The sequence below is a fragment of the Zophobas morio genome, unplaced genomic scaffold (assembly GCF_036711695.1).
Source record: "Zophobas morio isolate AGI-343-1 ecotype UQ-CSIRO unplaced genomic scaffold, CSIRO_AGI_Zmor_V1 ptg000024l, whole genome shotgun sequence".
Classification (NCBI taxonomy): domain Eukaryota; kingdom Metazoa; phylum Arthropoda; class Insecta; order Coleoptera; family Tenebrionidae; genus Zophobas; species Zophobas morio.
Genome location: NW_026972129.1, coordinates 6,234,081 through 6,378,259, shown reverse-complemented (window position 1 = coordinate 6,378,259; position 144,179 = coordinate 6,234,081). Strand labels below are relative to the sequence as shown.

General features: G+C 31.3%; 5 protein-coding genes and 1 long non-coding RNA gene across 11 annotated transcripts in view; 4 read left to right on the top strand and 2 right to left on the bottom strand.

Annotated features, from left to right (window-relative positions):
* LOC135135465 (glucose dehydrogenase [FAD, quinone]-like) overlaps positions 1-5,109 on the top strand; it is a 15,341-nt gene extending 10,232 nt beyond the window's left edge. Inside the window, exon 3 of the mRNA XM_064064523.1 lies at positions 3,485-5,109. Within this exon, the coding sequence (XP_063920593.1) occupies positions 3,485-4,992 (1,508 nt within the window). The 3' untranslated portion in view covers positions 4,993-5,109. The remainder of the gene's footprint in view (positions 1-3,484) is intronic.
* Positions 5,110-42,881: 37,772 nt separating this feature from the next.
* LOC135134932 (proton-coupled amino acid transporter-like protein CG1139) lies at positions 42,882-54,834 on the top strand. Of its 2 annotated transcripts, XM_064063831.1 has the most exons (9): positions 42,882-43,015; positions 48,557-48,640; positions 48,693-48,787; positions 49,500-49,646; positions 51,373-51,645; positions 51,698-52,055; positions 52,172-52,350; positions 52,409-52,584; positions 52,636-54,834. In XM_064063831.1, the coding sequence occupies exons 3-9, from the start codon at positions 48,729-48,731 to the stop codon at positions 52,881-52,883; spliced, it is 1,440 nt and encodes a 479-aa protein (XP_063919901.1). In that variant the 5' UTR covers positions 42,882-43,015; positions 48,557-48,640; positions 48,693-48,728; the 3' UTR covers positions 52,884-54,834. The 2 variants fall into 2 exon arrangements, with proteins under 2 accessions (XP_063919901.1, XP_063919902.1); XM_064063832.1 differs by lacking the exon at positions 48,557-48,640 and having other exon boundaries at positions 42,882-43,017; positions 48,694-48,787.
* Positions 54,835-67,151: 12,317 nt separating this feature from the next.
* Positions 67,152-79,307, top strand: LOC135134841 (proton-coupled amino acid transporter-like protein CG1139). Of its 3 annotated transcripts, none has more exons than XM_064063690.1 (9): positions 67,152-67,264; positions 76,263-76,411; positions 76,578-76,673; positions 76,726-76,876; positions 76,972-77,093; positions 77,150-77,510; positions 77,713-77,891; positions 77,943-78,118; positions 78,974-79,307. In XM_064063690.1, the coding sequence occupies exons 2-9, from the start codon at positions 76,365-76,367 to the stop codon at positions 79,225-79,227; spliced, it is 1,386 nt and encodes a 461-aa protein (XP_063919760.1). In that variant the 5' UTR covers positions 67,152-67,264; positions 76,263-76,364; the 3' UTR covers positions 79,228-79,307. The 3 variants fall into 3 exon arrangements, with proteins under 3 accessions (XP_063919760.1, XP_063919761.1, XP_063919759.1); XM_064063691.1 differs by lacking the exon at positions 67,152-67,264 and adding an exon at positions 71,674-71,776; XM_064063689.1 differs by lacking the exon at positions 67,152-67,264 and adding an exon at positions 75,678-75,935.
* Positions 79,308-83,233: 3,926 nt separating this feature from the next.
* LOC135134843 (uncharacterized) lies at positions 83,234-84,039 on the bottom strand. 2 transcript variants are annotated; one of them, XR_010281391.1, is made up of 4 exons: positions 83,886-84,039; positions 83,647-83,826; positions 83,378-83,588; positions 83,234-83,318 (listed from the first exon to the last, which is right to left on the bottom strand). It is a non-coding gene; the product is annotated as an uncharacterized LOC135134843 (long non-coding RNA). The 2 variants fall into 2 exon arrangements; XR_010281392.1 differs by having other exon boundaries at positions 83,918-84,039.
* A 6,066-nt stretch (positions 84,040-90,105) lies between these two features.
* Positions 90,106-106,343, top strand: LOC135134842 (uncharacterized). Of its 2 annotated transcripts, none has more exons than XM_064063692.1 (5): positions 90,106-90,400; positions 103,099-103,262; positions 103,758-103,921; positions 104,898-105,149; positions 105,210-106,343. In XM_064063692.1, exons 2-5 carry the CDS (start codon positions 103,110-103,112, stop codon positions 105,472-105,474), a joined length of 834 nt encoding a protein of 277 aa, XP_063919762.1. In that variant the 5' UTR covers positions 90,106-90,400; positions 103,099-103,109; the 3' UTR covers positions 105,475-106,343. The 2 variants fall into 2 exon arrangements, with proteins under 2 accessions (XP_063919762.1, XP_063919763.1); XM_064063693.1 differs by lacking the exon at positions 90,106-90,400 and adding an exon at positions 94,136-94,262.
* A 6,886-nt stretch (positions 106,344-113,229) lies between these two features.
* LOC135134924 (transcription initiation factor TFIID subunit 7-like) lies at positions 113,230-114,755 on the bottom strand. Its single transcript, XM_064063822.1, has 2 exons — positions 114,603-114,755; positions 113,230-114,543 (listed from the first exon to the last, which is right to left on the bottom strand). The coding sequence occupies exon 2, from the start codon at positions 114,539-114,541 to the stop codon at positions 113,429-113,431; it is 1,113 nt and encodes a 370-aa protein (XP_063919892.1). The 5' UTR covers positions 114,542-114,543; positions 114,603-114,755; the 3' UTR covers positions 113,230-113,428.
* Between the last annotated feature and the right edge of the window lie 29,424 nt (positions 114,756-144,179).

Below are 144,179 nucleotides of genomic sequence, written 5' to 3'. Positions count from 1 at the left end.
TGTATCAGTTTCTTCAATTTAATGTAATTCTTATTGTAAAAGTGGAGAATTCCGTAAATAAATAAACAAACAAACAAACAAACAAACAAACTTCAAGAGAGAATTCCCTTTTGCGGCCGCGTCGCCGCGGCGATCGCGGATTTTGTGTTCATGGGGTGGTTCAATATACAATACAAATACACACCAACAGCTGACAAACCTAATTTTGATAAATAAATTTATTCAGTTTTTATTTTTTGAGGGGTCATTGACCAATTGACTCCTTGGACGAGCCGCCACTGGCCAACGGCCCATGAAACTTTGAAATTATTTCTAATGCATAAATGAATGAAACTCTCTTATTATTAGAACTGAATATTCGCTGTCATCATAATTGAACCACAACAAATATTTTTATAAGACAACCCGAAGTAATTAACTTCGATTCATTTCGCATAGGTACGTGAAAAATTTACATCTGAAATTGTGGTACGAAGATATAAAATATTTAAAAGAAACATCCGAGTAGTATGAATTCAGATCTAAAAGGATGATGATTAAGCAAAATGGAAATTTCACTAATCATCACATTAAAAAAATAGCAATGGATTTTCAGCTTGATATATCAAGAAATATTAATTTCACCGTATTGTTTTTACAATCTGTATATAAAAAAAGCTGATGAATCATGCAAAGTGTAAATATTGTGTAAATGTGTTAATTTCTCTTAAAACGTATCAGAATATTACATACCGAGGAGGAAAGTATTCCATACCTGTCGGGAGAACTATGGTTTACCGAGAGGCGTAGCTTCGAGGTGAATTAGTCCTCAAGACACATAAGTGGTACTTTTGCTGAGGTTTGTGTACGATTTTATTCACAATCAATTAGTAATATTTTCTAACCCCTGAAAGGTTGAAAAGTCAGCGATTCCACGAATACATTTTTGAACGGGTCGGAAAAGTTTGAAAGCGGTCAGCAATGAACGTAAGCAGTCAGAAATGAAACCATATCTGATCCATGGGGACGTCACTGTTAGCTTAAACAATAAATTATATCAAATTAAAATATCTAGAATTAATTTCAGATAATAATGTCAATCCTACAGTGCCTACTAAGTGTTAATATTTTACCAAAATATATAAACCATTTATTATGATGGAGGTAGGTTTTTTATTGTTATAATGTTGCTTGTTTTATTAAATGATTATGAATAAACATAATTCTTGTACCTCTATGCATATGCGCGTTTTCGAGGTAGTAGTTCGCCTTTACATGGTCGATAAACGAAAACAAATATGGACGTTGAAAATAATGGGTGTAGTAGTAATTTAATAATCGGTTGTATAATTTAATGAGTTTTTATAACAAAGAACTTTGTACACCAAATTCTAGGGCAATACAAGGTCGTCATTGTTGCGCGTTATATTACAGGGTTAGTCACGAGAGAATTACTTCTGAAAATTATTTTTACGCAACCCAAAATACTAATACCCTGTACCACTTGATATTATCTAAATTTAAAATGAAATGCCTAATCCATGATTGCTTTGACTTTGGCAGTGTCACTTTGACGTTAATTAATTTTTAACTTTTTTTTTCATCGTTGACTCGCCTCTAGAGCCCCATTGGATCGACGACATACAGTCAGATCAATCTGGGCTATACTGAAGCCGTAAGTGCTCTACCAATGTTGTTCGCCGCTAATGTGCATGTGTTAATTCGCTATCTCTGCGTCACCTAGAGCCTCTTCGAAGTGCAAATCTGCAACCTCTGGACTTCTTCGGCCATCCATTTACAAAAAAGCCATAGCATCCCCCAAAATGCTCAGCATTTTCAACAGATTAGTAGTTAAATTATTTACTTACTTGTTTGAGTTTGTGTTGTAACCTTTGAATAAAATGCTGTGTAAGGAATTTTTAGAAATAATTTTCTCGTGATTAATCGGTTGCAAAAGAACAAGAGGCACACTGACAAATTTATTAGCGGCGCCGGAGGAAATTTCCGACTGGCTGCGGTACCACCATGGACACTCGCGTAACCTTCTTTTCTACAATTGTCAAAATGAGATTGCCAAACTCAAAGCAATCATGGATTAAGCATTTCATTTTAAATTCAGTTAGTATCAAATGGTACATGGCATTCGTATTTTGGGTTGCGTAAAAATAATTTTCAGAAGTAATTCTCTCGTGACTAACCCTGTATATTGCACCGTAATTAGAATGAATACGTCGTTTGGAACTGCTTGTCAAAATTGTAGAGGTTTTATAAATAAATGTTACCTGTTTCGGCTTCAACATAAAACCAAAACTGTTTAAATTTAATATTTCAATTTATTTTCAAGACATAACCATGACGTTATAAATAAGATGAGATGACTGTGTTCTGTTATTTATTTTAGTTACATAATGCAGATAAATTATTTTGTATGTTTTGAGAAAAATGACATGAGATGTGTTATGTAGAGTAAAATATTTTCATTACTGTTCTTATAAGATTGTTTCTGTATTAACAAAAAGGAGTAATAAAGAATTAACTTTTCTTGCTTAATAAAAAAAAATCTATTTACAATGCAAATTTACAGCAGGAAGTAGGCAAGTCAAGATGAACCATCTAAAATTAGCAAGTAAAAGAAAAAAGGTTTTATACAAAAGGAAATACATGTTCGCGTACTTCTGTAAATGGAATGTGATATGAAATATTCTTGAAATACAACGATTTGTTAAATAAAATTTTTGTTAACGTTGATTTTACTTCTCGAAGAAGTACCAACATTATCATAAGCAAAATGACAGGACGAACTTTAACTGAATTTTTGTAACATTATAATATTTTCAAAATGTTCAGCTGTTGTTATTAATATTTGTTGAAGGTTTCTTCATTTTAACTATATTTATAGCCTTTTCATTGCACAGATTCCTGCCTTTCTTATTTTGATAGACACTGCAGCTGTTTTATTTCTGAAATCTTATTATAGTTTAAAAACACAGCGGCAAAAACAACGAAACGGGTAATTTTACATTTCCTATTTCATATTTGTAAATATTTCAATATTTTGCGAAATACAAAGTACTAGATGTCACAAAAAGGGAATGATATATTATATGAAATAACTGTGTTTACACAGAAAATGTCCAGATGTTTTATAAACTGTTAGTGTGCCTGTACTGTACTGATGTACATAACATAAACCATTAGTAGCTATTTTCGAAACTAATGATTTTTTAGGTAAGCCACACATCTATATCTAAACGATTACTCTATACTCTATATACCCATAGTTTACAATATACTTACGAGTATATTAGAGTAATATCAAAACCCATCTTAATTTAAATTCTAAACAAGTGAAGTAACATATTTTTAGTCGAATTGTAATAAAGTAGAAATAAAGTTAGGTACATTTAAGTTTAAACCCACTTTTAGTATGTATAAAATAGTATAATGTATATTAAGTAATATTGTAGTAAGTTTTAAGTAAATTTGCACATACATTTTTTTGCAGGATTAGTAAACAGGGTTTGTCTTTATCCAAGAGGAAAAGGTGTTGGAGGCTCTTCGTTAATTAATGGATTAGTATACGCTAGAGGACACAAAAGTGACTTTGATAAATGGGCAAAGGCAGCTGGAAACGAACGGTGGGGTTATAACAAAGTGTTAGAATACTTCAAAAAATCAGAACATTTTGTACATCGAGATCCTGATGCACCATACGAACCTAAATTTCATGGACACGGAGGGTATCTCAATGTTGAATATCACCTATACAGAAGTCCACATCTGAATGTCTTTCTGGATGCTCATAAAGAGATTGGCTTGGACATTGTTGATTATAATGCTAATAGATTAGGTGCGTCACCATCGCAGTTAAATACATTTCATGGTACACGTCTTCACAATGCAAAAGCCTTTTTGTATCCAATAAATAAGAGGTCGAATTTGAATATTCTGACTGGTAGTTATGTAACGAGAATTATATTAGACACAAATGTTAATCCTCCTGTTGCTGTTGGTGTTGAGTTTAGTCACAACGGACACAATTACTATGTGGAAGCAAAAAAAGAAGTTATCCTAGCAGCTGGAGTGTTTGGCTCCCCACAGATTTTAATGCTGTCTGGAATTGGACCTAGAAAACATCTTCAAGACGTAGGAATTAAAGTTGTTAAAGATCTAGAAGTAGGAACTACTCTGCGAGATAATCCTACATTTTTTGGACTAAGTTTTTCAACTAATTACACAGAACCAATCAGACCCTTAAAAGACTATGTGAAACAATTTTTGAATGGTATAGGACCGTTGACAGTTCCTGCAAGTAATCAGGGTATAGGTTTTTATGAGTCGAGTTATACAAGAGGAACAGGAGTGCCTGATATTGAGTTAATGTTAATTCCTGCTAACTCTTCAAATATTTTATCTCAAAGGAGCTTTGGTTTGACAGACCAGACATACGAAGATGTATGGAAATATGTTAATGCAACTCAGACATTTACCGTTTATGTTGTAGACTTACACTCACAGTCTATAGGTAGCGTTAAATTAAAAAGTAAAAACCCTTACGAATACCCATTAATAAATTCAAATTTTCTATCTGATCCACAAAACAGAGATATAAATACGTTGTATGAAGGTATACAACTTGTTTTGAAGATGAGCCAAACTAAAGCTTTTAGATCTATTGACGCTAAGTTGCAACCGGGATTTTTAAGAGCTTGTAAACAGTATCGACACTTTTCACGAGATTATTGGTACTGTGCTCTGAGGCAGTTGACTATAAATCTTTATCATCCATTAGGAACTTGTCCCATGGGAACAAATCCAAAAAAAGGTGCAGTTGTTAATTACGAATTAAAGGTTTTTGGTATTGAAAATCTAAGAGTAGCTGATGCAAGTGTGTTCCCTTTTACTTTGGCAGGGCATCCAAATACACCTACAGTTATGGTTGGAGAGCAGTTAGCCGATTTGATTAAATTTACACATAAAGGGAGTTCAGGTTTGTGGGATTATTTTTTATAAAACATTGTAAGCATAATTTTCTTGATTTTTTTATTTTTTTTTATTGTAATAGTTTAATGCCTTTTAGTTTTGTTGTCAGTATTTGTAATTTTAAATAAAATAAAAAAATACTGAATACATTTTTTTCTTAATAAACCAGTTCGCGTAATACCTACAAATTCCAAGAGGAGTTTAAGATTAAATTTTTGGAGAAATGAGGTGGATTTCATTCAGGACTGTTGTGTAAGTACATGCAATGCCGTCCATAAGTATTTAGGCACTACTGTTTATTGAAATGTTTTAAAAACAGATCATTTCTTCATTTGAAAAAATGTAGTCATCATGTCTAAATACAGAATTTTTTTTTTCGCCTAAATACTTATGAACGATAGTGACTTTAAATTATCTTATACTCCTAATAAAAAAATATATTTGAAATCCACAATAATGCTTTAGAAATCCACATGGTAAGTGTAGCCAGTAAGGTAATGACAATCATGACATTTCTTTTCCCGCTAGAACTAAATGGTTCTTTATTTAACTAAAGTGAAAAATTAAACATTAAGTAAGTGTAATTTCGAAAATTTCGAACCGAAGCGAAGCCGATCTTCGAAAAAATTCGAATCAGCGAGTTAAGATAATTTCTGCTTATTTATGTACAACTACGACTGCGATTACAACAAAAATAATAATAGACAGAAAAGTGCACAGAACATTTTATTACAATATTTATTTATATAATATATATTTGTAGCAAAATTTGAACAGTTTTGTATTGTTAGTCCCAGGTCTTGACCTGATCTGACCCGACCCAGAGTTAAAAAAAATATTTCTATTACTAGAGTTTTGTGGTTAATCAACAAAATAAGTGTCATCACTTTCATCAAATCTAATCCTTTTATTGCAAATAGAAGTACAAGGTGATATTAATATTCGTGTCGTCATTTCTATCTTGTTGTCTATATGTCTATGAATCAAAAATTAATTTTCGGGCACTGTTGATGATTTTCAGCCACAATGTCTTTTTATTCGGAGCGAATCCCCGCCGGTGTCAGCTAACATTTTCGCCGAAGTCCTAGAGAAACAATGGCTCGTAAATAAATTACGATTATCTAAATTTGAGCAAACAGATATTATTGGAGCCAAACGGCTAGATTTGTTTACACCAATGACTTGATTGTGACATTTGCTGTTTTCGTATCTTAAAAAAAAATAGCTGCTGCAGATTTTACTTTTCAATGTTGCATAATTTTTATAAATTCTTGCAAGTCGCTTAAAACCGACACCCTTTCTTCAACATCATTTTTTTGTAGCTTATAAAGTTTATTCCGACGACAAGCCCCAGAATAAAAACAACAGCGGAGTATCATAAAGAACTGAATTCACAGCTCTGTGAGGCTTAATTTAACAAAATATTGACACAAATCGAGAACAATTTCATAGTGGTTGCGGACAGTTTTTCTTAGGATAGTAGACTGACCGAAACTGCCCACAACAGTATGGAAAAAAGTTATTAAAGTCCAGCAGTGGTTAATAAGAAAACATTTCTCATTTAAGGAAACCATGATTAAAACATTACTAAGAATGGTGAAAGTTGAAGAACACAAATAATAACTATGAACATGCGGTGGTTAAAATGGTAAACATGGGATATTTTATTTTTGAGAAAAACAAGTTCTGCTGATGATAACAACTAACGTTACTGTTAATACGGGAGTTGATTTTTGTAATTATAAAGCCACATATGTAAATTATTATGAATAAACTGTTATTTTCATATAAAATTTATCTGTTTTCGCATAATTTCGAATGTCAGTTAGTCATGTAAGTTATAACTGAAAGATTAAATGTTTGTGTTATATATAAGTTACTGTTATTAGACGCAAGCTATAAAATATTGTACCCAACAGGATCCGTTTGACGAGTGAATAATTTGATGTTTTCTCGATGTTTTACGCCCCCTGCAAAATGCATGTTATTTTCCGTCAGTTTTTCTTCCGTTGGTGGTTCCGTTTTGTTATAATAAAAAATTTGTTATGACGTCATAAATATGTATAATTACAGCGCGAGAGGAATAGTTATCTCTAAAATTTACAATAATACGTATATTATTTTAATTTAATAAAATAAGATAGTTGGGCCACTGGATGCTAGAAAGGCTACAAAAGACAAGAAAATGTTTGAAAAGTAACGTTTCTGAAGTTTTTCAACAAATTTCTTCAATCTACAAACGCCACAATGTGAAAAATTAACCCAATCGTCTCCTTTTGGCAAACTAATAAGTCGATTCTACATGTCGCAAGTATGTCATGTCCATCAGAATCGTCAAAATAAGTCGAAATATACTTCAGAACTCATAAAATTCGACCAAAATATGATTCACGTATGATGTAGAAATACATGTTTTTCACCCTAAACATCCAGATTTCTGTAAAAAAAAAAACCAAAAATATATAACCACATTTTGCAATTTAACTTTGAAACTGCAAAACAGAATGCTTTGAAATCTTGTAAATGTTTTAAGGGTATCGTAGTCATGATAAATCGTTCATTAAAATTTATACATTTATCCGTTTTCAAAAAATTGATGACGTCATTTCATAATTTTGCCTAACAAATCTCTTCTGAAATATGCGAAATATTATGCCTCTATACTTGTGGTTTATCAATTCACTCATAGTTTTTAGAATTACTTATCCAGGCTGATTAAAAAAAAAATTAATGAGGCTATTTATTTTATTAATTAAGTAAAAAATTACTCACCCCATTTTCCTGGAAATTTGAGAATGCAGTACTGTTATTATTAGTATTATAGTACATCTATCCAAACAGATGTACGTCTCCTTGCGAAAATGTTGATGACGTCATCAAAAAATTCGCAAAATCTAATCTATAATTTTTCAAAAAAGCTGGATTTGTTCTACTATACTTTAGGAGCGAAGTAAGTTCTGTCGAAATAACCTTCGACCAATTTTTTTTTAAGCATCAATCACAATGACAGTACAACTGCATTTACATTTAGAATTTTGAAAATGACAGAAGAGACCTCCCCAAGATTCCGTTATCTCAACTGTACAAATGCATTGTGCAACAAAAGAAAAAGAACGAATATTAAACTGGTATCATAGTCATGCAACCACTAAAATTATAAGTGCTTTTTTTCAGTCAATTATCTCGATAGATTAATTGTGTCAACTGGAACAGTTTATAATATTATTGCAAAATTAAACACTCACGGATGCGTCAAATATAAACATCACAAGAAAAACAAAAGAAATTATGTTCCAATGACGTAATGAAGAAGTAAAGTTAGACATCTTTTTATGTTATGCCGTAGAGAATCCAATGTCCTTGTTAACCGTGACAGGCAAATACTTTGGAATTTCTCGGTTTTCAATGGGCAAAGTTTTAAAACAATTTAAATACAAACCTTGTGAATTCACTAATCACCAACAACCAAGTTCAGAAGATAAAATTAAAAGAACGGATTTTTACAAAATACTGTTTAGTTTAATAAATAATAATTAAAACTTTTTTTTTCCATTGCTAGTTTCAGAAGACAACTCTATATATCGTGTTTGATGCTTGAGAAAATAAGGTTCTGCACCCTACCCAATAATGGATCTTTTTCTCCTACTAGTACATAATAAAAACAATTGCCAATTGGCTTGGTTAATCGAGACCGCCGTAGTTGAGTTGATCTGTTGGCTAAACATTGAGTTGTCACCATAGGCTGTCACTTTTTATACATTATTAATGATACATGATAGCTCCAAAATGTAGAACTGGGGAGTTAGAATTTGGAGTAACGTTAAGAAAATGTGATATTATAATAGTGAAAAAAGCGAATACATCAACCACGGGGGAGAAGACTTTTCGGGCCCTCGCTTTCTAATTTCCCTCGATTTTAAATAATTCAGCTCGGGCGAGAAAAGTGTCTTCTCTCCCTTGATATATAATTCATCGTATTTATAGATGAAGCATTATTTTCACTAGATGATGAAGACAGTTCAGAAAATTATTGGTTACTCCTGTTTACTCAGTTATCGCTTCAGTTCCTTTTCCTTTCTTTATAGATATTGGAACCGTGATATTGGTCAAATACTAATCCCCATCTACAAAATTTGACATAATATAAGGGTTAATGTGCGGGTAGGAGTCATAAACCAAACCTTAAACATCCCATTTTTTATTGAGGGAAATTTGAATTTTAATTATTCCTTTATAAGACTGCCTCGCAACCAAATAATACTCCAAATTCTAAATTTAAATATTAATGATATTAATGGTGTTTGGTTTGAAATGGATGGAGCTCCTGCATAGCCAACTGCAATAATAACACATTATTTGCACGAAATTTTTGCAGAGCGGTGGATAGGAAGATTTCAGCCAATTGCTTGACTACCAAGATTGCTAGATTTGTCCTCACATGATTTCTTCCTTTGGGGGCATCTAAAAAATACAGGATACAAGTTTACTACTGGTTTTAAAAAGGCTTGGGATTAGCATGACTAATAAAAATAGACAGAATGCAAGCACTAATGAGCGAAGTAGGTCCAAAAAAGTTTTTTCAGAGGAAAACGTTAGAAACAATAAAAAGAAAACCCTACTAGAGGCAATTACAATAAAATATTTGAAAATTCAGTCGAATTGAAAACAATTAGAATAAATAAATAACACTAATAGAAATAATTGATAAAGATCTTTTATTGAAAATTAAATATTAAATTAAACAAGGCTGGAATAAGTTCAATAAAGTAAGCACATTATAAAGCAGATGCAGCGAAATACTCTGAAAATAGGATATTACAAGAATTAGGTAGGATGGCTGTAGAAACAATAGAACGTGTATATTAATATTTCAGAAAATAAATTGAAAGCTTCAAATTACTATGTTGAAGGTCAAATTAATGATCTCAGCAAAAATGTAATTATTAGAAGTGGTCGTAAAAAAAATGCTAAACGTAAATTAAGGAGAACTTTACTAAGCTTTCAAAATTTTCGTCAAAATGCAAAAAATTAAATATTTAAAAAAACAATATTGGTATTACAAATTTTTAATCCAGTTGTGTCTTATTTAAAAAAATGAAATGTTAGAATTCGCGTAAAAGGTTTAATGTACTAATACAGAAAAGGTCGAACGCTTTTTGGAATATGTAGAAGATAGAAAGTATTAATTTGTCCGTGAAGGTTAGTAACATGCCTGATTTGATTTGTTTCTATTTGACATCTATTTCTATATCGTAGGATCCGTTGTTATGCAATTTAAATTATAATGATACATAAGATGGTGGGGATGCATTAAATGTTGGTATTTCCTATTTGAGAACATCAAGAAGATTCAAAATTAAGGAAGAGTTTGGTGTTAACCCCACTGATTTATTTAACGAACGATTCTTTAAATTTCTACTCTAGGTTGGATTTGGAATAAAAAGTTAGGTCGTTGATAATGATAAGTAATGCTAATAACATCAAAACATCATACATGTATCGCTAAATTTACATTTGACTTTTTTAGGTTAGATATTCTTATTTTGAATATAATTAGACGTTTATAGGTTGTGTGTTGTATGCATCCCTCTTGTAAATATGTTTTTAAAGCCTAACCTGGCTATATTAGAAATTAGAAAATCATATGTTAGAAAATTATCTTGGATGTTTTTCTGAAATGTAAAGACAAGTGCAGTTGCCAACCTGTTTGAATAAATACCTCTGGTGGAAGTCCGAAGTAAATTGCAACTTTTGTAAAACTAGAAATCTCAACAAGCTTCACCGGGCACACGCTCTGAAGTAGTTTTACCACTCTCGTTGTCAACGCAGGTACTGTAGGGGATAGGGGTACAAATTATAATTCATTAATTTTGTAAGTGATATCTAACTTGTACTGTAAAAGGACATACACCACCACTGTTACTAGGCGACACGCTGGACGAGACTCTACAGATGTTCAAGTTCTTACATCGAAGAATCTGAAGAAACGAAAAAATCGCCATCGAGTGATGGAACAGTAATTGAATCATTTGAGACAAAGGATGAAGAAATAGGTGGAAACACTGAAAACAGGATCAATGAGTCAGCAAGGATAAAAAAAAAACATGTATATCAATAAGTATCGAAAAACTGTTATTTCAAATTGCATTTTTAATTGGTATAATAATTATAAAATGTAAATGTGTCAATAAATACTAACGTTACCAGAATTATGCAAATACTTACGTTGGTATTGACGCCGTATTTTATAAAGAACACCGTACTTTTTATAAAAAACTGTAGAAGCGAGTATTCATGCACTACAGAAACGATATATTGTGAACAGATTTAATTCTTCGATTTGTTCGTCTGGACCTTTGGTGAATTTCCAGTGGATTTATCAATCTAATTTGTAATTTTTATTTTTTATTATTATTTTTTTTGCAGTATCTTACCACACTTAAGTATATAAGTTATCCAATCATTTTCCATTACCGTTTTTTTAGTTAAGTTATACAGTTTATAGGACCTAGGTCCTCACTGTATCTTTATTACTTAATAATGTTATTAATAATAATAACTACCAGAGACATGCAAAGTTAGGTGGAGCGCTGGAATATGTCTACCACTCCTCATTAACATTGAAAGTCCAATACGTATTAGTATTTTATTGCACGCTGCCATAGTGAGAAGTCCACAACTATACTTCTCTACTACTTACAAACAAATATTAACTAAAGTTAGATCATTTTCAGTATACATAATAAAAGGTACATGTAAAATTTCTTTTTAATAACGTCTGTTCTGATTTCGTCTCTGTTCGTTCATGTTTCTTGATAATAATTCTATAATGATAGTATTGGCAGTGATTACTTTGCAATTTTATGAGTACTTTAAGATTATTTGGCGCAATCTTAACTAAATCCGTTCATTTATCTCTTTGAAAGAATCTGTAATAAATCTCATTTAGTCTTGACGCGATTAACACTTAATTAATCATTTAACTGATATCCGACATATACGTTGTTACTATTATTAAACCACACTGATAAAGGTCAAAAAACTGATTGAAGACAAAAATGGCGAATACTTTTTACTACTATTTTTAAGAAAATAAATGTGTAATAAACGAAAAACGAAAAATAAACATACAATAAATTAAAATAAATCTAAATACAAAATAAACTTTCTCCAACAGGTTTATACATCAGTAATAAGTACTGTTTCTCATGTACTTATATCTTGTAATTATCTGTAACTATACTAACTTGTGAAGACTATCAGGGTTGACTAATTATACTTGGTAACTCTTTAAGTTTTTGCTGAAAAGCTAACAGACTTAAACCCCTTAAATTTTCAACAAAAGAATTATACATGTACGAACTGACAGGGGTAAAACTACTTTTTAAAAGAATTTTGGTCAAAAATACAAGGCCAAGGACGCAAAACATCACAACTGGGTCCAATAAAGTAATTCTGATCTGACCTGACATTTCAGTACAAAAAATTGACACATCATGAACGTGATTGGAGACGTAAAAAAAAGCTAAAACATTCCCAGTTTAGTTTTTTCAATCTTCTAAATCAGCTAAAGGTCGCAAATACGCCAAATACTCAGTACAGAAACATGCGGGTGAGTAGTCACGAGTATTTGGGAATTTTTTAAAATATAGGATTTTAAGATGTTCTCATAGCACCGTATTCTCCCCTGTATAGTTAGTATACTGCTCATTAAGGAATTTTTTTCACTACTAGTCTCAGAAGACATCATTGTATATCGTGTTTGATGTTTGATAGTTTAATGTTCTGCACCTTATCCAATAATCACTGGGCGGAAAAATATCTTACGGATGCAATTCCCCAGTTGAAGCAAGGTGTGTTTTACGGCGAGTAGCGGAAACGCTTTGATCTGGTCCACAAGGTCGTAGCCAGTGCGTCGCTTGGAGTGTTTACAGCTTGTTAAAAAACTACTTCTATATTACTATATTACTTCAAATAAAAATACTCGATGCCCTTTTTAATTTTTCAAACACAGGACCACAGATTTGTGATCTTGAAATGTTATATTATGTTGATATAGTCCAAAAGAAAAATATATTTGTAATCAAACTATCGCCGCGACAGCACTGGATCGAGCGTATGAAACACAATTCCGCGCGTTGCCAATAATGGATGTTTCTCCCCTGCTAGTAGATAATATAAACGATTGGCAATGTTGGAACGGTTAATCCAGACTGCCGTAGTTGACTTGATGTGTTGACCTGACATTAAGCTTTTATACCTTATTTTTAATAGATGATAGGTCTAAAATGTAGAACTGGGGAACTGGAATTTGAAGTAAAGTTAAACAAAAGTGTTAGTTGTGGAAAATGTAAATATGCAGGGTGTCTCAGAAATAAGTACATTAATTTTAACCAGTGACAGAACTCGTGAAACGGAACAACTTTTTTATATAGCATTTTTTCGAAAACTCAAGTCGAATTTGGAATTTTCCCATCCATATATTCACGAGCCGTCTTTGTTCACCTTAAATAATAACTTAAATAATAACAACACTTAAAACAATGAAAAAGGTAGGTACCCTAACAACCGTTTTGACACTGACAATCATTTTTATGCCAAGTGTATGTTATTAAACGTTGTCTCTTTAAAGTTTGTTTGGCACAGATTTCTAATTTATAGACGAAATGTGTTGAAATGGTTTTGTTTTCAAATCTGGAATGCACCGATATCGTTTTAACGTACATTGAAACTTGGGGAAACGGCACTCGCGCCCAAAGAATGTTTTCAGAAAGCCTCCCAAATCGTCGTCTACCAGATGTGTGACTTTTAAGAACGTTGCAGCATCTTCGAGAGTACGGATCTTTTAAACTTGCACCTTGCACCTCAGGATCGGGGTAAGTTACGCAGTAATAAAAATGAAGAGGCTATTTTGAAGAGTGTCGAAGCTCGACCGGGCACTAGCACGTATCACTGTCTAGCGTGATGTATCGGAAAGTAGTATTTGGAGGATACTCAGAGATCAACTGTACCCCTTTCAGGACCAGAAACTTCAGTTATTGAAACCAACAGACTTACCACGTAGGCAAAACTTTTGTGAGAAAAATAAACGAACAAGCAAATTTTGTATCTCTTATACCATCAACTGATGAGGCCGGCTACACGAGGGGAGGGCTAATCAACACCCACATTTGGGTCGATGGAATTCCGTACGCCATTAGGGAGCAGCATTTTCAATTTCTCTCTAAATGTTTGTCATGTTAACAAGTTTAAGAAAATACTTATCGTAGTAACTGTTAAATTATTGATTATAATAATCCATGGGCGGGTAATCTTAATTGGGATAAAACTTTAACAATTTTTAACTTGATAATTAAAAAGTTTTTGACAAAAATCTATTAAGAAAAGTTGTTGAGTTCGATGCGCTCTACATATAACTGATTAGAATTAATGTACTTATTTCTGAGACACCCTGTATAAACCATGAGAGACAAAACTTTTCGGGCCCTTGCTTTCTAATCTCCCTCGATTCTTTGGATCTCGGAAAATAATTCAGCTTGGGACAGAAAAGTATTTTCTCTCCCTTGGTGTAATAATAGTAGATTATACATATGTCGAGGAGTTGGTCAACTTGAAAGTGCAAGATATTCAAGACGCAGGAGAATCTTTGATTACCAAAATACCCAATACCAAAACCAAAGTACCAAAAACGTTCGTTATGATAAATGAGACAAATCGACATGCTGGGATTGTACCGAAAATATACTGCTCTACGTCCGGCTACGGTTAGTCATGAACGTTTCTTCTTGTATTACAAAGCGAGCAAATGTACTGTGCAACCCTACTGGCAAGAACACATTTGAAAACATACCAAACTATCATAACTTTTTTAAAATTGCTTACCAAATTCTACTTTATACACAGAGCATTGTCTTCGCAGATCATAGGCCACTCTATTGGCGAACGCAGGTGCAGATATTACAACTATACCTAAAGCGTCATGGCGGGTGGCGTTCTACGTTGGTGTGTGAAGGGTGCATTGAAGATTCAATTGAGAATAAAAGTACTATAAAATGAAAATGTTTCGAAGAAATTTATCCAAATTATCAATTCAACAAAGTAAAATGACAATGTTTTGATATGATTCCGAATATTAATTGTAACAATTGTCAAGTATCTTTTACTTTTATAATTAAATGTTAATAAATAAATAGTTCGCCCTCTTTTGTTTAATTGTCACCGATATGACAAAAAGTTTCTATGGAAATTTGTTTATGTATTTCTCTCTCGATTCTGCGGTCATAGAAACCGACTTCCGCTCTGGCGAGTGCAAAAATACTATACAATGATTCACGACGAAATTAATGAAAACTACCTGTGTTATATAACCGTATTTAACCAATTCATTTGAAAGAAAATATGATAAGCAAACGATTTTTTTGTTAAAACGTGTTTGTTTATATTTAATATGGAAATCAGCTTGGTAATATTGCAAAATAAACCAGACCATAATTTTTAAATATAATGTTCAGCAGTAACCCATTTAAATGTACATTAACCTTCATAATAGAAAGTATTTCGTTGGTACGCACACGTAAGACACCGTGCAAAATTACCAATATTGTACAGAAGTAATTATCATTCAACGAACTTGGTTCAGATTTTATCTAGAATCGATCCAACTGTTTCTTAGTCATATTACAGTGAATAAAATTTCCTTACCGCATGCATTCGGGTTAATACAAGTGCAAAAAATGTGCGGGCCACGAAAAATCACAGTGTTGATATAAATTCCGAAAGTAAGTATAAAATATACATATGTCTACGTGCATTATTATTTAAGGTTTCTCGGGGAAAGATGTGCATGGTTGTTTACTTTTATAAAGTAACAACATACTGGGAAACGTAGGACAATAAACTTAAATGAAAATCACACTTATTTTTACGACTGCTTATTTAATGAATATTTATAATTTTTTTATAAAAGCTTTGTCCTAACAGAATATTTTTGTCAAAAAAAAGAATTTACATGTCTAATACTATTTCTTAAATAAAAATTGGTCTAAGGTTATTTAGATAGAACTGCCCTCGCCCTCCCTTAGATACAATCGAGCAAATCGAATTTTTTCGAAAAATTAGAAAATTAGATTTTGCAAAATATGTATTATTTATCTTATGATAACTCCTATAAGTAAAAAAAGACAGATAATACAAGTTACAGTGAAAAAATAACATTCGGTAATGATGGGAATCAAATCCCAACAGGGCAGACGCAGAAGTCCCAGTATCCTTCAGTATAGATCGTTACTCCATAAAGCGTTTGTTGCAGAAACGACATATCGACTACATAAACCATGTGAAAAATATTCAAGAGAAAAAATTATAAAGTAATTGTGATTTGTAAACCACGAGTAGATTTAGATAACATAACCTTAACTATTCAACATGATGCGGGGACGTTTTCATATTGTCGGTGCGGATGATTTGATACATTTTGGTTAGCTTTTCACCATGTGCACGATACCCCTAAAATGCATATAAAATTTGACAACTGTCGGTCCAGATTATCTGCCTAATAAAACTCGACATAGAGAACAGACGACAGAGGATTGACTAACAGACAGACGGAAACGGGACACTTATTTTTTTCTACTCCAGGAGTTATGAAAAATTTAATAAATATGTAAAAATAAAAAAAAATAAATACACATAAAGACAGTTTATAGTTTCAGTTGTGTTCAAACTTGTCCGTATTATATAGATCATTCTGTACATTCACTTTTTAATTTCAATGTAGACAGTTAATTCCAGAAATTATCATTTTTTACATAGGGGAAATTTTCAAAACTGAAAAATTCATTTTTTACTATGTAATACAGTATATGTTTAGTTTTTCGTAATACTGAAATACACTTCTAAATTAAAACACGAGTTACAAGAAGCTAAGCTCTACAAATGGAACAAGATGTAGTAAATATATGGTTTTATATCGAAATGTGCATTTTTTTGCAATCATTACGTCTGTTTGGAACATGATATGAAATATTTTAACAAAGAAAGATAAACTTAAGTGGTACTTTTCCAAAAACTATATCAAGATATGATTTAACACAAATAAATTAGTGATACCCCATTTGTCCCACACAGTTCAATAAAATTAACCTGAAATATTTACGAATTGTGCTGTAATGTAGAAAAATAAAACCTGGCATAAGAAGAATCATGTGTGAGTATTTACAGGAAAAAATACATTCCCATGCGATATTTAATGTTAGTTTTATTTATCTTAGTCGTGTACATACATATCATAATCGGCAAAAAGTTTAACGAATACTAAATAAATATGTTTTATTGTTCCTAAGAAGCCACCTGACCTAATACTGCATCTGCGGATAAAGAGGCACATACAGTACATTGAATTTAATGCATGTATAAAAGTTTCGTTGCAATGTTTGAATTACGAATTACTGGGAATTCCATTTATCTGTTCATGTCTTTCCCTAAGACCCAGATTTGTCCCCGTCTGTTCATGAATGAAATCACTTTTTTCATTTGATGTAATATACTTCGTATAACAGTACGCAACCTATTTGCTTTATATATATTTGAGTACTAATTAAAATCAGAAGAAATCTCGTTTACCTACAGACCTACACAATAATAATAATTAATAAGGACAACTCAAATTTTACAAAGATTTTTGGTGATGGAATTTTGTTCTAGCATTTAGACGTATTTATCAGAACAATTGACTTTCAACTATATTTAAATTTCAACACTAATGAAATAACAAAAATATCAAAAAAATATGTACAACACTTTATTCCTCAATTAACGAACGATTTGAAGGGGTAGAAATGTTCTGGCAGTATTTTTTCTTCACAAAAAGTACTCATCTTCAAATGCTACATCTGTTAGTTAATATAAATTGTAAACTTTTTTATTCCCTTTGAGAATTACGCTGCTTTTTCCAGTCGGTATCAGTTCCTAGAATAGGCATTCCTCATTCAGTAAGTAAAGGAAGTAAATCGGTCGCTAGCTTTTAGACTATAAATAATTTCATGGACAAATTGTATAAAACTTCCAGAATAATCTTAATCTTAATCATTCGTTTAATAAATACTAGGTGTTGAAATAAAAGTTGCCTGCTATTTGATTATGTCACTGCCTTTAATATATATTATAAGTATAGTTCATTTTCATTTATTTTTGTATTAATTTTCATAAACATCAGTCTTTCCGAGAGATAAATAAAAATACTACAAGCATCTACGCTTATTTAAAAATCTGCTACTAACGTTTACCAAAATTCATTCCTAGTCATTTGCAATGGAGTTATTATTGAACATCTATCTAATCGTTTTACGATTATTTAAAAAAAGTAGAAATGTAAATTAAGATTTTTGAAAATTACATTATTGGCAAAAAAGAGGAAACCAAAATTATACAATAGATCACTGAGTTTTAATTTCTGGTTTTTTAAAATTCTATATTTTTTTGTCTGAATGGTAACAAAAATTCCGCAATTGTGTTATATATGTTATCAGTAGAAGTTTAAGTACGCATAACTTAAATTAACCGTATTTTTCAGTCAACTTTTGGTCGACAGTTTGCAATAAAACATTTTTAATAAATGTTGGTAAATATGACCTTGTTTCCAAAACAAAGATAATTTTTAAATGAATAGTAATATTTTTTAGGTAATTTTAATTGTTAGTAATTTTACAAAAAGTGTGGAACAAAGAACGAATAAGTACTTAATTTTGATACTTTAGTGAAAACAGAGAAAACAATTTTCGTATTTATTACTATGACTTCGTGATAATAACGGTATAAATACCTTAAAACTGAACTTTTAAAACACTTTGAAACACTTTTTCAAATCCTGGAAAATTAAACGTAAAATTATTGCACTTGTTAGAGAACTGAACAACTTGAGTGTAATGGGTTTATTCGTTTCAAATCTCGTAGGTGTACAATTTCAATAAATTTATTTTTAAAATTAAAAAAAACTGAAATTGTTCACGTAACATTATATACCTTACATATTAAATAAAAGTACAACTAATTAATTTATTATAATTTGTCTACAAAGATAAAACATGTTTACTTAAGAATTTAAATGTACATATTAATAAGAGGAAAGAATTCATATTTAATGAAGTTAAATTAATGTTTTTAATAAAATGTGACAGCGAAATTACCATTAACCTATAAGACACTAAAAATGAAGAAAAAATATAGTATATAATTAGAAGTTAATGTGTATTAATCTCTTTTAAACATTCCGATAAGTGAAATAATATTAAAGTAACAGCAATCGATGCCTAATTTACTGCTCGTTAAAAGTTACTATACTGTATAGCTATATGTAGGTAATCGTAATGTGGTAAAGACACTAAATATATACATTCATTTTCAAGATGTACGGATGGTGTGACACCAGTAACTTTTGCGTTGTTTACATAATGACGTATACAAAAGTATTACAAGAAGATGTGAAATACCATCATGGAGACATAAAACAGTTCGTGGAAAAAAGTTACCAAAATTTATACTTGAAAATAAAAGACGGAGACATACAACCATTACATTTGCCACATAACCCACTCTGGAATCTGTGATGTAATGGGTATCTAAATAACAACCTGGTCAAGAGGGTTGTCTCCTAATTTTCCGTATCTCGTAGTGTTTGCCATCGTGTTCGAGACAATTGCCATTTTTATGTCAAATTCAGTTTAAAAGTTATTAATTCACAACAGTCTATGTGACAAGCGGATGACAGCTTTCAAAATTCATTTCAGAAACGACATACGAAAAAAACAAAAGCTGGTTATATAATACTCTTCATCAGGCTTTTATTTAGACACCCGATAGTACATAGTTTCAAAATTGTGCCACTTTTACGGTTTGTTAATTTAAGTAATGATTATAGAGGCGTCACAAACAGGAAGATTTGTGTGATTCAACAATTTATAACGATATAAATAAAGCTTACAGTTGAAGTAGTGACAACAGCAGGCACTCAAAAACACATTCAACAAAATACTTACTAATTTCCATTTCAAAATTTTAGTTTCCGGATTTCAAAACAGGTGACGTTCTTGTTGTTACTGAATTTAGGAACCGATTATTTTATAAATGACAAACCTAATATTCATTTTTCTCTTTTCGATTTAGATAAATGTATTCTATTAATTCTTTACGTCAGTTAGTAGTAGAAATCGTTTTCTAAACCGAAAAATAAAATCAGGTGAACTTTTTGCACCCATCTGATGTTCACACTATGAAGATGAAGACAAAAGTTGTACCTTTATTATGTTTATTATAATTAATTAACAGAGGCGTAGATTTTATGCAAGGTATGGACTTCGTCAATGATTCCAAGTATCAAATTATCCTTGGTCAAGTTATAAAATCTTCAAGTCTGTAAACACAGCGATTTAATAGATACTCTTTTAGTCTAATTTTACTATCTAGTTCGCATTATTGATTCTGCACTGTGACTATCAACATATTTAACAAAAAGATGGTCGTTTTCTTTTACAAATCAGGTTATACAGTGCATATTTTTTAAAAGTGGCCATAGGGATTCCACTGATAAATTTTAGACCCCATGTTAACCGTTGTTAGGGTGAAAACCCAGAGATGATTTTTGTGGTGAAAATAGCTTTAGGGTTTCACTTTAATTTCCACTACCACTTTAACCAGTAAATCGTTAATTTGTGCTTTAAAAAATAAAAATTATTTTGATTAAAAAATTTTAGTACATCAGAAGGTTTTGACTTATCATTTTGATTTGTCATTTTTGACAGCATAATTTTAATTTTATCATTAAATTCCTTTATCGCAGTTTTTAGAAAAAAAAAAAAAACAGAATGATGGAATTTATGCCATTCAAACATAAATGAAGAAAATAAAAGATCATTTCACTGAAATTGCGTTTTTGACATACACGATCGAGAAAACCTATGTTTATAAATCTGCCATAAAATTTTTAAATTATACTATTGCCAGGTATGGAACGATTTGGGGATGCTGACGCAAAATTCTGCTCAATTTCTTTGTTGTCGATAAGCCTTTAATGTATTCATCAGTGACCATTTCCACTTTTTCTTTATTTGTGTACTGCGGCATGTTAATGAATTTTGGTCATTAAAAACCAGTAATCGAACGACTATTCAAATTTTACAAACGATAGTTCAATGTCTCTTTTACATAGCTGCCTATAATAACTATTACCCACAAAAATATCCAAATAGTTTAATTTTGTGGGTAAAAATTTCGACTCTAAATTTTTACTCAAACATAAGTTAACATGGGGTATAAAATTTAACATCGGAACTCCTGAATGTCTCAGATAAATCTTCACGGTCTGATATTTTGAAAATCATAAAATCACAAAATTTTGTAGAGGAAAAACTCATTTCAAATTTATACTTAGCACGCTTCTTTATTTACTTTAATATTGCATATATATCGTTTGTTTAATTTATAAGGGTTTTCATAATAAATAAAATTCGCAAAATCAAATTTTATAATTTTTCGAAGAAGCTGATTATTGTACTTCAGGGGTGAAATAACCTTAGACCAATTTTTTATATTTAATGTAATTTAGTGTAAGTAACAAACGGTTAAAGGTATCTCAGCTATTTTTTTGCTTTTATTTTACATATGTATTTAAAATTTACAACACGCACTTTGTAGCATTCCAAAAATATGACAATACCGATTTCAGATTAATGAAGTAAACATTAAAGTATGTATTCGACAAATTTTACTATAAGAATTTAAATAGAGATACTTATCTAAATCAGTTCTTATCGTTCATCGATCGTGAAATTGCCATATAGGAGTAATTTTTATTGTAAGCAAAGTTACGGTGAGAGAATATTTTCCACACTTGACACACTTGTTTACGAGTATCTTGAGTTTACTTAATACAACAAGTTAAATTTTAGAATGATATGTCAAAGTACAGGAAATATTGACTTGAATTTCCTTAGTTCCGAGATTTTAGTAGCTTCGATACAGTAAGTTACATATTTGTTTTCATTTTACGGCAGTTTAAACTAAATACAATACAAAATAGTCGAACATGAAGATTTTATATGCTCTGTTGATAAGTTGTAGTAATTTGTTTCTTAGACAAAATTTAATTTCCTAATAAGGATTACTATTTTTTCTAGGTTTTTCTTAGTAATACGAGTTTTCATAGATGTTAAAATTGCTTTGAAAATTAAAAATGATTGTTCTACATCACAATTTTCGTGATAATCTTGATCACATAAACCCTGAAGTGCATCAAACGCCACTGAGATTGAGTGAGACTGCACAGTCGTCCAGCCAAATTTATGGCCTGACGTTGCGCCGTCGTATCTAATATTTGTCTGATTGATTCCTCATAACTTCGGCTTTGCCTAACTTTGATGATTACCGAACGTCGATTAAAAATTATTTTTTATTGTATTTTTATCTTCCATTGTTCGACAGGTGGGGGTGATTTAAAATTGTCATAAATTGTCATTAACACCTTCAGTAGTTGACTTCCACTGTACGATCTATACCTAGCTTAGTACTAAAGCTCTTTTCCGTTGCATGCGAAAAAATTTTGATAAATGTGCTTCTGACTTAGTTTATTATTCCGTAATTATGTTTTGTCTTTAGCTTTAAGTATGTAGTTATTTGCAAAAAAGAATGTACAATTTATTTTTGACTCTGGATAACCCATTGTGCAGAAATTTTGTACATACTTTAAGAATAACGTGAACATGATAAACCGCTACTCAGAATTTATCTGTTGATCTTCTCCACAAAATTCATGATATCATCTCAAACTTTTGAGTAGTAATTCTCATGTGAAATGTATATAACACTTTTCTGGTTCATATATACCCGTGGTTTATTAATCCACCACTACTTTTAAGCATATTTATTTTAACATATACTGATACTACAGTTGTATGGTTTTGGGTTTTACAATAAATTACGATGTTGTTCCAAATATGAGAAGATGAACTGATTTATATTTTTCGATTTTTAAGGGTGCTTCAATTTACTTATTTTTGCAAAAATAACCCATTTTACTTCCCCGAAAATAGCAGAATCGAAAGATGTTTTGATAGTGATTATACGTATTAAAATAAGTACGAAAAATTAATAAAACCTTCTCTTCCTTATTGAAGAATACACTCTGCATAGCCGCGAACTTTGCCTAAATGACGTTATTGCATTATTTTGTATATCTTACTTTCTAGTGATAAAGTTGTCTTTGTACTTGACACGGTACACTTTATCGGAGTATATGCATATTTTAACATTCCTTATTGTTATCAGTGGTAAAAAGCAGTTACAGTTTTTAATAACAACAACTTAGAGCGGTATGACTAATAGCCACTTTATTCGCTATTGAAGTTGGGTACAAAAAGTTCCCTTACGTGTTTATTTAGAAATTAGAACTACTGATGAGTATAAAAATCAGTCAAAGGTGAAGTACGACATATACACATGTGGTGTATATTGTACATTGTACGCATGGAAAAAAGAAAGATGTCTATAGCAGTTCAATGGGAAAAGACATATACCACAAGGAAATAGTAAGAAGTAAAAGTGACCAAAACATGAATCTTAATGTAACGTAAGTATGTAACTACTGTAAAAGTTTAAAATGCGTATAATCGAAATACATTTTCATTGTGCTATCGTAACGAAAGAGACATTTTACATTACTGATATGTAAATTGTATAATAAGTAGAAAATAATGTATGAAGCGCGAAACCTGAACTCCGAATATTAAATAAATTAACCTTGCAAAATCAGTTAGGTACTAAATAATTGAAAAAAAAAAAAAACGCGTTTCCAAAGTGAGAAATAATTCACAGTTAATTAATCTCTTCAGTTTAAAGGTTTATTCGTTGCAAAAAATATTGCACATAACACGTTCGTGATGCCTGCTTCCCGCATTCACGCAAATGGGGCACGACCGAAGGGACAAGCGGTCATGCGTGAAGCAGGCTATCCCGAACTAGTTGTGTAAATTACTATTTCAAAGTGGTCGCGTAAAAGAATCTGTCGTTTATGCATTTAAAACACAAGTCTGGTTTATGATGAATTCGTTTCGTTTGTGTCGGTCTACTTGAACAACTTTTCCGACGATTGATCTTGTCGATTTCCCACTAATACTTTAAAAGAGGACGAAACTTGTATTTTTTGAGATAGTGAAATTTTTTAGATCGTTTATCTTTTATTATCAATTTAGAATACATGATGATAACATCTATATGTGGAAATATTGTCTGTAATTTGTTGTTTCACATTCTTTAGTTTAATATGATTCCGACCAAATTATAGTACCTGTAAAACAAAAACTTTATTTAGTTTACTCATTTCGCACATCCCTCGACAATTAATTTTCAGTGCACGCTGACGTGTTTTTCTATTGTCTGCTATTCAAAAAATCGTAGATAAATAGGGGAGAGTGGGGAAGATTCGGCCATGGGGTAGTGTCAGCTACTGTCAATAAATAAAGAAATTTTAAATTTACCGCTCATCGCTTCCATCTGGTGTAAAGTCTAATCATATCAAAGTATTTGAAACAACTTTGGTAGATTCAAAGCTGTTCATATGAATTCCAGCACAGCACGCGTGATTTTACACATTTATGGTAAGGGTTTTGAAACATTTCCATCACAAATCTTTCTCCTAATTACCTACCTGTTTTTCGTACACTATTATTGGCAATAATGAATCAAGCATAATAATACTTTCTTAAAAACAGTATAGCCCTAACCTAAAATCTCTTAGTCTAAGTATAGACAAAACAATAAAATGTGATAACTATGCACGTGGGGCAGATTCGGTCAGAATTTTTGGATGACCGAATGTTCCCCCTGTTCTTGTGTTATACTTCTGCTTTTGGGACGCAATTTGTTATTATATTAAAGTTGGTTCTCAGTTATAAAACAAATACATCAAGAAATCTAATGAATGAAGATAGCATTAGATCTGCGATTTTTTGCATTTTCAAAAACCAAAAGTGAATGAGATCTGCCGCACTTCACTATGAAGTGAAAAGGTCAACATTACAGAGTAGAATTAAAAGCATTTTAAGACAAATGTCGAAAGAGGACTATATTATAAGAAATCAAAGAGAAATGAGGATTCGGACAATGACTCCGACACTAATAGTTTAATTGAACCGCAGTTTCCTAGTAAATATACTGTTCATCAAGTTTTTAATAGCAAACAAGAAAATCAATTAGAAAGAAATATAAAATGCCTGTTTTCTAAATCTAATGAGTCTTATAATGGTGCTAAGAGACAAAAGCTTAAAAGAGAGGACACTAAATCCAATGATACTTCATCTTCTGACAATGCCGATATGTCTTTCAACGATTATTCATCTGAGAATCAGAAGATTTAGAAGAAATTTCTGTAGCGAACGTAATTACAGAAATAAATGTTGGTGAGTTTATTCTGGTAACGTTGATGTCCAAATTACGAACTTGCCACTATATTATAGAGAAAGTCAACGACTTAACATTTTCCGTGAAATATTTGCCTCGGAAGGGTTTTTCTCAGACATTCTATTACCCTCCCGTTGAAGATACATCTGTCATTACCTTGGAAGACGTTGTTGCCAAACTACAGAAGCCTATGGATCGAAAAACTAAAAGAGCTGTATCTGTTTTAGTTTTTAATTATAATTTTGAATTTTTCAATAGGCAATAAGTATGCATATTCGTTTTTCATTTATGTTTTTGTTATGTTAATTGTCTTGGAGAAATTTTATTATGTTCAGTCCCGATAACTTAAATGTTTATGTATGTCATGATTAATTTTTAATATGCCTAGTTTTCATTGATATTTAAAACGGCTTTCATTTTTAATGAATACGTAGAAATTGAAAACCGTATAGACAACTATTAATATATTGTTTTCAACATATATTGAAAAACTATTATTGTTACACCGCGACCGAAACTACCCCATATGACGGATGAAACTGCCCCACTGCTGGGGTACTTACAGCCAATATGCAACTTTAAACACAACATAATTTTCTGTAAAACTTGTGAGAGAGGTCATCAATTAATGGTGGTTTTATATGGACAATACTCTACTTAGTCTAACTTATGCATTCCGAATTTTTGTAATTCATGATTTAGTTTTTTTTAGCACTCGTATTTAAAAAAAATGGCCGAAAGTGCCTCACTTTCTCCAACATATAAAAGTTCGATTGATATTAAAAAAATTAAAGTATTTTCTTATTCTAAAACTGTAGTAAACTAGAAACAGTAACTATTTTAGAATCTTAGCTACATGCTACTCATGTACGTCTCACGTTACCAAATGTATTGATATACTACAGCGTGATCAAGATATAGTGTTTTTTGAATTTGATTTAACTAATTGTGGAAATTTCCTTGCGCTGTATTGACGAACCTAATTCAAATTTTTGGAGCTGTAATTTTTAAGCGCTCAAGAAAATTAGGTTATGATCTTTTAATAATAATCAATAATAAATTTTCAAATTTTCGCTGTCAACCATATCAATTTTGTTAACAAGCTGTAACCTGGAGTGACATGTATACCTAGTTTCAAGCAAAATTCATTGATACCAAGTGAAACAGTGCTTGTTGATCACGCTGTATGTATAAGAAAAAATATGAAGCTCTGAAGCTAGAGTAAGAATTATGTTTAGCACCATCTAAATTTACTAATGATGTATTACTCCACGAATAAATTAAATAATAATAAATAATTATTAGGCCCACAGACCAACATGGCATTCATTTTAAGAAATGTTCCCCTTAATGATGAACGTGAATTGTTTCGTGGAAGATGGGACTTTATATTTATTAAAAGTCCCATCAACGCATCCATAGACACATGGTAACCCGCCCTTTTGAAAAACTCAACTACCATTTCGTGATCAGATCAGACTGTATTGTGACATATTATTGTCAATAATGGCATTAACAGTTTTATCAATGACTCTGAAAACTGTCGATTTTCTGACACTGAACATAGCTGATTTTCCGTGCATTCCGAATTTTCCGTTTGAATTATTTGTTTATTATTAGTTACATTATTGAAAATTGTTTCATAAAAAATGCTCAAAAGTTATTTAGACAGAACTTCTCTCGCCTCTGAAGTACAGTCGAACAAATACAGCTTCTTCGAAAAATTATGAAATTAAATTTTGCATAAATATTTTGTAATAACGCCTATAATTTAAAATAAAGATATGTATCTGTCGCCTGTTAAAGTATAGGTAAAGAATGAAGCAAAGCGAATGTTTCAAACGAACTTGTCCATAACAAAATTTTGTAATGACATTCATCAACATTTCAGCAATGACACTTATATCAATACTTTGAATAGGTGCAGTGTAATATTAACAATAACAGTGTACTCAAATTTTCAAGAAAATAAAGTTTTGGCCAATAAAATAAATTGTCACATTCATTAATTTTTTAGATCACCTGTATAAGTACATAATCCTAAAAACTATGAATTCATTGATAAAGCACAAGAATAAAGTCATTATATTTGCATATTTTAGATAAGATTTATTCGCTAAAATTTTGAGATCACGGCATCAATTTTTTGGGACTGGATAAATGGATCAATTTTGATTAACAAATTATCATGCTTACGATAACCTTAAAACGTTTGCAAGATTTCAGAGTAGGTATACATATTTGGTTTTGCAGTTTCAGAGTTAAATTGCAAAATGTTGTTAAATTTTTTTTATTATTTTGAGTCACCCTGTATAACCACTTCTAAAAAATATGAATGCAATAATAGTTTTGCTATTTTGTAGACCCTTTAAGTGGACTTTAGTCTGTTGGGTCTTTATAATAATAATAATAATAGATCACGAGTATTGACTCATCACATTTTGCACATTGTCGATAGGGGGATAAACAAATTTTAATATATTTTGATTAAACATTTACCATGCCTAGGATAAATCTAAAACGTCTGCTAGATTTCAAAGCATTCCGTTTTGCAGATTCAAAATTAAATTGCAAAATGTTATATAATTGTATAACTCAACACGGATTCATAAACTACACGTGTAGGACTATTATTATTATTATTTTATACAATTTTAAACCCATTTGCTATCCACAATTTTAAGATAACGTCATCACATTGTTGGTGCGGATCATTAAACAAAGTTTGGTTAGCGTTTTACCATATACAATCATAATACACAAACATATAAAATTTCACAACAATCTATCTGGTAGTTCCGGAGATCATCTAACAAAAATCACCACAGACGACGGATAGATAGATAGTCAGAGAGAGAGACAGGAATGGGATACCACTTTTTTCGTACTCTAGGGGTCAAGAAACATCGAGAAAACATAAAAAGTAGCAAGTTGCCCGTTGAAGTCGATTTACTTCTTTCGCTTATGCTCAAGAGTTAAAAACTGGTTTAAGAGTATTTTGACGGAACATCCCTCACCACAGTCCAACAAATACCAAAAGGTATTTGTTTGAATTTTTGGGAAAGTGGAGGGTCCCGTTGTCAGGTTGATCACTAAAATAAATCGATTCACTCAAAAGACTCACTATATTTCGCCCATTTTAGAGATGATTTATCAAGCAAAATTTCAAGGTGACGTCATAATGTTCTTTGGGCGAGTTAAACTAAATTTGTTTATATATGTATACCATGCTTCTGATAGTTTTAAAATCTTTGCAAGTTTACACAGTATTCGGTTAGTATTCAGTATTGTTATTATTAGTATTACACTGCATCTGTTCAAATTGATAGGTGTCCTTGCTAAAATGTTGTTGACGTCATCACAAAATTTTATTCTGGGAAAATTCATCAGTTCACTTGACATAGACACAGCATGCTTCTTTACGTATACTTTAACAGTCTACACATATAATAATAATATTAATAATAATAATAATAATAATAGTTTTATTGTCCAACAGGTTTCCCTAATAATAGGACAAATCTAAATAAATATGTACATATTATAATCAATACCAAAATAATAACATTAATAAAAAAAAATAATAATAATAATATATATATATATATATATAATCCGTTACCCTCTTTTACCCATTGGGTGTCGAGGGGGGAGACGCACCGAGCCGCTCAGATAATAATAATAATATAAACATAATTCCGAGTATAACTAATTTAAATAAAAAATATCAACCACATATCGGTCAGCACATCGACACATCGTGGTAATTGGCGAACGACGAAGGAGATTAGTTCGAGCAGCGGAGATGTGAAAGGTGTTGATATATCTCGATGCAGGCCGAGGAACATTAAATCTAACCTGTGATAATAAATCAGGACAATCAATTTTGTTATGAATAAGCTTACACAAGAAGTTAGCCGCATGTAGATCCCTTCGAATCGACAAAGAGGACACCTTGTGTCGTTGGAGAAGACTTTCCATCTCAACACCTCTGGCCGGATAATTACCACTAATTTTGAATGAAAGAAACTTCAAAAATTTCCTGTATACTTTGTCAAGAAGCATGTGCTGACACATGTATATGGGATACCATACTAATGACGCATACTCTAATTTAGGTAGAACATATGCAAAAAAGAGGGATTTAATCACATCTATATTGTTGAAAAATTTTGACGTTCTCATGACAAACCCCAAAGATTTATTTGCAGCATTGCAAATATTGGTAACATGAGTATCAAAAGTCAAACAGCTATCAAAAGTAACTCCAAGATCTTTAATTGATGTTTTTCGTTCTAACAGTGTACCTCCTATTGAATAAGAAAAATTAATGATATGAAGTTTTCGACAAAATGAAATGTAGCAACATTTAGTACTATTAATAATAAGTCTATGTAGATAGCACCACTCAACGATTTTCGTAAGTTCACCTTGTAAAAGCTCAGCATCATAAAGACTTGATATTATGGAATAAATTTTCAGATCATCAGCATAAGCTAAGAAACAGCAGTTTAAAGATTCAAGCAAGTCATTAACAAACAAATTAAAAAACAGGGGTCCAAGATGAGAACCTTGTGGAACCCCAGAAGTCGAGGTGAAGGGAAAAGATGAGAAACCATTATAAAAAACATAGTTGGTGCGATTGGTCAGATAAGATTCAATTAGCTTCAGTAGAGTTGATGAAATTCCATATCTATTCAGTTTCAGTAAAAGAATGTCATGTGGAATAACATCAAAAGCACGGGAAAAATCCGTGTAAATTACATCAACCTGCTCCCGTTTATCAAGTGATTCGCTAAGATCCTGTTGCAGAACAGCAAGATTCGTCACTGTAGATCTTCCAGTTCTAAAGCCATGTTGCCCCGTACTAATAAATGAACGAGTGTTATCATAAATAACATCATAGAGTACAATCTCAAAAATTTTTCCAAAATTACTTAATATAGATATAGGTCTATAGTTTCCTAGAAATGAAGAATCACCTTTTTTAAAAACTGGACTAATTCTAGCCGTTTTCCAGCGATTCGGAAAAGTACTAGTCTTAAGCGCAAGGTTTATTAGTACAGACAAAGGTTTAGCAAGCACAGTTCTGCAATCCCGTATCAGAAAACTGGGAATCAAATCATCTCCACTAGTATGCTTATTGGGTAGTTTCGCCATTACAGCTGACAACATCTCAGGAGTTACAGATGAAATTGAGAAACAATTGTTATTTAAAGCAGACGTCAACTGCCCAGCAAGGGAGGTATTGTTACTTTTACTAAATACACTAGCAAACGTTCTAGCAAATGCATCAACTATTTCCTTGGGGTCTGAATAAAGCGTTCCATCATCATCAGATAACTGACTAGGAATCCTAGAAGTACCGTTCTTTGAATGTAAGAATTTCCATAAAGAAGCAGGATTAGACTTAATTTCCTTTTGCATACGATCGAGATATTCATTATAAGAGTTTGTTAAAAGACTTTTTACAAGAGATCTTAATCGTTTGAATTCATTGTAGTGTCGACAATCTTTTGTTTTTATCCATTTCTTCTTGTAATAGGCTTTTAGTTTAATATATTGTTGAATGTTAGAGGATACCCAAGGAGGAAATTTAGATGAATAAACACCCACAAAGGGCACAGAAACATTCATTAAGTTGTACAAATGAGAATAAAATTGTTCAACTGCAAAGTTAATATCTTCCAGATTATCAAGGAACGACCAATCCGATTCAAAAATATCCTTATATAAACGAACAAGGTTGGCACGTCGAAAGTTATAACGTCTATTTGTTGATACAGGAAAAGGTGAAAAATCAGCTGACGTGATTGAAAAATGTACATGAAGAGCCGGATGATGAGGATCTTCACGTACTAACGCAGGTAACATATCTTTATTTCACTTATAAACTTATATCAAAAAATAAAATTCGGAAAATTTATAATCTTTCGAAGAATCTGTATTTGTTCGCCTGTACTGCTGGGGCGAGGGAAGTTCTGTCTACATAACTTTAGACAATAGTATACAAAAGTTCATTGAGAAAGTGTCGTTACTTTACCAATGTCGATAAAAAAGTTTTCATTTTTAAAATGGAGTCCACAATTCTCTGCGCAATTATAGATATAGGTAATATTAGTAGTAGTAGGTAGTTTAGATATTTATAAAAAATACTCGCTATGGACTACCAAGAATAACGTCAATACAAAATTCTCTTCTATTAATTAACATTTATTAAGTTACCGATACTTCTTATAAGTACATAAAAATACATGAAACATAATATCAGGTGATTTTTTAAATCGCTGCTTAGATAGCCATGATGCTTGAGTCAGCCGTTTCAGTTGCATGGCTGACGTATGTACGCGTCATGACCAACCAGAGCAGAAATTTAAAAAATCAGAGTTGTTTATAATTTTTTTTGAGTCACCCTGTATAAGCAGTTCTAAAAATTGTAAATACATTGATAAGTTACAAGTATATATTCATAATATTGTTACGAAATAAACCCATACGCCGCCCCGGTACACCTATGGGTTGTCTAGTATGTGCAGCGATGATGGGTGACTCATCATCAATGACGCCGGCCGGGCGGCGTTCGCATAAAAACAAGCCTCGAGCGGATTGCCGGAAGTCTCGATTGTGGGGTTCAGAAAAACCTCGAAGCGGCGTTCGCGAACTATCTAGAGGAATGTATGGGTTTAAATAGAGGCCACCTTCGAGAACGATTCAGTCTCAATCAACAAGCCCAGTAATGACGGAAGTTTATCTAGTCAAATCCATTCCAGTCGGAATTATTGTGTACATAATCGCTGTATAGTTTTGTATTAGTGTGAATAAATATTTTTACCCACGGCGATTTTCAATTACCGATCATCGTGACAATATCTTTCACTTTTTAGAATGGATGTATTCAACAACATTTTGAGAGGACGTCATCAATTTTTTGAGGAAAATGAGGTTAAAAAAACACTTGTGAACATTCAAAGCATTCGGTGTTGCAGGTACTAGGTTAAATTGTAAAATGTTGTTATACAATTTTTTTTTTCCGAAAATGTAAATAACATTTGCTATGCAAAATTTTTGTGTGATGTTATCAAATTGTTGGTGGGACGATCAAACAGAGTTAAGTTAACATTTTACGATTTACACGATATTCCTAAGATTTAACAATAATCAGTCTACTAGTTTTAGAGATTATTTGTCTAATAAAAACCTACTCAGGTGACAGACAAACAGAAAAGGAACACAAAATTTTTCATACTCGAAAGGTCATGAAAGGTCAAGAAAACATGAAAGTAGCCATTCGCCGGATAGACCTTATTATAATATTTCCTTAGCTTACGCTCGGGAAGTAATAACTGCAGGTTTATTTGATAGAATCTCCACAACTTTTTTCTAGATATCTAAAAACATGTTTTAGGTCGTTTCGTACCTATCTCTATGTATTACTATCTAATAATAATAAAGAATAAAATTATCGCAATATTAAGTTTATATTTGAAGTATTTAGATCTATCGTAATAAAATACCAGAACATAATACACATAATAAGTAATAAACATTTTGGATCCGGTTTATAGAAAACCGAATTAAATATTTAATCCTCGATTAATTTAACAGAGGATTAAAATGTGGAATATGAGCCCGTGATTAGTTAAAACGTGAACGTTGCCTAGGAACACACCTCAATTAAAAGTTAATCGCGAATTAACTTTAGTTTCGTTTTCTAAAAACCGGGTCCTGATAATATATCATAATATGGGAAAATTTTCAAAATTTTTGTATTGTGTAGAAACACTTACGTACAATTGAACTTTATTTGTTTGGGAGATTGATTACGATATACCTTGATCCCTTTTTGTAATTTGTTTTGAATGAACCTTATCTATCTTGCACAATGTACAGTGCCGGGCACGGAATCCTGGGCAACAATGCTCTGTCAGATTAAAATAATTATCTCCATGTAATTTAAACTTTATTGTCATTATTATCATGTTGTCAAATAAAAACGTTAAATTAATTTTGGTGATTTAAAAGTGATTTAAAATTCCAGCTGTATCGTCATTAAATAATTCCTACGTATTACCTCTTCTCGAATACGGATTGGGGCAAAGGCAAATCGCAGTTGAAACCGGAATTCCAAAGAATACTGTGAATTGGATCATCTAGAAATGCAGACATGAGGGAACTGTAGAAAGGCGACGGGGTTCGGATGGGCGTCTTATTTCTGTTGGTGCCGACGGCAAAGCTTTGGTCAATGTGATCACTGATCAGTGATCATGATCACAAACAGCCCCTTTAGAAATCCCGTTGACGCAGCAACTTTGACCAATTTTCCTGGTTCTGTCTAAACTGTTCGTCTTCGTCTGAAAGCGTCGAGCGTGAGAAATTATGCGGCCAAAATTACGCCCTGACATAAGAGGCACGAGTTGGTTTTGCTTTGCAACATCTGACTTTAGAAAATGACTTCTGCAGCAGAGTAGTGTTTTCAGACGAGAAGACCCTGCAGTCGTCACCCAGTGGTCGTTTGCGTGTTTATAGACCACCTAACACCCGTTAACGACGAAAGACGCGTTGCAGCACAACAACGGAGTGGACGTTTTGCAGTCCGTCCTGAGGTAATGCTATATGTGGCAGATCGTCTAAACAGCGCGTCTATATTAATATTCTCGAAAACGTTATGCTCCTTTCTATTACTAGAGTATATCCTAATCAAAATTTTATATTTCAAGAAGACAACTAGTTCGTCTATACGTCATAGAGGATTAGACTACGGCTAGAGAATAATAATATAAATGCCCTGGATTGACCGAGTCGCAGTCCAGATCTGAACCCCATCGAAAATATGTGGTGGTGCGACACATACAGCAGCGGCGAATATTTCGGAACAGAGAAATCCCGTGACTGCGATTATAAAAAACATAGCATTGTTACTCAAGGACTGACTTTTAGACAAATTTATGCTTTTCTGTGTCCACCAGAGTCAGGACAGTTATTGCAGCAAACGGTGCTGCAATTAAATATTAACATTTGTTTTTCCGTTTTGGTTTTGTATTTTATTTGTTAAATTTGTTTATTGTCCCTCATTCTGAATTTCTTGTCTATGTAGGTATTTGCTATTCAGGTCAGTTGGAGCAAGTTCATTTTTGGAGTATGAACGACTACCCACAAGGAATTCCATTCAATAGCCCTACATGAATATGGAATGTCGATGGTACTTTGATGCCCATCCCATAGCTTATATTTTCCCTAGGCTTGTTTGTTTTCTAAAATTAATGCAACCGGTAGTACAATGAATTATAAATTTTAATTTGTCACAATATATTTCAAAATTAAAAATGACATAGTTATATGCCAGAAATTAAAAGGTTATACGAACCTGATTTAAAAATTGTGTGGACAGAATGACAGGTGTGGCCAGGATTCGTACCCCTTTTACTACTAATACTCAAAGTCATTTAATAGATAAGGTTGCCACATTGGGATGCCATATTGATACGTCACAAGGGGCTCTCAAATGGCGCGAAAATTGCCCGTCTTAAATACTCGAGTAACGCACTAAAAACGGAAACTTTTAATCAAGTGACCGCTTCTACTTCGCAAATTTCAATCCTGTGTAAAGAACAATTTAATAAACCTCAAGAAAAATGTTTTGCTGCCAGTAGAATTTGAAAATAACAAATGCGACACTATTAAATGATTTTTTTTTATGCAAAAAAAACTGAAAATCTGCATTTACTGGTTTACTTTTTCCTTTCTAGTAATATATCAAAACATTTCATTTTAGCTTAAACACAAATAAATTTAATTTAAGGCAAAATAGAGTTACACGAGTCGCAGTACTAACACCAAAAGTCAGAATTAGCGGTACAGATCGTACAGATTAAAGGCATCAGCTGATCGGTCACACCAACTCAAAATTACAAGTTACTAAAAATTCCCAAGTAATACCAACCTCATTTTGACGTCACATGGGGCTGACACCTGTCCTCCCCCGTAAGCGATTTTGCCCACATACTCGTTTATGTGGTAACCTGTTCTCTATTAACTAACCTTGGACACTACCCGAGTATTTTAAGGTTACCATGGCAACGGAAAGTTAAAATGCACGTGTGCGGGAAATTCGAACTCCCGCACCCTGGTGAATGCACGAAAGCCATCAAAAGAGGTCATGAGTGCAAAAAGAACTTTTGACGTTTTCTGTGCTACTCGCACAAACGTAAATTAATCTACTCGACCATATTTTTGGTTAATTACATAATTCCAATATTGGAAGAACCGAACTGTTCAGGTTCAAACAAACGTCTTAATCAGTTTTTGAGACTTCAGTTTCAGTTGACAAATTATAATTCTAACCTTATTTTTTTTTCTTCGCCTTAAAAAAAAACCCTAGCTATGTTGCCACTTATGTTTTTAGAAGAGTACGGCCTTTACTAAAAAACGCACTTTACATGTAATTTAAAACATGTTGATGACGTCATCAGAAAATGTTATAATGGAAACCCACGTATAGCACGCTTCTTCACATTTACTTTGACAGTACATACATATCTTTATTTTAATTTACAGGAATTCTTATAAAAACTAAATTTGGCAAAATCAAATTTTATATGTTGTAGAAAAAGCTGGATATGATTTTTGTGTACTTAAGGCGATGGAAATTCGACTAATTTTTTGTAATTGCTAATCCAATTGATAGTTATTGTTAACATTTCCCTGTAAATGGTAAAAATGCCTGTTGGCCATAAAATATTCTTATACAATTTTTATTAAATTATTTTATGTCTAGGGTGAAAAATTAAGATGGACTCATAAACCGCAAGTCCAGGATCCGATCTATGGAAGGCGAAAATAGTTAAGCGCGATTAACTTTTAATTGAGGTTCGTTGTTATGCAACGTACATGTTTTAACCAATCACGGATTCATATTTTACTTTTTAATCCTGTGTTAAATTAATTAAGGATCTAATTCGCTTTGTATAAACTGGCCCTTAAAGCACATTATTTTATAAAATTTAAATAACATTTACTATGCAAAATTTGAAGATGATCATCTCATGGTTGGTGGGGACGATCAGACACATTTTGATTAGCGTTTTACCTTGCTAATAAAAATCGATACAGACAGATGATAAACGACAGGCAAACAGACAGATAGAAACCGGAGGTCTATTTTTGCATATTCTAGGGGCCATGAAACGTGGAGGAAAATGAAAGTACCCGTTCACCGTCTGGAAACTATCAATATATTAATACATATTACTATATCTATTGGAAGGTCTTTACAACAAAGATGTAATCACTTCTAGATGAGTATTAGTCAAGGTTAGTTAATAGAGAACAGGTTACCACATAAACGAGTATGTGGGCAAAATCGCTTACGGGGGAGGAGAGGTGTCAGCCCCATGTGACGTCAAAATGAGGTTGCTATTACTTGGGAATTTTTAGTAACTTGTAATTTTGAGTTGGTGTGACCGATCAGCTGATGCCTTTAATCTGTACGATCTGTACCGCTAATTCTGACGTTTGGTGTTAGTACTGTGACTCGTGTAACTCTATTTTGCCTTAAATTAAATTTATTTGTGTTTAAGCTAAAATGAAATGTTTTGATATATTACTAGAAAGGAAAAAGTAAACCAGTAAATGCAGATTTTCAGTTTTTTTTGCATAAAAAAAAATCATTTAATAGTGTCGCATTTGTTATTTTCAAATTCTACTGGCAGCAAAACATTTTTCTTGAGGTTTATTAAATTGTTCTTTACACAGGATTGAAATTTGCGAAGTAGAAGCGGTCACTTGATTAAAAGTTTCCGTCTTTAGTGCGTTACTCGAGTATTTAAAACGGGCAATTTTCGCGCCATTTGAGAGCCCCTTGTGACGTATCAATATGGCATCCCAATGTGGCAACCTTATCTATTAAATGACTTTGGGTAGTGTCAACATCGTGACGTGTTGACGGCGCTGTCAATGCCGTTGTTGATAAATAACTCACAGTTAATCTCTTCAGTTTAAAGGTTTATTCCTTGCAAAATAGTAATTTACACAACTAGTTCCGGATAGCCTGCTCCCCGCATGAACGCTTGTTTGCGGCACGACCGAAGGGAGTGCCGCATTTGCGTGAATGCGGGAAGCAGGCTCACGAACCTGTTGTGTACAATATTTTTTGCAACGAATAAACCTTTAAAATCCATGAGCTTTCACCTTTGGTCCTCAAAAGTTTATATTGCTCCTTAGTTCGGAGACACTTAGATTCTTCACCTGTTTGGTCACCTTTACATAATGTTGATCGGGAGTTGCTAGAAAATCCTCAGAAAAAATTTTTGAGAGCTCTCGAATTTAAAGTTGGCTTCAAACATATTAAAAGCGACTACATTTGGATTCAACATCTTTTTAATATACAACCCCTATATATTCGAAGATATAAACGGATGCTTGTGTTCTGCACGGGATAATAAATGGTCGTATTGACAATCCATCGCTGCTACCAAGACTATCCTTTTTGTGCCCTGCCGTCAACAACCGCACAACTAGAAGTAAAGATATTTTTAGGGTAGCACCATCGACGTCGAATATAGGTCGTAATCATCCTTTACATAGAATGAAGCTATCTGCAAATGACTATTCGAATAACAGCAATATATCGATGTTTGGTTCTCCTTTGACCAAATTTAAATTCAAAATTTCGTTATTTTATAACAGTAGATTTTAGTTCATTATTTATTGTTTTCATATTAGTAACCGCCAAACCATGAATATTTTGTTTCGAATTTACTTACTAGGGAACACTCTGTTAGAATATGTATTATTTATTAGTTAATTTAGTTTAATAATTCAAAATGTAAATTGGAGATTCCGTTACAAATAAATAAATAAATAAATAAATAAATAAATAAATAAATACATAAATAAATAAATAAATAAATAAATAAATAAATAAATAAATAAATAAATCAATAAATAAATAAATAAATAAATAAATAAATAAATAAATAAATACATAAATAAATAAATAAATAAATAAATAAATAAATCAATAAATTAATAAATTAAATCAATCAATCAATCAATCAATCAATAAATCAATCAATAAAAAATAAAAAATGATGTATAAATTAGCAAAAAAAAGAAGACAAATAAACGCAGAATTAAATTTAATTTAACAAATGAACAGAAACAGAGCAATTTGAAAAACGTCTGTAAGAGTCAACGACATTGTTTTCGCATGAAAACGAGCGTACTAACTGCCAAACTTATAATCAAATGATGAAAAACACTTTTTACAACAACATGCTCCTTTATTGTTTTAATTTAGAAAATATCGTACTGAGTCTGTTTCTGTTATTTTGTTAAATTAAATTTAATTCTGCGTTTAATTATTAAATGTGTAAACAGTGAATGGTTCTTTAATAAAATAACGATCACTAGTTAAATTAATAATTTTTAAGGTGGTTTTGCGAAATTTTTCAGGGTGGCCAATTTTTTTCGCAAGATTTAAAAACATTCGGTTTTGCAGTTTCTGATTTAATCAATAAAATAAATTGACACATTCATTAATATTTTTTTGTCACTCTGTATAAGCAATTCTAAAAAATATGAATGCACCGGTAAATCACAAGTACAGACTCATAATATTTTGCACATTAGATAGGGTTTATTCGGCAAAATTTTGGGATGATGTCATAAGTTTTTTGATTAAAAATTTATCATGTTCACGATAGCTTTAAAATGTCTGCAAGATTTCAAAGCATTCGGTTATGCCGATTCAAAATTAAATTGCGAAATGTTGTTATAAAATTTTGATTTTTTTGCTTTTTTTTGCTAAAAATGTGGATGTCTCGGGTAAAATCTCAACACGGATTCATAAACTATACGGTTAGGAGTAGGTTATCTATCTATATATATATAACAAAGTCGGCTGGACCAATTTTTTTTATTTTTGTGTTTTTGGATTTGTTTTTGTCGGGAATAGGATAATAAGTATTAAAACATTTGGAAAATTAAAAAAAAATTAAAGATTAAACAAATTGACGACGTTTGGTTTGTTAGGTTATGACAGTTGTCATGCTACGCGCCAAGACAATTCAGGTTATGACATTTGTGATTGTGTGTGTCGCATAATAATAGAAGCAAAGTCAGTAATATCCGCCACAGTGTTCTTTTCAATGGCGCGAGCGAGAAGATCGAGTTTTTCACAATGAAGCTTTAATGCAATTAGACTGCGGAATATTGTGAATCAATCCACTGCTGATGAAGAATAAACGCAAGAGAGGAGCACCGTGTTAGTATGGCCCGACTTCGTCCTTTACAAAAACAAGAACACAGAAAGGCCATACTTGAAACGCCTCGGTTGGCAAGGAGAAATTGTCGAGCAGAACACAGTGATCAACAACGTCGAGGCGTAAAAAGAAATAAATGCTTCAAGTGTTAATTTGCTGGCACTCTTTTGTTCGAATTGAAGAAGAAGAAGAAAAAGAAGAAGATGAAGAAGAAGAAGAAGAAGAAGAAGAAGAAGGTTGTATGTGTCCATTGCGGTGCATTTAAGTTCGCTGGAGAAACGCCTGGATTGTGCTGTCTCAGTGGAACACAGCGATCATCAACGTCGAGCCGTAAAAAGAAATTAATGCTGCAAGTGTTAATTTGCTCGCACTCTTTCGTTTGAATTGAAGAAGAAAAAAATAAGAATAAAAAAAAGAAGAAGAAGAAGAAGAAGAAGATGGTTGTGTGTGTCCATTGTGGTGCATTTAAGTTCGCTGAAGTAACGCCTGGATTTGTGCTGTCTCAGTGGAAAGGTTAAATTGCCACTGTTGCCTCCGCCACCTGAGCCATTGCATTCATTGCTTCATGGCGAAACTCAAGAATCACGACATTTTCTTTCGAACGCTCAAAGGTACAACGTACCATATGTTTCCAAATGACTTCATTTACAGCAAATATTATCGAAGAACGCATATTCAATCCGACATTTAAGGTAATTTTTGTTAATAAGAGAATAATCTTCATTTTTGGTGATCATAGATCAGATCATCAATGACCACTTCGCTTCGACTTTACAAATCCAAGGACAAATTCACCATAGAATTGGATCATTGTAATCGGTTGAAGATTCACAGCATAAATTCTTACAAATTTACTTCATGGTCAATATGTAGGACCAACTTGATCGGCATCAAACGATGAATAACGCAATGAAAAAAGAAATAATTTAAGATTTGAAGCAAATACTTCCTGAACATCATGCATTGATTCGGTTGTTCAAAACTGCGTTGGATCGTATGCCAAGTGATGACCATAAAGTCGTAATCAGAGCAGATAAACGACCCGCTAGAACACACGAACGACAATTCAATGCTCCTACAATAGATGAAGCCGCAATTATTGTTCTAAGGTGGTACAAAGTTCACCGCGTCAACTAATTTTATATAATTTAAAACCCATTGACTATGTACAATTTTGAGATGACATCATCAAATTATTGGTGGGGATGATTAGACGACGACAGACTGACAGACAGACTGACGGAAAAGGAAGACATATTTTTTCATACTCTAAGGGTCATGACAGATCGAGAAAACATAAAAGTAGCCAGTCGCCCAATGGACTTGATTCCAATACTTCCTTAGCTTACGCTCGGGAAGTAAAAATAACTCACGAGTGAAAACTCAAGTCAAAAACGCAATTCCTGAATAAATCATGTACAGTATACTGTATAATAAATGGTTGGTTTTACAGTATCTGGGGTATGCGCAATCTGCGTTCATAGGTACCACAAAATTTATATATACAGGTTATTAAATAATTCACACGTGAGAACTGTAGGAGGTCTACATTTTTTCTAGTTGCTAAAAAATAAAATGTTATAAACTGACGTGAATGCACACGACATACAATGAAATTGAGTTTTTCAAGGAAAGTTATATAATCTTTTTTGTTATTGACTAATAAGTCACATAAAAAGCTAAGGATCAGAGAAATACGCTTATTTTCTAAAGATACAAAATTGAACATATTTAATAGTTTTCGAGATCAGAGATCAGAATTATTATACTCTGTATTCAAGTCGAAATCTGAGTAATTCCAGATTGCGGAGGGTGGTTATGTTGGAAAAAGTCTTAGAATTTCTGTAAATGAAACCATACATTCTATAGGCTTTTGACATACTTTCGGTCATAGGTTCACTAAACATCTTTTTTATTAGTTTATTGTGGTAAGTAATTCCATGATCTTTAAAAGTATTCGCCACCATCAACTGCATCAACACTATAATTGAAAATAATAGGTTTCTGCTTTTTAGAATACGAAACATTTATTTTTATTTAGAGACAAACTACTGTGGTTACGTCACTCAACGACAGTGTTAACACTGTTTCGAAGAATAACAACATAACAATTGCAATATTTAGTTTAACTTTGAAACAGCAAACCGAATGTTCTGAAATACAGCAAACGTTTCAAAAGTTTGTCGAATACATGTGCAAAATGTGCAAAATTTGATGAGTCTGTACTTGTGATTTATCAATTCATTAATATTTTTTTAGAATTGCTCATATAGGGTGACTAAAAATTTGAATTAATGATGCAATTTATTTACTGATCAAATCAAAAATGGTTCACCCCATTTTCCAGAAAATTTTGGAACAGAGCCTATTGTTAATACAAGTATTACACCTCACCTATTGAAGTTGATATGTGTTCTTACTAAAATGTTGATGATGTCATCACAGAAATTTGTTATGGACTACTCACCTGAAATGGACGCAAATCTTGCTTCTTCACCTGTAGTATAACAGTCCAAACATATCTTTACTTTAGCTTATATGGGTCATTATTAAAACAATAAAATTTTATCATTTTTCGAAGAAGCTGAAGGCATTTGTTTGGCTGTACTTCAGGACCGAGGGAAGTTCCATCTAAATAACCTTAGACAATTTTTTATTGTAGTATTTTGAAAAAAATAACTCAATAGACATTTCTGATTTTGGAAAGTGAGTAATAAAATTTTTGTATTCATTTATAGGTATGAGGGTTGGTTATCAAGGTTTTATTTAAATAAAAAAGATATATTACTCACTTCTACCATTGCACAATGAGTTTTATTGCTAACTTGTCCTATAAAATATTTATGTGTATTTAGACACTTTTATATCTATTAAAAACTTCTGAAACCATAAAGTGCAAAAATATCGTAAATGAATCACTTACACGTTAAATATGCATGGCATTATTAAGTTATTCGAGAAACTAGTTAAATTGTATACTTAAATAAGTGTTAGTTAAGTATTTAAATTGATAACTTTAAACGAAAATTGGTATTTATCGAAGTGAAAAACAGTGGAGATTTCCGACGTTTCTAGAGAATCAAGAATACCTGGGTCTCTTACCTCGAGTACATATTTTATATTCATTCGCGCCGTCACTGGTCTGTCAACAATCAGCGAGATCGTAGTTATAAAAGCAACGCGTTTGACTGAAATTTTTGTTTATTGTTTGCACTGTCGATGTTAGCAACTATCACAGTGGCGCTTTTTATTGGTATGTGTTTGGTGTTGAAAAATTTTGTGACTTTAAATAGGAATACGTTCTACTCCCTTCAAAAAACGAAAATACCCACCTGATTTTACGAAAGGTAATTTTGTAAAATTCTTTTGTCAGTCTAATTACAAAAATGAAAAAACTCATTGTAATACGCATGTAATAACATAATTTTGTTAGTTATGCATTTATATCACGTCCATTCATAAATTTTAATACAATTTCGTAATATTTAAAATATTATAAATACAAAATTCGTTCTAAAATAGATGACATAATCTAAAATTTATGATATAATATATTTTTATTTAGTTTAAAATACAAGTGAAATGTTTACAGGAGAATACGGAATTTTTCGTTGTTTTAAATTAATTTATTATATTTACTCTTCTTAATATTACTAAATTCTAATAACATGAAATTTTTTTAATAAAATCTGAAGCGAAAAAAACTGTTAATATGCTTGATAAAGAAAATTAAATAGAATATTCAACTGTTTTTATTGTTTCTAGTAATAATTTGCTTAGCTGTTAAAAATTCAATTTGGTTGTAACTTTAAGAGAAATATTTGCCATTTTACATGAGTAACTTTTAAAATGATTTTGTCATGTAGTTAAGTTTGTGCAATAAATTATATAGCTAATTGTAAAATCAAAAAAATAAGATTTTTTCGTTCATTCCACTCCCAAAACGAAAGTTTAGTTGACAAACGAGAAACAAAAGGTCGTATTTTTGTATGATTGATAATAAACATTATTTTTTAGTTACGTTAGAGAACAACTTACTCTATAAATTTCAAAATTGTTTGATTTATAAAATCAATTAAATAGCTATTATTTATATGTTAATAAGCCGTATGTTACACTAAAAACGAAAATGTTGTTTTGAATACCGAATATATAATTCAGTGCATTAAAGAAGTAAGCAATAAAAAACCACTTTACTTAATAGATAACAAGCTCTTTCCTACGAGATTCTATTGATAAATTATTTTTGCAATGAGGTCGAGAAGACTACTTAAGTCCTTAGGAGAATTGCATACATTATGATGAATACGACAGAGTAGTTGTCAATTTGGCCTACACGTGGACCAAATTGTCGTACTACATACATATTCATTCATTTATACTGTAATTTTACTGCCTCCTTGTATCCTCATTACTTTATTTTTCAAGTTCGTAATTCAAGGTAACTGACACATATTATCTTCAAATTAGTAACTGTAAATAATAATCTGTCAAATATCAATAAACTCATTTTATATAAAAAATCTGATCTTATCAAACACTTACCTACAAGTAATAATTTAGAATGAGTTTGCACATTCGCTTGGAAAATTTGTTTCTCAACAAAATGAGTTAATTGTTTATACTAAGTTCCACTTCAATAAATTTTCGAAGAAAACTTGTTGTAACTGGTAAAAATGTGGATAAAAATTTTCCTTGCTTCTATTTTATGCACAAAATTACGTTGTTTTTGAAATTAAATTGAAACTGAAGCAACTGAACGCACATTGTATTTTATAGTAAGTAGTAATATTAATTTTACAATGTAAGTTTCAAGATATCAATAAAGCGTCTTCTATGGGCAGCTACTAGACTTCCTGTGGAATATTCACAGAATAAAGCCAATTGTTTAGACGTAATTTATGCAGAAGCAAGTAAATTTGTTTATTAGAACCTGCATAGGTACCAAGAAAACTGCGAAATTATGTAAATATTTTATGGCTCTTCTTAAAATTACTGACTCAGCGTTCTACTCATTCATGTGAAAAACGAAAATTACGCTGTTTCTAATATAAAGTAAATTTTATGCTACACAAACTATTTTCTTTTGTAAACTGTAACAAAATATTGCCAGATATCTATGCCGAAAAATATAATAATACCTTATATTCATAACATAATGTTTCGTACATCTATGGGAAGTACGAAACATCATGTCGACACGAAACATCTCGTCGACGCAGTATAAAAACAAGTTTTGGCTCATTTTTTATTACATTTTTTGCAGCAAATAATAATTAATGAAACCGGAATATCAAACAGTATATCTTCCAAGAAGTAAAAACGTTAATATATGCACGAAAATATATAAACGACCGTGAAATAATGAAAATGTTATCTACATTATTAATTTACATCGCTAAGTTGGTGCGTATATAGCAAACAAGAATTTAATTAACGCACAAAATTTGTGTGCTTATAACAGATACACATTGAACGACAGAGAGCATACAAGAGTTATAGAGGTACACAGTGAGTGTCTAAAGAATGAAACACATCAAATATGCATACATGTTTTTCGTATTATGTCATCAGCTTTTTTTTTTAAAGTCACTGTTAAGTTTTTATGATTTTGGTGGAAGAATATTACGGTATATTTTTTTTATATATTTATTTATACGAAAAATGAAAAGTTTTATAAAAAAACGTATTTCGATAGATTACCAGACTGAGGCAAGTAATGACATTAAAAAGAAGACATAAAATAAGTGTAAGAAAAAATACATGTCCAAAATCTTTTAAGATCTTGCAGTAGTTGTGTTATAAGTATTATAACTTATTATATTACCATTTAAATAATTTTAAAATACTGATACAATTAATTGACGCCGTGTTATCAGGAAGGTCCTACCGTGGATGACGTAAATTAGTCGTTATGGTTCTTGTGTTAAAAAGTATGTCTCGTGTTCTTGACTTGCAAGTAATAATATGGGCAAACTTTCTCGAAATTTTATATCCGAACATAACGTAGACCAGTTTGTTCGATCTTGCGTTCTTGCAGATAAAAGCCCTCGAGCTACGGCTCTTTTATTAAACAGGTGTCCACTTTATACTCTTAAAAGAACCACTAAAAATGCTTTCACAAAATATTTTAAGTGTAGCGCTACTGCAAATGAAATTTGTCGTTTTATTGAAAATTTGCCAGTACCTTCTTAGTTTCAAACCGTAAATAATCAAATGTTTGTATTTATATTACATTAATATAGTACACATGACGGCCATCAAAAATATTCGCAAAGCAAACGACCGGAGCTCTCGGAATCTGGTCCAAATGGTGGGCCCACGTGAACCACTTCAATCTGGTTCTTAGATTTTTACTATCCGCGAATAACGGTCTTATCTGAATGCGTTTGGCGTTTTTGATAATCTTGGTGGTAAAAAAAATGCTTTTGTAATTTACGCGAGGCTACTATTGATGAAACTTTTATACAGAATTAAAACAGTTTCTTTGTTTTTGACCTTCAAACAAAACTTTACAATAATAATGTGTTTATTGCCCAACAGCTCATCCGAACTTATTACAGAGCAATTGACAGAAACTAAGTATTGTAAATACAAAAGAAAAGAAAAAAAGAAATAAACAAATATAAATACAAAGACAAAATGAAATATTATACCGAATACAAATGGGGAAAACAAAAATGAAATTCTACATACTAACCTAAGTAACAATTAATAATAATTCATCTTTTGCAAAAATATCAGCAGCCAAATACTTATACCTCTCATACTTATATTAAAAATGTCACACTTTATTGTTGTTTGTTTGTTCTTAAATTCTACTGCAACTGTCATTGTAACTAAACAGAAACTAAATCTCAAATGGCAAATACGCAATTTTTTGATCTATAAATTCAGGATCATGTGTATTTGTTATAACGGAAAATATTTATTTTTAGCATGGTTGTGAAAACAAATCTGGAGAGTGTGGCACACCTTGATTTACATTAATGGTATCTCGAAATACCTAAAAAATCAAGGAGTTATTTAACTGCTATTGTCTACACATTTTAATTAATAATTAATTAATGTTAATTTGGGAAGACAATACGGATTTTTGGTTGACACGACTTTTCTTAGAATAACTACTGACTTATACTTTTGTTACCTTATGTTTCGATGGCATATATTCGTTATGCTTAAACATCATTTAAAAAAAATCGTAATCAGAAACCACCGTTTTTATCACAAGATGTAGAATTCATGCATTCACGAGGATTTACTATTACAATTTACAATTCTATCTGTTTTGCGAAACCATTCAACATCAGAGCATAGCCATGTCTGAAAAAGTCAAAAATAATGTTTCTAGCCAAATTTGGGTCTGTCTCACACATGGAATTATTGTGCGGACGGTATACGGTATATGCATATTTATTCTGCGTATTTTATCAACCGCAATGTTCCCTATTTCAAAATCTCTGTGGCTGACGCATACCTGCATGTGGATTTCCTTCAGTTGCCACTAGCACATTCAGTTGTACCTGTTTTTGTATACCAGGACGTTCAGTTCAACGAAAATCTCAAACGTGCTCTGCTTATCTATTTTATTCACAGTTGATTGTACGATTGACGATATAGTTAATTCTTTATGGATATCTATGTATTTTCTTCTCACACACTAACATCATAAGTATTTCAAATACGGTTAAAATCTTTTTTAGCACAAAAAAGAGATATTGAAGTAAATGAGTGCTTTTTTACTAGAGTATCCACTACACAAACATCAGTGATGTCTGATGTCAGTTATTTAACGATTATCCAAAAAAATTTAAAATTGTTGTTGGAATATGGCTCGAACCAAAATAAATTAACCTGTTTTATTAATAAAGGGTGTGATTTTTACAAAACTTCATTAAACTTTGTTATCAGATTTACTTCATCGTACGGACATTCTGTATATTTATCTTTGTCTTATGGGTTATTATAAATAGTTCTTCATTGTAGGTGGCTTAAACAAAAGCGGAAAGGCAAATATTTAGATACTTTTTTAAAAACCTACGATATAAGAAACATTTATAATAACCCTGTAAGAAATCTAGTATGCATTTTGTCGTCAAAATATAGCTATGACATTTACAGTAATGTTAGGTCAAAGACTAGGTATTTTTTCAAATCTAAATTTTCTCGATTTCAGAAAACAATGTGGTTAATCGGCTTCGCTTCTGTAAATGATACATAATTTTTTCGTTCATAAAATATACCTATATTATAATAATGTATGTATAGATGAGCAAAAATATGTGTGTTTTAAATCTTTTTTTTTTGTATAACCTTAATAAGATTCTCTATTTGTGACGCGTTGTTAAAGGCAAGAATTATGTTTTAGTCAAGGATGTGTACATGCATTTGACCTTATATGACTCAACAACAAACTTTTTTGTTAAAATCACCTACCTGCTCTGTAAATATAATGAATAGTAAATAATGTAAAAAAAGTAATATTTTGTCGAAAGTTGTGTATTAATAAATATTCGTACTTTTACCGCAGCTGTGAGAGTGAATGCAATTAAATGTTGGCGTATCTGTTTACTTTACATATTTTGGCAGAACATTAATATTGTATCAGTATATCTATAAAATACAGTTATGTGACCATCAAACAGATGGAAAATAAAAAAAGTACAGCGATAAATTTGGAATGTAGTGTTTTTTTAATGTACTAATAAGTTAAAATGTATTTTAACAATACGCACGGGTACGTATATATGTATTTAATAAGGAGTAAACAGATAACGTCACACTCGTTAAAATGGTAGGTACTTAAAAGTAATTCATTCTATAGTAAATACTTGTATTGCTTCGTTCGTCCTTTCTGCTAAATTAAAAATACTGTATAAACCTTTTAGTTGTTGTTTGACTCTATCACAGTTTCCTTGCCAGTGTATTTCTGATAGTTGCAATGATAGGATCGCTGTAAGAATAAAGCTCACGTGTGTCCGCCAGGCTTTTAATACAAATATAATTGAGAGTGTTTTGTTTCAGGTTTTTTTTTTCAAAAAAGTATTTTAACAAGAAATAATGAGTGGTCAAATCGACAACCCTGGTTTCGTTAACGATGACGGTAAAAGCATTCATGGGTAAGTTATAAAATATAGGTATTTATACTTTATCTAAACTAAATTGAACGTTCGTGTCCATTAATTAGGAAATATTAATTAGAATAATTTCAGTAGTACAACTATCGTGCAAATGGTTCAGGCAACTGATAACGATGAATATCAACTTTGTACGTTAAGCAATACATAAAAAAATACTTAGTCACTTAAAACTACTTAAAATCTGCTTGAGTGTCCAATTGAAATAAAGTATCTTTTTATAAACAGATAATTTTTCTTACTTTATCAAAGGCAGGAAAGACAACGTAATTCACTTAATTTGCAAAATCTAGTGCTCATAAGTGTAAAAATGAATTTTATATACTTTTTATCACGTTTCCAATAGTTTTTTATCCAAAACTTCACGCATTTAAAATTCATTATCCGTTACATAATAAAATGTATCTAATTTTGGTGTATAGCATTAGCGAACAAGGACTGTTACGCTGAATAACAATGCTGCCATTGAATGATAAAAATCAATGCAGCTATTTTATAAAAACAAACTTGGTTCTTGTAATGGTTAGGTAAGCCTTGCTAATTTGTAATCCACATGGTCGTATCAGTGGTTACAAAGGATGCAATAAAAGCTGTCCTTAATGCACAGATGCTTCGTGCCTTCTAAATATTATTTAACACAAGTTACTTAGCACCGTACAAGGATTTAATAATTTTGTAATGTCATACTTTCCAGTGTCACGCCAGCTCTTAATTCTACAGATGATGCTACCCGGAAAAATGGAAAATCCGGGATGGTTGAGATGAATGACTTAAGAAAAGCAGAAGAAGCAACTGGAGAATATGAACCATACTTACACAGAGAAGTAGAACATCCTACCACGTAAGTAACTACGATTAAATCGTAAGGTCGACGATGGTACCATTGAGAGAGATCGTCAACCTTACTATTATTTTTTTTTATATTATACAGTACATTTACAGTAGGCGTAATGGTTACACAAATTATTGTCATGTTTACGCGAAATTTGTGCTTCTAAGAAGAAGCTTTCATTACTTTGCTAATTAAATATAAATAATCAACATGAGATATAAATGAAGATATTTAAAAAATATATACATTCTATGAAATTTGCACGTACATATGAAATAGGCCTCAATGGGTGTGATTTGTTCATTTATTTAATTTAGAAAATACTGGTAAATTTTATTGATTATTCATTGGTTGTCTATTATTATTATTACTTAGATTAATGCATGTTAGGTAATAAAATATTTGAAAAAGTTACTTTCGTCACGTTTTGGCAGCATCGGGAGTATAAAAATATGAGTGAAATATTTTAAACCGCTCAAAAATTACGCCATAAATAATCGCATTTATTCACATGTTTTCAGAGAACTGCCGTCATTTGTATTGTCTGAACGACAATCGTTCTTTTAATTGTAGTAAAATAGTTTTTAATGATTTTTCAAGTTGTTTTCATAACCGAAGGAATTTAGCAACAGTTTGAATGTCGTCAATTTTTTTATTATTATGATTTATTTTTAGAGTATGTTACGAACGTACGTAGTATATCCATGAAGCTAATTAAATTTTGTTCTAAATTTGACGTAGATACAATTGATTTCATTGTTACAGATTCAATAAGATTAATGTCGGTTTTTCCTTAGCAATATCAATTGGCTTTAACACGTATTTGTCACATCATCGCATTGACGTGCATCTATAATAATAATTAATTCAAACTATTTAATGGATAGCACGTTTGTCATTCATCAACAACTACGAGTATGTCCATGTGAAATTATTTCTGCTTTGTAGGTTAGCACGTATTCCATATATTTTCTCTTTCATTGACTAAAGGTAAACCAAAATAGACATTTTTAAAGAAATTTTTTCAGGGATAATTTGAATATTTTTACAGTGAATAATTACTCTTGTAAATACTCAACATTGATGGGCACATTTTTGCTTGAAGTATATTGTTTTTTTTTTTAGATAATTTTGACAGATAATACATATGTACTTTTTATGTTTTTAACGTAAAATTTCGGATAGAGTGCCAGAAAAAATGTAATGCATATGTTTGGAACTCCCACAGAATACAATTTACACTTGTATGGATTTACAAAATAGTTACGTCGAATACTCGTCTATAAGATTTATATTATATATATATAAAATTATATTTCATATAATTTTGAAGTTTAAACTGAAACATTTTTCGATAGCCTACAATGCTGCCACGCAGTTGTAGGATTATTTTTGTTGATAATTGAACTTTAAACTTAAAAAAAAATGCTACTCAAAATCACGTTAACTGTCATTGTTTTGATTATCATGATCAATATTGTTTTGCAATAAATCAGACAGATACAATTTACGAAATATTGTAATTGTACTCATGTTAATTTTTCATTATATTTCCACCTGTAATCAGAATCACACCTGCCCACAACATTGTAACATAACATTAGCTTCGTATACGGTATCAGTACGTCAATAATAATTAATAAACGTTATCATCTGTTGTTCTGTTGTTCTGTTGTTATCTCTGAAAACAGGAACATTTCGCAATACAGATATGTTACCTATTTTTGTTTTACAGAAATGCAGAAACGTTACTACATTTGCTCAAGGGAAGTTTAGGCACTGGCATATTGTCTATGCCGCTTGCATTTTACCATGCCGGATATTTAGTGGGCATAATATGTACAATAGTAATTGGTGCAATTTGCACATATTGCATACACATGATTATACAAGCAGAATACGAATTATGTAAAAGAAAAAAGTTACCAAGTTTAACTTACCCCGCTACGGCAGAATTAGCTTTACTCGAAGGACCTTCATTTTTTAAGAAATTAGCACCTTTTGCTGTGTAAGTCGTCTATTTTTAGAAACGATTGTGTTTAAAATAGAATCTCTTTTAGGCACATAATTAACGTATTCTTACTGATATATCAGATGGGAGCTGGGTGCGTGTACACCGTTTTTATCGCCGAAAATGTTAAAGCTGTTGCAGACGAGTACACAGACAAATTGGATGTGAAAATTTGGATGCTAGTCTTCCTACTTCCTCTTATATTGATCAATTATATCAGAAATCTAAAATTTTTGGCTCCCTTTTCAACAGTTGCCAATTTCATCACAATAGCAAGTTTTGGAATTATTTTATATTACTTAATCAAAGCAGATATCACTTTTGAGGACCGAAATCTCTCAGGTGAAATAAAGGATTTTCCTTTATATTTTGGAACTGTTCTGTTTGCTCTCGAAGCAATTGGCGTGGTAAGTATTTTGTTAATAACGTCGTTTAAAAATAAGTTTTTGCACATACCTTCATCGTCAGATATATAACTACACCATAAGCTTAGAACAAATTTAGAAAAGTATTTCATTTTCAGATCATGCCCTTAGAAAATGAAATGAAAACACCAAAAGCTTTCAAAGGTCCGTGTGGAGTCCTCAATATTGGGATGATTTCCATCGTTGTTCTTTATGTGGGAATGGGATTATTGGGTTACCTTGCCTATGGATCAGACGTTGCAGATACTATAACCCTTAATTTAGACAAGGGAGATGTGTATGAGCAATAATAATCAAATTATTATTTATGATGATACCATGTTTCTTTCTTGTAGGTTGGCGCAAGTAGCGAAAGTGATGTTGGCTATTGCAATCTACATTACTCATCCCCTACAAATGTATGTAGCAATTGATATTATGTGGAACGAATATTTACTGCCAAAATGCGAAAAAAGTCGTTATCAATTATTGTTTGAATACTGTGTGCGTACTTCTCTAGTCCTTATTACTTGTAAGTATAATGTTAAAAAATATATACATCCTAAACTTTTTATATTTTCAGTTGCCTTAGCGGTTGCCATTCCAAAACTAGATCTCTTCATTTCCTTGTTTGGTGCATTTTGTTTATCAGCACTTGGTTTAGCATTTCCTGCCATCATACAGACTAGTACATTTTGGTATTCCTTAAATGGAGTTAAAGGCAAATTAATCATAGCAAAAAATTGTGTCATTGTTTTGTTTGGTTTTATTGGACTTGTTGTTGGAACGTACACTAGTCTACAAAAAATAGTTGAATATTTTAATGAGTGAAATTTTACTCTACACTTTTTCTGACGTTGGTTGAAGACTCATTAATTCTAAAGTACAAGAAATTTTTATTATGTGATATAAGTTTAATGCTCAATGTCAAATTTAGGCATCAGGCAAATTGTATACAACATAGTAAATTATTGTTTTATATTATTATACAGACTATTGTAAATATGTACTAGTTGCGTGCATATAGGAAAAACAAGTAAAAATCTTATTTTTTCTGAACTGAGATGTTAATTATAAAAATAAATTATCTGTGATTGCAAAATTTATATAAGCACAGTATCGTACCAGTGAATTCAGAAATGAACTGAAAGAAACATACAGTGCATCTCATAATCAATCGTCTGCCTACCGCTTGCTTGCCCTTGAACGGTCGTTGTTCGTCGAAATTTGACGATAAAAGTATAATTATAAGTAAAATACTATATTTTAAAATGCAATCGGAAGTGCAAAATACCATGTGATGGTAAACAACATATTACTCTTAATTTTTAAGTAGCTCGGGTACATTTTGAGGTGGCTATTTTAATATCTTTCTAACTACATATTTCTCAAAAATTTCGATTTATTTTGGATGGTATAGTAAAATAAAATAACAAACAAATTTTTGGAAACATACATAGTTTAATCTCAATTAATATTTTAAACGTTATTATAACATATGCTTTCAAACTAGCGCAGAAATGTGAGGAACATTAAATAATTCTCGCAAAACATATTCATGCTACATATTTACAAATGTGGAACAAATATATTTAGCATATCTTCACATAGTGATTCAACCTTCCAGTTCTTAATGTAAAATCTAGTATTTTATTGTAGTTTATTTCAGATAAAATCTGTTTTTCTGGTGACTAAAAAGATGGAGGAATGATTTTCAGAAACACTGTACAGTTAATTTTGGCAATTAAAATTTGTTTTTGCATTTATGAATCTTAGTTTGAAAAACTTTGTATTATTTACTTGTCCTGTATTTCTAGTGTCCAGTACATAGTATTACCCTTTATAAATTAAGGTTGTTCAACTTTACAAGTGAACTTATTCAAAAGAGTTCGTGAAAGAACTATCTATTTTCTTACACGTGTAGTGTAGGTGCCTATTTTAAAATTAAAACCATTTTTATTTTCTCATTATTTACAATGAGATTTAAAATAAATGCTTAAGACGAACACTGACGTTTTATATATATACCGGGTGTCCCAGTTTACTTTTCTGGAATTTGGAAAGATTATTTGTAGCATAAAGAAAATTATAAAATACATACACTGTTGCAGTTATATCGCCTTTAAAATGAAATCATTTCTTCCTTTTAAATAGAGTGACGGATATTTTTAAACGACTTAGTATATTTTATAAAACTTGATACGTAACTAGAATTAGATTCAATGGTTTAAACATTTTTTGAATGACAGCATCACTGTTTACCAGTTTGTTGTATTTCAAGGGATAGAAAGCTTAAATTGGAACGATGGTTTCAAAATTGTTCATATTAAACCTTCCCAAACATCAACAGTTTGTTTTCTATTTGTAGTGTCTTTTTTTTAAACATTCAGTTTAGTTTTTTAAACATTTTGATATTCGCATAAAGGCTAGAGGTACTAAATATACAAAATTTTCTGCGTACACTCTTCTCGATTATCTTATGTTTTTCGATGATCCTGCTATTTTACCTAATACTGCATGTATTTTATAGATTTCTTCGTGTTATCGTTCTAAATTTCAAAATTCAGTCTTTTCAAAGATATTAGAATGGAACATATCAACGTGAACACCCGATATAGACAACCATGTTGACGTACAGAAACATCCATACTCGATCAAAAATTGAAAATGACATTTTTTGTAGACTATTTCCAAAATACAAATAAATACACTGTAACTAAGTATTGTTCATATTATTTTTTGTTAATTTTATTGCAATCCAATAATAGACTGTTATGATGTATATGTATTTTTGATTTCCCTTACTCCCTAAAATGTCTGTCAAAATAACTAATAATAATAATATAGCGTAATTGTTATTTTCATAAAATTTCATTACAAATAATTTGATAATGACATATGTAGCACTCTATAAACAAGGATACATTAAAAAATGTTTTGCCTAGTCTTATTTCGACCGTTGAATTTTTGTCCAAAAAATTCATAACTATGACCAATTTAAAAATGTTCAAGATTGAAATTTGTAAGCATCAAGAAGTACTGACGAAACATCCTGTATGTATTGTTACGAAATAAACCCATACGCCGCCCCGGTACGACGCCCATGGGTCGTCTGTACGCAATTCTTCTCGTATGTAGTCTGACTCATCGGCCGCGCGTATGCAAGCGGTTGTCTCGACGGGCCCAGAAAAAGTCTCGAAACGGCGTGTGAAAAGCCTGGAAGCGAAAGTCGCGAATACCCAATTCGAGAAAGAGCTGGATCGCCGAAATACATAATTCAGTCAAGAGTCGAATGAGCGAATGCGTTTAAGTTGCGAAGTTATCGCTGTTATAGTTAGTAGTGTAATTTAATTCGTCTACACGATTTTCTTAAAACAAATCCAAAATGTCTAAATACCCACTTCACTACTAAAACTATACTAGGAGGCAGATTAACTCTCCGCGACGCTCTTAACAATCAACTAATAATAAAACTTTTAGTCAATACTTCTCTCGCCGATGACCATGTTTAAAGACCATTTCGATTAGAATATACAAAGATGTGGTTGTGTTGTTTTTGTCTGATAAAATTACATTTGACAATAATATTTCTCTACAAGGCAGGAATTTTGAACATCTCTAGTGTTTAGTTTAGTTTAGTTTATTTATTAACGGGAAAACCCCACTTACAAAAAAAAAAAAATAATTACACTCTTAAACATAATTAACTAAATATATATATACATGTATACTAATAACCACCTCATATCATTAAAAACCGAAGTACTTTAAAATTTGCTTCCTGAACTTAGACACTGAAGAATTGAAGATTTCAACTTTATCATCATTTGTATAGCGGTTAGCAGCGTCCATCATTCTTCGCAAAGGATGATTTTTTGCTAAATTTGATGTTGCCAATCGAATTCTAAATATATTTCTGCTACGAGTAGTGCAGCTTCCTGATGCCGGTACCAAAAATGTCAATCTCCTTAGTAATTCAGAATTATCAATACGGCCATTGATAATGTTGTGAAGTGTATGCGCGTCATTAATACATCTCCGTATGCCTAGTTCCTGAATGTTGAAACAACTCATTATCCAACTATATTCACCTCTAACATGTCTATGTCCCATCTTAAACTCAATTGTTCTAAGAAATTTCTTCTGAACCTTTTCCAGTAATAAAGAGTCTACATTATAAATTGGACACCAAACAGAGGAGCAATACTCCAAATGTGACCGTACTAACGAACAATACAGAATTCTCAATGCTGACGCTGACAAATCTTTGCAATTACGCCAAATGAAACCCCACATGTTTAAGGATTTATTAAAAATATAACCATAATGATTCTTAAATGTGAGACCCGAGTCAAATATCACACCCAAATCCTTTATCTCAAAAACACGAGTAACAGCATGACAGTTAATTTGATAGTTAAACTCAATACGAGATTTTAAATTAAGAAATGATAAAACATAACATTTTTTAATATTCAAAGGGAGCCAATTGTTATCACACCATTCGCCAAGTGAATCTAGGTCTACCTGAAGTTGCACTGCATCTTGAACCGATCGTATATTTTTAAAAAGCTTTAGGTCATCAGCATATAGTAAGTAATTCGAATAATTAAAGCATTGAGTCACATCATTCACAAATAATAAAAAAAAGGATAGGACCACAATGGGTACCCTGCGGGACACCTGACGGAACATTAAAGAAAGAAGAAAAGCAATTCCCAATGCGAACTTGCTGCATTCTACCCAACAGAAAAGACGATAACCATTTAATCGATAAATCCTAAAAACCTAATCTTTGCAATTTCATAATAAGCAGTCTATGATTTACTCTGTCGAAAGCTTTGGCATAATCAGTATATACCGAATGTTTAGTTAGTTATGCTTTCATGGATTTTTCTTTTTGTTGGTTTTGTATTTGGTTATTATTTATGATTGTAATATTAAAAGTTTTTATTTATTTATTAATGAAAAATAACAGCTCGTTTTATTAATAATAATGCGTATTGACTACTGTTTGTTATGGTTGTCACAATTATTACCAAGAAATCAGAAAGTGAGCCGAAGGTATTCACTCATTAGGTGCGTGCAGTGTTTCCAAATTTACTTTAAAATAGGTTTTTTTCGTGTTCCTCATCATAAAGAATTCATAATTTTATTCTCGTCCATTTTTACTTTATACTATTTTTTTTGTATTTCTCACATGTCATCGTTTTTTAAGTTAAGACGCAAATGGTAGTTATAATTGAGTAAGTCATATAATATAATTTAAATATAATTTAATGTAATCTCACAACTTGTAGACGTCTTGAAAAAGCGATAAAATAAACTGCGAAACTGTCGACGTAGAAGACATCTCTTCTTCTTATTTGTTATGTCCACGAGTCCCGAAATACAAAAAAATAGTATATCATAAAAAATGTTTTTATTATTTCTTTGGGATTCCCCAAACCCTCGTATATAACCTACTGAAGAATTAATCCGCCATTTTCCAGACACCTGGTATATACTTATTTCTACTTTACAGCTGAACAGTAGTTATTTACGAGTTACACATATTTCACATTCACAGTGTGAAATCTAAATATATAAAACGTAGGCAATGGAAAACGTTATGATATAAGTTATTACGTTATCTCCATGAGCGTCAGTGCGTCGTATCAAAAATAAATCTTTCGCCCAATCGATCTTAAACAAAATTATTAATATAATGTTGCATTTTTCATTAGAATTATAAGATAAGATTTAATGTTATGTACATACAGTAAAAATTGAATGTTAAAGGTATAAAATGATAAAAACACTTAAATCTAAAAGGAAAACGTGTTCAGTGCTCTAGTACTTTTCAAATGAAAGCTCAATCAAATGTATAATGTTATAATACATAGAGCAACTATAAAATAACTCTAGTTGATTATAAAATCTATTTGCGAGTATTGTTGGTTGACTACCATAGGCATCTGTTGCCAAGTTCCTCTCTGAATTAAAATGGACCAATTTTTTTTTCTTTTCAATTTTAAGGTATTTAGTTCTCCTTTATTTAATTTTCTCTACTTCAATTCTTCTAAATGAATGAAATAGGTAAACAGTAAAATGATAATAATACACTATTAATACAAACACTATAAGATCGGATGTTTTGTGATAATATGACATGGTGGGAAATAAATCTATTATGTTTTCTGCACTGTCAAAGTAAATTTGTCACGACGATCCAGGTAATACCTTCAAACCATTCATCATCTTTTATATTAAATTTTTAAAATAAATATATGACGCTTGCAACAACTAACAGCCATGAAAATAAGATTTCCATCTACATTTTTATGTTTTTATTTAGAACTGCCGTACAAGAATAAACTAAAAGTTTTAAAGTTGCATATCTCACACGGCACATTTAAAATTATATTCATGTTATACGTTATATAAATTATAAGTAGATACACAACTTTGTTATTTTATCAATATTTTTGTAGCGTTGAGCAGAGAAATTTGTTAAAGTTTTTTTAGCCTGAAATACAATCGCCTTATTATAATATCTGGTGCCCTCTAAAATTTATATCTATTTATTATTAACCCACATATTTAAATTTGAAGCTTTACATCAAAACTGAATTAATGGCACAACAAAGTTTATAACAGTATTTTTTTAAACGAAGCAAAATATTGCAGTTATATGAATACAAGCAAAGGAGTAAAATTTAACTTAATAGAGTATATATCTATCTACGATGCATTTTCGGCGTCTTCATCGTAACGTAAGCAGTTTATTACAATTATTAGTATTATCAAATATTGTACTGTAAAAATTATTTGTAGAAATATAACAATTTTCTTAATATTTTACATATATTTTGTAATGAATGTGAACAATTTTTTTTAAGAAGGATGCGTTCTATGTATCGTAACAAATAAGCTTTCTCTTTCACCCAGAAACCACAAATTTTACAAAATTTCGATAACTTATAATATGTAGATAGAAAACCCGAAGACGTACGTTCATTAGTGTTTTTTTATTTGTGGGAGTGACTACTAAAATTTTTGAGCTCAACAACTGAAACCAATTTCTGGAAATATAAGATATCCTTTAAAAGTAGGTTAAGTAGTAATTACATTATATAGAACACTCCTATGTTAGATTGCTTCTAAATGATGTTATAGCCCATTCAAGTTTATACCAGGTTCATGTGTTTTCTTTTTGTCAACATATGAATTTAATCATTACAAGCATGGGAACAAAAACATATAAAGCTAAACCATTTCGTGTAAATAACTATAGAAAACTTTATCTTTTGGGTAGAACTTGTCCATGAACTGTGTGGTTATGAAATTTCATTCCGGATTGAAAACAAAAATAATTTGATGCGCGTGTATTTTTACTAGCTGAGATTTTCAAATACCACTCACTCAAGTATTTTAAAGTTCGAAAACTTTATTGTGGTAATATTCAATTTTAAGATCGCATTTAAACTGTCTTTTTTATTGTTTATTATACAACAACGCAGATTACTAGGATTATTAAATAGACTGACAAAAAATACCACACAAACGAACTAAAAATAGCTTTTGCAACCTTGTCTAATAGATCTCAAACAAGTTTTCTCTATGAAATATGCAATTTTTGATACAATCTTAAGTCTTACAGCGATCTGGTGGAACATTGGAACAGTAGTAACCAAATATCTTTAAAACGACATCAAACCTTGTGCATCTATTGATTGGCCATGAGACAACACTTAAGAAATATATTTTCTTCCATAGTTTCATATCACTTTATCGATAAATTTAGATACTTACAATGTGAATCATTAAATGCGAGCTCTTCGATATCTGGTTGATTATTGAAAACAAAAAAGTTAAAGACCAAAGTTTTAAATGGAATATCCTTTATATTTTTACCTGATTTGATTGACTTCTTCTCTAAGGTTTTATAACCAGAGTTTATTTTTAAAATTATGATGCCACGGTATTCCAATTTTCTTCAAATTTTTTAGCAGTGGAAGGGTCCACAAAAAAATAGTAGTCATCATTAATAATTTTAACAAATTTTAATATGATTTGACATTATGGGACTTCAAAACGTCTAATGGCACAAAGTTTTCAACATCTTTTCCGTACGTTCTGATCGATGGATAGCAATTCTTTTTCAAAGCTGGGACAAAACCTACTACTTAACTTCCGAGACAATGCTAACCTGTCAAGCAACAGCGTAAGTTCATCTTGATGCTTGGTTAACATGTTGGAGTGGCCAATGCTTTCAACAAAGCGAGAAGATTTTTGGGTCTAGATTGTTCCAAGGAAGAACTACGTTAATAAGAAATTTCAAGATGCAGCGCACACTCACACTCGGCAGCAGAAATTCATTTTCGTCAATTTTCCCATCAAACTAAATCGGCTGTTCCTAGTTCCTGACACGCAGCGGCTACGCTATTCCAAATGTACTTCAGATACCAAACATACTCAGTTTACCTATTTTCTACAGATCATAAGAAGTTTGTTTATAAAAAGTTTCTGAAAAAAAAAACGAACAACAAAATCACATTTATTACTCTTACATTTTTAATATTTTTCTACTTGAATTTTCTGAATATTCAAAATTCTATAAGGTAAACAATGTTTACTGCAAGAAAGAAACAAACATACAAATATTGTTGGAAAGGCCTTTTTTCTAGAGGAAGACATTTTCCGTGAAAATTTATGCATCCTGGATCAAAGTGATCACACAGCTCTGTGTGATCTGTTACTACTATCTCATGTATCTAGCGAAAAATGCAAGTTATTAAAATGTAGCTGCAGTTTATCGGAAATCACAAAACTCATGTGAAAATTGATACCATTTCCTTCTAGTAGTGGATTTGCCAGACTCTTGAAAAAATGACGAATTTTCGTTTTTATAGAGAAATCAATTTCTACCCATTTTAAAGGGGTGGTTTGTTCGTTCGTTTAAGAAAATTTGTCAAAATTATTAATTATAATTCAAAAAATATAAAGATGCCCTTGTTCTTGGCCAGGCCATAATCTTATACTACAACCGTGTGAGGTGTAATATAATTATTAATCTGAGAATGATGTTGGTCGCAAACTAAGAACTCGACTGTTTTTTGCAAAATTATTGATGATGGAAACAAGCCTTTAGTTTTCAATACACATGTAGGGTCTTTACCTTTGTCGACTGGAATAATTTTAGAGATTTAAAACACCAGCCACCAGCACAGTCTCTCACAAAGGAAACAGGCATCCCATTTGGTGCCTTAACATGATTTGCTTTTAGTCTTTTTATGGCGTTGAAAACATATTCAGAATTTTTCTTCGCCATTGTAACATTGTTAGTAAAGCTTCGTGGTGAACCATCAACTCATTTACTCATTAAGTCATTACAGTCATCTATGACACTAAATGTTGACTCAAAATATTTAGCAAAAGATTTTGCTATATTATGTGCCCCAGACACAATATCAAAACGCGATGCTTGAAAATAAGTTCGTGCTACCCCTTTAAATGTTATGTAGGTACTGGAAGATTTTTTTATTGATATTCTTAGCTTTCTGAATTAATCTAAATCACAAGGATGGACGATTTTTCCCATGAATGTCATGAATAATTTATGACATGAAACCATACTGGAAAACTAAACTTTTTCGCCTTGAATTTAGGAACAAAGTGCCCGGGAGACTATGCAATATATTTGATGCAATTACTGCATGTAAGTATGGAGTCAATTTTCTTCGATTATTTTCGAATTATTTCCACAACCGATTAACTTAACGAAGTGTTTCAATTAACTCCAAATTAGTTCAGTCGGATTTAGAACACAGAGATGCGGAGGAAGTCGTAAGAGTGTGACCATGTGTTTTACCAAAGTACAAACTGTGTAAGATTTTCGCAATTAACAATGTTGTCCACTATGACGGACCCCAGAACGGCTTTTGTCGCTTTACCATGTGTACATAAGTTGTTTTTCACCACAAATTCAAGAATTTCTGCCTTCTTTGAATTTTCTTCAGGATATTTTTATTTAGTCTTGAATGATAACTTGCATTGTTCCTAACAATTAGAGAAGGTCGTTGTGAATTTTTCAAATAATTTGTGATCCGACTTAAAGAAGAAAGCTGAAAAAGGACTACTATAACTTCACAGAATCATTTCACAAGATCTTAGTTCGAGCTTCCACAAACCTCCATAAAGATTAAAGAAGGTTATGATGTTATAACTGTTATAAGTATTATGAATGAAAGGTATGTGGTTTAATAAACTGGAAAACGAACAGGATACAGGTGATAGTTAAACGTCACTACTTTTTATATTTTCTTGTTTACACTTTCATAGCCAATATTGCAGGGTCGCCATTTTTAATATCTCTAACACTTCCCCTCGACCCCCGGGGTTGTTCCAGCCCTAGGCGTTCCGTGAGGGAAATATGCTTCATACTTACAGAATCAAATCAAGTTTGTATCGTATGATTCAAAAGTTTTCAGATAAAAGGAAACTGTGATCAGTCCACGTAGAGCATGATCGGTAGAGAGCTAATGTTTATTGGAAAGAAATAAGATGAACTCACGTATATTAACCACAGCTTGGCTTTATCTGAAAATTTTTGGATCATACGGTACAAACAGTTGCCTGAGTGGTATGCCATGTTATTCTTACGACCCACATGTGGATAGCACCATTTCTTATGAGATTCTTGTCTGGAGTCAGCGTATTGCAGAAAATTGTTCTTCTTTCAAACAAAATGTGTCCGAATCATTGCTCATCTTCGATTTAATGATAAGTGTACATATACACTTTATAGTTTACATGTTTAATTTCTATTTACAAACGTATATGCATAAGATTATGTAATCTTAATCATGCTGGCCCTACGAAAAGTAAGGACGGTATTAAAACCGATTTCTTTAGACGAAGCAAGTCACAGCAATTTTGCTTTTTCTATTTATATATAAAATGTTAACTAATTAATCTGGAGGAGTTTATTGGAGACCATCAACAAGTAACGTTAAATTGTTAATCTCGTTCCGCTCCCAGTTATATAATAACTGCTAAAAAATAACACTGGTCAACAAAATTTAACTTTTTCTCTCTAACTTTGACATAATTTAATGTTTTCGTTTAATTTGTCTCTGTGTTTGTAACAAAGAGCATAAATCTTATAACTTAGCTCAATTAAAAAAAATATGCATATTTGATGTTAGAAACACAAAATCAGGTAAAACAATTTAATTTTTGTATCTTCAACGGCAAAAAGTGTAGTATTAACAAAAGAACAACCATAAATAAGAAAAAAACAAAGAATGTAGTTTAAAAAACGAAAAAAACAAAAGAAACAGCTAAGACCGACGTTTTTTCGGTTGCCTCCTATAGATTTCATTGGAGATCTCTCGCTTGATGGTCCCGCAGTATTCTGCGAGCATTTAGGTGTTCCATCGAGTTTGGTAACGTTTTTCTATCGACAAAATGCCCAGATGGAAGCATTCTCCATGTTGGTTACTCACGTCGTCACACTTTTTGGGGAAAAAATCAAGGTGCGAATGCATAAAATGCACTTTTAAGAATATGTTAATTTTAAATACACCTTATAGAAAGTTTCCTATTACTTAATAGTACGATTTTTGTATTTTTCAAAGGATAATATTTTAAGATTACTTTTAAATGAGAGCTCAGTTTTGGTTTAGCCCTTTATAATATCATTTAAAATTGCTAATTAAATAATAATTGACTGCTATAACAAAAGTTAGAGCTTAGCTGTTGACCAGTGTAATAAATAAAACTTAATCCATAATAATCAACAAACGTAAATCGCTTTATACAGAGTGTCTGTAAATGCTTCATACATCTAACACTCGTGAGAAGAAAAGATTATTTTAAAATATAGTATATTATATTATTAGGTTCTAAAGTGTATCTTTTTGTTATTGTAATCGAATCCGTCGGCAGACCCTCTACTTTTACGTTTTCTCGACCTTTCATGACCCCTAGGGTAAAAAGAAATAGGTCACCCGTTCCGTCTGTCTGTCCGTTTGTCTGTCTGCCATCCCGGATTTTTATTACTATTAAACAGATAATCTCCGAAAGTACTGAGCCGATTGTTGTCAAATTTTGTATTTATATTAGGAATATCATGTAGATATAATTTCGAACCATATTTTCATTAATAGGTAAGCTTGTAACTAGTTCACTAAACTACCTTTTTTTCGAAATATTTCATTTTTTAAATAGTCAGAAAGTGATAAACGAAGTGGGAGTAAACCAGGTAAACATAGGAGCCACCAAGAAAGAAGCAAACCTCTACGTATGATCCGATTATCAAAAACTCGACGCAAACAGGGTCTAGTCGCAAATACTGTGTGGATTGTTGCACCACTTGGTTGGGAATAACCAAACTAAAGTTCATTACCGTACATTTAACTAACAAATACCTTCAAAATTTGCTCTTGACATTTTACAATGATTATATCATGGAAATACCAGTCTAGTTATTCTTTCTGCGAAACTGCTAACCGAACACCAATTCAAATTCACTGCAGAAGACTTGCGACAAGAACATGTGGATCTTTGGCACTACAAAATCGAACATTCTGGGAATTTATTTCAAGAAGATTGTTTAAAACGAAGTGTAGTAATTTTTACTATTTATGAAAATGCAATTTCTTGTTGATGATGTTATAACTGCGAAGAATTCCAGCTTCAAAAGGTAAGTTGGTTAAAAACGTACATAATAACAATAACTTATTGGCACTTTATACTAGTTTTCAAAGTCAAGTCAGGTCAGGTCAGACCGTCTCTAACATTAGTTTCTTCCTATGACTTGCCTTTGCTTGCATTTACGACAGCCACAAATGATTGTGTTTACAACACGTTGAAATAAAAAGGTTTCACCTGAAAATTTTACCACGTCGTTTTTTTTTCATGTACCTATTAAAATAGAAATTTTTCGTTTTGACCCAAGAAGTACATCATAATGGATCAAAAATTCATATGCTTTTTAAGAGCAAAACAATTAAGTAAATAATAAAATTTTAGCTGCTAACACATCTGACACAAATCAGCTCTACAGAACACTATTTTTATAAAAAAAAGAGTGCAGATATACTTGCAAAAACCCAAACTGCCAAACCAGAACAACCTCAACAAAATTCCATTCGTCTCTCAAGCACAGTTGAATTACACAAATCCAGTTTCTTAGATAAATAATTATAAAATGGTATATTTCGTTGTAAGTTAAAATAAAAATGGATTGGATTATTTAACTACCGGTTAACAAACATGAAGTGCGTATGTTCGTTTACATTGAAATACTAATAACAAGAGGACTGTGTTTCCAAAATTTCAGATATAGTTCAGAAATAGTTTCAGAACTATTTTCGATTTAATGAATAAATTAAGTTGTTTCATTCAACATTAAATTGGAGATGTCGTCACAAGTTTTTGGAAGAACGAACAGATAAATAAATTGTGTGTTTAGTGATTTACTATTATGCTCACGATAACGTTAAACCGTGTGCTAAATTTTAGAGCAATTGGTTTTATAGATCGTAGGGAGAAACTGTCAAGGGGGCATTTTTTTTGCTAAAAATCTATACGAGCGTAATTCAAAGTAAAGCTCAATTAATAAATTGCAGACACATTTTTTGCACTTTGGAAATATTATTAATTTATCACAATTTTGAAATGTCGTCATTAAATTTTATTAGAGATGTACAGACAAAGTAACAGTGCAGCACCCTGTTATTTATTTTGGCAAAATTCGGAAAATATTTCAAAATTACCACAAAAAAACATATTGCATATTACCTTTCCGAATTATTAATCTCTAAGTAAATTTATGAATAATAGCAAACATAAGTCACAACAATTAAGTGAAGTTGTGGAGATTGTCCTTTAGTGAATGTTTGATAAACAGAAAGAAAGGTCGAAGATAGAATTACGGAGTTGTGGGTTATCGGTTCAATCAAATTTTTAATCTTGCATTTGCAGTTTTTTTTTTTTGAAATCGTAGAAAAAAAATGTCGAATTTATATTAGAAACTACAATACCAGTCCTCTGAAATTTAGCACATAATGTGAAGTAATCATCAACTTTATAGATCGCTAAACAAAATTTATCTGTCCATCCTCACCAGAATTTTGATGACCTTAACAATTTCTCTGTACGTGTGGTGTGTTAATCCACGTATATTTGTTACTTTAATATACATGGTTCATATTATAAAAAATAAAATTTGCGAAATCAGAGATCTGAGTAGCTTGACTTGTATGGCTCTGTTTCAGGTGCACCCAAATAATTTTAGAACAATTTTTATAACTATAAAAACCTATATTTTTACAAGCAATATTATATCCATTCGAGATTTTTCTTTCATTTACTTAATTTCATTCTACTACTTTTACATTTAAGCTAAGGACTTTATTTTTGTTAAATTATTGATTAAATACACTGCAATATATATTTTTCTTCTATGATGACTCTGTTCTGCCGCCATAGCATTCTCGGTTCCCGTTTATAAATTTGGATGCGCCAACCGCTTTAATTAACTGCCTGTGCTTTTTCATGTCAATATTTCAGTATCAGAACGTAACTTTTTTTTTAAATGTTTATTTTTTTTAATTTAAAATATGTATTTTGCGCACGGTCCAAGGCATGTTTCCGTAATATTCACATTAAAAACATGTTTTTTGTGTTTTTCTTTGAAGAGAACCAATGTAAAATTAAACAATTCATTAGAAGATTGCAATGAATAATGATCTAATCAATTCTAGCAAAAAATACACAACTGTGTAGGTCACTCGCCAAACTTCGTGAAATGATTTTTTTACTTAGTTGCGTTATCTCAAGAAAATTTTATTTTTGTGCCTCAAAATATAATTTCGTGTAAAGTGTTAATATATTATAATATAAATAACCATTTTATTTTTATGTCCCTGTAATTATTATTATGACGAAATTTAATTATTATTAAATATTGAAACATATTTTTTTTCGCTTTTTTTTTTTCAAAGCAACAAATTCCGAATAATCCATGTAAAGATATGCCATATTGTTACAGACAAATCATATTATCAGTACTCAGTAGTAATAATTTTTATTCTTTACGCACGTTGAGTGAGAGAGTGTGGTGTCCTGTCGCTTCGCATTTTTGTAGTTTACTGCCGTTCTAAAAAGTGCAATTAATATATGGTTGATGTATCTAAGTAGAGCCACATCGATTCTGCAAGCAGGTAATATTTTCTTCTTGTGGCCACAAGGTGTAAGACACATATTTGGTTGTACATAACTGTACGCTCGGAACTGAACATTCAACAGCAGTGATAAGTTATCAGTTTTTTCATAGCTGCAGTTATGGCTTATCACATCGTACTTTTTGTTCTTTTTTAATTCGGCATTTCCTTTTGTGATTCTACATACACCCTACCGAGGTCTTACCTGTCTGTGTCATAAGTAAACCACCTTCATCAACCCCAAGGTGTGAAGTTGAGTGTTCTCGTTATTTCTGTCCCTTGCCGATTTATTCAACAACAATGAACAACTGTGCGAATTGTATTGGTCCTATTAAAGGAAAAACTAACTATATTAACTGTGATGCCTGTCAAGGATTTCTGCATATGAACTGTGTAGGACTTAATAAACATGACGTTAAATGGATTAGTGCTAAATCCAAAGTTTTAAAAGTTGTTTGTAATTCTTGTCACACTAATATAAGTCAATTCAAAGATATTAAGACTCTAATAAGTAATCGCGTTTCAAGAGCAAATAACTGCTAATATTAATCAAATCAAAGAAGATCTTCAAACTCAAATCAATGAGCTGAAATCCAGCTTGCTGACTGTTCAACCCAAAGATGTGCAATTTGAAGATGTTATTCAGGAATTCACTGAGCGGCAAAAGAGAAAAGTTAATTTAATAATTTTCGGTGTTGATGAAGGACGTCAAGACTCTATCAGTGATAGCAACCTTAAGGAGCAATTAATCGTAAGACAGTCTGAGAAAGATAAGTCTTCCGTTAATAATATACTTTCCACAATTGATCCCAATTATAATAATGTAGATTTAAAGATCCAGCGCCTTGGTCGATTTGTGAAGGGCAGTCTTCGGCCCAGGCCTTTAAGAGTTACACTAAATAGCGAGTTAGACGTACTAAACTTGCTACGTAATGCTAAAGTCTTCAAGACCAACGACTGTTACAAAAATTTATCTCTCTCTTCGGACCGCACACCTCGACAAATATCTTACTACAAACAACTTAAAGAGGAGCTAGCTGTCCATACAAAAAACGGGGAAGGTAACCTAAGGATACGTACTTTATTTTAATGGTTCACCTAAGATCGTCAATTTAAACTAAACCGTTTACCCAATTATAATACTTCGATTTCTTGTATTTACCAAAATGTAATTCAACTTCTATTTATAACTATGATATTATCGCACTAAGCAAAACATAGTTGTCAAATGATATATTCCGTAGTGAGTTAATTTCAAATAATTACGTGGTTTACCGTAGCGATCGTAATTTTGAATCATTAGCTGTATCTCGGGGTGATGGAGTTCTTTCATCTATTCGTAACTCGAATGTATCGACTTCTTTAGATCTATCTATCATTACATCTACTGGCCCTACTATTGACTTAGTTGGAGCATGTATAATTAATTCTAACAACACTACACTACTTATATTTGGAATATACATTCCTCCCTCAATTTCTTTCAATGACTTTAATCTTTTTTTCGATCTTTTTTCAAACCTTTACGGTAACTGTGAAGATGATATTATAATCATTGGTGAATTCAATACACCATCACTAAATGTCAATCCATTTAATCGGTACGCCTTAAAAGTTGACACTTTTAGTAATATCCTCAACCTTACTCAACACAACAGATGTCCAAACAGTTTTGGCTCCATCCTTGATTTAGTTTATTCCAATCTTAAATGTTCTGTCGAAATTTCGCCATCTTGTATTGTTAGTGAAGATAGATACGATCCATCACTTGATATTTATTTCTTTTGAAGTTAAAACAAAGCTCTTAAATACTTTCCTCACTCTAAGATTTCGCAGTGTTTTAACTTCAGGAAAGCTAATTTTCCCCTTCTCTATCAATCTCTTTGTACAGTTAACTGTTTTTTTTTAAAAGATAAAACTGATGTTGAAAATGCTTGCGATAGTTTTTACGATGTATTGGTGAATTTATTTGGAAAATATGTTCCGCATGTGAATGTTAACGTTACCACAATTATCCACCCTGGTTCACTTCAGAAATTATCCAAGCAATTCGTAAAAAGTCCACCTATCGTACTAAATTTAAAATGTACTGATCACAATATTATCACGATTTATTTAAATTTTGGGGTTTTGTGCAACAAAGAAAAGGGACTTCTAGAATTCTTGGTATCATGCATTATAATGATCACACATTATCAACACCTGAAACTATTGTTGAAAGCTTTAATCAGTACTTTTGTAGTGTATTTATTGACTCGAATAGCACAGGTTTAAACTTTGTGTCTGTTGATTGTAATGTCAATTTCTCAATAGATATGGATCATATTTCTAGAAAAAAAATTCTGGTTACCTTAAATCATTATAAAAATTCATTTACCGCAGGAAGTAACGGCATCCCCAGCTTTTTCCTGAAAGATAAGGGCTTAGTATTAGTTGAACCGCTATTTTACATATTCAATCTTAAATCCTTAATCCTTAAAACATCATCCTTCTATCTGGAAAAAAATCCATTATCTGTCCCATATTTAAAAAAGGAGACGTTAGGCTGATTCAAAATTATCGTCCAATATCTCTTCTGTGTAACTTTGCGAAAGTATTAGAAACCATTTTATATAAACGGATATATACCTCTGTTAAGCAGTCAATTTCGCCCTTTCAGCATGGCTTTATGGGAAAAAAGTCAACAACAACTAACCTTACGTCCTTTACGCAAGATGTCTCTGAAACATTGAATGATAATGGTCAAGTTGACGTAATTTTTACTGATTTTCAGAAGGCTTTCAAATTGATCACTTCATTTTACTAAAAAAATTGCGCTTGATGGGATTTGCTAACTCTATGGTACACTTATTTTCTTCTTATTTGATTGGTCGTGAGCAGCGTGTACGTTATCAAAACCATCTGTCGAAATCATCGGTGCCAACATCTGGGGTTCCGCAAGGATCTAATTTGGGTCCGTTACTATTTTTAATATTTATTAATGATCTGCCTAATGTATTACTAAATCGAAAATTAGTATTCGCTGATGACTTAAAGATCTACGCCAAAATCACAAGCATTGATGATTGTCTTCAACTCCAAGAAGATAGCAATATATTAATTAACTAGTGCTTAAGGAATCGAGTCACTCTTAATATCCTCAAGTGTATTGTCATGTCCTTCACACGAAAATTAAAACCTAACGTCTTCACATACGCTATGGGAACTTCGGAGCTTATAAGAACAGATATCTAAAAGGATCTCGGTGTCATATACGATATGAAACTTAGGTTTGTAAACCATATACAGGATACCGTTGCCAAAGCATTCAAAACCTATGGATTCATCTATAGAAACTGCAAAGGGTTCAGGAACATTCGGTCTTTATCAACTCTATACTATTCTCTAGTTCGTTCTAGGCTGGAATATTGTTCGTGCGTATGGTCTCCGATTTACGAAATACATATTACTCATGTTGAATCTGTTCAGAGGAAATTTCTGAAGTTTTTAAGTTATATTGTTGATGGGACATATCCCCCATCATGCCTTGTTATTTCAAAGATATAGTTCACATCACTCAAAACCCGTAGAATATCATGCGGCACTTTGTTTTTATGGAAACTTTTGAACAATCGTGTAGACTGCACATCGCTCTAGAAAAGATCAACTTTTTAGTCCCCAGAACTCATCATGCTCATCAAGTTTTTACATTTTATCCACAATCCTGGAGAACAAATATTTTATGCAAGTCACCATTGAATGCAATAATTTCAATAAGATTCCAAGCAACTGCGACACGACGAAATTAGACACCACATCATAGTTTATTTGGACAATGGAGGTTAACTTAATTTATGTTTGTTAATTTTTTTTCTCTTCTTTTTATTTTAATTTTAAGTCATTTCGACGAATCATTTAACTAGCATGAATAATGTAGGTATATTTTCTGTAATTGGGTATAAGGCCTGTAGAAAATAAAGGTTTATTTATTTATTTATTTATTTAAAATAAACCAGTGTTTCATATTTTAAATTATTTTTAGATAGATTAGCATAAAACTTATTATTTTAAATTTTCATAAGTACCTAGTTGCAACTTCAAACATTTTTTTATATTTGCGTTGAATAACGTTATCTAATTTTAATGTAGTAATTGTATCGATTCAGCTTCAGTTGAATCAGATTCATGATCATGCACATAAGTCTCTGTAAATTTGCCAGTTTCTGTGGTATCCTAAGAACTCAAATTTAATTCAGCTTATCAACGAATATATTTTTTTAATTCACCCAGCAAATACAACAAATCAAAAATATGTACATGTTGACGCACAACGTGACGTTAAATCATGTTAAGCACCCAATCGTACAGCTTACGTAGTCGACTCGCCGCGACGTCGCAACCCTAGGTTATGGATTTTAAAAATGGCGACGACGCTTGAACAGTTATTTCTGGAGGTGTGTCGTTTTGATTTAGACGCGCATGTTATGAGAACAGGCGTGCTTCCGTCTGTTACTATGTTAACTATTGTTGTTGGTAAGTGTTCACTAATGCCACTACCAAAAGTGTGTAGAAAAGCGTTGACATTAATTAACAGATCGCAGAAACCCCCTTAAAGAGAAATTAGAGTAATTAGAACTCCCTAAAACCCATATGTCAGCATGCATTGCCCTTTCCACATACGCTTACGTAACGAATTATTGTAACAATTCTTTGAGAACCATGTGACGCAAAAGCACGTTTCCCTTGACGTAAACGGTCGACGACCCTGTAGGGTAAATCGATTATTATCCAATTGCATGATTTAATGTGATAGAAGAGTTGACTCATGCTGTCTTAATTTTTAATGTAAAAATGTGCCACATGCCAAATCAATACGTAACGATAATCACTTACATGTAATAAATTTTTATTAGTGTAAATGATAGCAGTACTGTGGAATATTTAATAATTAGCTATTTTTTACAGTACAATTTAAACTGATAAAGAATGTGGTAATGAATTACAGTGTTATGAAACTACATTTGAATGTTGGCAAAACATTTGAGATAATGTATTCTTGTAAACTTCAGACACAATATAATTTAAGAATGTGTGCAATTAATCCCCCCCATTCGCAACGTGATATTGGTCAAGTCAGCTAATTTTGCTTATTTCTTGTTATTCACGACAGAAAAACATATCTTACATATAGAAATACACTCGTTCGGTTAGACTCGTTTGTTATTTATCAATTTTTTATTTTGATGTTATATAAAAACAAGTTTTGAAAAAATAAATGTATAGTTATTAATTGTTTTAGGCCTTTTTCATTCAAGATACTCAGTTATTTCATATCGGCTTACTTAATTATTATTATTATTATTATTATTACTTTTATACATATTTACTTTGACTTGCAATTGGTTATTACACGCATTCCTGTGATGTTTTTCATAACCAAAGTGGTTAATTTTAGTTGATTTATAACCGCTCAGTATTTATAAAGTTTGAAATTCACTATTTTTGAATAGTGTGTACTTATGTATGTAATTTTAAATTACTATGTGGCGAGAGATTTAGCTTCGCTCTTTGTAGATGCTTAACAAGAAACAATTAGTTTTATGGGATCACTGAAAATGACTCTAGAAAAGAATTTTTCTCACTTTTCACAAAATAAATGTCAACAATGTAGAAAATAAATACCGAGAGAGCGATAAAAACATTATCGAAGACAGCTATGGATTTTTAAAAGTTTATCTTTGATCGTTGCATTTTCAACTGAAACTTTCAAATTGACGGTACCTAATCTCACAAGACAAAAATGTTATGAAAGACAAATCCATGGCTAGCTTTGATCGTATTTTTATTGCTCTCTCGGTATTTCTTTTCTTAATAGCTGTTTATATCGTATGATCAAGAAATTTTAGATAAAGGGATGAGAGCACTTAGGACATGACAAATAAAAAGCTAATGTTTATTGGTAAAAAAATTACAGCCTTCCTTTATGTAAAATTTTCTTGTTCATGTGGTATTACTCTTCTTATTTAGAACATGAACTGCTTTTTGACTACAAATTTCGTTACTTTTGACACATTCAAAATTATATCAATAACTTATAACTTATAACTTAGAATTGTGTGCATAAATTTGTAAAATACTGTAAAAAAAAACTGTAAAAAAAAAACTTCTTTCAAACTTTTTCAGAAGACATATTTTTTGTGTATTTATTTTTAAATAACTCACCAGCAGCTCTATATGTACACATTTAACTAAGTAATCATTAAAAAGTCTAAATAGGAAATATATTACCTGCGTGATCAGTACGCTATCGAAAATATCAAGGCTGAGAATTTCGGCCACTGTAATTCACTTGTTTATTTCAAAATGTAGAAAAAAAATAGACACTAGGAAAATAAAGTTTTTGCTGTATGGATAGTACCTACTTATTTCGTGGGGGAACATACCGTCTTAAAAATCGGAAAATCGTCTTTCAAATCCTCTTTCATTAAAATAAAAATATGATTTCTTGTTAGGTACATATGGGTAAATGCCTATATTAAATAATAAGTAAAGTCTTATTATTTATACATCGTTTATAAAGACAATCTGTAAAATTAATGTTTCATTTTTTTTAATTGCCTATTAGTACGTTATTTTATCAAGTTATTCGCCTATCAATTGAACAGTATTCTCATAACTATTTAACAAATGAAAACGAGTGTTTAAAATTGTTACAAGTATTTTTAAGTGCAATAAAAATAACGTATTTACGTAATGTACCGTTTAAATTGTTGTGATTTAGTGAAAAATTGTTAATTTAGAACCAACAGAAAAAAGAAAGAAAGTTATGTACTTACGTAACAGAACGTTTACTAAAATAATTCTCAGTCGATTTTATAGGCAACTTTATTTCAGCTTTCAGTGAGTTGCTTGTTATCTGGTTTGCAAATTTAATAAGATTCAAGACAAAAATACTGTTCAAAGTTTATTTAAAATATGATAATGAAAAAATTAAGTTTTGCCTAACTAAAGAAACACCAAGAATTGTAAGCATCAAATTGTCATTTTAGTGTTTTTTATTGCATTTTCTTGCATCATTTCTGAATGGACTTATTCAGCAAAAAAAAAAATAATAATAATATTTACATCTTTATGAAAACTGTGGAATCTATTATTTTGTGTTGTTAGCAGCCAGTGATGAGAACACGCTGATTCTGAAATCTAAAAACAGATCATTATCTTATTTTTTAATTTGGTGTATATGAAAGAACCCAAAAGGTTTTGAAAAATATAAAAATCTACTTACAAAAAGGTAATATTATTGAGATTATTGAAAATTTTGAAATTCAAATAAACTGATCACTTCATTCTTTTTTGATATGCAAAAATTTGATTAGATACGTACACGAACACCTAACTTTTTTTTCCTGGCGGTCAGTGATTGATTTCTGTTTCATGATGACAACCATTGCTAAACCATTACCTACACGTTTGAATCAAAAAGACAATGACGTAATTTTGATATTGATCTGTTTATTTGGATAAGTGCAGAGAGTTTCATTGGAGCTGGAAGTTCCTCAACAAATTAACTTCAAATGAAGATAAATAATTCATCAAAAATAGAACAAGGTTAAATTGTTTTCGAATGCTGATAATTAAAGGGGTTATGCAATGCGCACAGTTTCTGTATAAGTAAACATTAGGGTAAAATCTTTGACGTAAACATGTCAAAATAACGAGAGCAAAGTCTAGCGTAAAGTTAGCCGTGAAGCAGAATAAAAATTTCAAAAATATTCGATGAACTTTACCTTCATAGTGTTGGCAATTGGTTCGAAATTTTCTAGGAAATAAATTTTCCACTACAAACGTCAGTCATTTTTAATATAACATATGAATTCATACGCAGCTGTGTGTGAGTTGAGTCTTAATTTTTCAATTACTTCATTTGTAACAATAGGACAATCTAGTACTGTTTTTTTTAATTTGCGTATTTTACAAGTTCACAGCTAGTATTATTTTCCAATAAATAAATATAAATTAATTATTATTAACTATGAATTATAATCTAAGTATTTAGATTCTCATCATATATTTGAGATATGTACTGCATGTCTTAATGCTTTTAGTACTTCTTGAAATAGTATCAATAAAATCTGCAACTAAAATTTGCAACCTTTTGGCAACTGATCGTGCAGCCAGCAAACAAAGTCCTTGGAAATAAATGTCCTTGACCTTTGCAGCAGGTGGCTAATTTCCTATAATAAGCCGTAGTTTCAAAAAAGATTTTCCGTTACCAACAGCTTTTACTTATTTTAAAATTTACGAATTCATCAACAATTTTATCAATGTATAAATTTTATCATGAAGTTCTTTGACCTAAAAAATCCAAATACAGCGTAGGAGTTGAATTCGAAATAGAAGTGCATAAAAAAAATAAGATCAAACACCAAAATGCATCGGGCAGTAAGTTCGCAATGAAGCAGTGACAAAATCCAGTCATGAATAAGGAGAGACGACAAAACTTTTTAATTAAAACAATTTGGCTGGGCATACAGTCCGAATCGTATCGGTTAACGCGGCATCGGTCAGTCTTTCGGAGGGTCGCGATACGTTAACATTCTCTCTACATCTTGGATTAATAATAATAATAATAATAATAATATATAAGAGCGATATTGAATAAGGTAGCAGTGTTATCATTATTGGCTGTTAGGTAAGTTTATCTTAATATTTAATAATAATTTATCTGAAACTATCTGGTAATATAGAAAATTATTATTATTCACTGCTAGCTTTTACATTAAATAATATTTCTTAATACAACTAAAACAAAATTTCCTCGTTAATGCCTTCAGCTATAAATAAATCTACAATTAAATGATCATATATCATGAAAATTGAACAAGTAGTGTCACAGTTTTATTAATTTTAATTCCCCTGTGTGTAGGAACAACTTCCTAATTATTCAATTTATGATGTTAACGTTTGAAATCTGTGGAATTTATCTTAAACGCTCTTTGAAATTATTATTCTTTTTTAGATCTTTTCCTGCGAAAATGGTGATAGTTTAAACGCCACTAAGTCCATCAAGCACTATACTGTTAAATAAATTGGATACTCATTTATAAACGTTAAGTGAAAAATGGCAAATGAATCAGTGAAATTAAAACCATTAAGTCCCAGTAATAAGTAAGTAGTAGTTAAGAGTTATACAATATTACTGATTTTTGAATATATATATTAAAAAAAAAGCTGTTGAAATGTATGTATACGGATTAACAATGCTTTTGTGTGAAATTGTGTCACGTGCGACTAAAAATACTAGGCGCTTCAAAAGGTGAACGTTTTTTTGTAGATATACGGATGGCGAAACAGGAGGAAATGGAAATTCGCCAGGTTCAAACGAAGATTACGATCCCCATCTCCACAGAGAGGTGGAAAATCCCACCACGTATGTTTATTATTATTTACTTGCCTAGCATAATTAATTTATAAACTTTCAGTAATGTTGAAACTCTCATACACTTGCTCAAGGGTTGTTTAGGCACTGGAATTTTGGCCATGCCTGAAGCTTTTAAGAATTCAGGGATCTTCAACGGTTTAGTTTCTACCGTGATTATTGGTGTTCTCTGTACATATTGCCTACACGTTCTAGTAAGGTTAAAATGTTAAATATAATACACTACTGTAACAATTAATGTTCATGTGTTATCTGTTGCTTTTTCATTGTTGCAATATTATTTTTGTAGGTTCAAGCTCAATACGTATTATGCAAACGATTGAAAGTTCCAATACTCAGCTATCCAGAATCGATGAAGTTAGCGCTAGAGTCAGGTCCGCTGTGCCTTAGGCCTTTTGCTAAATACTCACCGTAAGAACTTAACTACTTAGTAGATAACGCTGAAATTAGAAGGATGTGGTTTCCAGGCTATTAGTGGATTTTTTCTTGATTGCATACCAGCTAGGAATATGCTGTGTATACATAGTTTTTGTTGGAGTTAACATTAAAGCTGTAGGTGATCAACACACGAGTGAACCACTAAGACTAGAGTACTACATATTAGCTGCGTTCATCCCATTCGTTCTCATAAACTGCGTACGTAATCTGAAACTCTTAGCTCCTTTTTCAACTCTAGCGAATATTATCACATTTGCTTCCTTTGGTGTAGTGTGTTATTATGTTTTCCAAAACCTGCCGGATATTGATGACAGACCAGCCTTTGGAAGATTATATACGTATCCACTCTTTTTTGGAACCACATTGTTCGCTTTAGAAGCTGTTGGAGTGGTTAGTATGCTAATTCTAATATTTCTTTAGTTTAGTTGGACAAGCATTAATAAAATTACTAATATATACACTTATATACAGCTTTTATCACTTACATACAACTTTTATCACTTATTTGGTCCTAAATGTGCGAGTTTATTTTTTACTATTTTTATTGCTTTGTAAACAATGGCAGGACAATTTTTCTTAATTTATTTTACAGGTAATTGCTTTAGAAAACAACATGAAGACACCTAAAAGTTTTGGAGGTTATTTTGGAGTACTGAATGTTGGCATGGCATTTGTGGTTGTTCTTTACGTTGGAATGGGATTCATTGGATACTGGAAATATGGTGAAGCAGTGGAACCTAGCATTACTTTAAATTTTCCAGGAAATGAAGCGTAAGGATTTCGCCAACATTTTGAATTAAACTTTCACCAATAGTTTTACAGTTTGGCCCAAGCTATATTAATATTGTACTCAATTGCAATTTTCATATCGTATGGGCTTCAAGGATATGTTCCTGTGGCAATCGTATGGAATACATATATGCTAAAGCGATTAGAAGGAAGCAATCGTCTTCTTCTATGGGAATATATTTTACGTCTAGTATGCGTAATCCTCACATGTAAGTATAGACTTCGGTAATGATGTAGTTTTGAATTACTTACATACACGGTATCAGCTAAGCTTTTTTGCTATTTAGAGCGCACTGGGAAAATTTTAACGACGTGCAAAATTTTTAGTAGACTTTTTTTATAACTTCAGTGTTATCACATAAAAATGTCTTAAACTTTGATTCATTTTCATCAGTAATGCTGATGAGTAAATAAAATATAATTTAAATATATTTTCCAAATCAAAGTAACAAATATTTTTCAAAATATATCACATATATATATGTAAATATGAATATCTGTAAATTTGAAGTTGGGATACCAGAATAGGATCATTTTCACAATGGTCCTAAATTTGATCTAAATATATTGTTTTTTTTTTATAAAACTAGCCCTATTTCTATTGTCGAGACGAATAACGCCAAACGTTACATATTATACTCCTATTATATTATACTCTATTATATTAGATAAAATCGCATACTATGAAGTTAAAAATTGTTTAAAACTAGTGCAAAATTCATTATCGACAATGTTTTTCAAAATATTTAATCGCTTCTAAACTCTTTTAAACTTTTTTGTAGTTATGAAAACACTAAGTAACTCAATGTTTGTGAACTTATATTTTGACACAGATGTGGGTTCGCAACAGTTAATTGCCTACACTTGATTTGTCAAGATTTTGAAGCTCTAACATTTAAGTGTCAAATCAGAACGATATATATAAGTAATGTGTACTTTCGGTACTTTTTTCACAACGTCAAAACGCCATTGTACCAAACATTCTATGTTTGTTTGTGCTCGAAAATATTTTTTTAACTAGGATACCTCTTGTCAGTTTTTGCACTAAATAATTATTTTTGCAGTCATTTTAGCTTTAACAATTCCCATGCTTGGCCTCTTCATTTCTCTGTTTGGAGCTTTCTGTCTGTCTGCGTTGGGTTTGGCTTTTCCAGCCATCATGGAAATCTGCGTGAATTGGCCGGATAATCTTGGACGATTCCAGTGGATTTTAATCAAGGATGTATTGTTAATCATTTTCGGTGTTGTGGGACTCCTGGCTGGAAGTTACAGTTGCATAAGCGAGATGGTAATCAAATTTCAAGAAGGAGCAACGTAGAAGAACGAAACATAAATGTAGTTAATTCTAAGTACATTGTAACGTAAAGGAGTGTGAAAATATTAATATGTGAAATTTGATTTTTATTATTATTTATTTTAATGTTTTAAAACAGCTACATCTTCGTTTACAGCTGGACAAATTATTCAATATTTATGAACATATCAAATAAGTATGAGAATGAACTGTCTGTAAACACTTCAGTTATGTTAATATTTTAATTATATGCGTAGTTATTGATATTTTGTTAGCGTAGTGACTAAAAATATGAAACCAATAACAAAATCATATTTTTAGTTTCTATACTTCTGCATCAACAAGATAACTTGAATCTTTACTTGAAATCATCACGATGGATTTTATTTAATTACTATAGTAAGATTATGTGGCTTGTTTGTATGTCGTGTATCAGCGATGAAACATAACTTGAAGGTTTAATATACCATCATGTATTCGAATAAAGTAGGTACATCGTGAACAGTAGTTTACAGTCTAGGAAAAAACTAGAGATTTTTTCTGTGACTTTAACCATTGAGATGTACTTACAGTGATCCATATTTTATCCATTTTTTGTGGCAGATACAAACCTAACACAGGTTTTCAACAAAAAAATATCTGAAAAAAAAAACAAAAATTGAATTTATTTATAGGCGACTTACTTTTTGTAAGACACACGTAAACATTTCTAGGCAAACATGTTATTGTATTTATGCCAATATTAATAATATTAATTACACTTTGTTAAAATTGCTAGACAATTAATTTATTTTTGTCAGAAATATAAATCATAAAACAAAACAAAAATTAAAACAGACTAATGCAACGAGTAAACACGTTATTAAGGATTGCATGATTTATCAAGAAAAATACTCGTAATCTTCAGAAACGTCACCAAGAACATAATTATTGTCTTACTGTTAAAAAAATTTATAAGTATTTCAATATGAAGTCATAACTGGATTGAAGAGATCAATTATTGTTAAACAATATTTATGTATAGTACAAAGGGTGGATGTAATAACAGTTTTTTTTTTCTTAATAAAAATGTTTCTATCAAAATTAGTACCAAGATGACAATTAGGTTTTTAGTAACAGTTTGTGGCTAAGGGTAAGGCTATTATATTACAAAATGAAATATGTATGTATATACAGTGGCGGCTAAATCGTTTCAGACATTATTTTTCTATCATTTCAAAAATTTTAATGTAGTCTAGGCCTTACTGTCACTTTAAAGTTTAAACTTAAAAGATTTGTCCCTTGCATGAAGTGTTAGCATACATACTTGCAGTGTCAAAAAAGACAAAACAAAAATATAGGGCTACAAAACTTAAAGATGTTTCACACTGTGTGACAGTAGAAAGACATTGATGTTCAATATTTTCTAGCCACGACTATACATACATATTTTATTTTTTTGTTTAAATAATACAATCCGCAAGGAGATATAAAACTAACTGATTCTCGGCTAAAACATAAAAATAGCTGCTTACAATTGGTCACCGAAACCGGATAAAATTCAAAATTCATCGTGTTATGAAATATAAATATCCTGATAAAATAAGTTTTTACACTAGATATTTTGAGAAAATTGTAGCATCTTATTTTATGTGAGTTTCTTTTACGAACGTTTATGTTTTGTAAGTATATTACAGCTATCATTTCTAGTTTTGCTACAATTATAGACTGAAAAGCATAACGAAGCACTCAGACATCAAATACGTGTTTTTGAGTGATATTTTTGCTGTTGTTATAATACTTATAACTTTTGTTGCCGTTAATACGTATAGTATGTAAGATTCGTATATTATGTACCTATAATTATTACGAATTTTTCCGTTGTATTTTTAAACATAACACCATATACACATGTCTAATCGTGAAGCAGTTTGTAGTCATTTAGTTGAACAGTTTAAAACAGTTTCAATAGTCTATTCGTCCGTGTTCCGTCCTTTATCATTGACCGCATAAAGGTTCACTAATATCATTATTTTTAAAATAAAAAATATACATCTCAAGCTTATTATTGGAGTAGAAATCCACGTAAAAATATGAGAATTCTGCACAATGTTTTCCAAAATCTTAAAAACACTTATTTATACCTCCTTTACCAATAATACGTAGTTTAGACCTGCAGAATTTCATTGTATGTGTCTATATGACGTTGCAACACGTTAGAGGTTAGAACTACATATACTCGTATAATATTATTTTATTAACAATTTTTACATTGTATTTTAGTTCCCATATTAACAGCCAATTCTGGAGCATCTGAAAAACAAGTGCATATTTGTCTGTGGAAACAATAGCAACAGTTGAATTTATTGAATTTTGAGTGATTAAATAGGACTGTTTATTAAACTCGACTTTAAAAATATTGAAGTAGCACCTCATGACACTCTATGCGTAATACTAATAATTCAAAAATTAGAAAATCAGAAATGCACTAAAAACTGTGTCAAGTTATATTTTGACGCAGTTTTTCAAGCGCGGAGTACCTATGCAGGGTGATTTTTTAACCTGAAACTTTCAAATATCTCGAAAAATAAGCATTCTCAATGTCGTAATCAAAATTTAGCCATGCTGAGGGAGAAATACATTAGTGCTAAAATTAGCCCCGTTTCCCCTCTCCTTGTAGGTAGGGCAAGGGTTAACTTCGAAATCTTAAAATTAAATAGGAACTCCTATTTTTTATTGCAGAATCAGAGTCTACAACTAAAAGTATGTATGATTTGTCTGAAACTTTTTTTTAGATTTGTCTTACTAAGTTTCATAATCATCTTTCAATTATTAAAGTAAGTGCTCAAAATGATGGCCTTCGAATTCAATACATGTTTAATGTACACTGAGAAATGTGTCTGCTTGAATTTCGACACAAACATTTCTGATTCGCTCAATCATATTCTCATGGGTTGTTGGTTCTTGTTTGTAAACTCTAGCTTTAAGATAGCCCCACAAAAAGAAATCTGGCGAACTAAGATCTGGTAATCTGGCAGGCCAGTTTATCGGACCAGCTCTACCGATCCAGTGACCATTGAAATCATGATCAAGTATTTCACGTGCTACCATTGAATAGTGTTCTGGACAATTATCATATTGAAACCACTTGTTCTGTCGCACTTCTAATCGGTCGGCACCTTCAAGTGGCCCTCAATAATAATGTGGCGACTTATTTGTGATTATCTATAATGAAAACGTGGTATTTTTTACTGCAAACGTATTGTAGAATTCTATGCATAGATTTTCAATAGGAGAAATCGAAAAAAATTAATTTCGTTTATTATAGCGTCATCTGTCATAAATCTTAAAAAAGTTTTAAACAGACCGTACGTACTTTTAGCCGCAGAATCCGATTCTGCAATAAAAATTCGCGGTTCCTATTTAAGATTTTAAAGTTACCCCCCGCCCCAACTACAAGGGGGACTAGTTTTTTGCACCAAAGTATTTCCCCTATAGAATGATTAAATTTTGAAACTTTGAAAGTTTCAGGTTAAAAAAATCACCCTGTCTGAATCTCTAACATTTATTATGAAAAGAAAAAATATTTGTCCTGGATTTAAGATCACTTGTTTCTGTTTGTTGCATTTTTGAGTGACTGTTATTACTTATTAAGTTTAATGTTTGTTTACCGTGTTTATTTTTCCGTTATAACGACGATAATAACACACTCGTCGTGCCAATAAATTTTATATATTGATTTCGTCTTCAGCCATTCGTTTCTGAGGTTCCATACCATTCAATTTTAAATACTTATGATCTATAAATATTATGGCGTGTGTTTCAAGTCTTATTTATTCAACACAGGACATACCGCTTATTAGCCATTCTTGATCATAAACCATGTAATCAAGAAATATCTTTTTTAAGCAAGTAAAGAGCAGATCTAATACAGTTTGCTTTGTCAAAATTCCAATTTCTGTTGACGGTCCCTCTATTTTCTTTTATTATTATTTTTCTTCTGCTTTGTTTCGTTCTTCATTTTTTTCTTGAGTCTCTTTTACTTCGCAAGCATAAATTGCCTTGTTCTTCTTTATCTGTCTTCTCAAATCTATTGATTACGATTTCAAGTATGCCAGTTCTAGGATGCAATGCTTCTAGAATATAACTTTTATTTGAAAAATCTAAACTTGTATAGATTCCGTTTTTTACTCACACGTTCCGCATCAGGTAGTGTTCCCTCTCAGTGAAAGATCCCAAAATCTTCAAAAAACTTTGTCATTGAACGTCTTTCTCAAACTCTGTTCACATAATGTAAATAGAATTCTTCTGTTCCATCTCGGTTTCAAATAGAATTCGTATAGAATTTTCTTCGAATGTCGTCAAATAGAGTAACATCCGTTAACTTCAGCTGATCCTTTTCTCACCTTAAACCAGAATTGTAAGACAACTTAATTAACGTCTTACCCACAATTCTTCACTCACGTTGAATTTCTTCCACTTCTTTTATTCTTCTGCAACCTTTCTAATCCATGACATCATTAATACGTCGTTTCTGATCCCACGTTTTCCAGTCCCACTAGTACGTTAGATTCTATTTCTGATACTGTGTTACTATTAATAAAGGTTTTTGGCATGGGTCCTATTCAATTATGGCTGAAATTTCTAAAATTTTGACAACTTTTATCATAACACCGCTACTTATAGTTTATTATAGTTCTAACCATGTAATTAATACTTTGCTACAACTACATACTTGTTCGACTTCCACGACGACTCTTCTTAGCCACAAATCCACTAATCTTTTTTCGAATAGTTAGTTGCTTTTCTATATTCCACCATGTCGGAATTTGTGCAATTCTTTGTGCAATTCAGCTTTTTCCAACACACCCCCTGCATCAACATAGTCGGAACAGATAATACTTATTTAAAGGTGAGTTTTACTTAGCAATGATATGATGCTGTACATCCAGTCAAAAAATATTCTCCAGGGACTTTAACAAAAAAAAAAAATTGAATTCATAAGTTTTGTAAATCTGTAGAAAATTGATCAATGACTATAAACATTTTTAATAATGTCGGAATGGCTTAAAAGGGCTGCTGTTCTCAACTTATATACGTAAATTCATAGGCATTTAATTTTAAGAAATGTTACTGTTGAAACTGTTGAAATGATTCTGAAAAAAGCTTTATTTGTACAATTTAATATATAAACGTTTAGAAATGGATGGTCAATTGATCAGATATAATAATGGTATAAAATGTGTCTATTCTGTTAATTAAAATGAAACATTTTAGTTAGTATCATCATGATTTTTTACTGTTAATATCTTGGTAGAAATAGTAGTTCTGTGTACACGATCTTGATGTATTTACACCTTGCTCATGTTGCTGCTATCACCTTCAGACATGTAAAAAGCATTTTGTAATTTAAATGTAAGCGTATACATATATTTTATTTATTATTAAAAGTTTACTCTTAAGAAAATTAACCAAGATGTATTTTATATGACTGACAGAAAAAGTGACATATTTTGTAGAATGTTATACTTAGCAAATACCAATGATTCTGTATTAGTATATAGGTATGTATCTACATATAGACAATATGTATATATTTTTATAGAAATTAATGATCTCAATTTTTAATTATTTTTAGTAGAACGATAATCAATAATCGTATTAAGTAACTATGTTAGTATATTATCTTTAAACTAAAATCAGCAAGCTCATATTAGACGGTGCCTATTTTCAACGTTGGCCATAGGAATTTATATCCCAAATACTTTGGGTCGTATTAATGAATTTTCTAGCAGGGACTTTCAAGTGAAATTTGACAAGTATTTCATAAAACAATCTGAGTTCATTTTATTACACAGAACAAACTAATTACGAAATTACAACAAAAATAAATTCATTCAGTCCAGGATCGCGCGACCAAATATGCAGTTTTACCTAGTTTTTATTTGCATGGAGTAAACTAAAGTTTGTTATAATTCCATAATTATTTTGTTCAGTGCGATAAAATTAACTGAAATTGATTTATAAAATACTAGTCTAATGTTTTACAAAATTTTACTTCAAAATACCTGCTAGAAAACTCATTAACACGAGCCAAAGTCTTTATGACCAGTGTTAAAAAAGAGGAACCGTATAAATTCAGATATTTAAAATACATCTTCGACAGCATGAGTGTTGTTGACAAAACAATATATTAAAAGAAAAAAGACTAAGTAAAGAATAAAAACATTTGTAGTATTGTTGATATTTAAGTTTCGTAATAAAATGCTTTTATGCTTATATGTGAACTTTTTATTTTATCAATTTCTTAAAGCCCTTGTTATTAGCAATACTTTATCTATATTCTATATCGAACTTTGCTGGCCAAATACTGTGTTCCCATTTATCTCCATCTGTATATTCGGAAGAAATCATGGAAGCAATTGTTTAAAGTTTTGGAGAATTTGTTTATTTGTCTGTTGACCGCCTCCAAGAATCTGAAGTTATCTCCTTCTTAGACTATTGACAATTAAATTTCACTTTGTATCACATAAAAAATTAAAAAAGACATGTTTTCTTGTACCATGCTTCAAAGTAGAACCCTTTTTGCCTTTTTCGGGACCACCGAAGTATGCCATTTAGATCAATTTAATTTACGAATTTTTCTTCTTAGCCTTGAAAACAACAAACTGTTATTACTTATTAATATCTTTATTTCTTTACCGACTAATAACCATACCTTCTTTTTGTGAGACAAGCGAGTAAGGCTTTTCGCTGCACTTCGCCAGCGCCAGATTCAGATTTGGAGCAAGGTGTAATTATAGCACTTTGTTGGAACCAAAATGACCGATAAAATTAGCATGAACGGAGATAATCCAAATAAGGATCAAGCCGTCGTTTAAGAATGTTTCATACCGTCATACTTTGCAATCAGTACTAAGGATATTAAAATTCGTAAATTACTGATCTCCTCACGCAGAATAATATTATCAAATATATGTCCCTGTATTCGCCATTCATGTCTTATAATCTCCTGTTATCGAAATTTAAAATTCTTGTTATTTGTCTTTACAGATTTCTAAATGGTGATCCTGACGAATTTATGTCCAGACTTTTGTAATGCATAATTTTGAAAATTACAAAGATCCACTTGTGTGTTGTGGTGATTTTAATTTTTATTTCAAGGAAAAGAAAAGACACTATGAAGAAGTTCGCAATATTATAAATAGTTTTGGCTTAAAGCAGTCTATTTTTGAATATACAAGAGTAAAAGGAAACAGCAAATATATTGTTACGAAATCAACCCATACGCCGCCCCGGTACGACGCCTATGGGTTCTAGTATATACGGCGACGATGACTCATTGTCAGTGACGGCGTGCGGAGAAGAACCTGGCAGCGGATGTCTCGACGGGTGTTCGAGCATAAAAGTCTAGAAGCGGTGACATAGGGTTTCGAGAAGGACCGCGTGCTGTTTAAATGGAAACCACCGTCGCGAGCAGTTAACAAGTCGAGTCCAACGAGCGTCGAGAAAACCCAGTGAATATTGCGCCAGAATTATTTTGTACATAATCGCTCTGTAATTAGTCGTATAAATCCAAGTCATTAAGGAATAAATTGTTGAGTTTAACCCACGCCGATTTTTAAACACCCGTTCAACGTTACAATATTCTTGAATATGAATGAAAATTTAGACACTGCGGTCGTATACACATTTATCTCAGAGGATCCTGCCCAAATAGTTTCGTACATAAATGCACAATATACCAAAAGCAATGACTATGTCTATAAGCGTGAATTTTCCCAAGTTAATTTAAAAATTTTCACTGATATGTTACTCTCAATAAACTAGAGTACTTACCATAGTAATGGGCTAATGGGTAAGTTTTCCAACAATTTTACTTTGTTTTATAACACATCATTTCTAGATATTTTCAATTATATCTATCCTGTTAAGCGTAAGCTAGTAACAAAAAGCATATGTTCAAAATTATGGATGACCCCTGAACTTTATGAGGAAGCCATAAACTCAGGGATCTTGATAAACGTTGGAAAGAAACGGGCAATATTGTTGCTCGGGAACAATTCGAACTACGAAAGCAAAATTATAATGTTGCAATTAATCTAGCAAAACGAAATTTTAATGGCAGTAGACTCATAAATGCTCCAAATAAATCATATCTTGCATGGAAAATTTTACATGAGGAAACTAACATAAGTAAAATTAAAACATGTAGCAAAAACCTTAAGGATATTGACGGCATAAAACTGAAGGATCCTGTAAGTACTGCAAATGTTTTTAATAACTTCTTTTTCAAAACAGTTGAAGATCTGATAAATTTATCCTCGGTTAATATTGCTAAACCGGTTAAGAATATTCCGTTAAGTGTAAGTAAGAATTATGTTTTTAATGCCGGTTAATGATGATCAGATGTATGATATCATTGATATCATAAGGTCTGTATGTAAAAAAAACTCAGCAGGTAGTGAAGGTGTACCATATTACTCGTTGTTGAGTAAAGTAGCGCATGTATTAGCCAAACCACGATCATTATTAATTAACCAACCTTTTGAGGAGGGAGTCTTCCCAGAAGAGTTAAAAGGGGGCAGTATTTGTCCAATGTTTAAAAAAGGCATTTTATTATTGCATATGTATGAAAAATATAACCATTAGATATCTGCAACACATAATACTTCGTGAGTAAGACACCTTGGGAATTATATTATATTCTTGTTTTAGTAATTTGTTTTAATTTTAAGTCATTAACCTTACAGAAAAATTTCCACTTATTTTCACCATAACAACTTTTCTAACTTTTTTAAGTTTTAATAAATTATTTACTGTAAAGTACATTTAAAAATTTTAATCTACTTTACAGAATCATATTACATTATGCACATTTTAAAAAGAATTATTGTAATATAATGTCGTCAAATTTTTTGTGAAAATAATCACAGAAGTTCTGTTTAACGTTTTGCAACATATTTACAGGATGTTCTTAAAAAATTTAAATTCAAATGTAAAATTTCTTAACAATATGATCCAGTAGTTTTTTTAAGATTATCTGTATAATAAAACTGCCAATGCACAACAAACAGACGAATACAGGCGACCTACTTTTTGATATTTTAAGGTGCTATGCAACGTCAAGAAAAACATGAAATTAACCATTTGCCAAATGGACTAATACCGTAATTCTCTACTATGCGCCCGGAGAATAAATACAACATAAAGTATGGAACTTTAAATCTGTTAGCCTTCACATAACGGGGGAAGTAAGAAGGGTGGAGATTAAAATGATCTATAAAAGTAAGTGACTTTAAAAAACTCTAAAAAAAATCACACAATATTAAACAGAATTTCCCTGGTCCGTGGTCCCTGACGCACAATGAAACAAATCCAATTTTTTATACACAAAATTCGATTTTGTGATTTTTTTTTAGCAATAGTTAAAATAAAAATATGTGTAAAATGTTGAACTACAGGTGGAGAACAATGCTATTCGTATTTTACAAAGTTTGTTTTTCTAATAAAATTTTGCGATGATGTCATCAATATTTTAGAAGGACACATACATTAGTTTAGATAAGTCTAGTGTTATACTACCTAATAATAACAGTCCTGTATTCCCAAAATTTCGAGAAAATGTTGTTTACCTACTTTCTTACTTTGCAACACATACCTATTTAAATTTCACCATTATACTGTATGTAATATCTTTCAAGTCAAAGCTAAATCTACGTTGGAAAATACAAAAAAACTTCTTATTATGTCTAGAATTATCTTTTTCATTTCTCGACAATTTCTAAACTTACTTGTTATATTAAGTCTTCAGTACTTTCTTCAACAAAATTACTATCAAGCTTTATAGACTTTTTATTACCACTTTACATATTATTTTGCTCATTTTCTCAGTTTTCAAAATTATTTCTTCCTGAAAGGGCAAAAATTTGCAAATTAGTTTTGCCCATACCAAGCAAAGTATAAAAGGATAATCAACAGGAGTGGTACTTCAAGGAGTACCGTTTACCGGCGCATGCACAAAACCGCCCATAAATTTGATTTTACCGCGAAACTAACACTGCATCATTTTTATTGTGTTTAACTGATTCATCAAACAATCATATAATGTAATTTAGTCTTTATAATGACTCAGATTCATAACGATATAAATCAATATATTTTAGATAGGAGTAGTTTTAGAATGATACCAAAATATCACATAAACCTATTGCACAACATGTTGATGTGAAATATAAAATAATCGTAAGCCAAACTCGATACTTATTAAATACTTTATGTAAATCTTGCATATAGTAGCAATATTAATGAAGATTAATTTGTTTTAATCATGAACGAACGAATATATTCTTTCCTCCATGGTCATAAAATTTTGAAGTGTTTAGAAAAATTATGTTAGTAAAATTAATTTATTGAAAATAATTCGTCTTATTTTGAAACTGTGTATGTCAACTCAGATATTTTTTTTATCTTTCATGAACCTATGTAAAGTTTTAATTAATTATTGCATTCCATGCATATTTAATAATTCCTGACTACAAAATGATAGGTATGCTTTAGTTGCAATAAATTCATTATTTTTTTTTTTATTTGTCACACAATTATTCAGCAACTAGGTTAATAAAAATAATAAACATTGTATTTATATGCAAATTTAAAAAAGTGCAGAAAAAAGAATCTTGCTCAAGTAGGTAACAGTGTTTCTTTCGCAACGCAGCGTTAAATTCTCTTCGCATTGTTAAGACCGTAAACTAGAACAACATTATCTGATTGCACTACAAAAAGTGCACATAGAAGATTTTTTAAATCAGTAGCTTACGAACAATAACATTTTTAACAAAAAACAATAGATTTCTCACTGTACCATCTGCTAAAATACAAACTAGTTAAGATTCACTTGACAGCCTTCAGGATGACGTAATGTACCGCTTTCCCCACACGATCTACTGTTTAACCTCAGAAACGCCATCCAAGTTTACTTTGTCAGAGACACGTAAAAGGTGTTCTTGTTATGCATGTACTTTTTTGGAGCTGTGTATAATTTAAAAGTGACAGTGAAAACTATAACAAGAACATGGACGATACAGTGTTTTTAATATACATACAGTCATTTTATAAAAGATGTAAACGTCATATGTAAGTGGATAATTGGTAAAAAGTTTCATTTTTGTGCTTCGCACATTCCACTTACTCCCCATCTGTCACGGATTAATAATAGGTAGGTTCATTATGTTCGTTCTTATACAAACATCTGCTGATATTTTTCATTAGCAGATAAAGCACGCAGTTGTAAAAGATGATTTTGATTTTCTTCATCATGAAAGACTCACGATTAAAAATTCAGATAGCTACTAAATGAAAAGTATAAAATTTAAACACTAAAACCAAGAACTTAATAAAAGGGTTTTTTAACTTAAAGCATTTTTTGTTAGTAATTTTTGTAAGCATTGAAATGAATAAAATTTGTCGTCTTATTTTATTTCTTTTTCTTTTAGTCCTGCTGCACTAAATTTTAGACATATGAACATAGTTATCCTTGAAAAAATTATATACTTATCAATTATTATCAATTATTTCTCCTGTCATTAACAAAAGTGTTCCCTTACTTCAAAATCTTAAATAATTATACAAGGTAAACTTTTGTTACAATGAGCATATATTAGCAGGTGATCTTAGGTTACATGTGTGAATATACATATGTTTATTCTAAACACCAAACATAACATGTTATCACCTACACAAATAATACGCGGCTATATTCAGTAAGTACAAGGATGAAAATAATTAGTATGGATAACAACTTCTGTGTGACTTATTCTTATTGTTTATTAAACGAAATAGGTTCCTTTGTATTGTATTTAACACATCAAAAATTAATAATATTTAACGTTAGGCAAAGCGATTTAGGCATACGGATATACAACTGTATATATTTTAACAATTAAATGAAACTATTAGACTATTACGTGAATATATAACAAATAAATTAAGAACAAATTACTTACTGTATTGTAAATCACTGTTAAAATAAAAAATTCAAAAACGGCAACATGCATGTTACTGCATTTATGAAATTTATGGCAGAATGTTCTACATTAAAATTATTGATAGATTTAACCTTCATTTGTGATAAATACGTGAAAGTCTAACAACTTTGAAATTATGTAGGTTAAAATCAAAAGCAAAACTGATCTTTCCAAAAATTAATCGAAATAACTATATGCATATGTACCTCACACAAAAATATATAATATTGTAATTTTCGTCTATATAAATTGCCTAACCGAACTGACAATTTAAAGACCTGAATTAATTTTACATTATTTATGATATTTATTTAAGAACCTGAAATAAAGACATAATTATGAAAATGTCAAAGGCCATTCCCAACAAGTATCCAGCATTATTTTACGCATAACAACTTCCTACAGTTTCTTGATTTAGGTATATGAAATTTCACTGCAGCAGAATTAGAAAGTTTATGATTTTTAAAATACAAGTACAGTATCTATCTGTAAATTTCATAAATTTGATGATTAAAAATACAAGAGACACAATATAAAGAATAATATTTATATTAGATATTACGGTCAATTCCGGGTCAGTGGTGGGTTTAAATATAACAAAATATAGATCTATATTGACTATTTTCAATCTTTTTTTAATAATAATAATAATAATAATAATAATAATAGTTTATTTCCCTACAGGTTACACCCAATTACAGGAAAATATACAATACTTAAGATTAAGGCAAACGGCGTGAAATTAAAGACAATAATAATACTAAAAATTAGGCTTATTCTAAATACTTAATAACATAATCAGAAATCTCTTTAAATGGTGTAAAATAAAGATCACATTCATTAGCTATTTGATTAAAATGCTCACACATAACACTTACCGGTGAATTGTTTGATACATTTGTTCGGCCTATTTTGGGGTAAAATGTAATATGTTGGCGGGAATTATGTCTAGGTACCGCAAAGTTTAATTTTGATAAAAGCAGAGAGCTATCAATGATGTTATTAACTAGTTTGTATAAAAAGTGAAGGCTTAAAATAATTCTTCTAGTTGATAATAAATTCACATTAAATCTTCTTAGTAACATATGATGGTCACAGCCTCTTTCAGGATATCTACCGTCAAGGAGAAAACTTACGAATTTTAAAAATTTTCTTTGAACAGACTCGATATGCCAACTATGAGTCTCATAAATAGGGAACCAAATAAGACTACCGTACTCTAATTTTGACCTTACAAGACTACAATATAAAGTAATAAGGGATTTCACGTTCGTAAAATCTCTACAATTTCTGTATATAAAGCCATAGTTTACAAATGCTTTTCTGACAATGTCATTCACGTGATTGACAAAAGTGAGTTTTTCATCAAACAAAATACCTAAGTCTTTAAACTCAGTAGTTCGTGTCAAGTTAGTGCCATTTATATTGTATGAAAATTCAATAAATTTTTTCTTATTTGAAAATGACATAACTTTGCATTTATCTAAGTTTAAAGCTAGACAATTTAGGGTGCACCATTTATATAAATTACGTAAATTGTTTTGTAGTAGTAGACAATCATTTAGACTGTCTATCCTGTGGAATATTTTAAAGTCATCTGCGAATAATAACTTTTCACTGAAGATCTCATTTGGTAAGTCATTTATAAACAATAGAAAAAGAAGCGGACCTAAGTTGGAGCCTTGTGGTACGCCTGAATTAGGGGTAAAAGTTTGAGAGGTATAATTTCTATATCTGACACAATTTATTCTTCCGCGAAGATAAGATTTTAACAAAAGTATTAGTGATTCAGAAAAGCCAATTAATTTTAGTTTATGTAATAATATGAAATGATCTATTGTATCAAATGCTTTAGTGAAATCCGTAAATATCACATCAACTTGACTTTTTCCATCTATAGCTTCAGAGACATATTGCGTAAAGTAGGCTAAGTTGGTAATGGTGGATCGTTTTTCTACAAAACCGTGTTGATATGGTGATATTGAATGTTTCAGTGTAGAATATATTTGTTTATAAATGGTTGATTCAAAAACTTTTGAGAAATTGCATAGTAATGCTATTGGACGATAGTTTTCAATCTTGGCTGGATTATCCTTCTTAAATACAGGTGTAATACAAGCTTGTTTCCAAACAGAGGGAAAATGAGATGTTTTTATAATTAGATTAAATATGGAATGCAATGGTTTTGCAAATATTGCAGCACAATCTTTTAAAAGAAAATTTGGAATTTCATCTGGACCTGCTGTTAAGTTATTTTTAGTCCTTTTTAAAGTATTTAGTATTTCCTCCTCACTTATATACTTTACATTAACATAATCGTTTGATACATTTTGTATCATCTGCGTATGTTTACAACTAATGTTTGAATTAATAAATGTACTACAAAAGTAATCACAAAAAGCATCAACTATTGTGGTAGGAGTTGATACTTTAACATTCTTGTAGCTTAGTTCACTTGGTATTCTAGTCTTGTTTTTTTTGTTCTGCAGAATAGACCAAAATTTTTTAGGATTAGTACTGACAGAATTTTCTACCTCTAATACATAATTTTTGTAAGATTGCTCAATAAGATTCTTGCTCATTGTACGGTATTGTTTAAATATTTCGTAATGATGCTCGGAAGGACAGTCTTTGTAATTTTTATGAGCAATAAACTTTAATTTCAGGCAATGTCTAACTTCACTACTGTACCAAACGGGATAAGCCGCTTTTTGGGACGAATATCTGCGAAACTTTGGAGTTGTTGTTGCAATAATTTCATCAAGTATACTGTAGAAAGCATTTCAGGCGTTTTCGACATCTGTTGCTAAATATACAGAGGTCCAATCAGCATTAGATAACATATGATACATAAGTGGAAAGTTGGATTTCTTAAAATTATTTTGCTGAGTAGGCAGAATGCTTTTCAAATTATTGAACTAAAAAGACCATTTGCAACCGCAAAGGTTCGTCTGGCGAATCAATAAACCGTAGCAGTGCCGAATTATGTAACACCTTTTGAGCCTTCTAGGCCCAAGATTTTGACAAGCTTTTGAACTTTTGAAGTAATTTTTGGTAAGGATAAACACATTTATTTTAACAGTTATAATATAATACACTCACCCTTAACCTGTCTAACAATTTCGAAGAAATTAGATGGATAGGTGCACCTTCTTTATGAAATAATATTTAAAAAAAATGAAGATGTTGAAGACCAAACCCAGGACTTTTCGCAAAGTGTTAAGCAGTACACCATACATTCTAACCCTGTTGATATTATGACATTTACAGAGAAAACAGTGTAACTACTACAACACTTCCGTAACCTACGAGCGCATAACAATAGGCTATATTTGACGATTGGGTAATTTCGTAGCCCCTAGAATATGAACAAAAAGTTTCTTTTTGTGAGTCGTTTGTGTTGATGATATTATTAAACAAGTAAACTGAACAGATTATTGTCAAAATGTAGGTGTATTTTAGAATTATTAAGATCGCTAAACCTGTTGTATTGTGCACTAACCACTAGTAAGTTTTCTCTGCTCGAATTTAAATTATTCAATATATGAACTAATGAGCCAGATACTTCTTTAAAACTGTTAAAACATATATTTTTTTTATTTATTATATTAAAAAAGTTGGTCTAAGCTATTTTTTCCTACGCCCCTGAAATACATTAAAAGAAATCCAGTTTCTTAGATAAATTATAAAATTATTTTGTTATGATAACCCCTATAAGTTAAAATAAATGTATGATTAGGCTATTAAACTGCAGATAAAGACATGGGTTTTTTCATGCCAAAATTTCATAATGACGTTATCACTTCTTTAGCAAAGACACATATCAATGGAGAGATGCAGTGTAATACCATATGATGGAAAAAAAAGCTTCTCTAGTAGGCCATGCAATTTATTTTTAAAATAATTGTGTTGGTAACTCTCAAACCGAGCACAGAGAACTGAAGAAGAAACGCGCAATAATAACAGTATTCACTGATAAACCACAAGTATAGATTGTATTTTGCACATTTTAGGTAGGATTTATGCAACAAAATTTTGAGGTGATGTCATCAAGTTTTTCCGGAGGATCAATAGATAGATCTTGATTAACAATTTGGCATGCTTACGATAACCTTAAAACATTTGCAAAATTTTAGAGCATTCGGGCTTGTAGTTTCTAAATTAAATTGTAAAATGTGGTTATACAGTTTAGATCATTTTTTCACAAATATGCACGTCTAGGATAAAAACTCAAGGTGGATTAATAAACTATAAGTATAAAAGTATATTATTTTATAAAATTTAAATAACATTTACTAAGCAAGATGACCTAATCAAATTGTTGGTGTGGATGATCAGACAAATTTTGGTTAGCTTTTTACCACCTACACGATATTCCTAAAATACATATAAATTGTCACAATAAGTATCAGATAGTCTGTGTCTAATACCATCTCCAGTACATCAGAGGTGACCGACAAACGAAAATGGGAGATATATTTTTTCATGCTCTAATTGTCATAAAATGTCAAGAAAACGTTAAGTTCGCCAGATGAACCTTATACTTAATTACTTTCCTAACTTACGTTCCGGAAGGAATAAATAATAATTGTAACAAGTACGATATGCTCGAAAAAAGTCACTAGTGATGACTGATGCTGGTCACATATTTTAAAAATAAATTTCATGACCTATTTTTTCGATCTTACAAGGTTTTATATTGATATAAATATTTTACTAAATATACCTCAAATGTTATAGTACACATACATCGTACAGTACAGTATAGTATAGTACAGCACGTAACAATTAATTTTTGTTCACGAAAAAATCTAAGGGTCATTCTTAGCACATTGAAACAAATTTTGAAATTATGATTTTGCAAAACACTATACAGAATTTTCTCCGTTATGGAAGAAAATTTTCTAAACTTTCAACTTACCTGAATTTGGCAGATGAATAGGGTACATAATCGATGGCATCCAGAATATGTTAAGGCCAAAATTACGAAACAACTTTTGATACTTACCTTATGTTTATTTGAATCCATTAACTGTACGCCTTTAAATTATTACAATAGACTGATTAGGGCTAAATGTCTAATATCTAACAAATAATCATTTTCCTATTTCATTACGTTTTAACATCGAATGCGATATCATTAGATTGCAAATAACTTTTCCTTTAATTTTTTCGAACAAAATATAAGATAAAAGTTTTTTGAATGCTGCTCCGGGTTAGTTTTCTTAGACAGTCCATTTCGCCTGTAGGTATATGGTTGTACAATAAAACTTGTGGTCGTCTTTTTTTTGTTGTTTTAGTTTTTTGTGGTGCTTGAAAATGTTCGAAAACAATATATTTGTTTTTATTTTAATACAGTTTTTGCTAACCGTAATCTTCAAACGCATAAACTATTCCACTAGGTACATTTACCAGTACTATATACCATTTCAAGGTTAATTTATTCTAGATTTGTGTTTTAGATTTTGCAGACTTATAGATATTTTTCATTCATTAAGAGCGTTACTCAGCAAGTGAATAATGAAATTAAAATTCTTTGTACGCTGCACCTTGAATAAATTGTAAGGAATTTTAGGTTACTTAAGGTTACTTTGAAATTACTTTAGGACTACAAAACAAATAAATGTTAGCTTCTCTAGTCGATTCCATCAACCTTTTTACACTTTAAGTTTCCAGTTTTTTAAAACTGTATTAATTGTATGTGTTTCTAATTATTATTAAGAATAGTCAAAAAAGTACATTTGTTTAAAAGATATAATTCCATCGGTGAATTTATAGATAAGTATTTCGCCTAGTATGCGAATCACTGCATGATGAAATAATTTTCATGAATATTTAATTTATTACGCAATATGTAAAAAATCTCATTTTTGTAACCATCATTTCATTTTATGGTTATGTCATAGACATCATAATTTCACACAACTTTACTTAAATAAATATTTCTGTTCATGTACTTGCTGTGTATACCGAACGACTGAATAAATTTTAGAATATGCACCGTCTTAAAGAGGTCATTAAATGAAAAGTATGTTTAGAATTTGTTGTAAAATAATATGCATTTCAGCTTGATACATAAAAAAGAATAAAGACCCACACATATAACATCAGATCGACCACTAAAATATTACCCAAAAATAAAACAATGACTCTCATTAGAAGCACGTCAAGTGATAATATATATGTGAACTAGAAATATTTGTAGGTGCAGTTTTCACCTGTAGTAGGTTCTACAGTCTTTATCAATTTAATTTATATTAAAATAAAATCGATATATTCTTTTTTTCATAGCGTACCTACTAATATACATATCTATATTCCAATTTATTCATTAACATTATTTTAAATTTTGTGTTTTTTAGGAACACATTTATTTTGCGATTAATTTGTCATATATTTTTCAGAGGTTGAATATTTCAAAAAAATTTGACCTATAGCTAAACTGTCAAATGTAAATCCATATGTCAAATGTGCGAAAAGCTCGTGTCGTAATATCAATAATACAATTGCCAAATGTAGTTCAATAACATAGATCCCTGTTAATTTTTTGTAACTTTCTAATAAATGTGTTAAATCTTCATTGTTAACTAGAGTTAAATGTGAATCCAATGGTCTCCTCTTGAAGTTGTTTTGATCATTTAGGTGATCTGAACTTCGGAGGTAAAACTTAAATAGACGCTAATCCAAAATAAAGCAGTCAAGAAGAAAAATGTCAGAACAAAAAAACTGACAGTCTCGCGGACAAGACACACAAGATTTTTGGTAATGTTGCGTAGGCACTTATAGTGATTATAAATATTTTTCCATCTAAATCAAGTATCGCCTTGTTTTGATAATGAATTTAGTTAGTTACGAATACGTCAAATGTCATATTTATCGGTGTTATTTTGTTAAAGATCTACTAACTCTGTAATGTATTTCAAAAATACACATTACACCGTAAAAACTTGAAGTAGGGTAACCTTTTTTTCTAGACTCAAATAGTACTGAAAAGAAGAATTTTTTTTGTTTTAAATATTAAATACTTTGAACAATTTTTTCAATGCGTTAGTAACAGGTACTAATTGGAATGTCCACTTCATTATTCAAAATAAATTAAAACTTATGAAACAATGCCTCAAAAGTAGCGGATCATCCAAATTATGTTAGATATGAGTGAAATAACCTACAAACAATTTCTAACTAAGTATTACATAATTTATTAATACATTATTTCTACAAAAATGTTAAAGGTAAGAACCTAAAATTAGTAATTAACAATAAGACTACTATCTATCAAAATACAACTGCCTTAATCAAGAGTTAAACATATACTATAGAGGTAAACTACAAAAAAACTACAACATTTTAATACAGAGTGCGATTTTCAGAATGAGAAATATTATATCTTGATACGCTATTTTTCTTAATGGTTACAAAGAGAAGCAAAGTTAACAAACAAACAATTACGTACAAAGCAAATGTTACAAAATACAAAATTACTACGATATTATTATTATTATTGTCTACGTTGTTATCAGCTTTAAGAGCATGAACGGTATTAACAAAGCCAAAATCGTTTGTGCTGTTAGGACAAATCGATATATTTAATGAGATTTTATGTGTAATGTAGTTATTTAGTAACGAATTATTTAAATATGTGAAATATTTATAGAATAAGCTTTTTTCAAAATCCTTTCTAAAAAAGTTTAAAAACTTTGAATTTTCTAAAATATTATCTATTGTTGGCAAAAATTCTTTGAAATTCTGAAAAGAATCAGTTAAATTTAAATTTTGATTTTCATGTTTACAAGCAATTTGATGTATATTTTCGTTGTTTTTTGTTGTTCCGGGCAGTATCATAATATTCAAATTTTCCATATAAAGAACAATTTTTAGGAGTTTGGCACAATCCCATAAATTATTGTCCAGAGAGACAAGTGATAATTTGTCCAAAGCTTCAGTATTCAGATCTGTAAGTTTGTTGTTATCTAAATAGAGCTGCATGTCATCGTATTTCGATGAATGAAAGAAATTGAAATCATCAATCATATTAAAGGATAAATCCAAACGCTGTAATCTTGGTAAAACTTCAAAACATCCATACTGTATACTTTTTACTTGATTTTGGGATAAATTGAGATACATCAATGATGTCAGTTCATTAAAAATTCCATTTTGTAGAGTGTCTATTCGGTTATGATGTAAATCTAAATTGTTTAAATTCTTTAGATTGACAAAAACATCGTATTCCAGTTCTTGGAGCAAGTTAAAGCTTAAATTCAAAAACGTTAAGTTTACAGCACGACTAAAAATAGAATTATTTAAATAAAGTAAGCTGTTGTTACTTAGGTCCAAAGATTTAAGTACAGATGCTTCTAACGTTATGCTTACATTTTCTCCTGTGTGATTCATTAATTGCAACTTTGTTACCTCTTGCGAAATTTTGTCAAAACCAATATATCGCAAATTAATTTGAAGTAAAGAAAGTTCCACGTGATCTATAATTTTGAACGGATTATTAGAGATATCTAAAAATTGAAGCTTCCAAAGAGACTTAAATAGCCCTCTATGCAAAACTGAAATATTATTATAATTTAAAGATAAAATTATTAATTGACCTAAACCCACAAAAGCATACTCGTTAATGAAATGTATTCTATTTCGATCTAAATTTAACACTTTTAGCTGTATTAAAGAGTTAAACACACCTTCTGTTATGTTTGCCAAGTGATTACTTGGTAAGTGCAGTTCGCGTAATTCTGACAAAGCATTAAACCCTCCAGGTCGTATAATTTGCAAATTGGAGTTATTTAATGAAATATATCGTATATGACTCATTTTAGAAAAAAAGTTTGTTTTAATTACATTTAAAAATAACGCTTCAATAAACATCACATCGCAAAGTTGTTGTGAAAACAATACAGGATCCTCTTCAAAAATACTGGTAACATCATGATCATAAAAATGATCGAGATCTTTAGGCGAAACATTTGCTTCGCGTGTATATGAAAAAGTATTATAAAAACAAGTGCATACTCTTAAATCTGAATACTCATAACGACCTATTTCTGCAACGAATGGCACGTTATATCCCCATGTAAAATCACACTTAGCCTCACTGTAGGGTAAAAAGTAGCTCACCATCAGTAATACTCTCACGTATTTTACAAACATTGTTCGGATTGTTACCTGAAAAAAAGTTATAATTACTAATAATCTTATATTTAAACAATATTGAGTTAAAGTAACAATGAGTTGGTAGCAAACTTATAAAAATGTATAGCTCAGCTAAATCATGCTGATTTATCAAAACTTAATAGTTTGCTGTTTAGCCATTCCTTTCCACAAATTAAATATAGAATACGTAAATACAGCTTAAAATACACATAAAAGTAATACTATATTAAAAAAAAAAAAGAAAAAATACGTATGCGCAACATATGACAATATTTTTAGAAAATCTTAAAGATCGTTACTTCTGCATTTTTTAAGTTTGAACGATACGCAGGATTTCACACTCTGTATAACTAGTTTTTAATATAAAATATATAATGAAAGAAGATAGTTTCAAAATTACATTCTACATTTAACACGACTGTGTAAATTAATATTTCTTATAGTTTAAATCTTTGCGTGGCAGGAATAGTGCAAATAGTGACAGAATAATAAATACTTTGTTACTTACTTTTCCGTTGTTTAACAAATTACAAGTTTTAATTTCAAATCAAAACTACTTATTTATAATATTGGTTGTTAAATAAAATTTGTTTTCATTATTGTCAGAGAGTATTATTCCAGAACGTTATTCCCACTGTACTAAAACTGCTTATTAATTTAATTTTATCTATATGGGTTTTTAGTTGATGCAGCTGGTTATTTCAACTGTAAGCAGCAAATATTTATAGTGTGACAGAAATCATTTTGATTCGAAGTTGGCTTTGATGTGCGTTTTATATTTGGTATCACTGATTTTTAAACCATAAAAATATGGGCAACGAAACACAACGGTGACATTACATTTCTAAGTAAAATATAAAATAAATTGTTAAATATATTTTTTCAACCATTATTTTAAGACATTCTTACAAATCCCTGTTATGTTATTTTGGTATACGTTAATTTGCAATTCGAAAAATTTTATTTCCTCTTTGAGATCACTAATAACAAAGTCAGTAGTCTCCCGCAAACAATTTAATATTATAATCAATCAGAAATACATTATACGAAGTCTTTGTACCTTATTTTAAAATTTAAGTATGTAAGTACGTAGCACGGGGATCTTATGACTTTTTTTCATCACAATGGATCTTCCCTGTTTAACTGATTTGAATTCTAGCTGTTTGAAAGTAATCTACAAAGTTCTTATGTGTACTTCCGCTAACGTAATGTGTTGAAAGTGTTTGAAATGTATACGTCGTAGGCGCGTAATAAAGATTTAGAGCATTAACTTATTATAATTTATTTATTCATCCCCTCTAAAAATTTATGACGTCATTTCGAAACACTATTGAGTGAATTTCAGTTGAAATATGCAACCGGACACCTTTAACCTAATAACCCGGTTCCTTTCTGAATTTATCGTATGAGGATTGTTAAAAAAAAGGTTTCACGTGCTCATAAAATGTAAATCTCAGGTTCCAAAAGATTTAAGTATGATTCGGTTTATTTCATATTATTCTTAGAAACGATGAATCTAAAATTACCATCCTAATTATATATATTATTATAATTAGTGAAATCTGATGGAGCTGTCTAAAAATATTGAATTACTCTATCTTGAGATCTGGGGGTACGTTTCAAGTGCCAAAATTTAATACAAATAATATACAAAATAAAAACCTTATAATATTTCGGAAATAAATAGAATTTCTACAATAAAAAAATTAACAGTTAGTCAAAGTTTTGCAAAACAGCTTATATAAACAACTGCAAAAGCAGCGAAGGTAGACGCCACAAATTATTATTGGAAAGTTAGTACATAGTGGCGCACGGAGGAAATAATGTTCTGTATAATAAAGTATAATAAAGTTCAGAATAAAAACTCTAATATTTTGAGTTTTATATTTTCATGGTTCATTCCTAATTTTTGACGTTTAGATTTTGTAAAAATTTAAGCTAGCAAGCAAGCAAAGATACCTAAACTTACCTGCTAACAGTGCCAAACTTTTTTCTAATAGCAAGTCACATATTTTTGTGTTGGCTAAAAATGTTGCAGAAACTTAGCTTAGGTAACTATATTCACTAAAACACTACTTACCTATTGAGTCATATATAAAATTAATGGGGGTATAACACAGGAAATAACAACAAATTCTCTTACACTTTTCTAAAAGTTTCAAACTATAGACATACCGCGAGATCGAAAAAAAATTAGTCAAAGTTGGCTATGTACGACAAGCCGTTTGTAGTAATTTAAATTTGTTTATTAAATGTCAAATTGACAGTTTAAAATTAGAATTATGACACCTATTTTTAAAACACAAAAAAAATTAATCAAAAACACCGTTTTCCAATTTTGTCCCATTTCTGAAGTAAGATTCTAACAAAAAAGCTTTAATTTCGTTTAATAACATTGCAAATTACATTTGTCAACGTGACGTTTAAGAAAAATTATTTTAAACTAAGAGAAACGGCTTTTCGTGCATGGTCAACTTGGACTAATTTCTTTATCAGTGTCTCTGTACTTACACGATCAGATTTAGCTCTAATCGTTTGATGCTATAGTTTAATTTGGGTTTTGTAAAGGCAGGCAGACCCAAGAAATATTTACAGTGCGCAAACTAACTTTATGTTCTAACATTGAGCGTGGCCGGATCTTTTCGAACCTCGTGAGTCACTCTCTTCTACGTGACGTTATAACCAGAGAAAACAAAAATATTGTATCAGTTTAATGTGAATTTTGTTGTAGTTAACAGGAAAATGGTTAAAGTAATACATAAAAATCATTATATCGCATCTCCAAGACATAGTGTGTCACCAACGCCTATCCATTCCAGAGAGATAACTTACTCAGATGGAGAAGAAAGCCAAAGAGCACCTTCAGAAAGAACACTTTCTGAATATACTTCAGTGGTAAGTATCTAATTTCAAAATTGTTATATAGTCGAAAATAAATTGTTTTGACAGGAAAAGTTATCGGAATACAACTTCTCATATTTTCATCTAGTTCATCATTTAATTTTAATCATAATTCTAAAAATTTAACAAGCATGTATACAGAATATTGGAAAACGTGCTGCACTCATAATGTATTTGTTAACGTTATCGACTAAAAAATAGTTGCTGCCAGGATAGAAATCTCGGTAATAAAATATCTAATACAAATACCTACATTTTCATAAAAAAATCTCGATGGTGATAATAGCGATTGTTGTAAAATTTAATAATTAATAAAGATCATCCCGTTTCGTGTCTATTACGAAGTTTCAAGTTTTTATAATCAAGATAATTAATAAACTACCGTATTAAAATCAGCTATAGATTTTATAGTATTATAGTACATGCCATATTAATGAAGTTATAAGTTACCTCAGTTTTGTTTAAACATATATTTGTTATGTTTGACAGCCATACACCATAGTAAATGAAAGAAATGGTCGCAGTAAATATCATGGTGGTGTTACTACTCATCCACCTCGGGCTGCTTCTGTCCTAAGTCGAGGAAGTGGATACGATAATGGATCAGATATTTATGTTACAAGTGGGGCTTATAAGGCACCGTCAGAAATTAGGTAAGACATTTCAAAAACTAAATAACTCAAATAGTAATATTATTAACAAAATTAATTCTTTGGACTGTACTTGTCTGAAATGCATGTACCTTAACTTTATTTTTAACTCAAGGTAAAAAATGCTTGTATTCACAACAATAAGACATTGTACTCTGCGTAATGAATCATATGCTTTTAGTTCTGTTTGTAATTATACTCGTACGATAACATTAATAGTTTTGTAAATAGTAGGTATTCCTCATCAAATTGAATGGCACAATGGATGTATCAGTAAAGATTATCCCAGGTCTTTATCCTAGGATATATGTATATTAGCCCATTTACTATTTTTGTAGTTTGTTAATGTTAAAATAGTATAAAAATAACATGCACTGAACATCCCACATTATGTTACGTCCTACGCTTACGTAAACTTTTACTTTCATTCCGTTAATTTGTTTTTTAAACAGGAAAGTAAGTTATTTAAATTCATGTAAATTATAACAGCATTTAATTACAACAGGTCTCGATAAAAGTAGTTTTCAGCACAAATAAAATATAACTTTACGCCCATTCTCCGCATGAATTTAATATTTTGGTTTTTCTTTTATTAAAACCCTTTCTTGGTGACTTGCGTAGCACACCATTCTAATGTTTACTTACAAGTAGATTCACTTTTTATTTACAGTGCCACTCCTTAAATATGCATGTCAATATTCGTTTCCTCTTTGCTGCAAGTCCAGGTTGTTTTGTTTTCACAGCCAAGGAAAGAGAAAGAGAAAACGTATCTTCGAAACGTTATACAATTAGAATCATTCAGGTTAAAAAAATTGAAAATTATTTACCAATCGTTGATTGTTTTAATACTGATATCTGTGGCTGGACGATACGTATAACCTTTGATACACAAAATAGCAAACAAAAAAAAAATTACTTTGTTTAATAAACATATATAAATGCTGTTTTGAACAATGTTATATATTTCATATTTTTGTAGTCGTAGTTCCCGAGCACCAGCACCAAGTCACTACTCGTATCGAAGTGGAGCAGCGCCTTCTTTAACGAGTACCGTGAAAACACGTACTTCCAGGAAAGCAGGCGCTAAGATGGAAGCTATGGCAGCACCAAACCCTTTTTGTCCAAACATCAAAGGAATGTGTTGTCTTATGCTATTATTAAATCTAGGAATAATTTTGGTTACTCTCGGATTTGTCATCGTAATACAATTTTTTGAACCTGTTTATGTATGGTAAGATAACGTGGTATTTTTTAAAGAAAAGTTGATATTAAACTTATTGGTATGTTTTAGGGTACTTGGTATCGTTTTTCTTATTTTCGGTTTCCTTACGTTAATTGGCAGTCTTATATACTGCGTTGTTATTTGTAAGGACGTGAAATCCCCGAAAGATGTAAACCCAGAAAATCTTTATTGGACTCACCATTGGCAGAAAACAATCGGCTCTCCGGAAATTCACTACAAAACAGAAGAAAAATATGCTGATGACAGATATAGCGACAGATACTCGATAAGTAAAATGTCTGGAAAGTATTCAGATAGAAACAGCAGATATTAATTTAAAGTATATTCTAAATACCAGTGAGGGATGCTTCAATTTTTAACACTTTGATAGAGCAAGATATTTTTTCTAACGTATGTGTTTATGAAATGTAACAATAATTAACAATCAGCCCACTTCGTTCCCAGTTTGTTTAAAATAATGTCATATTAACAACAACATCTATACATGAAGTTCGGAAATATTTATATCTATTTATTTTTAAAATCTTGCTTTAATTTTTCAATTTTGTAAATTATTTTGAACAGTGTCGTACTGTCATTCAAAAAAAAAAAATGTGGGTACCTAGATGTACTCATCATTTTTACATTTTATGGAATGACAAGTTCCATATGCCAAGAAAGATATAAGATTTTTTTTCTCATGAGATATTACTTGATCATATCCAGTCATGTGAAAAAATAAGAACAAAATAACATTTTTAAGAAATACAATTAACCATGTTTATTCTAAAATAAACAGTTCTCTAAATAGTTGTTTTTTTCTTTTGTAGGGCTATTGATAAAATAAAAACAAAACTGTAACAGTTTTGATTTATAGTTCAGTCAACCCGCGTAAAAATGGGCAACGGTGCATTTTGAGTAGACAACGTTTTTTTATTGGGTTTCGCAGAGGGGTCGGCCGTGATTGCAAAACTGGGTTTGAAAATGAAGGTGCAATTGGTTTTTTGTTTTATCCCCGTTACCGCAAGCTTGACAAAAATGTTTAAAGTACATCCTTGTAAATAATACAATTATCTATAACTTTTATTAACAACTAGGAAATAAAAATACTTAGGGAGAGATATCTCTTGTATTCGCAATTCTACAAAAAAATGCTTCATAGCATTTTTAAAGATAATTTTCTAATAAACAATTTAAACCCAATCTTTTATGTGGTTTATTTTTACTAATTATTATTACCATTGTTGTCAAGAAGATAAGTTTTATAATTTTTTTTGAGGTCCTGGGTAGGTTTGGTAGCATCGTGCTTGCCCACTACACCTTGGGTCGTGGGTTCGATTACCGCCCTGCTCTGGGTATTGTATATGTCCCCCGTTCCCCTGTAATTGGGCCTCCGGCCTGTAGGGGAACGTAATTCAATAAAATAAAAAATAAAAATCGTGCAGAAAACTGAGTCTGTCAAATGCACTGCATATAAATAATGGTAATATTTGAAATTCTTCTATAGCAAAATTTTGAATGAAGCAAATTTAAAATTTATAAAAAAATGTGAAAGTTTCGCTTTTCTTCTCGGGAATCACATCTTTTTCTACATTCTGAATCTTAAATTTTTTGGAAACAATCTAGAAGTCCCGAAATAAATATGTTTTATACAAACTGTAATTTCAAACCATAAAAATCTCTAAATAAATTACGAAATTAAGTTAATATCACAGTACAAAAAAAATTTAATCAGATAACTACGTATTTTTACAGTAGGTAAAATTTTATATTATACATGTTTCAATATAAGTAGATTACGTAATGTTACAAAAGTACAAATTCCAAAATTAGAGATTAGAAGTAACGCATCCCCCGTAGAATTTCATCCAGGACCTTTTCATAAGGGAAAAAAGTGTACAGTAGAAGTAGTATGGAACCTACGTCTTTCCCTTGCTGGGCGGTTATTTTACCAATTAAACTATCCGACTTTTCATTGTCCGCGTTGGATTTTGTTCGAGAGTATGTTTTCCACGATAGTTCTTTTCTTTAATTTCTTGTTTCACTTCTTATTCCACCATGTTTTCTCGTTTGTTTTGAGACCGACTTCTCTTGTATTATTTTTTATTACCTCTTTGAAGGTTGCATTGTTTTTTTAGAGAATTCCCAAGCATTTTACAATTTGATAGGCGAGACGAGTGTGTTTTGATGTTAATACCTAATAATAATTTCTTAAATAGTGAAAATAATTGTTGAACAGGTGGATTGTTGAAACTCTGTTCTATATGGATCGCTAACGTCTAAATCTATTGAAATCAATGTAATGTAATATAGGAGAGAATTGCGTAATTTGAACCGCCTCCTAATTTAGACCCAAGTTATTTTAGTTAATTGGGCATATATAAGTAGTACTGTTGGTATGGAACGAAAGCTTTAGTTGTAAGTCAACTATTGAATTAGTAAAATTGAAGAATACTGTCTGAACATAGGGTAACATTATTCATTCACTATTCATTCACTCATCATTCGGAACTCAGTCAGACTCTATATTCACTCTGTGGACCTAACGGTCATATTCTATTCTTATTCAAGAACACACTTGTTATTTGTTAATAAAACTTATAAAACGACTGTCCGCTGTTCTAATTCATAATCATCAAACTTAACACTGTCTTCATTATTGTAAAAAAAATACATTTCTCCACTTCATGATGCTATACATAGTTTGTTTGTGAAGTGATAACTTCTTGTATTTGTAAGGTAGGTAAGTACTTTTGAATTTTTCTACATAATGTTTAGAGTATTTTAAAGTATATCTTACTATAAAATAACGCTGAAGTAGAAATCATATGAGCAGTAACAAAAGATCCATATGCAAATGAACGGACAATTGCAAGAAATGTGGGAATTTTGTGATTTTGTGTGCCAATAAATTCTACCCATACCACATTCCGTTACTGCAAGAGTTAAAAGAGACTAATTACCCTAAAAGGCTTCAGTTGTATGCCTTTTTCCGTGAGTGTCTGAGAATTAATCCCAATTTTTTAAAATTTGTTTTATTCAGTGACGAGGCTAACTTCATTAATAATGGTGGCGTTAACAAGCACAATCTTCATTATTACGCTTATGAAAATCTTCGATGGATTCGTATGGGGCATTTCCAAAACGTCATTTCGACGAACGTTTGGTGTGGAATCATTGGAAATAGAATTAGTGGGCCTTATTTTTTTCGTGGAACATTAACTGGTGTACGCTATTTACAATTTATCCGATATATCTTACCAGAATTGTTAGAGGAGTTGAAAATTGACACAAGACGTCAGATGTGGCTTCAGCAAGATGGAGCTCCATGCTATTTTCATCGCATTGTGCGCAACTATCTTAACGATAAGTTTGAAGATAGGTGAATTGGTAGAGGCGCAGAACATCCCCCTCCTAGCCCTGACATGACCCCGCTGGACTATATATGTTTATGAGACCCGTATCGAAAACTTAAATATTACACCTGAACCCCTAATATTCTGAGACCGGTTCGGAAATCTTTCTTGAACCGACTAGGAGTTTGTGCAAGAAGCGGTGGTGCACACTTTGAGTATTTATTGCATTAGTTTTGTTATTCTATTATTGTTTTTCTGTACTAAAATGTATTTTGACATTTCTGAAAATTGGATAACTTCGATATTAAAAAAATATTTAAATAAATAATTCACGAGGTAGCCTGTGAAAATGTATTTTGGATTGCATAAACACAACTATTACCACAGTATAGACATCAATCAGTAGGGACAACTCGTCTCGGCGCCTTTGATCTTTCTGACCCGAATTTTAAGCCGTCATCGGTGGTCGTTTCCCAAAATATTTCTAGATGTCCCCACCCAATTTCAAAAGGATCACAAACGCTTCATTTTAAAATTGATTCGTGTACACAATTTACTACACTTTGTGCAAATGAATTTTTGGAAAAGACTTAAAAATAGTGTAATAACAATAACATTTTGTAACTAGTTGATCTTAGAAACCCCACAGTCTGTTATAATAAATAATTAATTAAGCGCCCTATAATAGAGATGCCGTGTTGAAATTTAGATGTGGCCCGATTCTCTAATAACGATTTTACGCTTCATTAATTTCTTTTTCATGATGGTTGTAAATGGTTGTAAAATTCAACGTTATTAGAAAACGCTAATATACAGGGTTAGTCACGAGAGAATTACTTCTGAAAATTATTTTTACGCAACCCAAAATACGAATACCATGTACCATTTGATACTAACTGAATTTAAAATGAAATGCTTAATCCATGATTGCTTTGAGTTTGGCAATCTCATTTTGACAATTGTGGAAAAGGAGGTTACGCGAGTCTCCATGGTGGTACCGCAGCCAGTCGGAAATCTCCTCCGGCGCCGCTAATAAATTTGTCAGTGTGCCTCTTGATCTTTTGCAACCGATTAATCACGAGAAAATTATTTCTAAAAATTCCTTTTACGGCATTTTATTCAAAGGTTACAACACAAACTCAAACAAGTAAGTAAATAATTTAACTACTAATCTGTTGAAAATATTGGGCATTTTGGGGGGATGCTACGGCTTTTTTGTAAATGGATGGCCGAAGAAGTCCAGAGGTTGCAGATTTGCAATTCGAAGAGGCTCTAGGTGACGCAGAGATGGCAAATTAACACATGCACATTAGCGGCGAACAACATTGGCACTTACGGCTTCAGTATAGCCCAGATTGATCTGATTGTATATCGTCGATCCAATGGGGCTCTAGAGGCGAGTCAACGATGAAAAAAAATGTTAAAAATTAATTAACGTCAAAGTGACACTGCCAAAGTCAAAGCAATCATGGATTAGGCATTTCATTTTAAATTCAGATAATATCAAGTAGTAGAGGGTATTAGTATTTTGGGTTGCGTAAAAATAATTTTCAGAAGTAATTCTCTCGTGACTAACCCTGTATATATACATTTAATTCTTTACAAAAAAATTAAACAGTAAACAATGGTCCTATGAAAACGTGAACAACGCTTTTTAAAATGTCTGCGAAAATTACACTTAACTGCAATAATTACACCGGAAGATCAGCCTTAAATCATCAAAACCAATGCAACTAAACTGCCAAATTTCAAATATTTCACATTAAAGTCACTTACTAGATAATCAAAGTACCGCAGTTCAATGTCCCAATGTGTAAGAAAGAGAAGTACCTTGCGTTGCGCGCCCTCATACGGTCACAAGACAAACGACCACCTATGAAAACGGGTCAGTAAAAGTAGCGAGTTGTCTCTACTGATTGATATCTATACTGTGCTATTACAGCGGCAGCTATTCGTGAATCACCCTGTATAATGTGTCCATAACTTGTAAGATAAATCTTATCATCTTTTTCTACATTTTAGGGAAATTTAGGTCCATACCTTAATTATTTATGAAAATTTCGGTAAGCGCCACTGTTTTCAGCTTACAAAACTATAAAACTGTTTCTTCTTTTTTTCACTCACAAAAACGGTCGACAATGTTTTTCCTAGGATTTATATAGTTTTGTGAACTAAAAACAGTGGTATAAACCGCGTTTCAAAGTTTCCGTAAAAAATGGAGACTTGATTTTTAAAGATGTGATGCAAAATTTTTACTAAAAAAACAATAAGTCTGTTAATAATAGAGATATTGCATTCTGAAAATGTTCTGAGAGTGTCCAAAAGAGGAAAGTAGGGGCGTTGGACTGAGTGCCAAAGAAGATTTGCAGTGCCTAGAGCGACTTTAAAGAGACACTTAAACCACGAAAATAAAGTAGCCAACAATACCAAGAAAGTCATGGGACGTTTACCAAAAATCAAGAAGAAGAATTATAGCAAAAATTATCTTCTACAACTTGAAGAGAACCTGTACGGTTTAACTATTGCAGATGTCAGGAAGCTGACTTTCGAATGGGCGAATAAAAATAAAGTTCCCCACTGTTTTAACCGTGAAAAAAATGGTTGACAAAAATAGTTTTATAGATTTATGAAAAGGAATCCCAAACTATCCTTACGCCATGGAATTTTTTTATATTTTAGAGCAACTTGTGGATAAATACAAAATTAGATCGAACACGATTTTCAACGTAGATGAATCAGGTTATAGTACGGTTCAAACAAGAAAACAAAAAATCATTGCCAAACGCGGTAAAAGACAGGTTTGGGGAATCACTAGTGGCGAAAGAGGAGTACTTATTACGGTAGTGTGCTGCGTAAAAGCAGCAGGCTTTTACATTCCACCGATGATCATTTTTAAAAGATAGCGACGTGCTCCAGAACTAGGAATTGGAGCTCCTCCAGGTAGTATTTGCGAAATTTCTGACAGTGGATCTATTAATTCTAAACTTTTTGTTGTGTGGTTAAAACACTTTCATTCATTAGTTAAATCCGGTATTGAGCAACCCGTCTTGTTTTTATTAGATGGACGTTGTACGCACGGCAAAAATTTAGAAGCTTTGCAATTTGCAAAAGAAAATAATATCCATTTGCTTTAGTTGCCAGGTCATACTATCCATCGACTTCAGTCTTTAGATGTTGCTTTCTTTAAACCCTTGCAGAATTATTATCTGCAAGCCCAAGAATCATGGATGCGTGCTAATTCTGAAACTCCGATATCTGTTTATAATGTAGCAGCATTGATAGGAAAAGCATACGGTCGTGCAGCTACTGTTGGAACTGGAATTTGACCAGTAAACCGTCATAAATTCCAAGATCATGACTTTGCACCGTCGCTATTGTACAGTCTGACGCAGCGGAAGGCACAGAGTCTCCCACAGCAATTTTATCCCCACCAGTTGATTGTATGGTATGGTCACTTCTTTCCCTGACCAACAACAAAATCGCTCCTTACTTAGCTTACCCTTTCCATCAACTAGCCACGTTAGAGATCCTAGTGTATCTCCTATTTAACCAAACATTCGTCAGAAGTATTTATTACATTCCCCAGTTGATCATAGGGTCACTCTTACTCCAGGTCAACAACAAAGCTGCTCTTAGTTCACCTTTTCGATCAACTAGTTGTGCCAAAAATATGAGCGAATCTCTGATTCCATCTTGCAGAAGACATTCCTCGCCCCTTAAGTCAATAAAAAAAACAGTTCATTTGTACGAGATTTCGCCATTGCCGACCGGAGGCAAAAAGACAATTATGTGAACGACAAGGCAAAGCATCCCAATCTGCCATGGAATTAACAATAAGCACACCATAATAAAGAAAAACTAGCGCAGAAAAAAAAATTAATAAAACAGAAAAAAATGCAAGTCGCGGGAAAAAATATGATAAGAGATTTATTTGCAAAAAAAAAGATAAGGTAACAATAAAAAAAAATAAGCAAAACCCGTCTCGACACCTCATACAAGCTCCGCAGAAAACACAGAAAGTGCCTGTACTGTGGAGGTGGAGACACCTCAAAAGGTCACGTAGTGGAGAGGGATGAGTTTGCTGTTGCCGCTGTTCTAAGTGGGCTCATGAAGAATGCGCCGGTATTGGAGAGGAAGATAATTTTGTGTGCGAACTTTACTCGTCAGTATGAATTCAAACGATTATTCAAATTAGGATCATTGCGGTTCAATTTAGGATACCGGTGTCTTAAATTGGACCATTTATGTCAGATTTTCTTTTTTTATTTTTAATACAAAAACATGGTTTATTTTACCTTTTCATAGTATTTGTTAAAAGTCTGTAAAACAAAGACTATAGATTTTCTGTTACCTTTTTTTAATAAAAAATGACAATTATAATGCAGATTTTGTGCAAACAGTCCAACTTACGCAACTCTCCCATTATAAAGTCCGGATTTTTTTTCAGCTATTGTTTTTGCCATTTCTATTGAAACACCACCTGTTGACTTTGTTTAAATTTAGCAATTGCTAACAGCTTTCGGTTGATTGACAACGGCTTTTAGTTAGAAAATTGTCTGAATATGAACGTTGCCAAATTTACGATTAACAAGTGGTGTTTCAATAGAAATGGCAAATACTATACTGAAACATATGCATATTTAAAATAATCAGCATTTGTTGAACAAAGTAGTTTATTTTGAAAGACTGTTAGATATACGACATAGTAAACATATTGTAGCAGAATAACAATTTACTAATACACAGTTTATCAGCAAACACTGAAAAATTCTAAAATACATGTGAAAAAAAAACCGAGACTTTAATAATAATAATTTATGTACAAGGTCTACAATAGTATTCAAACTTATATAAAAATCAAACTTATAAACAACATATTGCTGATTTCATTATTGATCAAAATTTCACTAATTAATAACTTAATATTTCCTTCTATTCTTGTTGCTGTTTTAAAAGCTCCTCTAAACTGTATTTTTCCTGTTCTTTTTCTATCTGTTCCTGGAGTAACCGTTCTAAAATGTTTTGGAATCTTTGTCTTAGAGCAATATTTTCAATATTTTCAATTTCCATTTCTTGATGTTGACGCCGCATTTTTAAATCAGCCAATTCCAGTTGCAGTTCATCTAATCTAGCCATAATATTGCTTTTAGTTAAATTCTGTTCACTGTATGATATATTACTGGATGATTGTTGATAGTAGTCCATTTCTTGCATAAGTGAAGGTGAATTTTGTATATCTCGGAACATATCACTAGTAAACTCGGTTAAAAGTTTGGAATTTGCTGCATTCATCATTACTGAATTTGAATCTGTCAAATGACTATCTTCAGCTGAATTTTGACTATTTTCATCCAACTCAAGTACATTTAAATGAGCATCTTCCTCCTCTGAGTCACTCACTGCTCCACCAAAAATGTCATGTTCGGCAACATTTTGATTAGGAACTTCAGCTGGTTCTTTCTTAATAACTGTACCCTTATTAACTTTATTTTCATCGTCTTCATTAATTACTTCCCATTTAACACTGACAGCATCATTATCTATTCGAAGTAATCTTTTAACTTCTTTTTCTATTTCTGGAGCTTCCACATATTTCTTTTTTAGAGTTTTTCTAAATCTCCTCTTCCTTACATTTTTTGCAGGGGGTGTTACTCCATGCGGCATTAAGTATTTCTTTTCCACTTTATTTGGATCTTTTCTTTTTGTTTTCTGTGGAGAATCCTCATCTGTAGTAGCTTGATCATCTTCTTCTTTACATATTAACATCTGACAAATGTCAGCAGTTTTATAAAAACCTTTAGAATCAATCGTTTTCAAAGACTCAATAATTGTGGGAAGATCCATTACTTTTGCTGGCAAAAGCCAATGGTCCACTCGTACTTCACCATGTCGCATGTCATTTTCTATTTTGATGGTCAACCGATCTTTTAGAGTGCTGTTGCTTCTAATGGCCTCTCTAAGTGCTCGGCCTGGCTCTTCTGGTAAACGCAAAATAAACTGACATTCAAGTTCAGCAGGTGAATCCGCTTCGTGTCCTTTGTACATGACTAAACATAGAAAAATACATACAAGAGATTTGAAGTATGGATTAAACGGATTATCTCACCTAAAACTGTCAAGAAATCTTTGCTTTATCTGTTACTAAAATACGATATTAAAAACTGCAAGAAGTTATTACGATGGTAATTAATAACAAAATAGTCACGACATAGGACATAAAACACAACAGACTGCTAAAAAACAAGGTTATGTTTTGACTTTTGAGGTCATCAATTGTAGTTTCCTGTAAGGTGAAATATAGAGGTCACCACTTTCCATTAAAAATGTAGGAAACGAATTACGATGAAACATATCCCTGTTTATATTTTACCACAGTGTGACAATAATATGTTTGGTGGCGCCCCCTTAGCAGAATGAAATAAATCCGTGATAAATCAAACAAACTTACCACCACCAAACGTTTTCCTTTTTTGTCAGCAAGTTCACCCTATACATTTCTTTATTTATACTGTTTTATATTTTATGAATACTGCCTCATTTTTTATGGAAACTGTAAAATGAAAATTGATATTTGCGTTTTTATTCAATTTTGACATTTTAAACGTCAATTATTGACTTCATAGCAACTGTGACAAGTGATTCTTTAATCATTAGTGAATAAAAAAAAATTAAATCACTGAATCATAATATTTTTATTTATTAACTGGCTGACCCAGTGAACTTCGTTTCACCTACAATTTAATTTTGAATCTGCAAAACCGAATGCTTTGAAAACTTGCAGATGTTTTAAACATATGATAAGCATAATAAATGTTTATTCAATTATTATTATCCTCTCCAAAAAATTGATGACGTCAGCCTAAAATTTGCCAAATGAATCCTATCTAAAATGTCCAAAATAGGATGAGTCTATACTTGTGATTTATTATTCTATTCATATTTTTTAGATTTGCTTATATAGGGTGACTCAAAAAAATTAATGAATGAATGAATTAATTTTATTGATTTAATCAGGAACTGCAAAACCGAATGTTCTGAAATCTTGGAGATGCTTTAATGTTATCATAAGCATGGTAATTTTTTGATTAAAACGTATTTGTTCATTCTCCCTAAAAAATTGATGACGTCACCTGAAAATTTTGCTGAATAAATCCTATCTGAAATGTGGAAAATATGGTGAGTTTTTACTTGTGATTTATCACTGCATTAATATTTTTTTAGTTTTGCTTAAACGGGGTGTCCCAAAACAATTAATCACTGGGTCAATTTATTTTATTGACTGAATCAAGAATTGCAAAACTGAATATTTTGAAATATTGCAGACGTTTTGAAGTTACTGTAAGCATGGTAGCTTTTCAAAATATATCTGTTTATCAAGCCCAAAAACTTGATGACGTCATCTCAAAATTTTGCCGAATAAATCCTATCTAAAATCTGCAAAATATCATCAGTATATATTCGTAATTTATCATTGCATTCATATTTTTACTTCCCGAGCGTAAGCAAAGGAAGTATTGTAATCGAGTCCGTCGGCCGACTCTCTACTTTTACCTTTTCTCGATCTTTCATGATCCCTAGAAGACGAAGAAATAGGTCTCCATTTCCGTCTGTCTGTCCGTCTGTCCGTATGTTCGTCTCTCTGCCATCCCGGATTTTTATTAGACAGATAATCTCCGAAAGACTGGACCGATTGTTGTGAAATTTTGTACTTATATTAGGAATATTATGTACATGGTAAAACGCTAACCAAAATTTGTCTAATCATCCCCACCACTAATGCGATGACGTCACTTCAAAATTGTACATAGTAAATCGGTTTTAAATTGTATAAAATAACATAGTGTTTTACGACTCCGAATTGAGTTTCTACCCGAAACGTCCAGATTTTTGGAAAAAAATCAAAATTATAAAACAACATTTTGAAATTTAATTTTGAATCTGCTAACCTGAATGTTTTGAAATGTTGCAGATGTTTTAAGGCTATAAAGAGCATCATAAACCTTTAGTCAAAATATATTTGGTTATCCCCTCCAAAAACTTGATGACGTCAGTTCAAAAGTTTGTCGAATAAATCCTATCTAGAATGTGCAAAATATGATGAGTATATACTTGATATATCACTCCATTAATATTTTTTTGGATTTGCATATACAGGGTGACTCAAAAAAATTAATGAATGAGTAAATGTATTTTACTGATTTACTCAGGAATTACAAAACCGAATGCTTTGAAATCTTAAAGATGTTTTAAAATTATCATAAACATGATAAATTTTTTATCAAAATGTATTTGGTCGTCCCCCCTAAAAAAATTTATGACGTCACCACAAAATTTTGTTGAATAAATTCTACCTAAAATGTACAAAATATGGTGAGTTTCTTCTTGTGATTTATCATTCCATTCAAATTTTTTCGTTTTCCATATACAGGGTGACTCAAAGAAATTAATGAACGCGTGAATTTATTTTATTGAGTTAATCAGGAACAACAAAACCGAATGCTTTGAAATCTTGCAGATGTTTTAAGGTTATAAAGAGCATAATAAATGTTTAGTCAAAATATATTTGCTTATCCCCTCAAAAAAATTGATGACGTCAGCTCGAAAGTTTGTCGAATAAATCCTATCTAAGCTGTACAAAATATGATGAGTCTGTACTTGTTATTTATCACTCCATTCATATTTTTAGGATTTGTATATACAGGGTGACTCAAAAAAATTAATGAATGGGTAAATTTATTTTATTGATTTACTCAGGAACTACAAAACCGAATGCTTTGAAATTTTGATGATTCTTTAAAGTTGTCATAAGCCTGGTAAGTTTTTGATCAAAATGTATTTGCTCATCTCCCCTAAAAAATTTATGACATCACCACAAAATTTCGCTGAATAAATCCTATCTAAAATGTACAAAATATGATGAGTCTCGCCTTGTGATTTATCATTCCATTCATATTTTTTAGATTTGCATATACAGGGTGACCCACAAAAATTAATGAATGCGTAAATATATTTTATTGATTTAATCAGGAACTACAGAACCGAATGTTTTGAAATCTTGCAAATGTTTTAAGGTTATAAAGAGCATAATAAATTTTTAGTCAAAATATATGTGGTTATCTTCTCCAAAAAACTGATGACGTGAGCTCAAAAGTTTACCGAATAAATCCTATCAAGAATATACAAAATATGATGAGTCTGTATTTGTAATTTATCATTCCATTCACATTTTTTGAATTTGCATATATCGGGTGACTCAAAAAAAAAATGAATGCGTAAATTTGTTTTATTGGTTTACTCAGGAACTACAAAACCGAATGCTTTGAAATCCACTGCGAAAAAAAAACATAATAGACATGCAGTCGTCACGTTTCCGACAGCGAGGGAAGTACTGTCTAAACTCTTTAGACCAATTTTTTAGATTTGCTTTTACAGTGACTTAAAAAAATATATGGATCAGTCAATTTATTTTATTGAATAACTCAAGAGTTGCAGAAATGAATACTTTGAGATCTTGCAGACGTTTTAAAGTTATTGTAAGCATGGTAAATTGTTAATCATTAAAAATTGATGGGACGGCTCACTCGATTTTCGCAGATAATTTTGGAGATACAATACAGTTATTTTTAGTATTAGTTACACTGCACCAATCCAAGGTGATACACGTCTTGATTGTAAATGTTGATTTGGTCATCACAAAATTGTGTGAAGAAAAGACGCAACTTGAAAATGCTGAATATGTTACATTATACTTTTGGTGCGAAGGAAGTTCTATCGAAAAAACGTTCGATCAGTTGTTTGACAATGGTTGATATAAATAAAACTCAGTAGATAATCATACTCGAAATACGAAGTATCTACTCGAATATCAAATCAAAATATTTCTAGTTTTTCTAGATGATGCAAATAGGTAACACTTGATGCTCAAGTAACATCTCGATACAACAAAAAAGGAAAAGAGTGACAGTGTTCAACCATCAAGCCAAAAATCGGGTCACCAAAATATAAGTCAGTATGGGGTAGACACCTTGATATGGGAATCTCTATGGCCAGTGTTAGAAAAAACGTACTGCACAATTTATGCATAAATAAAAGTTAATTACCTGAAAAGTTTTCGATATTCCCGCTGCTAATGTTTTTTCAAACTGAATGCACCTTTTGACGACGCTCCACGGTCATGAAAGTATCCATGTTTAGTCAAAATTCACTTTTACAACGATCCTACTCGTTTTCTAAGCTGCTTTACAGACAGTTCAGTCATTTGCCATGCCGATGCTCATTTTTAGATTAAATGCTCACAAAACGCGTAGGTAGATGTTCAATTTGTGTCCGGGGAGATACAATGTTTCCAAGTAGGTACTCAGTACATAGAGTAGATGCTCAGGTATATAAGATTATTACTCTTTCTAGGTACTTCGTACTTCGAATATGAGTATCTACTCACTTTTATTCATACCACCCAATGTCTCGCTTCAATGTTTGATTATGTTGATTATGAGCACAACGCTAATCAACTTCCGTATCCGAATTACCCATGAAATAAATCATTGCGGTTTGTACCTGAGGTAGTTCGTCGCACATTTCATTGACTTCGTGGACCTATGTCAGCTTGTCGTCTTCTCGGCGTTGTAATGAACTTCATAAAACGACACAGAATTATTTTCGCAGTCAATCAAATCTGTAAATTTTGTCTTGAGAATTTTAAAATACTGAAAACTTCAAATCAAATCCTCGAATAACGGTAAAGTTTGAGGTTTTGTCGAAACCAACAAAGTGAACACAGGTAAATAGAATGGCAGATCAAAATTAATAAGAAACTTTCGCAATGCGTAACTGAATTCACTTTAACGAACACTTTTCTTGAAATAAACGACGTTTTTTGTTACGAAAAAACAAACAACGACTTGAAATGCAATAATACTTTTCACAATCGCACGGAAGAAATAGTTTTGTGTGACACGTCAGTCAGGAATGGCCAACTATTCAAATTCATTGGAAGTGGCGATTCCCGTGCAAAATTTTTAAATTTTTTTTTATCTTTTAGCCGTCTCATTTTTTATAAATATTCTTACATATAAACCTTCTCCTGACGATGAGGAACACGTAAAAAAAAGAATCGTCCAATTCGGTGCAGTCGTTCTCAAGTTATGGGCGTACATACATTTCGGCGATTCATTTTTATTAATATAGATGTATTAATTTTATAATAATAATAGAATAATACATAGGTAGTTAGGTACGTAACAATGCTAACAACTATTGCTAATTATCCTCCAAAGTTTTATTTTCACAACCAAAATAAAAATGGCAATTTGTCAAACCACTAAAGTTAATTTGGGTCCTACCATTTAATGGGGCAGATACGTTTTCGGCAGAAATTGTCGTTTTGCTGGTGTGATTTTTGTTAGTGGTCGTAATGCTAAATTCTCTAGGAGTACTATTGCTTGCTTCACCGGAGCATCCTCTTTCTGCATCAACTTCTTCACCAAGGATTCTTTTAGAAAAATTAATTTTATTGGCCAAGGAATTTTCAACATATCCTTCTGTCACAGAGTTAGAACGTCATCCGCCATGTATTTTTAAAACACTCAAATCAACAGCACTATCAGCAAGTAAAGTTGCGGATGAGCGTCTAAAACTATGGTCCCGTGTATTCCTCCGCATTCGGAAGGCCAAGAAATTCAGCAATTTTTTGAGGTATTTTAGAGAACGTATTCACACCAAGAGGCTGAACTGTACACTTTTCATTTTTTAAATTTACGAACAAACGCTTATGTGACACTTTCTCTGACCTTAAACTACGATATTTTCGAAAAACATCGAGTGCATTGACAAAATTGCCACCACTGACGACAGTAAACGCGTTTTTTTTATAGGTTTTTGTGTCTGGAATCTGAACAACTAATACACTTCTCTATCGTCAATATCATCTACAGACATGGAAACCAGTTCTCCAATTCTACATCCTCCTGCAATTCCCATAATAGCCACGACCTAAAACACAATATTGTTAGTAAAATCAAAATATTTGAGCTCTTACATACCTTTAATAATAGATATTTCTCGTTATAGGAACAGTATCCAAAAATTTTTCGAGGTCTTCTCGTGTTAAATACTCGTGTTTTTTTTTTTTGAACATATCCTGTAGATGCTGTCTTCAGAAATGCAGTTACTTGATGGAACCTACAAATACATAAATATAAACTTTGCAAATCTGTAAATGTAGTCAACAAACCTGCTACAATCAATTTTTTCCCTCACTGACAACATTTTTTTAAGTTGCGAATAGTAAGACCATAAGCATAATGATGAGGATTTTACTTTTGTTGATCGTTCGGATATGTAAACCAAGACGATATTTTCGTCCACCCCTTTTGCTTGCTTTTGATCCCTCCATCGGCAAAATATGTTGTATTCTTTTTCGTATAAATCTTTTGATTTTTGGGGAACTAACTTCCCCACAGCCTTTTCTACTTCCTGTAGACTAGAATCATGCAGGAAAACTTCTTTTTTCTCAAAGTTTTCCCCCATTTCACACAAATTTTCACAGAACAAATTGTTTACAGTTTACAAATAAACAACTAGGCAACAGGGCAACGAAACACGCCGACCTCTGCAACTTCGATTTTGCTAGTTTTCTGTGTAAAATTTTAATTCTTGATTTATGCGGGCTTAATTTTGTCAAAATTGAATAAAACGTTGTATACACCACGTGAGTACGCAGAAATGGAAACGAAAGACCCATTTTTTTCGTAATCTAGGGGTCATGAAACGTTGAGAAAACGTGAAAGTGGCCAGTCTCCCGATCTACTAGATTACTATACTTCCTTAGCTTACGCTCGGGAATTAAAAATTAGCCTAAAGTTATTAGGTAGAACCTCTCTCGCTCCGAAATACAGTCGAACAAATGCAGCTTCTTGGAAAAATTATAAAAGTTTAATTTTGCGATTTATTTTTTGATAACCCCTATAAGTTAAAATAAGAAATATGTCGACTATTAAAGTACAAATAAAAAAGTGGAAATTCGCCCGATAGACTCGATCACTATATTTCCTTAGCTTACCTCCGTCTGTTTCAAGTCAATCACCATTTTAGTAAGATCACATATATGTATCAATTAGAATAGGTGCTGTGTAATACTAATAACAAATTTTCAAGAAAATAGAGTGATCAACGAAAAAGTTGGAAATGCTGGGGATGGCCCGGGTCCTCTCATATTCAATCGAACGCTTTACTACGTCACGAGCCACATTCGACAGACACACGGAAACGGCCAACCTATTGTTTTATACTCTAAGAGTAATGAAACGCCCAGAAAACATTAATGTAGCCAGTCGCCAGATGGAACATATCACATTATGCTCGGGAAGTAACCAAGAAAATGATATTCCGATTTCACATCCGTTAGAAGGTAGAAATAATTTGACAATTACTTGGCTAAAAATACACTGTAGGTGAATGTTGTTTAAAATATATCAAATATTACCCCCATGTGGAAGAAATACAAACGAAATAAAAGCTATTATAGGAACAATAACGTATATACATTTACAGAACTTTAAAATTAAACATTATAAATTAAATCTTTAATGTCGTGTGTGGCATTTAATTTATTTTTATTTAATAGCATCGTCTTTATAACTTTAAAAGGTTTCAAGTTATAAAACTCTGAGAATTTGAAATAATAGTGTATAATAGAACAGCGTTCTATTCACAATATGGTTTCTCCGTAAATATATCGATTGAACCGTTTGCTGAAACTTATAATATGTACATAATACTTATGTTTACATAGACAGCAACAAACACAGACAAGTTAGTTGGTCTAGTGTTTGATCTGGCAAGGGCGTTTTGACACCATACGTAAATAGCACCTTTCTTAAAAAAACTATACATACCTACAATATTAGTTTCAGAAATCAATTACTGGAATGAATAATAGTAGTAGTAGTAAATTTGAATAAGAACTGAAGTAAAATATTTTCGTTGACCTTACAAGTATTGATCTTGATGTTCCATAAAAATCAGTGTTGGGACCACTCCTATTCGAACTTTGTGTCCAATGATACTATGGAACGTTGTAATCACTGATCAGAAATGATGTGTTTATCTACCCTGCACAGATTACCTAAGAATTACATAAATAAATGAAAATTATCTCTAAAAAATTGGTCTAAAGAGTTTAGACAGTACTTCCCTCGCTGTCGGAAATGTGACGACTGCATGCCTATTATGTTTTTTTTCGCAGTGGATTTCAAAGAATTCGGTTTTGTAGTTCCTGATTAAATCAATAAAATATATTTGCGCATTCATTAATTTTTTTGAGTCACTCTGTATATGCAAATCCAAAAAATATGAATGGAGTGATAAATGACAAGTACAGGTCCTTCATATTTTGTACATTTTAGATATGATTTATTCGGCAAACTTTCGGGCTGACGTCATCAAGTTTTTGGAGGGGATAAGCAAATATATTTTGACTAAACATTTATTATGCTCTTTATGACCTTAAAACATCTGCAAGATTTCAGAGCATTCGGTTTTGTAGTTCCTGATTAAATCAATAAAATATATTTACGCATTCATTAATTTTTTTGAGTCACCCTGTATATGCAAATCCAAAAAATATGAATGGAGTGATAGATCACAAGTACAGACTCATCATATTTTGTACATTTTAGATATGATTTATTCCACAAACTTTTGAGCTGACGTCATCAAGTTTTTGGAGGGGATAAGCAAATATTTTTTGACTAAAGATTTATGATGCTCTTTATAGCCTTAAAACATCTGCAACATTTCAAAGCATTCTGGTTAGCAGATTAAAAATTAAATTTCAAAATGTTGTTTTATAATTTTGATTTTTTTTCCAAAAATCTGGACGTTTCGGGTGAAAAGTCGATTCAGAGTTGTAAACTACATGTGTAGGACTATGTTATTTTATACAATTGAAAACCCATTTACTATGTACAATTTTGAAGTGACGTCATCGCTTTAGTGGTGGGGATGATTAGACAAATTTTGGTTAGCGTTTTACCATCTACATGATATTCTTAATATAAGTACAAAATTTCACAACAATCGGTCGAGTACTTTCGGAGATTATCTGTCTAATAAAAATCCGGGACAACAGACGGACAGACGGACAGACGGACAGACGGACAGACGGACAGACGGACAGACGGACGGACAGACGGACAGACAGACGGAAATGGGAGACCTATTTCTTCGTCTTCTAGGGGTCATGAAAGATCGAGAAAACGTAAAAGTAGAGAGTCGGCCGACGGACTCGATTACAATACTTCCTTTGCTTACGCTCGGGAAGTAAAAAACTGAAAGAACATTTATTTTTTGCAATGTAAATAGTTTTATTTGTAAAATATCACTCCTACCAGTTAATACAAAACCAACAGAATATGAAACCCATTTTTTGTTAATTTTTCTACCAAAACAAAACTCCTAAATATACTTTTTCTGAAGTCAAATGGTAATTTTTATTTCCAAAATTGATGGGTAGATATTTTAGTATTCAAAAATACATTGGGACTTAGCTTTATAAATAAGGTATATATGCACTCAACTAGATTAGTCGTAACTGTAGTCGTTTTTACTTTTACTAATATTTTCCAAATTTAAGTCATTTGCACCGCTAGTAACTACGTAAAAAAAGTTTTGAGGAAAAATTATATATTTTTTTTAACTTAAAATTCAGTCGAATCAAGTTACATTTGCTGCAGCGCAACCACGCAACCAGATATTTAGCGCTTAAACAAAGTTGTAAAAAATAAAATTGCAAACAACCGTGTATCAGTTAGTTACCCAAATATCTAAAAGTGAAATTGTGAATATATTTTGGACCAAAAACATTATACTGGCACCTATACACAGAACAATTAAAGACTGCGAGGTGGCAATACCACCTGGTATTAATTTGCCAAAAAGTGATAGGCCACAAAGTTTCAGTGAAATAAGTTTAGAAAGATTAAGAAGAAATGCTAAAGACAAAAGACGGGAACATCAACAAAAAGATTGGGTCGATTGTTTAGAGTTTCCATATAACAGTTTCTAGAGAAATAGGAAAAAACAACTTAAAATACAGCAAAAGAGCAAAATGGCTAAAACATACAACATCACAGTTAGAGAGAATTCTGAATTTTACGTTTGCCAATTCAGAGATGGAAGGTAACAGACAATATAGAAGAAATTACAAATAATATAAAATTTAAGTCGAAGGCAAAGTTTGCAGATAAAATTTTGGTTTGGTGGGCTATATCTCCGGCTGGCGTTTTAGCACCATTCATTGGCCGTGTTAGAGGTGAAACGGTAAAAATACAACGATGCCTACCAAAATTACTACATTTTATAAGAGAACATCATAATAACGACTATGTAATATTTTGGTGAGATTTAGCAAGCTGCCATTATGTGCCAGAATTTTCAGGGATTGGTTAGAAAGAAATAATATAAATTTTGTACCTAGAAAAGGATAATCCCCCCAACGTGCCCCTTGCACGAACAATCGAAAACAAAATTTAGGCAATACCAAGTAGAAAGGTTTACAACAACGACTGGGAAACCAATTTAGAAGAACAATTAAGAAGAAGAATCTACCAGAAAGTTAGAAAAATGGACGTGGACACCATCCAAAGGCTGTAAAACCTATGAAGACAATTTTGTGTCATATTGAAGATAACGGATCTGTAGCTGTTTTCCAATTAATAATAATTAATTAATAAATTAGCATTTTTCTGGGTTCTTTTTTGAAAATTAAATAAAATTAAATTTGAACTTCCTATTATTAACTTAAACTTTCTTACAAAAGTTTTGTTACTTTACGTTAGGTTTCTCAGAAATTAAAAATCTCTCAAATTTTCGCCTTTGTTTAAAATATCTTTTAAGTTTTTGTTTTTTCTGAATTTAAATTTTCTTTTCTGAACACCACTTTCCACTTTGTATTTTTTGACTGATGATGAAAGGTTTATTATACCTCAAAGATCTCAAAACCAGTATATAGTATGGACTGAATGAACCAAGTTAACAGCAAAAATGCCGTGTAAAAAACACACCCTAAAACGAGAAACTGGACGAAAAAACTTATGCGTTCTTACATAGTATTATAACAGCGATAAACCCGAACTCAAATTATCGCAATTAACAAATACTCCTATATTCGTAATTTATATATTTTTCAAATTACAAAATTTTAATTAAATTTAAATAATAAAATTATTTTTTGGAGTGATTCGTTAGGGCCCCTAAAAGCTCAGGCCCCCGGCGATCGTCGGATAGCCGAGTAGGTCAGTCCGACACTGAGTAGAAAGTCGGTCGACGGACTCGACTACAATACTTCCCGAGCGTAAGAATTTGGGTGAAATAAAGTAGGTAGGGGAAGGCGGGGTAAAGTGAACATAGATATGTAAAAATGGGCAAATAAACTTTTATATGCATTATATCAATGATTTAGCGCTTTATGTTGATTCATCAAACATTCGGCTATAACTATAAAGAACTAAAAACGTCAATTGTTAAATATTTCTTACTTATTTACAATTTATTCCAACCATGCATTTGGTCCACGGTGGGTAAAGTGGTCCGTTGGATTGGGTAAAGTGGACATATTAATACAAAATTATAAAAATAAGTACAAAATACAATAAATTTTAAAAAAATATAAAACACTTTATTTCAAAATTCCATAAAAACTCAATAACATATCTTCTATAAAATACAAACAAAAAATATAAAAATTGATAGGCTTTTAGGCATAAATATCACACATAAAATAACATAACTTTTATAAAATACAAACAAAAAATATAAACAATTGATAGGCTTTTAGGCACAAATAAATATCATAAATAAAATTTTTCATTTTTTTGTTAGACCCTGAGCAATCTCCATGAGCCCAATTTTTACATTTTGTGCACTGGACCCATTTTTCTTTAGCCTTAGAGTCGCTAAACAAGGAACTACAATAAATGCATGCAACATCGTCTTCCCTATTTTTCGAATCATTTTTGGTAAATGTCAGTCTTTTCTTAGGAATTTTGATTTTTCTTTTAGGATAATTCTATTTTCTTAAGTTCCTTTGTATAAGGACTTCCCGGCAGTACCTGGTTCAGTTTGCCCCATAATACGATGGTCCAGTTTGCCCCCAAATGTACTTCAAAGATATTTCAGTTTATATTTCTTGAAACATGAACGTATCCAGTTAAATTTTACAATATATCAATAAAATAATGTCAGGGCTATAACATAAGATAATGTAGTATCATAAATATACAATATGTACAAATTAGCAAAAAAAAAAGCAGACAAATCAACGCAGAATTAAATTTAATTTAACAAAATAACAGAAACAGACCAAGTACGATATTTTCTTAAAAAAAAAACCAATAAAGGAGGCCGTTGTTGTAAACAGTGTTTTTCATCATTTGATTATAAGTTTGGCAATTAATAAACGTTTTCACGCGAAAACAATTCCATTAACTCTTACAAACGTCTCTCAAATTGTCGTTCTGTTTCTGTTATTTTGTTAAATTAAATTTAATTCTGCTTCTATTTGATTTCTTTTTTTTGCTAATTTATACATCATGTGTCAATAGTAAATGGTTCTTTAATAAAATAACGATCACTAGTAAGATTAATAATAATTTTTAAAGTTTGGTTTCGCAAAATTGTTTAGGGTGGCCAGTTTTTTGCCGCTCAGTGTATTTTACATATCGATAAACTTACAAAAATACATACATATTAAGTCATATACCACAAATTTCAAGCTGAGCTGAAAAATCAGTTTTCTTCTGTACGTAGCAGCACCTCAGGAATCTTATCTGATTTGTCTCATATACTTAATAATATCAGCTATAAGAATTTTGTTGAATGCCGAAGGTATTTTGCTGTTTGCCGAAGGTCGAATTTTATTTGGTGGGGAAATTATAGATTCTAGCGTTGTCACTATGCTCATTTAGTTGGCTTTGTGGGACCGGAAAATATTCTCCAAAATCCTCCAGGTCTGGTTTTCTAGCCTATTTTAAAATATTTACTGCACAAATAGATTTACATAAAAATGGAGATGATAATATAGCTTTGACAACTTCAAACAAAATATTCAAATTTGTCCTTAAAATATAATGAAGTTACGTTTGACTGTACCCAAACTTTTCACTAAAACCTTTTTTAAAATTATTGTCGAATATTTTCCATATTTTTTAGACATACGAATAATTGTGACCTTATTACGATGATAATTTGATAAATCTGATGGGGTATTGTGCGTACCTTGTAAAATCTATTTCAGGAACAGCAATTTTGCTGTTTCAAGTTCTTGACGCATATGTGCAAAACGAAATCTTGTCCTAATACTCCAGCACTCAGGTTTCAGTTTGATAACTATGCACTAATTAGGAGTTGTTGCTTGTCCCTTATATTGAGTTTGAATTTATACTTACATTTAATTCATCATATTTATTGAGTTTACTGTATTTTAATTCTCAAGATTACCCGTTTCCACCTGTCTGTCGTTTATTGTCGTCGGGATTTTATTGACAAAACTACCCGAGTGAGAATGTGCCTACCTACCTATCCACCACGCATCAAGTTTAGAGGGCGAAATTTTACAATTTATCTTAGAAGTTACATAATGAACTTCTTAAAAAATTTGATTGATTTGATAATGATAAAACATCGATTGAAACTGTGTATTCGTTTCCTTTCCAAAGTTGATGTTATCTCAAAAATTTAGAAATAAAATATTTGTTAAAACATATACCTTGAGATGTAGTGTATTTTATATACTGTTAATACCTGCAAGTCAGAAGCTCATCGCCTAAAAAATCCAGAATGCAACCAATAATACAATTACGTAGCAGTCCTTGATATTTACTTTTGTCGTATAATCGAGAAAAATTTGCAACATCTAATTTTCATTTTACTGCATAACTGGATTTGCTTAACATTTTTTTAACATGCTGATATTGTTTTAGTAATTATCAAACTTTAACAAAATTTTATTTAGTCGTCACCTCCAGAAATTAATAACATTGCTACAAAAAATTATTAAATAAATGTTTATTGAAATACGTATATGATGCTATGAAAGAAATGAGGTCTTACTGACATTTTAGTGACATGATTTTAATTTTTATGATTGCCTACAGAGGACGTCCGGAAATAATGAATGTATAACCGATACACATTTTTAGCTTTCTCAGAAACAGCCTCTCCTTTGATATTAATAAATAAATCTTATTTATTCAAAATGCGCTTGACATTCATGCAGGATTATTGCTGCTTCAAGAACGAAAGAACTTATGCCTAATTAACTTTAAACTAATTTTTTTATTAAAAACTTGTGATAGTATAAACAGTTTTGTAAGTGATTTCGTTTGCAGTTTTCATAGAATTAAAACTGATATATTTTGAGCTTTGATAATTAGGTGCCTTATGTACTACCGTGATACCAAAAAACTGAAATTGTAGTATACTCGCACAAAAGGTTTCAGTTTAAAATTATTTTTATTTATATTCAGGAGCGGCTTGCGCCAGGAGGCAGAAGGGCACATACCCCCCCAAAATTACAACGTCTACAAACAGACTGGACATAGCAAAATAGTAATTTTCAATGTTTAAAAATTTATCTGGAAATTTGTAATTATCAAAACTAATTTCTTTATGTCACTCCACTTGTATAAAACGTATCAAAACTTACATCCACTTACATCTAAAGACGTTGTGTCTTGGATATGTGATATGTTATTGTTGATGAAGTGCTGATAAAAGTGGAGACGGAGACCAAATCATGGCTGATTTAAATGTTTTGTTTACACCGTTGCAATGGAAATCGTGCGTCTAGTCGCGGTATTCAGCTGGAATCGGGTCCTATTCTGACAGTGCCCACCAGGAATAACTCAATTGCGGGTTTTAATTTCCATTATGCGCGAATGAAATTGTTTGACTTTAAATAAAAATAATGAATTCGGTTGAATATTTAATAAAAAATCGTCCTCTGTGTCACGACGGTAAAATTTTAGTGAAAAATTTAGGGAGAGCCACCCCCGATTTATTAATAAAAAAAGTGTTCATAGCAAAACGAGAACCTTTCATAGATCTTTTAATAGATGTAACACGTATGGTAAATATTCGTGAATGTGCAGTTGTGAAAAAAATAATAAATTGTTTTGTTTTGTGTGTCTCCTCAGTAATGATTTAAAACCATCGCCCTGGATTAATACTAGCGTGGATGATCTCACGAAGGTATGTGCAGAAATTCTTTTTTACTTTTATTGAATGTATTTTTGTGTTTATTTCCGTCACACAATTTCGTCTATTAATTGGTAATAACAACCTGTTTTATATCTTCATATTTAACTCATCAATCAAATTGTGTCTCCCCATTTCGAAAGGTCACGAGTCGCCACTTTTTATATTATACTTTCATTTATATACAGATTGTTCCACTTCTGCACAATAAGTGCATTTATTTAAATAAAACAACTATAATACATATTTGTATGTTAAAATTCTGTGTAACCACAATAACGTGTCTATAAATGATTGTGGGAACAAAGATGGGTTTAAGAAGGGAAGACACAGTCACCAGAATCGTTTATCGACACGTTGTAGACAAATTGGTGATACTTAAAAATTCCAGTTTTGTCATTTTACATTATGGAAGGAATCTTTCGGGTTAAAAACGGATAAAAATGAATACTTGCTATTACAACTTAGATGTGCGGGCTGATTAACTTTGTAAAGTGTCGTTTTTCTTTTATGTTTTAGAACATTTTTCACGGTAATGTATTAATATCAAACTCTATCGAACGTGTTTTTATTTCTGTTAATGCAGAATATTTCATCTTATAGGGGTTTCTACAGGTATTTAAAAGTATTTTTAACTTAGTAACATGGCATGATTTGATATTCCATAGAACCGAAAGTAAAACATATTACCAGGAAACCACTGTAAAGTCAGTATCTCAAAGATTTACAAAAACAAGTTAAGCAACGATTCTCAGATTTAACCATTTGACTTAAATACATTTTAACACAATTAAAAGTTTTATCAGTGAACTCCCACCTCTCAGGTGAAAAATGGTTACTCTTACTTTGCGGCGAAAGGTTACTTTTGTGTTTATTCAACGTTTCATGACCCCTAGTGTATGCAAAAATAGGTGTCGTGTTTCTGGCTGTCTGTCTGTTTGTCGTCTATGCGGATCGATTTTTATTAAACAGATAATCTACGAAACTACAGGACCGAGTTTTGGCAAATTTTATATATTTTATGAATAGTAGTTTATGACAAAACGCAAATTAAAACGACGGTCTTTTATTTTAACATGTAGGGCTTATTATAAAAAATAAAATTCGCATGCATAATTTTTATAGTTTCTCGAATAAACTGGATTTGCTCGCCTATATTTCGAGGGCGAAGAAAATCCTCTGTAATAACTTTAGACCAATTTTTTTGACATATGATCTAAATAAGTGCAAGTTGTCTTGAGAAAGTGTGGAACAGCTTGTATAACTGGATATACTTTAGAATTGTAGATCCTAGTTTATCAGACTTGTAAAAATTCTATTCAACAGTCAAATCGTTGGGAGTCCTATAACAAATAGCTTGAATTCGCTAAAATATGTGTGATTTGTGAAAATTATATTATAATTTGTAAGTTCAGTTATACTACGGATTATAAAGAATATTCCACGAATACTTCAACACTATAACTTTGCCTTGGCATATTTTAAAATCACTCATTTCAATTAAGTATTGAGTGAGTGTCCACTAAATCCCTGAAAACTGAAACTAACTCTCAGCCACCAGCTAGAACGAAACTGTCCGAGTCCAAGCCTTCAATCAAAGTGCATAATGCAACCCTGGCTTTACTTAGCAGACGAGAGCAATTTCTTATCTAAAAATAAATCGCTGATTCAGTGGCGTAAATGACATTATTCAGTTGTTTTTAGACGGTCAATGCTCTCTTTCAGACCAAAGTAGCTTTTGATGCGGGTAGGAATTTGTTGGCGTGCTGCAAATTTACATGCCTTGAACTGCACGCGACAGGGTTAAATTATTCTTAGAACCTCACAAAAAAAGAGTCACAGACTACAGAGGTCTGTAATTGGATTCAAATTACCGGACATCAGTTGACATTCTGTTCTGAGAATTACGCGGGAGATGGTGCATCTTCATGTTAGGCAGTATGTGTTCATTTTCGTCCGCATGTAATTAATTTTATTACTGTCGTGACAATCATTGTTTTACGAAGTAGGTGTAAAGTTTTTTCTTACGTTTGATTCGACTCACTTGAATATGAAATCTGGAATGAGTTTTGAGCAGCAGTAAATAATAATCTACTTTGTTTTTATAATTTTCTTTTATTCTAACTTGTAGGGATGAGGGTAAGCCTTAAAAATTTCTACATATATATTTTATCTATTACTTTATGTAGCTGAGAGTCGCAAAGAGTCGGGTTCATTTTTCAAATATTTACTTTGCTGTAACAATTACTAACTCATTTCATGTTTGTTTCGAAAACTATAAAATGTATGTAGTAGGTATATCGTGGTCAGTTTTCTTGTTGTTGATGCTGACGAAAAATTTTTCGTATGAAAAATGTGTTACTAGTGCACACGTGGTTGTAGACGCTTTGAAGTATGTAGTCCACATATTGGACGAGGAAAAAACACTACTACATCAGAACTCATTCATGAATTGTATACTGTTGACAATTTTTGGCCTCCATTGTTTTATAAAACCTTCCAAATTTTATACATAATTAAAATAAAACAGCGATTCAATTTAGTATTCACAACTCTTTTTATCTCTGGGACTACCAATACTAGTGCCACTAGCTCTCTACTTTTACTCTCAGGGAAAAAATATAATAACTAAAATGTTCCTGGCAATGGAAATCACGTAAATGTTTTTTTAATAGAATGGGGTATATTTTTTTGTGTTTCGATTCCCTTAAATCAGTGGCGGCGCGTGACCTTTTGAAATGGGGGGGGGGGGGGGCACAATTTGATTGATGAGTTAAATATGAAGATATAAAACACGTTGTTATTACCAATTAATAGACGAAATTGAGTGACGGAAATAAATACAAAAATACATTCAATAAAAATAAAAAACAACTTCTCCATATACCTTTTTGTCTTCGGTCAAAATTTTACGTTCATGGCATTTAAAAGTTCATTTTAGACAGTTTTAGGCGTTCCTTTAAAACGGTTGCTTCTTTCAAATGATCTGATAAAATCCAATTCAGCCATAAAATCAATCAGACCTCGAAATATACCTGGATTTTGTGATTCCCTACTTTCGTCATGTCCACGTAAAGCAAATTCAAACACTCCACAAAATTTTATGTACATTCTCAATCGGCGTAATATATGGCGATTTTTGTCGACCCTTGCGTTATGTGGCCGAATATTATTAATATAAGCGGTGTGTAGTTGTTTCCGAATATCTGTATTGCCGAAAAGATTATCCAAGAATATTTATCATACGTGTTCGCACAGAATGAAAATTAAAACCTGCGATAGTAATTCAATCCTGCCGAGCACTGTCGGAATGGGACCGCCAGTCCAGGCGAATAAAGCGACTAGGACGTGAGGTTTTCATGGCAGCGGTGTAAACAAAACGTCTAATCAGCCATGATTCGGTCTCTGTTCCCGGCTTGAGCGAGATAAAAAAATTAGTTTTGATAATTATGACACAAATTTCCGGATAATTTTTTAAATATTGAAAATTACTATTTTGCTATATCCAGTATGTTTGTAGATGTTGTAATTTTGGGGGGACACGTGCCCTTGTGCCCCCCCGCACCAGCCGCCCCTGCCTTAGATATTTGTTTCCGAGTAGCCTAAATCATCCAAAAACAGAAACATCTTAGTTTTTGACTTTGTAATGCAAGTAACTATTATATTGGGCATCAACGCTTTTATGTTATTTTTTTATCTACAATAATCTGATTATGTTGATATTTTTGGATTAGTAAAAGTACATAGTTCTTTTTCCACTCAAGTACAATAAAAGAAATTCAATTTTATTCTTTTCTAAATTAAAATAAAAGAATGCGAGAATAGTTAAACTAGGTATAGGGAAATAAGCATGCTGTGCGTATATTACAAGCCAGTTTTTCATAACAATTTTTTTTGCAAATTACAGTGCAATATTAGAAGTAACAATACAGTATTCCTAAATTTTCTGGAAAATGAAATGAGCTGTTCTTAATTTGATCAATAATATAAATTGATTTATTCATTAACTTTTTGAGTCACCCTGTATAAGCAATTAAAAAAAATATGAATGCATTGTTAAACCACATACACATTTTATACACGATTTGTCCCTCAAAATTTTCAGATGTCATTAAGTTTTCGGATGGTACAGGCAAATCTTGATTAATATTTATTTACCATGTTAAACATAACCTTTTGCAGTTTCCAATTTAAATTGGAAAATGTTGTTATGCAATTTTGATTTTTTTGCAAAAATCTGGCTGCCTAGATTAAAAAATTGGTCGAACGTTATTTCGACAGAACTTCCCTCGCCGCTGAAGTACAACACAACAAATTTTTAGAAAAATTATAAAATTTGATTGCGCAAATATTGACAATAGTAATGTATTCCCAAATTTTCGGGAAAATGGAGTGGGCCGTTCCCGATTTAATCAATAAAATAAATAGACTCATTCATTAATTTTTATGAGTCACCCTATATAAGTAAAGGATTTACTCGGCAAAATTTTGGGATGACGATATAAATTTTTTGGAAGAGGATAAACGAATAAATTTTGCTTAACGATTTACCACGATTAGGACAACCTTAAAATATTTTTATTTCAGAACATTCGGTTTTGCAGTTTCAAATTTAAATTGCAAAATATTGTTATACAGGTTTGAATTTTTTTCAAAAAAATCTAGTTGTCTAGAGTGAAAATTCGACACGGATTCATACTTTTTTTTTGATATAACCTAAAAAAAAAAAATCTTATTGTATAAAATTAAAAAAACTTACTATTATAAATTATAAAAAAAAACACGTCAAAAAAATTTGCAAGTGGCAATTCTCCCGATGGATTGATTATTATACTTCCTTAGCTTTACACTCGGGAAGTAAAAGGAATAGAACGTAATCAAATTGTTGTGGGACTGATCAGACAAGTCTTGGTTAGCATTTTGCTGACTACACGATCATCCTAAAATGCATAATATAAAATTTCACAACAATCAGTATAACAGTTTCGAAGATTATCTGTTTAATAAAATCGCCAGCAGATTACAGATGATATACAGATGACAAGCAGACGACAGACGACAGACAGACGGAACGGGTGACCTATTTTTTCATATTATAGGGGACATGAAACGTCGAGAGAACAGGAAAATAATCATTCACCAGATGGATCCTAATACAACAGTTCCCTAGCTTACGCTTGGGAAGCAAAAACAGAGAATGTACGAACTTAACATAATACGAGTTTTTTATAAAGTTCAAAATGTAACTTAAGTGTCGGTGAGACATTTTGAACACAATTACCTCTATAGGGTTGTAACTCCCTTTGTATGTTTCTTCTTAAAAGGTTATATGTTGCTTTAAAATTTGACATGTGGCTTGATTTTTCAAATTTTCCATGTTTTTGAAAGGTGTAAAATGCAACCTTTATTTTTCATGCAGCCATAAAGTAATGTCACATAGTTACATTAAAATCTGGAGATCCTGCATACCACCGAATGTAGCTTGAACCGCTACTATTGTTAACTGTAGTAAAAACATCCGGTAGCTTGCAAAATCTTACAAAAAAAACATTAAGCAATTGATATTTTGAAGGGTAATTATTCGAAGGATTATAAATAGGGAGCAACTATATATATAGTTGCTTCCTATTTATACCCATAATAATAACTATAATATTTAAAAGTGAACGGAGATTTTTTTGAACTTATTTGTAATATTTGATTGATTAAGATTTACCATTAAGTGCTGTGGAATCTCATATTTTAAATACACTTTCAGTTTAGTAAAATAAAATAAAATAATCTTCTCATATTATTTTCTCGTGAAAATATTTGTATTAGCTCGATTACATTACTGTGCCAGTTACAATCGACGGACATAGATATAAATACACTGATACTCGCTAAATTTTGTCGAGCTGTATCGGTGTCAGGGTATATTATCGTCAATAAACATTTTATACTGTCAAGTTGGCAGTTTCGAGTATTAAAAAAGAAAAATGGCTTTAACAGCTTTTCCAAAGCATCTAATTTTTTAACAACTGAACGAGGTAATGCCCCTGCGTGCAATTGCTGACGAACCACATATCAGCAAAAGCACAGTTTTATTGACGAAAAAAAATCAAAACTGAGGACGAACTATAAGGAAACGAAGCACGGGACGTCCAAAAATTACCACTGAGGATGAAGATCGTCAACTAGTTAATTTACTTCGTGAAAATTATTTTGAACCGGTGGTCAAAGCAAGATAAGTAATATTTTTTCTCGCATCTTTAAAAACTACTCAAAGAGGATACGAGAAACTGAATTGCAAAACAGAACTTAGGCAAAAAAATTTATCTTACTAAAGCAAACAAGTATGCAGTTTATTAACGAACTTATGGATATATAGTTATGGAACAAAAGACATTCCATTTTCATAATAATGGAGGACCTGTGTTTGTTGGCCTGCTGGAGCACAGGATAAACCACAAATCGAAGCCGAGGTGTCGTTTTTATTTAAATGTATCGGGTTGGATAAGTGACAGAAGTCCCGGCGTATGTTTAATGTTAGACTAAATACGGTAGTATATAGAAAAGTTTTAGATGGAATTACTCTACCATCAGTTCTATCCGTGCTTAAGGATCAGAACTTCACTTTCAACATGTAATTATTACAATTCCTTATTTCTATTGTTTTGTACATATGTGTATACTACGTATGGTAAAATTGGTTATTATAGGCATGATTTTCAGCCACAAAATATTTGCAGGGTTGCAAGAAAAAGTTGTCGAAACCTTGCAAAACATAACGCTTGAATTAATTAATAATATCTCGTTGACTGCAAAATATTATTGACGCAAATGACGGAGTGGCAAAATATATATTAATTAATGCTTATTAATCATGTTTAACAGCTTTTTGCTTTAAAAAAAAATACTTATGGTTCCAGTCCATTCTAATGCACTATATTTGCTTATATCGTCAAATTATATATTTTTACTTCCCGAGCGTAGGAGTATGAAGGATAATCGAGTCCATCGGACGACCACCTATTTTCATGTTTTGTCCATGTTTCATGACCCCTAGAGTACGAACAAAGTGGTGTCCGTTTCCGTCTGTCTGTCGTCTGTCGTCTGTGTCAATTTCTATTAAACAGGTAATCTACGAAACTACTAGACCGTTTGTTGTCAAGTTTTCAGGTAACGTTAAGCAAAATATGCTTGATCTCCGCACCACCTATGGCATGACGTCATCTCTAGAATTTACAATAAGAAATGTTATTTAAATTATATAAAATAACATACTCATGTACTTGTGGTTTATGAATCTAAAGTAATGATTAGTTATATTGTGCATGTCAAAAATAATATATTTTTCTCGAATAAAAAAACATGTGCTCGGACATGCATGAGGTATTTGTTCTACTTTATAAATGAGGGTAGTACTTTACAAATATTTATACAGATTTTTTATTTATATGTATATTTATTTGGAAAATATATGTACGGTCTGCGTAAGAAACTATTGAAAACATTTTTATTATAAAATTTTATTTTTTGGGTGTACACCGCATTTGTATGTATCTGGTGATACATTTTAATGTTCGCATTAAATGATTGGCTAATCCGCACTTACTCTGCCAAGGATAATTACTCGAGTTTTTACGGAAGTCATTATTAACTTTTTTCAAATGGAATTGGATTTTCAATCAACATTAGCTCTCTATCTATCATGCCTCTTGACATGTGTACAGCCTACCTCCATGTAAAATACTGTTGCTCATACGTCATTTCATAAGTGTACGATCGGACAAAAAATAAAAAACCTATCTTATGTAAATATACATTTTTGACACACAATTTCTTCGAAAAATTATAAAGTTTAATTCTGCGAATTCTTTTTACTTCCCGAGCGTATTTTTTTATGATAACGGCTATAAGTTAAAAAGGAAATAGGTGCGGACTGTAAAAGTATAGGTAATGAAGCATGCTATATGTATATTTCAAATGAGTTTTTCCATAACAAAATTTTGTGATGACGTTATCCACATTTTAGTAAGGTCCCGTATAACAATTTGAATAGGTGCAGGTGAATAATACTAGTAATAACAGTAAACAGTACTGGTATTCAAATTTTCGGGAAAATGAGGTGAGCTGTTCTTAATTTGAACAATAAAGTAGATATTCATTAACTTTTTTGGGTCACCCTGTGAAAGTAATTTTAAAAATATGAATGCACTGATAATATTTGGCATATTTTAGATTGGGTATTTTCAGCAAAATTTTGAGATGACGTCATCAATTTTTTTGGAGGGAATAAATCGATACAAACGGATATATTTTGATAAACGATTTACATTCTTACAATAACGCTTGCAAAATTTCAGAGCATTCGGTTTTGCAGTTTCAAAGTTAAATGTAAAATCTTTGTGTAATCGATTAATCGATCAAAAGAAGCATAATTCTTAAGGTTCAAGAATATTGTATTTTTCAACAGTAATTGTTAGAACTGACATCAAATTTCTCAGAGGGATGTAAAAATAAAGTTTAATTAGTGTTGAATATGATATATGCTAATAAACCTGGAAAAATATTCTAGCGATAAAATAGTTAATTGCGCGATAAACAACAAAAATATATAGTTGTTTGTTTAAGTTTCAACTATGAATTAATGAAACATGAATTTTTTGGAATTCACACATAAACACATAATAAATTTTTAGGATGCCAGCGCCCGCATTTCGATACACAGTACAGTGCCTACATTCGTCAAGCAAAAATGTTGAATCCAAGGTGTTTGTATTTTAGTACTTATTGTATGCACTTATAAATTTTAGATACATAGATAACACGTATTACATTGTAGTGTATGTTGTGTAGAATGTAATTCAATTGTAAATTCGCAAAACTGAAATAATTCATGTTTATTTAAAAAAAAAAAAACACTGAATACCATTTTAGTTAACTTAACGGAGAAAATATTTTGAGACACTGAGCTGGCAACTACTTGTGTTAAAGATTCATTAAGAGTGAACATGATTTGGCCAGTTATGTTGTAAGTAGGTATACCTTTTTGTCTCAATTACGCTCCCACTCTTCTTTATTACTCTTTTGAAGCATTTTTCCGTTAATATGAATATAGTAGTTTCATGCATTAATTCATTTAAGTTATGTATTCTTTTTCGAAAGCCCTCAGATTTACTTCTTGAGCGTAAGCTATCTTGTAGATGGTAAAACGCTAACATTTATAATAGTATTCCTGTTCATTTTATAAAATAATCCGTGTCGAATTTTCACCCTAGACGTACAGATTTTTAGAAAAAAATTCCACATTGAAACTCTGAAATCTAGGAAACATTTTAAGCTTATCATAGTCGTGGTATGTCGTTAGGTAAGCAAAATTGATTCGTTTATCCCCTCGCGAAAAAAATTATGACGTCATAATATTATCAAACTTTTGCCGAATAAATCATCTCTGAAATATGCAGAATATTGTAAGGTCGATCTATAATTAAATTCGGCGTGGATAAAACGCAACAATTATTTCTCAGTAACTCAAATTTACACGACTAATTACACAGCGATTACGTACAAAATAATTCCGGCGCAATTTGACTGGACTCTGTTTTGACTGAAGTGACTGAATAATCCTCATTCCCGAAGGTGGCCTCTATTTATACCCATACTCCCCTTCTAGAGATTTCGTGATCGAGGTCTTTCTGGAATACCCATCGCAACTTCGGCTTCCAGACTTTTCTTTAGCGAACGCCGTCCGGCCGTCACAGGGTGACTCAAAAAAAATTTCTGCAATTTATTTTATTGATTAAATCAACCGAATGCTTTGAAATCTTGCAAACGTTTTAAAGTTATAGTAAGCATAGTAAATTTTTAATCAAAATATATGTGTTTATGCCCCCCAAAAAATGATGACGTCATTTCAAAATTTTGCCTAGAATGTGCAAAATATGATGAGTTTTTACTTGTGGTTTATCGCTACATTCATATTTTTTAGATTTGTGACTGAAAATAATTAATGAAACTATTAATTTATTTTATTTGATCTTTGGTTTAAGCTAAAATTGGTAGCACCTCCGTCAGCCGCGACAAGACTCCCAATTGGGGAGAAAAGAAAAAGGTGCCGCACTGCTAAAGCTAAAAAACCTTTACTAATACAATATAGACTGTTGTCTCTTATTAATATTCTTTAAATAAAAGTGCTATTTACTCTTTTTTAGAATATATATGTTAATCTTTATCTAGAATCATGTATTTGTTACAAAAAATAAAGCGTTATTGAAACAATGAAGACGATTTGTTATTATTATTTTACTGTTTAATATTATTTTATAAATGAAAATGATGTAGTTTATTTTTTTTTCGTAGAAATTTATTATTTTTACAAAAAATTGGCAGTGTATAGGCTTTTTATTATTTTTCCAATGAAAATATTTCTTAAAAATATTCTTTTCTTATCTATTGCTACAATTACTCGTAGGTATGTATTTATAGATGCTATTTTTTACTGAATATTCGTTAAAACGTACCATCGTTAGGTTAATCAGACACCCTAGCATTTCTACCAAATATCTGTTATTTTTATTAAACACAGTAGTGTTTTAAGTAAGTCAATTAAATATTTGCATGTTGTACTTGCCACATTTTATTTTAAGAATAGTTACAACTTATACTAAATAAACTTATTAATTTACATAAGAAACTTGTTAAGTTACCTAAAAAATGCATTTTATTTTATACTTAGCATTTAATTACAAGCCATTTTGAAATAGATGCCCCTACATTTTATTGCTGTATCTTAATCTTTTTTATTATCTTTAGTTTAGTAAAAGAAAATATGCAAAAAAAACAAAATAATAAAATACATATCATATACATATAGTAATCAAATACAGGGTTTAATAAATGGTTATTTAGACAAAATTTTCCTCACTCTAGAAGTACAGTGCAAAAAATCCCGTTTTTTGAAAAAGTATGAAATTTGATTTTGCGATTTTTGTATTGTTATAACCTCTATGAAATAAAAACCAATGGCTTAAATAACATCCCCGCAACCCTGCACCACGGGGGCGCAAATTCCAACGGGACAATATAAAATATCTTTCTTTGAAGCCGATAACCAATGAAAAAAATGTATTCTCAATTTCTTTGTGCATGTTTAACTCAACTGTTTACCTTATATTTTGAAAGAACTCTCTCTACTTTTAGTATGTTCAGATAACAAGCAACAGCGGTGGCATTTATGTTAAAAGAGAATGTAATTTGATTGATTTTGTCGTATCAAAACACAGAGGAGTGGATTAATTAATTAAGCACACTCTTTTTTTTTCCAGAAAGTGGATCTCTAGCGTAAACTTATATAAATTTGAAGAACAATTATTCGGCGAAATTATAAGATGACGTTATCATCGTTTGGGGCGACCATAAATGAATAAAAGTTTACCATGCTTCCTATAATCTTAAAACGTTTGCAAGATTTCAAAGCATTTGGTTTTGAATTTTTAAAGTGAAATTGTAAAATATTATAGACTTTTGTTTTTTTGACGTGACAACGTCTTATAAATCGATGGAGCCGGCTGCATGCACGAAAAAGCATGACTCATGCGGCGTTACCTCGCTCTGAGGCGTCCCATGTAAGGCTTGAAGTGCAAGCGAGAACGCGGAACGAGCGACAAAGAGGCACAATCGGCCTTCGCGTTCGGCAGCGTTCGCCATCCGTCTCTCTCCTACTTGAGTGAGCGATGCGCCTGCGTGGACAGCTGCTATATTATAGTACATTGACATGTGATTGACATGTTTTGGTCGAGTATCAAGTGCAGTGAAAAGTGAATGTAGTGTCAATTTTTTCAAGACACATTAAACTAAAAAAATTGACATAATTGTATTTATGCGTATAAATAAATCTAACTTGATCAATTTCATTGTGATTTCTAATTACCTCCTTCTCTATATACATACAAATCTATTAAACAAATGAAATTAAAATTTTCTTTTGAAAAATGCTACCATTCCATCAGTATTTTCTTAAGACGTTGTCACGTTCAACTATCGTCAGTAAACCGACTTTACAGACAACCGATTTTTTTGCAAAAATCTGGATGTCTAGGTTAAAAACTCAGAACGAATTCATAAACAACGATTGCAGGAGTAGCTTACTCCATAAAATTTAAATAATATTTACTGTTGTAAATTTTGGAGATGACGTCATCCCATTGTTAATGGGGATGATTACAAATTTTGGTTGGCGTTTTACCATCTACACGATGTTCCTAACATGCATATAAAATTTGACAATAATCGGTCTTTGGAGATATCTTTCGAATAAAAATTGACACAGACAGACGACAGATAGACAATTTTTTCGTACTCTGGGGGTTATAAAACGTCGAGAAAACACGAAAAGTAGCAAGTCGCCATGGGATATCTATTTTGAAAAACGGAACACTGTATCACTGAAAATAATTTTAGTTTATGCTGCATAAGCGCCACGTAACTTTGATCTTTGAGTTGTTTTTGTATATATCTAATAATAATTATTGGGATATCGATAGCGGGCTCACCCTACACGTTGCTAAAATAGGTGCTTGACAAAGGACATACGAATAATTAAAATCTAGAAAAAGTTCTTACTCAACAAATTTAATAGTTTTAGTATAAACGTCTTGTATGATCCTTAGAGTGTGGAAAAAAAAATTTCCGAAACTACTGGACCAATTGTCAAATTTTATACATATGTATTTTAGGAATATGCTGCGGATGTTAAACACTAACGAAAACTTATCTAACCGTCCACCAAGTGATGATGTCGCCTCAAAAATTTGCATTGTAAAATCAAAATTTTATGAAAACATTTTATAATTTAACATGGAAACTAAAAAACCGAATGCTTTTAAAATGTACAAAGTATAGGGTTTTCATAATATTTAATATCTAGTAGGCCATGGATTTTTAAAATCAGTTGGTAATTTCGCGCATCACTGCGCAACTGCTTAGCCTAAAATTCTAATACGTCAAATAACAGCAACATCGATTTTGTCATCAAACGTCAAATTTCAGCTAGAACTACACCATCTTTCAGTAGTATTTATCAAGTTATAAACAACATCCATGAATCTATACTTACAGTTTATCAATACATTTATAAATATTTTTTAGAAGTACTTACACAAGATGACCCAAAAAAATTGACGAATGAAACAATTTATTTTATTGATAAAATCAAGAATAGCTCATGCCATTTTTCAGAAAATTTTGGATTATAGTAGTGTTACTTGCTAAAATGGTCATGACGTCATCACAAAATTTTGTAATAAAAAAACTCACTTGAAACATTGGCATAGCTTGATTTTAATACTACATAAAAAATAAGTAAAATTCGCAAAATCGAATTTTAAATTTTTTGGAAAAACCTGGATGTGTTGTATATTCTATTTCAGGTGAACACGAATGAATAAGTACATTTTACCTACTTAATGTTCCGTGATGAGTATTAGAGTACAGGCACTCCAATTTTGAAAGAAAATTTTATGTTACAGAATTTCGATATAATATCATCAATTTCTTAATATCATCAATTTCTTAAAGGGGTGCTATACTTGGTCAAATTCTGGTAAACAATTTACAATCTTCGAGATGATCGTCAATTACGGTTAGAAATTCAGTGCAATAGACCGCCTGTTTTGGAGCTCGTCAGCATTCAGGCTGATGAAGATAAACCCCATTCGAATAATATTCAGATATTCCACGATATATGAAAAATACCAAGAGAACGTGAAATTATACCTTATGTCTTCTAGTTATGTCAAGGAATTACAGCTAGTTATTGTGCAATGAATTTTAGTTTAATACCCACACTGTAAAATAAAAATTTTATTACATGATTAGCTTGTAAATGCATTTCATTCATTCGAGTAAACACAAAATGCGTTTATTTTATTTTTCTGCAAACTATTCTTGTTAGAGAAGTTTTAATTGTCTTTTCGTATTACAACCAGAATTACCCAAAAAGTAATATAAAACGTCTTAAATAGGTCATGAAAAAATCAATACTGCTAAAAGGTCCAAAAAAGAGCGGAACAGTTCGGAGTAATGCAACAAAGATGGACTTATTCCGTGCCGGAATGTTTATTGGAGACTGAGTGTTTCTTTTGTTTGTAATAGTAGCAATAAAGGCATCAAAACAGTTCATTCATCGGCCGTGAAACAAATAGATAACTAAAACAACGTGAAGTTGTGAAACTCGAGTGGTCAAAAAGAGAAAACAGACATAAACGAGACGCTCCGAGTTGCCGACCAAGTGCGACCTCTGCTGGGGATTCCCTTAGCTACAACTGCATCCTGGCGAAGGACGATGCGCCGACAAGACAGCACAGGTCAGGAATTCACAATTTTTCGTAGATCTGCATTTTCGTGAACAGCAAAGCGGATTCATTTCACAGAACTATCAATGAAC

Excerpts from the sequence above, each read along its gene's own strand:
- LOC135134924 (XM_064063822.1), bottom strand. The coding sequence starts at position 114,541 with ATGTACAAAGGACACGAAGCGGATTCACCTGCTGAACTTGAATGTCAG.
- LOC135134932 (XM_064063831.1), top strand. The coding sequence starts at position 48,729 with ATGAGTGGTCAAATCGACAACCCTGGTTTCGTTAACGATGACGGTAAA. Across the intron at positions 48,788-49,499 it reads GACGGTAAAAGCATTCATGG|TGTCACGCCAGCTCTTAATT; the intron begins GTAAGTTATAAA and ends CATACTTTCCAG. Across the intron at positions 52,056-52,171 it reads CTCTCGAAGCAATTGGCGTG|ATCATGCCCTTAGAAAATGA; the intron begins GTAAGTATTTTG and ends TTTCATTTTCAG.
- LOC135134842 (XM_064063692.1), top strand. The coding sequence starts at position 103,110 with ATGGTTAAAGTAATACATAAAAATCATTATATCGCATCTCCAAGACAT. Across the intron at positions 103,263-103,757 it reads TTTCTGAATATACTTCAGTG|CCATACACCATAGTAAATGA; the intron begins GTAAGTATCTAA and ends TATGTTTGACAG. Across the intron at positions 103,922-104,897 it reads AAGGCACCGTCAGAAATTAG|TCGTAGTTCCCGAGCACCAG; the intron begins GTAAGACATTTC and ends ATATTTTTGTAG.
- LOC135134841 (XM_064063690.1), top strand. The coding sequence starts at position 76,365 with ATGGCAAATGAATCAGTGAAATTAAAACCATTAAGTCCCAGTAATAA. Across the intron at positions 76,877-76,971 it reads CATATTGCCTACACGTTCTA|GTTCAAGCTCAATACGTATT; the intron begins GTAAGGTTAAAA and ends TTATTTTTGTAG. Across the intron at positions 77,892-77,942 it reads AATTTTCCAGGAAATGAAGC|TTTGGCCCAAGCTATATTAA; the intron begins GTAAGGATTTCG and ends ATAGTTTTACAG.